This window comes from Peromyscus maniculatus, chromosome 5 (assembly GCF_049852395.1).
Source record: "Peromyscus maniculatus bairdii isolate BWxNUB_F1_BW_parent chromosome 5, HU_Pman_BW_mat_3.1, whole genome shotgun sequence".
Taxonomy (NCBI): domain Eukaryota; kingdom Metazoa; phylum Chordata; class Mammalia; order Rodentia; family Cricetidae; genus Peromyscus; species Peromyscus maniculatus.
In genome coordinates this window covers 131,636,703-131,780,881 of record NC_134856.1, presented here as the reverse complement: position 1 = coordinate 131,780,881, position 144,179 = coordinate 131,636,703, and the positions used below count along the sequence as shown (strand labels likewise).

The 144,179-nt window shown below is 44.3% G+C and overlaps 2 protein-coding genes and 1 long non-coding RNA gene across 5 annotated transcripts; 1 reads left to right on the top strand and 2 right to left on the bottom strand.

The window, feature by feature from the left end:
* Positions 1-19,488: 19,488 nt before the first annotated feature.
* Positions 19,489-24,933, bottom strand: Nxnl2 (nucleoredoxin like 2). Its single transcript, XM_015995661.3, has 2 exons — positions 24,138-24,933; positions 19,489-20,075 (listed from the first exon to the last, which is right to left on the bottom strand). The coding sequence occupies exons 1-2, from the start codon at positions 24,437-24,439 to the stop codon at positions 19,907-19,909; spliced, it is 471 nt and encodes a 156-aa protein (XP_015851147.1). The 5' UTR covers positions 24,440-24,933; the 3' UTR covers positions 19,489-19,906.
* A 23,733-nt stretch (positions 24,934-48,666) lies between these two features.
* LOC143273493 (uncharacterized) lies at positions 48,667-53,136 on the top strand. The gene is made up of 3 exons (XR_013051642.1): positions 48,667-49,735; positions 50,082-51,314; positions 51,506-53,136. It is a non-coding gene; the product is annotated as an uncharacterized LOC143273493 (long non-coding RNA).
* A 3,552-nt stretch (positions 53,137-56,688) lies between these two features.
* Positions 56,689-109,239, bottom strand: Spin1 (spindlin 1). 3 transcript variants are annotated; one of them, XM_076573325.1, is made up of 6 exons: positions 109,108-109,239; positions 87,153-87,363; positions 82,054-82,102; positions 69,812-70,065; positions 65,482-65,715; positions 56,689-60,270 (listed from the first exon to the last, which is right to left on the bottom strand). In XM_076573325.1, exons 2-6 carry the CDS (start codon positions 87,202-87,204, stop codon positions 60,071-60,073), a joined length of 789 nt encoding a protein of 262 aa, XP_076429440.1. In that variant the 5' UTR covers positions 87,205-87,363; positions 109,108-109,239; the 3' UTR covers positions 56,689-60,070. The 3 variants fall into 3 exon arrangements, with proteins under 3 accessions (XP_076429440.1, XP_006976917.1, XP_042134410.1); XM_006976855.4 differs by lacking the exon at positions 109,108-109,239 and adding an exon at positions 108,591-108,748; XM_042278476.2 differs by lacking the exon at positions 109,108-109,239 and adding an exon at positions 102,615-102,738.
* Positions 109,240-144,179: the final 34,940 nt, after the last annotated feature.

Sequence of the window (144,179 nt, the reverse complement as noted above, 5' to 3'; positions counted from 1 at the left end):
TAGGGATTAGGATCTTCACAGGGATTCAAGGGAACCAGCATCTATACCGATCCTAAGGTACACAGTTTAGGAGTCCAAGATGGTGGTTGGTGCGTTCCCACCCTACAAGCCACTCACCAGATCACTTGACAGGGAGCCAGGGCAATCATATATAGAGTATTGATTTAACTGTATTCTAAAATATGATCAAAACTACAAAAACACGAGATTCAAAAAAATCTGTTATTATGGAGATCTAGCCCACAATGTCTAGCACTGAACAAAAAATAATATAAGTCAATCATTGACTAGAAGCCTGGAAATGACTCACAAAAGTAACAACCAAAGGGAAGTTTAAAAGTGACCATCTCTGGGGTGGGAGAGATGGCTCAGCATTAAGAGAATCTGCTGTCTTGAAGAGGACTGGAGTTCAGATCCCAGCATCTGTAAAGAGACACCATGACTATAACAACACTTATAAAGGAAAATGTTTAATTGGGGCTTGTTTACAGTTCAGAGGTTTAGTCCATTATCATCACAGCGAGAAACATGGCAGCATGCAGGCAGACATGGTGCTGGAGAAGGAGCTGAGAGTTCTACATCTTGATCTGCAGGGAGCAGATGGAGACGTTGTGCCACACTGGGCATAGCTTGAGCATATATATGAGACCTCAAAGCCTGCCCCCACCATGACATACTTCCCCCAAGTAGGCCACACCTACTCTAACAAGGCCACACCTCCTAATAGTGTCTCTCCCTATGGGCCAAGCATTCAGACACATGAATCTACGGGGGCCATTCTTATTCAAACCACCACAATCATGAAAACCAAAAACAAACAAACAACAAAAAAAAAACAACACTTAGAGTTAGAATTCAGAAACAAGAAGTTTTGTATCCTCTTTTATAATGGGTGTCCATCACCTGCATTCAGTCCTTCCACATCCCTGTCTATCTAACCTTTCTCGTTCTCTTTTCTTCATGTTATACTGCACCTGCTTACACATTTGTTTACAAATATGCCTGTATTATTGGCTAAATTCCACACAGGAGAGAAAACACAGTTTTTGTTGGGGTATATTTGCTTATGTTGATTGCTCCAAGACCACCCATGGATTCAACCTTGGTTCAGAGGGTGAAGTCCACATTCAGCTGACCAGAGTGGACCACTGAGTTTTCTGGCTGACTAAGAGGAGAAAGAGAGGCACACAGGGAAGGAAGAGGTGGGGCCAAGTGGTTGCTCGCTCTCTTGGATCAAGGAAGTTGAGAGGGAGGATTGTGCAGTGATCACTCTGTGGACTTCTCAGATTTATTCCTTAATATTTATCCCTAAGTGTCTTATTTTTCAATAAATAACTTTTTAAAATGCAATATCTGGCATCCAACACAGGACAAAATCATGCAGCGGAAAGCCACCACTTCCCCGCATGACTCCAAGCCACTTTGGGTCACCAGCTTTTCACGAGAAGGGCTTTTCCAGTCGCAATCTGCACAGTCAGCTCCCTGATGCCCTCCCACACTGTGTCCTAGCCAAGAGGGCTTCTCCTGTTTGATTTCCCCTTGCACCTGCTTCAGAGACGTCTCCCTACCCCTCCCTGTATAGCTGACAGAAGTACCTGGCACTGCTCCCTCTCAGGCCAGTTCTGCACATAGCAGGCAAACACCAAGGCAGAAGCTAGTCCAGCTGCCAGGCCACCATACCTCCACTGCAACTGCCACCACCACAGCTACCTGGCCATGGCAACGCCAGTCGCTGCCACCATGGCTACCTGGCCTGGAGCTCATTTGTGCCTGGCTAGTCCCTGTGTTCCCAGCGCTGAGCCAGGGCTGTTGGCCACTCTTGCACTTGACTCTCTCCCTTAGGAAGATTTAATTAATTACCTCCTGCTTCAGTGCCTGCCCTCACTGATGGCACAGTCAAACACCATCACTGCAGCTGATTACCCTTGCACAGCTCTGCCTTCGCAGTCAGTATCATTGGAGCTGGCAAGACACTTGGGAATTTTTAAATGGGAAATTAGGTTTTAAAAAATAATTTTACGCCGGGCGGTGGTGGCGCACGCCTTTAATCCCAGCACTCGGGAGGCAGAGGCAGGCGGATCTCTGTGAGTTCGAGGTCAGCCTGGGCTACCAAATGAGTTCCAGGAAAGGCGCAAAGCTACACAAGAGAAACCCTGTCTCAAAAAAAACAAAATAATAATAATAATAATAATTTTACAAAGAAGGGGGGAGGAAAATCTTTCATGTTAAGAATCAGAACTATCACAATGCAGGGGGATAAACAACTTAGCTGACATTGGCATAATGTCAATCATAATTATTATCAGCATAGTAATTCATATTTTATCCTTAAAAATGATCTGATAACTGTGCCAAATAAGAAATTTTGACTGATACAAATCTTAGAAAAACTTACTATTGATAAGATATGAACTTTAGAAAAAGTTACTGCTGATAGGATACAAGCCTTAGAAAGACTTACTAATGAAAATAAGAAAAATATCCAGACACAGTCAGAGGAATTTAGAGCAGAACCTACTTCACCATTACATTAAGAAATTGAAAACGAGTGGCCCAAGGTTATCAGAAAACCAACCTTGATTTATCCAGTTATCATACAAGAATGATCACCAGATGATAGACACCCCAAGGCTATGCAGAAGTTAATTGGGATCCTGTCAAAATGTTAGATTTGAGATTTAAGGAAGCAATAGTTTCATATGGTAGGCATTCACCTTTCACGAGGCAGATGTTAAATTCTTGGACAACTAAGAACAGAATTGTTCCACAAGACTGGAAAGATTTAGCTACAGCAGTATTGGAAGCTGGTCCTCAGTTACAATGGAGAACATGGTGGAAAGAGGAAGCTAGGGCCATAGAATAACAAAATAGGGCTGGAGGTATTGATAATTCCCAAGACAAGTTTCTTAGTAAAGGTCAGTAAGCTGATATGTAAGGCCCAAAAGAAGCCTTCACTGATTTTTTTTTAACAAAGATGGACTTCAGCTATAAATAGAATGATACCAGATCCAGAAGTTAGACAAATATTAATTGAATCATTGGCTTTTGAAAATGCTAATTCACAGTGAAGGTTTCTTTTGGGCCTTGTATAATTTTAGTAAATGACTCAGACCTCTTTACAGATTCTTCAACCTTGTCTCAAGCATTTAAGGCTGCTAAATGATCTAAGGCCAAGGTGTGATCATCAAATCCAAACTGTTTTTGCCCCAGCCTTCTGGAGTATGCAGAAGGTACAGCAAAGGCCAGCATTGGACTAAAGAATGAAGAGCAACAAGGGACAGGCAAGGCAACCCTTTGCCATTGGAAAACACCGTGGGGGGGGGGCTTCTTATAAGCCCCAATGTCAAATTTGGTGTAGTCATTCCCTGTCAGCATGGGGGAAACTCCTCCATAGAGCAATCAAAGGACCTAATGTCTGTTGTTAAAAACTATACTGCTATAGATGACAGAACAGCTTCAATAGATAAAACAAAATTTCCCGAAGAAACCATTAAATAAGTATTTTGGCAAACTTCTATAAATAACCAGAGACCAAAGCTTAAAATACAAATAAATGATAGTGAAACTGATGGTCTGGTAGACACAGGAACACATGTAACAATAATTTCACTGAAGTCTTGGCATCCAAATAGGCCTCTTCAGGAGGCAAATATTCAGGTTCTAGGGATTGGAACTTTATCTCAGGTAAAACAAAGCACAAGGTGGGTTGAGTGTGTAGGGTCAGCAAAAGTCTGTCTGATATTCTAGGCCTATATATCAAAGATAGACACCCCAACATTACAGAGGAAACTTCAGTGACTGTCCAGGCAGCCAGCTATTTTTGTCATTTCTTATAGTTTTGAAAGTTGCTTGTTCTGCACTTCCTGTTTACTCAGGTAATGTGGGGACCTGCCCCACCAGGAACTTAGGTCACCTGTGAAGAGGTAGCCTGGAACCAAGAAAAGGTAAGTGTGTGCCTCTTGCCCATTCCCCAGCCTCCCTCTTACCTGGAGGCGGCCAGATGCAGCGGGGAGTCAAATCAAGCAAGAACTCGTTTATTGTTAGGCAGTAAGCCTCTTTTATAGAAAAAACCTCAGAACCTTAGGAGGAGATGAAGGAACCAACCAATCATTTTAAAGGTCACCCTATTTACAAATTGTTTGTGCACTGACATCATCTATTTTTAGTATCTTATCTTAGCATAAATAACTTGAACTAACTTCCTTCCTCATCATTTGTCTCTAATCTCCAAACAAACAACCCAAGCCTCTTAGCCGTCCTTTGTATCTATTCTCTGCATAAACAGCTTAAACTAACTTCCTCTAGCACCATTTGTATCCACTCTCTGTGTAAACAGCTTAAAGCTTAAGCTCTATTTGTCTGACTTTCTCTCGGCACCCTCTTTGCAGCCCATGTATGCCCCACAAGGTAATATTATATTCTTCTTGGGTCTTTGATGGGGTTATAGACTAGATAGAGTTTTTCTTAGTCATGATAGAAAATAAATTAGGTACAAAACTCTGGACTCATCAAGAGAGGATAGTTAATGGAGTATTTTCTCTGAATTTGCCAAATACAAATGGACTGGACATTGTGAATGTAATTCTTACTTGATAATTATCTTTGTAGTATATAGTTTCATTTTGTTAAAGTTAAAACCTTTCCTTTCTGTTTAGACAGTGCCTGATAATTGTTCTTATTGTATGTAGTTTTATTATGTTAGAGTTAAAATCATTCCTTTTTATTTAGACAAAAAGGAGGAAATGTTGAGGGGAGATTTCCTTGTATTGATTGCTCTGGGACCACCAATGGAGCTGACCTCAGTTTGAAGGGTGAAGTCCGCATTCAGCTGACCAGAGTGGACCACCAAGTTTTCTGGCAGACTAAGGGGAGAAAGGGGGGCACACAGGGAAAGAAGAAGCAGGGCCAAGGAGTTTCAGGCTTTTTTTGGATAGAGAAAATAGAGAGGGAGGATCATGTCTTGGTTGCTCTTTGAACGTCTCAGAACTTCTCCTTAATATTTATCCCTGAGTTTTATTTTTAATAAACTATTAAAAAATCACAATAGGTTTTTATTTTCTTTCTGAGATTGTGTGGCCTTGTTTAATATTATACAGCCCAATCTAGTGTTCCTGGGCACCTGATTAAGACCATAAGTTGCCCATAACCCACACTAAAGCAATGTTAGATATGCATGAAAGCTAAGAAACATGATACTCCATGAGGAGATCAGACATGGTTTCTGGAAAGAGGGCTGCATAAACCACCACATTGTCTGGATTTGAGATAATCTACATGTGACTACTCAGGGGAGGATGTCTAGAACTGTACAGAATTGGCCATTTCCAGCATGACCTCAGAACCTCAGTGCCGGGTCTAGGCTGCAAGTGCATCTGGCTCAAATAACTTAAGGAAATGGTTTTCACTGGGCATGAGCTTTCTCTTTCTCTTTATCAACAGTTTGATGCTTAAGACCCTATTGGGGTCACATTTGTCTCATCATTCAGGCATGAGATGTGATAAGTTCACCTAATAGAGCAGATAAAATTGAACTTTTCACTGGGAATGCTTCGCTTCCTTCAAAATGCCAGCAATTCCTCAGTAGCTTCAGCAACAGGAATTTATTTAGGACCATTCTAGAAAGCAGAAAGTCCAAGATGAAGATGCCATCAGATTGGTTTGTATGACAGGGGGCATGCACATGTCATGGTGTACATGGGGAGGTCAGAGGACGACTTGTAGAAAGCAGTTCTCTCACTCTACCATAGGGATCCTAGGGATCGAACTTATGTCGCTGAATTGGTGGCATGTGTCTTTATACACTAAACAATCCCATCGGCCCTCTTTCTCTTTTTACAAGGACACCAATCCTAGAGGATGAGGGCCCCACCCTTGTAGCCTCATTTAACCTGGATAACTTCCTAAAAGATCTCATCTCAGGATTCTTAGTGGTGAGTACAGACCTAAATACAGAGTATGTAGATGGAAGGGCTGGAGGGAATGGAGAGAATTCACTCACACACTTGGAAATTGTGCCCCTTCTGAAAAAATAAATTGTAGTTTGAACTATGCTCATTCACAACCTTCCTGATGTTTCTAGTTAGCTATTTTACCAGAGATACCAGAGGAAACTAAGGGACCATTGTATTGTTTGTAGAAAAATATATCAGGCAGCCACAGCCCAGCTGGATCCACACTGGAGATGAAGGGTCCAACACAAGTGGGGAGGGGTACAAATTGACACAGTAGTATCGTGTTATGCTTTTCCTAGGCAGACAAGACACAACTATCTAGTCATTGCAGATGGTGAGCTGGTGACAGACCAGAGTAATGATACTACGAAAGTCAAAACTCAGTGAGTTAGGAGTTTATTGGAGTTACAGGAGCACAGATGACTCAAAGGAGGCTGAGTCACCAAAAGACCACTTGTGGAATGCCATTCTCTCCCTCTACCATGTGGGCTCTGGGGCTCAAACTTAGGTCAACAAGCTTAAGTGATGACTCATGAAAGCTAGAGCCCTGGAGCTCTCTGCACAGCCTTCAGGCAGATGGACAGTTCAGAAAGTCTCTTCCAAGTGGTTCTGCTTGTCTGGGCCTCCACTCTTTTTATACCTTGGGATTGGAGGATTCTTTTGTATCTGGTCAGTTTTAGGAATTTCCTGAGACTTGTGAGTTGGTTATTTCCTGAGTCTCAACAAAGCTCCTTATAGAACTTCCTGAGTTTTCATAAGCTTCCCTTCAGAATGGAGTGTTTCAACTCGGAGAAAACTACTAAACAACAAGCAGTGATGACATAACCAGGAAGCCCCAACACCAGGATGTCTAGCCTCCACCCTGATCCAGCACCACATCAGTACCACCAACATCTGATCCTCCCAAGTGGGAGTGCCTGCATTAACTGATGTCTCCACTGAGTCTCCCGACACCCCCTGCTCAGTGATGCAGAGCAGGACCCAGCAATGTAGTCCATCTCAGGGCAGATTAACATTCAGCTTCAAATCTCCTTGTTCCTGCTCAGACCTAGACAGAATGTGTGAATTAGGGGATGTTCCATAAGGTCCACAGAATGATTTATGAGAGCTACACTTTTAATGAGGGAGGGAGCGAGGGAGGGAGGGATGAACGGCCAAATCAGGCAGTTAAGACATCCAGCAGAAATAGATTGAGGAAGCTCCTTTAAGTCAGTCAGCTGGAGTTCCCAACAGAGTCCTGGGCAGAGCAGAGTGCCCCCTTAGGTAAAGCTTTTTAAGGAAAAGGATAAATAACAACAAATAGAGATGACATTATCAACTCAGGTGTTTATGACCTCCAGCAGAACTCAGCTGGGGAAGGTGAGGCAGTCAGTTGGAATTCCAGTGAACCTTCTGTCCATGCCCAAGCTTCCCACAGCCCAGCTTCCAGCCTCCCTTTCCCACTTCAGGCACTTCTCTATCGTGAGAATAAAAACCAGTAGCATCTGTTGGAAATGATCTACTTTCCAGCTGTTCTCAAGGGCACACTCACTTTACTCTTGAGCTGTTTCACTCTCCTTTCCTCCCTGTCACAGAGCTGGGTGGAGCAGGCCATCCCTCGACAGGGGACCTTGGAGGTGACTTTGAGACAAACGTGCTTGAGTCTGAAACAGGGCTGGAAGCAACCTCCTTCAAGAGCCAGGTTCTCAGGGAGCTCCAACAGCACATGGCAAGTGACCAGTAGAATCTACACTACAGAGATGAAGGGAATTTTCTCTGGCTCTTTGGTAGTTGTTCCAAGAAAATGATATGCCAGGCATCGGGCAGGTACAGCTGCCACCCTCTTCACAAACAAAGAACCCAATTGAAGCTGTCCTACTTCACCAGTGATAGCAATCCTAGTCTTTTCATTCAGTTATCTCACTGCCTTACTAATAGGTGCTAGAGAAATGAGGTGAAAGTTCATACAACAAAAAGTAGGACAGCCGTGCTGAAGAAATCCTGGCTTCCCTGTAGAATGGGTTCTGATTAGCAGGCAGGATACTTGGGAAAAGAAAGCACCCTAGGGCACAAGAGCTGGTGCTACCTCTGCCAAGGAGCCTGGTGGGAGTTCTGGACGCCCGAGCACAGAGCCGCTGCCAGGCATCATCATGGCTCCAGACAGCTGCGCAGGCCCAGCTTCTTTAAAGGCCAGGGAAGGACGGCTCAGCATTCCCAGGAATCCTGGCAGCCACATGCTCTTCCTAGAAGGCTAAAACAAGCCTGACGGTCCCCAGAGCCAAAGGGACATTGCCACTGTTAATTCCAAAAACAGTTATCATGTCCTGAGAGATGCTGTGACCCAGGCACCATCTGGGGTATTTATAACTGCTACACACTACAGCAGAGCTGCAGGGAGACAGTGCTTGTGTGTTCCCAATTCATGAGTTAAAGTTCCAGATTGAGACAGAGGCACTAAGGAGGTTCCATGTTAGGCTGGGGACACGGCCCAGTAGGAAGAGTGCTTGCCTAGCACACACGAAGGCCCAGCTTTGATCTCAGCACTGTATGAACAGATTGCAGAGGCACATACCTGTAAATCCAGGACTTGGTAAGTGGAAACAGAAGTGCAAAGTCACCCGTGGATGCACACCAAAGGATACAGCAGCCTGGACACATAAGACCCTGTCTCAAAAAAATGTGTTTTTAAAGTAGTCAGGTCTGGAGAAATGCTTCAGTGGATAAAACACTTGCACAAGGATGTGGGCCAGAGTTCATATCCTCAGGGCCCACATAAAAGGTGAGTGGACATGGCAGCCAGCTGCGAACCCAGCACTAGGGCAGTAAAGACATGGGAACTTCTGGGCAATCTGGCTAGCTAGACTAGCCTAATTGGTGAGCTCTGGATTCATTTGAAAGACCCTGACTCAATAAATAAAGTGGAGAGCAATCAAGGAAGACACCTGACACCCACTCCAGCTTCACAGGTACACACATATGCAGACGCACACGCGTGTGCATGTGCACACACACACACACACGCACGCACACGCACAATGTGCACATACACACCCAACAACAATAAGTCTTTCCAGCTTTACCTTGCTTTTCTTCCTCTCCCCTGGCTCTACATTCATAATACAAGTGATCAACCCAAAAGCCAGCTGAGAAAATAGTGCAGCTCTTCATCATAAGTCTCACAAAGAGGGCCCCACACACAGCAAGCTTTCCGCAAGTCCTCAATGGACATCCTCACCGAGATGAGGACTGCATCTATGGTGGACTGCCAAAGTCGCAGGTGAATCACTCACCTGCCCCACCCCTGAAGCTCCACCTCCCACACAGACTGGCCAGATCACCGACAGAATGAGAGCCAAGGTGACACAGAAGGGACTGAACAGGGCCCCATCTGCATGGGATTCCAAAGCCACCATGAAAATTAGCCCAATCAAGCCTGCCAGAAAAGATGCAGAGGGACCAAGATGCCCATGCCTGCCTGCCCACCGGCCATCGACACATTAAACTACCCAAAAGATACTGCCCAGCGGCTCAAACTGGAAGAAATGCACAGCCCAGCCAAGTCCTGAGCAGAAGTCTTATGAACTGCTACACAGTGAAGGAAAGCCGCAGTATGAGTCACAGCTCAGCATCCTCACTATTGTAGTGAGAGATTAGTGTCTTACTATGTTAGTGTCAGACTGTATTCGCGGGAGAAAGATTACTCCATAAGCAAAGACAGCTAAACCACCACCCAGAAAGATAAACACAGGTCCATGCTTGTACTCTGGTGTCCATATGTGTGTTCATATGTGTGCTGGAGCACATGTGCAAGGATTATGATTTGGAGGCCAGAGAACTTTTCAAGTGCCAGCCACATCCACCTGGCTATTTTGAGACCAGGTTTCACACTTAGGCTAAGTTGGCTGGCCACCAAGCTCCTGGGGTCTGCCGCCTTGGACTTCCCAGTGCTGATATTAAAAACATGTACCACATTCCCAGCTCTCTTGCTCTCTCTCTCTCTCTCTCTCTCTCTCTCTCTCTCTCTCTCTCTCTCTCTCTGGTAGATGTAGCCAATCATCTTATTAAATAAGAAACACAGAACCAATGTAAAAGAGAAAGCCAGAGCTCAGAGCTAAAATCTCACCCTTCCTCCTGCGGTGCTCCTAGCTCTCCGAAAGAGACCTATTTCCTGTGCATATGTCTTTTCATAGTCTTTTTGTTCTGCCTTCTCATTGGTTGTAAACCCAAACACGTGACTGCCTCATCACTGCCTGTAAGTATAGCCCTCTAGGTCTTAAAGGTGTATGTCTCCAATGCTGGCTGTATCCCTGAACACAGAAGATCTATGGGATTAAAGGTGTGTGCCACCACCGCCATGCTCTTTCTATGGCTCTAATAGCTCTAACCCCCGGGCATCTTTATTTATTAACATACAATCAAAATCACATTTCAGTACAATTAGAATACCACCATACTCTCTCTCTCTCCTTTTCTTTTCTTTTCTTTTTTCTTCTTTTCTTTTCAATGGGTTCTGAGAGACCAAACTCAGGTCCTAATGATTGTAAAGCACTCTTTACAGATTGAGCTATTACCCCAGACCCTGTACTAAATGAATTGTATTCCAACAGAAATCTTGGATATCATATATACAAGAACATTTGATGTACCAATAAAAGCAGGCATCAGACCTATTGGCATAGGTCCTGACAATGTGAATTGCAGTGCTCATAGACTGACAGGTTATGCAAACTTGAAAAGAATTCAGTAAGTCAACAGTTTTAGAGTTTCTACCATGCATAAGTTGTATGAACCAGATAGATGCAATTTCTACTCTGGAAAAGGTTGTGCTCTGATTAATCAAGGAGACAGGTAATACACAGTAGATATAAAGACTGACTGGAGCGGAGAGGTGGCACACTGATTAGGAGCACTCACTGCTCTTGTAGAGGACCCAGGTTTGATTCCCAGCACCCACACAGTAGCTCACATTGCAATTGCCTATAATTCTAGTTCCAGAAGATCTGACATCCTTTTCAGACCTCAGCAGGTGCCGCACACACATGGTGCATATAAACTCATGCAGGTACACACACATAGTCATAAATAGAAAAATGATTGATAATATATCACTTACAATGGCATCAAAAAAGTAAATGCTCGAGAATAAACAAAGGAAATGGAAGACTTGTGAGGAAGAAACAAAGCATGTCTTATGCATTCACTGCAAATGCTTACCTAAAGGTCTTAATGAAGTCTTAATCCCTAGGTTTTATAATTACTTAAATAATAAAGGATTATGTAGACATCAGGTGTCTTCTTCAACCAATATTCACTTTTTTGTTTGTTTGTTCATTTGTTTGTTTGTTGAGACAAGGTCTGTCATTGAACCTGGTGCTTGCCACTAGCCTGGCTGGCTAGCCAGTGAGCTCTAGGCTTCCAGCACTGGAATTGCAGGAAAGGGTTGCTGCACCAAGCTTCCTGTGTGAGTACTGTAGACCCAACTCTGCTCCTCATGCTTACATGGCAAGTGTACTATGAACTAATTCATCTCCCCAGCACACCAGAAGGGTCTTTGATATGCAGCCTTGTGTGGTGAAAACATTTATCTCCCTCAAACCTCACAACAGCACATGAGGATGAATCCCAACAAAACAAAGGAGTCATCCAAAAGGGGACAAGTCAGAGGCACTCACTGCAGCGGGGAGGTGTGGAATAGTCTCAGGATAATGCTAACAGGCAAGCTCTGGTTGACCTCTAGGAACTACACATAAAGCTACCAGAAAATATTTCCTCAAGAAAATGTAACAGATAAACCACCAGAGACATCCAGATGTCTCAAGAGGAGATGGAGATGAGAGAAGCCTCATATGACCAGTACAGGGTTCAGGTACTGTCTTACACCACCCAGGGTACTGTAACAAAATACCACAGGCTGGGTGGTTAACAACAGGAAATTATTGCTCACAGTTCTGGAGATCAAGTCTAAGATTCAGACAGCAGCACATGCAGTATCTGCTGAGTGCCTTATTTCTGGTTCACAGGTGTCGCTAGATCCCCGTCTTAGTGACTGTTCTATTGCTGTGAAGAGACACCATGACCAAGACAGCTTATAAAACACAGCATTTAATTGGGGCTTGTTTTCGGTTTGAGAGGGTGAGTACATGACCATTATGGCAGAGACAGTGGTGGCAGGCAGGCAGGCATGGCACTGGAGTGGTTGCTGAGAGCTTACATCTGATCCACAAGCAGCAGACCAAGAGAAAAAGAGAGACTTTTGAAACCTCAAAGTCCACCCCCAATGACTTATATCATCTTAACAAGGCCACACCCCCTAATTCTTTCTAAGCAGTTCACCAACTTGGAACCAAATATTCAAATATACAAGTCTATGGGGGACCATTCTCATTTAAACCACAATAATCCCTGTGTGCTTACAGGATAGAAGGGTCTCCTATAAAAAGGCACTAATTCTATTATTCATGGGGCTCAGGGCCATTCATCCTCAGGCCCTCACCAAAGACCCCCACCTGCTAATACTATTACCTTGGGTTTAGAATACATACATTCTGGGAAGATGCAAACATTTGGACCATAGCAAGAACCAAGAAAAGGAAAATTGCAAGTGGTTGGGAAAATGGTTCAGTCAGTAAAGTGCTTCTCATGTGAACAGAAAGGCCTGAGTTCAATCCCAGCACCCACACAGGAAGCCAAGTTTGGTGGCACATACAGCATATCTGGGCTGGAGAGGCAGAGACAAGAACTCGGCAATCTGTGGGCTTGCTGACCAGTCAGCTTAGCCTACTTGACAAGCTCTCCAGTGAGAGTTCCTGTCTTAAAACAAAAACAAAACCCAACAAAGCATATGGCACTTGAGGAGCTATTTCCTGAGGCTGGCCTCTGCCCTCCACATGCTTGTACTTGCATGTACACATGCATATGCACACAGACAGACAGACACACACACACACACACACATACACACCAATAATAATGTTATTTTATTAATTTTTAAATAATTAATAATTTTAAATAATTAAAATTAATATAATAACTGATGAGCAAAGACTGGAGAATTTGCAAAGGGAAGGTTTCATTCACAGTCTTTCAATCAAAATTAGCATAGGGCATCACCTTGGAAGAAAGAAGGCTTAGAAATATATGTGCTTACAGGGCATCGAATGGGTGGTGAGTACCTGCCTTGGCATGCCTCTGTGCTTATAAAGTCAGTCCAAGTCTGGGCAGTCCAGAAGAGCCACCATCCTTCTGACTGGCAAGCCTGTGTCTTCCATCTTCTTCCCACTGGAGAGGTGTGTTGGCATTGTATGTATGTGGTGAGGGGCAGGCATATAGTGTATTATGTGGAGTGTATGCACAATGTAGTGTGCAATGTGGGAAGTGTGTGGTTGTTCCATAGCAATTTCCTACAAGTTAAAACTTTTTATTCTAAGCTGGGCAGGGTGGTGGTGGCATACACCTTTAATTCCAGCACTTAGGAGGCAGAGGTCTGGCAAGATCTTTGTGAGTTTGAGGCCAGCCTTGTCTACAGATCAGGTTCCAGGATAGCCAGGGCTACACAAAGAAACCCTGCTTGAAAAACAGGGGGAAAACCCCCTTCTTTTCTAGGGGGAAGCTTGTTCAAATGCAGTAAGTTCTAAAGACTCAGGAAATTCTGAGGGAGGGCTGGTGAAAACTCAGTGTTGTGGAATATTACTTTAACTATGTAGAGATGTGTAGCATTTGTTTTGCCTTGCCTGCCTAAGGCACCTGATTGGTCTAATAAAAAGCTGAATAGTAAATAGCTAAGCAGAGGAGGGATAGGTGGGGCTGGAGAGCGGAGAGAATAAATAGGAGGAAGAATCTAGGCTGAGTAGGAGAGAGATTGAGGGAGAAAGAGGGAGATACCCAGGGCCAGCCAGCCAGTCACCCTCCAGCCAGCCAGACATGAAGAAGGACATACAGAATGAAAGAAAGGCAAAAAGTCCCAAGACAAAACATAGACAAAGATAAACAGGTTAATTTAAGTTATAAGAGCTAGTGGGAAAAGCCTAAGATAAGGCTGAGCATTCATAACTAATAATAAGTCTCTGTCATGACTTAGGGGCTGGCCAGTCCAAGGAAGCCTGCTACATTTGGTGTTGCAATGTGGGGCCTGAATTTTCACATAGGGCCTAAAAAGAAAAAGAAAAAACAAACAAACTAAAAAATGAATACAGCTCCTTTAAGAGCGTCTATCATACAGGAAGCACTTGAGTAGCCAACATGTTATGTAGAAACAACAAGCTAAGTAAAAACACCTGCCACAGTGCAGGTATCAGCTTTCTAGAGCTAGGGCAGTTAAATTGAACTGCTGGTTAAACACTTAAAACAACTTAAGGCTTGGCTCTCACTGGCCAGAGAAGGGGGCAGAGCCAGCCACCAGAGCAACGTAGCAATAGCTTAGCAGTTTAAGGTTTGGCTCACATGGTCAGAAAAGGCTAGAGACATGAAGTAAAGACAGGTCCAGACAAATAAACCTCTAAACAGGTTACAGTGTGTTTAAAAATGTGCATGGGCTTAAGAAAGAAAAGAAAATGGGTATAAACAGCCATAGAAAAAGTTTATAAATAATAAAGTCTTTAAAGAAAGAGTAAAGTAATATAAAAAGAATAAGTCATGTAATGATGGGAAATACACAGGAAGTCTGGACCCTGTATGGTGTGTTGACTTTGAATTTTTTTGGGTGCTGATGAATGAATGATAGCTGCTGAGAGACAGTGAATTGTAAAAGCAACTGCTGAATTAAACCATCCTAGATACTTTAGGGATACTTTAAAATGGAATTCAGAAAATGTATTGTGTTGGGGAAGAGGTTATGTTTCTGTTTCCTCAGGAATCGAAAAGCTGTGGATTCCTTCAAAGTTAATAGAGATCAGGTTTGATCAGTGGAGACCTCCTGAAAATCTTGGCTGCAGACATAAGGAAATAAACCGAGAAAAACTACAAGACAGGTAATGTATATACTGAACCCTCTGCAAGAGACTGGACAACAAATGTTACAACTAGTTTTTCCAGGACTTGACCATTGCCTCAATTCTGTCAGGGTCCCCTGGAGATGCTGTCACCCTTAGACAACAGGAAGTAGTCTAGAGAACACAACACCTACATTCCCAGGAGGTGGGGTGGGTGGTTTTTGGTTATTCAGTGGGTTATAGATGCTTGTCATCATTTAGGTGAGGATATAGGAATATAAAATAAAAATGAAACTATTAACCTCAAATATTTTACATTGGTGTGTATTTGGGTATATTATTACAAATTTAAAGTTATTTTGGTTATACCATATGTATGCTTCTACTCTTGTTTGGGGTATTGTATGTATGGAGCTCATTTAAAAATGTAATGTATAATTAAGAAATTCAGGGTAGTGGTTAGTCATCTATAACAATCATACTTGTAGTCATGTTAGGTATGTTTTCAAGATTAAACAGATATATTTTAGATAGATAGATGTTCTTGAAACACTTCAGAAACCTACAGAATATGGCATTTAAGATGTTTAGCAGCATAGGACTTTTCATGACAGTGAGACACATCTGCTCCTAGCAGCACTAATCTATTTCATAAAAGGATGATGGGCACTGAAGAACCTAGTTTGTTTTCAATGTGGCAAAACTATCTATTTGGATGAGAAACTGCCTTTGCCTTGACTACTGACAGTATGCTGTACAAACTGGACAAGCAGGACATAAAGGAAAAAGACTGCTGAATTTGCTAAGACTAGGTGGGACAGTCCTTCAAAATTTCTGCTTCATAGAAAAGTCTGTCATATATTCTAGGTCTGTAGGCTGAAGATGGATGCCCCAACATTGCAGAGGAAACTTGAGTGACTGTTCAGGTAGCCAGATGTCTCCGTCATTTCTATAGTTTTGGAAGGGCTTGCACTGCACTTCCTATTTACTCGGTAATATTATATCCTTCTGAGGTCTTTGATGGAGTTGAATACTCGATAGTTATAGTTACAGTTTTCCTTAATTATGATAGAAGGTAAATTAGGTACAAAACTTTGGACTCACCAAGATAGGATAAATAATGGAGGCTTTTCTCTTTATTTGCCAAATACAAATGGACTGGATATTATAAATGTAATTCTTACGTGATAAATGTTATTATTGTATATAGTTTTACTATGTTAGAGTTAAAACCCTTCTTTTTTTTAGGCAAAAAGGGGGAAATGTTGTGGAATATTACTTTAACTATGTAAAGATGTGTTAAATTTGTTTATGTTGCAGAATATTACTTTAATTACATAAAGATGCATCACAGTTATTTATGTTGCATTTGTTACAATTTGTTTAATTATGTAAAGATGTGTTGAATTTGTTTTATCTTTCCTGCCTAAGGCACCTGATTGGTCTAATATAAAGCTGAATAGCCAATAACTAGGCAGAGGAGGAATAGGTGAGGCTGGCAGGCAGAGAGAATAAGTAGGAGGAAGAATCTAAGCTGAGTAGGAGAGAGAACAATGGAGAAGGAGAGGGAGATGCCTGGGACTAGCCAGCCAGACATGAAGTAGGACATACAGAATGAAAGAGAGGTAAAAGCCCCAAGGCAAAATGTAGATGAAGATAAACAGGTTAATTTAAGTTATAAGAGCTAGTGGGTCAAGCATAAGCTAAGGCTGAGCATTCATAACTAATCATAAGTCTCCATGTCATGATTTGGGGTTGGCAGTCCAAGAAAGCCTACTACAACTCAGGAAATTCTAAAGTGAGGCCTGTTAAGATTCAGGAAGTGGACAACTCAAAATTCAGGAAGTCCCTGAAACTTACCAGATGCACAAGGCCCCTCCTCCCCGAAAGTCATATAAGCAATAAAGACATTGAGTGACAAGAGTCTCTTCAACCTGTCAAGCATTTCCTGAGAACATAACTTCTGGGTCTTCATGGGGGTTTGCACATGATCTTCAGGAACAGATCCCTGACAAAAGGGTTAGAGTCCAACCCGTCCTAGGACTGCAGTGAATGGAACAGCCTGGCTTGTGATTAAATGTGACCCAGAATGCTCAGATGTGAGGGTGCCAGACTCACCAGGAGCCCTGCCTAGATGTGCTTTTCTAAGCTCTGTCCCCTGTTGCACACGCCCACATGATGTTGCTGGTCTGGAACACACTGAGGGGAGTAAGGTGAAAGGGGAAACTGATCCTCAGAGAAAAGAGGTGCATGGGTGTCACAAGACAGAACTGTTCTAGACTATTTCCCTGTTTTCACAGGGAGCGCCTGTTGTTTTTATAATAGAAGTTGTGATGCTGGTGCAATAGTTCTCAGCAAGGAGGCTGACATTCAGAAAACTAGTTATTACGGATATTATATATTAAAGAATGTGTGTCTCGGGGCACCAGTATCTTGATTCTTGGAAATGTTGGAAATGGACCCCAGGACATGCTAGACTAGTGCTCTACACTAAAAGCTATCTACAGTCCATGCCGAGTCTCTCTCTCTCTCTCTCTCTCTCTCTCTCTCTCTCTCTCTCTCTCTCTCTCTCTCTCTCTCTGCCTATGGATCAGGATGTACCTCTCAGCTACTGCTCCCACACCTGCCTGTATGCTGGCATGCTTTCCACCATGATAATAATGGACTAAACCTCTGAAACTGTAAGTGAGCCCCCAATTAAATGGTTTCTTTCACAAGAGTTGCCTTGGTCATGGTGTTTCTTCACAGTAATAAAACAGTGACTAAGACAGATCCCATCCCATGGAACAGAGACACTCAAATTCAGGATGAGTTTTCACACCTCAATTAACCCAACTTAAAAACTCCCTCACAGACATGTCTAGAGGTTTGTCTTTTGAGAGGTTCGAAATCCTAGTATTAACCACCACAGACACACACTGGAAAGTATTATATAATTTTAGAATAATACAAATTATCATAGTATAATGAAATTATATTATCCATTATAATCTTATGGGGCCACTGTTGCAAATATAGACTGTCATTGAGTGAAGTGCCAGGATTCAGAGCATGACTTTACAGCTTTGAAATATGAATTAATTTCTTTCTATGTTATTGCAATACTGTTAAAAATAAAAGAGCTTAGCTAGTAAAAGGCTGGTCTGATGACTCAGTCTGTAACATGCCTGCTGCACAAATATAAAGACGTGAGTGAGTCTCCAGAACCATGTAAAACCAGATGTTGACAGTGACTTCTGTAACTCCAGCACTGGAGAGTACAGACAGGTAGATATCCGGCCAGCCTAGCTGAATTAGTGAGCTGCAGATGAGGGGCCTTAAAAAAAGAAAAAAGAGGATTTGGGGTGTAACTCAGTAGTAGTGTGCTTTCCTGGCACACACAAGGCCTTGGATTCCTCAGCACTATATAAACAGAAAAAGCTGAGAAGGCTGAAGAAATGGCTCAGAGGTTAAGAGTATTTGCTGCTCTTCTAGAAGACAAGAGTTTGGTTCCTAACATACAACTGTCAGCTCACAATTGCCTCCAACTCCAGCCTCAGAGGATCTGATGCCCTCTTCCAGCCTCCACAGGCATATGCACACATACACAGAGACACATATACATACACACATAATTAAAAATAATCATAAAAATGTAAAAAAGTGAAGAATCATTGAGAATGTCATTGGACATCAGCCTCTGACCTCTGCACACATGCCCACCCATGTACATGCATACCCCCTCATGTGGTGGTATTCTAATTGTACTGAAATGTGATTTTTGATTGTATGTTAATAAATAAAGTTGCCCGGGGGTCAGAGCTATTAGAGCCATAGACAGAGTGTGGCGGTGGTGGCACAGGCCTTTAATCCCATAGATCTCTGTGTGTTCAGGGATACAGCCAGCATTGGAGACATATGCCTTTAAGACCTAGGGGGCTGAACATTCAGACAGTGACGAGGCAGTCATGTGTTTGGGTTTATAACCAATGAGAAGGCAGAATGACTGGAAAATCGACTTACACACAGGAAATAGCTCTCTTTCGGGAAGCTGGGACAGCAGGAGGAAGGGTGAGATTTTAGCTCTGAGCTCTGACCTCTCGGCTTTCTCTTTTACATTGTTTCTGTGTTTCTTATTTAATAAGACGGTTGGTTACATCTACACCCTCACACAAGCATGTACATATATAAAATACGCATGCACAGAGGGACAGATAGAGCACTCGCCTAGCAGGGGCAAGGCTCTGGACTCAATCCCCAGTTCCAAAAGAGAAGAGGGAAGGAGAGAAGGAGGGAAGAAGGAAGTGGGAGGAAAAGCAGAACATTAGCCTTCCAAAAAGAAGAGAAGAAGGAAGAGGAGGAGGAAAAAGAAAGGAGAGAGAGAGGGGAAGGGTGAGGAAGAGAGTGTGAGGGAAGGAGGGAGGGAGGGAGGGAGGGAGGGAGGGAGGGAGGGAGGGAGGGAGGGAGGGAGGGAGGGAGGGAGAGAGGGAGGGAGGGAGGAAGAAAGAAGAGACAAAGGTTAGAAAAATCTTCCAAGACAAGGTGCAGTTACAACACCCCCTCGGATGAATGGACAGCTTAAGCATGGTATTTACTGACTTGTCCCTCTGTTGGTACTTGGTTTGGAAGGAAAAAGAAAAACATCAAGCTGCTCAAGGTATGAATGTTGGTTTATTAAACTACACAGTCTACAAACTTGATTAATAAATATGCTTACCAAAGCATCTCTAAAATGTGACAGGTCATCAGAAAATGCATCACTTCATAGATCAATTTATCGAAGAAGCCTGAAGGAATGAGCATCTTGCATAGATCTCTGATAGCACACTGTTGATGTGTCCTGGAGCCTAGGCACAGGTGGAGAAAGCTATAAGAAACAAAAGTGCACTCCAAAGGAACTCTAGGACCCATGGAGGGAGGGCGTAGTTCTTTCCTGAGCAGTGTCTATCCTCTGGCCTGCTCCAGTGCCTCTACTACGAAATCCATCAACAGAGAAGAAAACTGGTAACTCCCTCTTGGAAGGCATCTGCCCTGCACTTGTAGCAAGCACCTGCCCTGGTCTCTCCAGATTCACCCCAAGAAGTTCTGGAAAACATCGGCTGCTTCCACCCAGTTCTGAAAGCAAGCCAGCCCGCGCTCCCGGATCTGCTTCCGCCCTTTCTTGGTGATGACGGCTCCATTCTGCTTGATGACCACGAGCCTGGGGATGGCTGTGATGTCGTACCTCTTCTTCAGTTCACTGAGGACAGAGGGCAGAGGGTTAACACTGCTGCAGGTCTGAAAGGAAGGGCTGTGTGTGCATTCTATGCAAACTCTGCCATTTTATATAGGGATGTGAATACGGTTTAGTTTCAGTACGCACAGGGGATACAAGAACCAATTCCCTTCAGATACCAAGGGATAGCCATACTATATAAATCTCAAGTTGAAGATACAATCAAACTCTTGTAGTACTATAAATACAACAATCCAAAACTCAAGTAGCCTGTAGTTCCTGCTACTCAAGAGGATGAGGCAGAGAGATTACCTTAGCTCATGCAGTTGAGACCAGCTTGGGCAACATAAGGAGACTGCAAGACTTCGTCTAAAAAGGACATGGGACAAGGCTGGGCCAGGCAAGAGCTGCCTTGGATCCAGGAGTCAGTGAAGTGGGGACCTGGGAGACCTAGAGAGCCCAAGCCACTGTCTACCCAAGAAATGAAGTCCAGGTTGGTCTACTTTCCTAAACTCCAAACAGGTCAGCTGGCAGGAAAGGTTCCCTAACACCCAGCCATATCCTAAGAAGGCAGATCAGAGGCTGGACTGGTACGAGGGGAAGATGCCTGCTAGGCACCTTGGAATCTGCCCACATCCCAGCCTATGAGTGCCAGCATTGTAAGGAGGTCACTGTAAGCTCTTCAAGGATCCTCTTGGGAGTGGCAACCTATAGCATAAATGCTTGCAGCTGCTTTGAGACCTGGTGCTGCCATGTAAGGTAATGCATGCCTGGAATGTCTCTGCTCAGGAGGCAGAGGCAGGAGGATCTCTTCCTAGACAGATAAACTCAGTCACAGAGGATGGGATACGATGGAACCCTCACTCTGAGAAAACGTCTACATGGAGCATGGGCACCTGCCCCTGTAGTCATTCTCATGCTAAGATGGGTCCTCTTCTTGGTCACCTGCACTGGGAGGGACATCTGGGCAGAGGGACAGCTCCAGACAAGCACCCAGAACTTATTTCTCTGGGCTGAACACAGTATCTGTTGCTGTGTTAGGAGATAGAGCGACACTGGAATGCAACCGCATAATTCCGAGGGCAAGGTAAGGGCTCGAGGTGTTTCCTTCCTACAGGGCCACCAGCCTCCAGTCATGCCATGACAGTCTCGGGATCCTCAGGTGTCTCTTCAGGAATTGAAGGACAGTAGTAATGGAGACCTCTGAGGGAAAGCTACACATGGGTCCTTTCCAGGTTCACTTCCCAGTTGGGGCCTCTATGATCTCCCTGTCCTGCCTTGCCCCCTACAGCAGAGAGCAACTTCCTCAAGCACCTCCTGGATGTCCCACTCAGTTCTCACTTCTCCCGAGTGGTGGCCCCTTCCCTTTGGACCATGATCTGATTCCACAAATTCTAGCTGACTTAGCATCCCCTCAGAATATTCTACTTCTTGGTTTGCATAAAGCAACATCGAGGTTAAGGAATGATAAGGACAGATAATTGTTTGCAAAAGGAAAATCCTTCTGGAAATGAGGCCCAGGAAAGCCAGGCCAACCTGTGCTCACAAAGGCCCACTTGTCTTCACCTGGTGCACAAAGACTCTGGAGCAGATGGGTGAGGAAGGAAGAAAGAAAGCTACACCCTTCTCCAGGGAGTCGGTGTACAGATAGGGCAGCTAATCACCCCAGGAAAGAACATCAGCCAGGGCACAGAGGTAGACCCCAGGAGAACTGGACTCTATGCCTCAGTGGCACATCTGGGAATTAGGGCAATAGACCAGCATGCTGATCTGTCACCAGCTGACACTGTGGGATGGTTAATATCGATTGTCAGTTTGGCAGGACCTGTACTCATCTAGGAGACAAACCTCTGGACAAGTTTGTGGGAGGTTTCTAGATTGGGTTAACTGAGGTAAAAAGAACCCCGTTAACTGTGGGAGGCACCACTGCATGGGCGGGGTCCTGGACTGAAAGAACGCACAAAGTAAGTTCGGCAACAGCATTCCTTTCCCTCCGGCTCCGGACTGCAGACACCTAGAGACCAACCTCCTCATGCTTCTGCCACAGAAACAGACTACGTTCACACTGTGAACTCAGAACAACCCTCCCCGCTTAAGTTTCTTTTATTCCGTGGGGAAGGGGCTGTGCCTGCGTATGCAGAGGCCAGAGGTATACGACAGGTGCCTTAATTACTCTCCACATTAGTCTCTCGAGATAGGTTCTCTCACAGAAACTAAAGCTGGGTATTTCAGCTAGACTGGCTGGCCAGTGAGCTCCCAGGATCTGGCTGACTCTACTCATCCGTGGCTGGGGTTATAGGTACATGCCACCATGTCTAGTTTTTGTTTTAACTTAAGTGCTGGGGATTTGAACTCAGGTCTTCATACTTGCACTCTTACTGAGCCACCCCCCACCAGGTTCCCTTAAGTCACTTGTCAACTATTTTGTGACAGCAATTAGAAAAGTATGATTATAGAAGCCCTTTCACAGACTAGGTCAACCCCATTCTTCACGCATCTCTTTACTCAGCCATGAAACCGCTTTCTCACTATCCTCATGGGCAACCCAGAGCCCTATTCTCTGGGGGAGAGGGGTGGGAACCTGAACTTGCTGTCTAATTATCAACACCGTCACCATCTCAACTGCAAAACAAGTGTGTCCTTTCAAAAGCTCCGTATAATTGAGTGCCTGCCATCAAGTCAAACCACATTTCAAAGCACAGCACTTGAAGCGGTTCTCAAGTGAGTCCTTCTGCAAAGGTAATTCAGCTGTCACTTAGACTTACTATCGACAGGAGTGTCTTGGTACTGGCATGACTGAAGCCTCAGCCTCCAAGGCTAAGCAGCATCCCCTGGGTGCCCCACCTCCCTGGGAACCACCAGAGAGAATGAGTTTAGGAAAATCAGGGGAGAAGGCTCAGTCAGTAAAGTGCTTTGCAAGCTTATGGACATAGAGTCAGACCTCAAAACCACATAAAAAGCTGGTGCGGCTGTAATCCCAGAACGGGGGTGGGGGTGGGGGTTGGCAGAGACTGGTGGATCTCTAGGGCTCACTGGCCCACCAGCCTAGCCAACTTAGTGATTTCCAGGACAGTGAGAGACCCTGTCTCAAAACACAGGGTGGATGGCATCTGAGGAATAACAGCAGAGGTTGTCCTCTGAGCTCTACTTTCATGCACTCACAAGTTCACCCCCAAAACACACACAGAATCAGGAGGCTTCTAGTTATTATGAATCTACAGGATGTAGCAAAGTTGGCTATGCTTCGTTTTCCATAAAGGACTCACAGGTAGTGCTGCAGCCGGGTAACAAGCCCAAGACCCAGAATCAGAGGATACCCAGAAACTGACATGTGTTCTAGAAGGAGGCAGGGCTGGGGGCGTGTACTATGAGACCTCCATCTGGACTCTTCCACCACAGGAGATACCACCAGCATCAGCATCACCACCACCACCACCACCACCACCACCACCACCACCAGCAGCATCACCACCAGCACCACCAGCACCACCAGCACCACCAGCACCACCAGCACCACGCTGGCCACGTACCCAGCCATGCCTTGCTCTTTCCCAGTACTCCTACATGTGTTGCGATAGCATTCATGTTACTGAAAATCACACGTTATAGTTGGGGAACTTCATTGCTGTAGGTAAAAAATGAAATCACAAAGATGGCCAGCACCTGGTTCCTCTTGCTCTCAGCCCCCCCTTTCCCAGAGTACCCCCCCCAATGCAGCTCTGTGGACACAGGTTGGGATGAACAGCTCCCACTCTCAAGTTGGTGGCTTCCAGCCCTTCCTCCTGCACTTATCAAGAAGACTAGCTAAGGGATGCCAGTTAGCATCAGGACCAGCCCCAGAGCTCCTGAGACGTGCAGATCTCTGAAACCCTAATCGTGAAAAGACTGAAATCCTAGCTGGCCGGATCCCCGTGGATGCTGAAACCAAGACTCCATGGAATTGGCCCGCATTGGGAATTGAAGAGGGAAAAAGTGGGGGTAGGAAGTTAAGGACCAGAGTCTGAAAGAGCAGCAAGGTGCAGTAGAGGAGGTCCGGGGGAGTCAGAGCTCCAGCCCTGTGCCCCCGTCCCCTGGGTGTGCACTCACTGCCTGTAAGGGTCGTGGAAAGGCAGCGCCAGCCAGGCGCCGTGAAGCTCCCGCATGAAGTCCAGCATCTCCTCCGCGCTGCCGTCCGCGGACACGAACACCACCTCAAAGGGCGCGGGCCGCCGCGCCTCGCTCACCAGCTCCGTGTAGAAGTCGCAGAGCAGCGGCGTGAAGTCGCGGCTGGGCGAGCACCGGCCGGCCGCAAAGTACAGAGCTACCACCTTGTTCTGCAGCGCCGCCTCCGCCTCCACCACCGCGCCCTCGCGGGTCACCAGGCGCCGCCCGCTCAGCACGTCCACCATCGCCCCGGAGCCCGGCTTGTGGAGGACACCCCGAAAAGACGAGCCCCGGGGCTGTGCTGCCACCCGTCTATGGGCAGGGCACGCAGAGCCTCGCGCAGTACCGGGCGCCTCGCAGCCCCGCCTCCCGCCGAGCAGCGCACCTTGAGCCCACGGGAGGAGCTAGCAGACACCGGCTACTCCAGAAGCTGTGGCCACAGCCGTGACAGCACAGCGGGGTGCCCAGCTCCAGAAGCAGAGCCAGGCCATCGACCCCGCCCACCTTCTACTCTACCTCATCCTGCCTCGCCTACCGCGACCCTGTTTACTCACCCGCATCCCACATCATCCACCTGAGCCCTGTCCCGCCCCACCTCGCCCACCTGCATCCTGTCTCGCTCACCCAGGACCTGAACGGACACCCACAACCTGTTCAGCTCCGCCATATCCCACCCCACTAGAAAGCCCAACTACACCCCACCGAGTCCACGGTATCCTGTTCTGTAGACCCAAATTCTGTTCTGCCCACCAGCCTCGCCCCACCCCGCCCACAAGAGCCGGGTCCACTCTTGTGCCAACCGCCCAACTACACCCTACACCCGCCTACCCCGCCCACTAGGGCTCTGCCCCGCCCATCTCCCCACCCCTCCACCCACACCCCTCCCCTCTCCCTCCACCCGAGAATTTTCCTGTCTAGGAAAAGGCTTTACAACTTTCCAGACTTCAGCTGGCCACCTCCCACCACCCTCCCAAACCAAAAAGCACACCCTCATTGCCTACATATGCTCCAGTCCAATCTAGAAGATGCTGCACCCACCTAGTGCCTCTGAAGAGGGGCGAGTTAGGTGAAGGGCTGGGGAGCCAGGGCGCTTGTGTTCTGGGTGTGTACCTCCACTGCCCATATCCTAGAGTTCTGGAAGAAAACTGCGGGCAGGTCTGTGTTGCACAAGGAGAGCCAGAGTGTTCAAGATATGCAGGCACTGCGCGGGTCCACTACGGTAAGAAAATTTCAGCTCCTTGCCAAGCTGGAGGAGGCACTCTTGTGGATCAGCATGTACCGGCACACCCAAAACCTCAGGAATTGGGATAAATAATTCCCAAGCGCAGTGTTTTAAAAATTAAAAAGTGGGAGCTGCAAAAATGGCTCAGAATCTTTAAGAGTGCTGGCTGGCTGGCTGCTCCTGTCGAGGACCTGGACTCTCTTCTCAGCACCCACACAGTGGCTCACAAACCCCTGTAACTCCAGTTCTTAAGAAATCAGAATCTTTTGGTTTCCACAGGCGCCAGGCACACATGTGATACACATACATATCTTCAGGCAAAGCACTTAGACACACACAAAAAAAAATAAAAATAAAAAGTAATGTAAAAAGGTTGCAGAAAAGTATTAAAAATTAGAGGCAGTTGTGAGAGCCAGTGTTACATTTTAAGTTTTAATTACTGTGCCTTTGTGATGCATGAAACAAAAATGCCTCTGATCTGTAAGACCCTTGCCCAAGGACAGATAGTTCCTGAAATGCTGCAGGCTATTCATAGGAGATACAAGTCACATGTTTTCACTCCCTAAACAAGTTTGTTTGACCCATCTGCGCTGGATGTTTTTGATCACATGTGGCCAGGAGGTACGTAGGTAGGAAACATGTCAGGATGTGTGCTTGTTCCTGATTGGACCTGTTGGGAAATGCAATGAATTATAGGTTTTCCTTATTAATCCCTTGCCATACTTGATTCTGGGCCATTTCTTGGGAACCTGGGTATAGAACTGGCCAGTATTTAATTAAAGCTTGCTTCAAATTTGGCTTTAAACTGTGGTAGTGGTCTTATTCTTGATTGGTGGAATTAACATTTGCTGGAGGCCCCTAGTGAGATTCAGACCACCCCCAAATTCTAAAGCTGGACCTTCACACCAGAACAAGGGACTGTCCCTGTAGCCAGCTATCTCTGTCATTCTAGATTTTGGAAGTTGCTTACAATGCTCTTCCTGTTTACTTAGGTAATATTATAACCTTCTGGGGTCTTTGATGTAGTTGAAGACTAGATAGTTATAATTTTCCTTGGTTATGATAAAAGACAAATTAGATATGAAACTTTAGACTTACAAATATAGGATAAATGATAAAATATTTTCTTTAATTTTACCAAATACAAGTAGACTAGATATTGTAACTGTAATTCTTGCGTGATACCTGTTCTATTATATGTAATTTTACTATGTTAAAGTTAAAACCTTCCTTTTTGATTAGATAGAAAAGGAGGAGTGCTGGGCGATGTCCATCTGTATGCTGTGAACATATGCTGTTACCATTGGTTAATAAATAGAGCTGCTTGGCCTATGGCAAGGCAGCTTAGAGGCAGGTGGGAAAATCCAAGGAGAGAGACAGGAAAGAGAGAGGCAGAAGAGTCGCCAGCCAGACACAGAGGAAGCAAGATGACAAGGCAGAACTGAGAAAAGGTACCAAGACACTGGCTAACCATAGACAAAAATTATGGGTTAATTTAAGTGTAAGAGCTAGTCAGTAATAAGCCTTCCATGGGCCATACAGTTCATAATTAAAACAAGCCTCTGTGTGTTTACTTGGGTCTGAGCAGGTATGGGCCTGGGCGAGATGGAGAAAACTTCTGACTACAGAGGGGTTCTTCAGGCTTGAGATGTTCCAAGACTCCGAGGCTGCCTTCAGTTTGTGGACTACCAAGAGTGAATTGCCATCCCGAAAATGCAGCAAACATCTACGGAGGCCTCCTGGTAAGTCATAGTCTGGTTCTGTTCTGTGGGATCCCTATCTGGGATGTGGAGGGGGTTCAACAGGACACCAATGTTCTCCCATCCATGGCATATAGCTAGACATTGCCTACCTATCTAATTCTGGTTGGAAAGTTTTTGTATCCCATAGAAAGTTTTATCTGTCTGTTTCTCTGGAAAGTTGTGTCTCCCTGTTTTGTTGGAAAGTTTTGTCTTTGTTTTCTGGTGTGTTCATAAGTTTTGTTGCAAGAATGGAGCTGAGACAGAAATGGTTCAGATATTTTTGCTATCTCTGTGTGCCAGCTTCCAGTCACCACATGACTGCATTTGTGGCCAGGGCTCACAATTTATCTCTGAGCTCTCTGGTCGATGGATCTGAGTTAGCAGGAGTTTGGATGTCTTTTTGTTGTAGATAACATTAAAATTGTTTTATCCTATTCTATTTTATTTGAAAGCTGACTCTAGAGTTGGTTTATGGCTCTCCCTTCAGTAGACCCAAGTATATTTAAAAGTTTCCTCTACGTCCTGTGTCAGTCTGAGCCACCTGGCACAGTGACAGGGAAAAGACAGAAAAGCAGAACAGACAAAATAGATAAACTTGGTTTGTGTGAACATCTGTACCTTGAGATTTATAAGTTTATTTTGTTGGATATGGTTAAAATCTAAAAATCTATGAAAAAAGTTAACTTAAAACTGGTAACACTAGCCGGGCGGTGGTGGCGCACGCCTTTAATCCCAGCACTTGGGAGGCAGAGCCAAGCAGATCTCTGTGAGTTCGAGGCCAGCCTGGGCTACCAAGTGAGCTCCAGGAAAGGCGCAAAGCTACACAGAGAAACCCTGTCTCGAAAAACCAAAAAAAAACAAAAAAAAAAAACAAAAAACTGGTAACACTGGGAGTTGATAGTTAAAAATCTATGCATGGGTAAATTTAAAGGAACCATGTGGCACAATTCCATTCTGTGATAAAACCCACACATGGACGGCCACCATCTTTGGACAGCCACATGTCTGGCAGCCATCTTTCCTAGGGTTGGAGAGGGCAGATGTCATGTGACTTCACAGTGTTTGGGCAGCCACATAGATGGTAGCCATTTTTGTTAGGGTTACAGAAGACATATGTCATGTGATTTCACTGCCAACTTGATTAAAGGTGACCATGAGGAGTGGGCCTACCAAGAAGGCAACAACGGGTTTCCAAGATATTTTCCATTAGGATGTATTTTTGTATGACAATACATGTCCTGTCCTAAAACAAGGTTTATGAAAGATAGGATTTAAAAACAATGCTTTTTAATAGTGTGTTAAAGCTGCACCTCCATGTTGTTATATGCAAGAATGTACTTTGCTCTGAGAGAAGACTGACCAGCCTGTTATGGCATCTGCTTGGTCCTTTCCATTATGCCCTGTTTTCTCCCTCTTGAAGTAAAAAAAAAAGGGGGGGGGAATACTTAATTTCTAATATTGCAGGAACACACAATTCAGAGATTTTAAATTTTTTTAAGGAGGAAATTTTAGAGTTTTACAGAAAATTTAAAAACTGGATTTTTTAAAGGAAGTTTTTAAATATTTAAATTTATAAAACTATACATTTTAAGTTTCTAAAATGTTTATATATTATTAATATTTTAACTTAAAAGTAAATAAAAGGCTAAAAATTAAGCCTACAGCTATGAGCACCAAATAACCAAACACCAGAAACTGGAATATTTCTATTTTATGATGCAGCAAAACAATGATCTGGCAAAGAACTTGGAGCAGCTTCTCAGCCTATGAGTCTTGACCCTCAGGGGATTGAAAGACCTATTTATAAGGAAAGCCTACGACCACCTGCCTGTCAGATGTTGGCATTAAGATTCATAACAGTGGCAAAATTTCAGTTGTGAAATAACAACAGGAATGATTTTGTGGTTGGGGTGACACCACAATATAGGGAACTGTATTAAAGGGTTGAATGAAGCATTGGGAAGTTGAACCACTGGCTCAGAGAATGTCTCTCCCTACCTAAAGTCTATTCATGCTTAAGAATGTATGTCTAGCCTCCTTATCTTTGCTAAATTTGTTACACTTCACCTATTTTGATAAACTGAATCATGAGTAACTGTTATATTCCATAATGCTGTACTATAAAAGGGACAGAAAATTTCCCAGTCTCTCTGTGGACTGTGTCTATGAGTTAAAAGTTTTATGTTGATACTAAAAGGAGCTTCAAATAAAAATTTGTTGTTTTTTTAAGTCTCAAACTTAACAGACATAAAGCTATAAAGTCCTTTTCCCAAGGCCAGGCATTAGACAAAGCCCACATTCCCTTGGAGGCTTGAAGAAAATTCCTGATTGCTAAAAAAGAGAGTCATTCTCCTTATCTCTGGCAAAAGGAACTTGTGGTCCTTCCATTAACACATGGCTGTGGTATCTATTAACTTGTCAAGGCAATGGTAGCCTCTAGGCTCCCCCACTACATGAGCACAAGCTGTATTCCAGCAAGTCCTAGTCTTAGAAAAGCTAATAAGTAAACTGTTAAGGATAATTAAAAGAAATCTGACTATATTTGGCATCCAACATGGGGCACAATTACACAGGCAGATAAGTCACACCAATCGGCACCACTGCAGTCACCACCTGCTAGCACTCACCAACAGTCAGCTGCCATTCTTGGGGACTCCAGAAAGTGGGCCCAACAACTTCCTAGAGCTGGGGCAGTAAATGCAGCTCCTGCCCCATACTCTCTCTCATGAGGCTAGACTCTCAGAGAACTGATGGGGGGCAAAGCCAGCGACAGAGCCTCTAGGCAGAGGGTCTATTTGCCACTAACAGTTTAATCTTTGGCTCATGCAGTCAGAGAACACTACAGATTAGGGGGGGGGGGGGAACCAGGTCCAGGCTGAGAAAACCTCTGAACAGGTTACAGTGTGCTTGAAAATGTGCCTAAGTGCTAAAGAAAGAGAAAACGTGTATGTAGTCATAAAAATAAGTAAGTAAGTAAGTAAGTAAGTAAGTAAATAGAAAATAATCAAGGAGGAAACTAAACAAGAGATTAGATTTAGGGGTCTTTTTCTAAAAATGGGGGAGGGGATATAGGAAAGGGTAGATTATTAAATCTACTTTTAAACCAAAAAAATTTATTGGTCTCAAATATTTCACATTGATATGGAGTTTTGTATATTGACACAAATTTAAGGTTATTTTTGTTATACCATATAAATTATTCTACTCTTGTTTAAAATATTGTACCTTTGCAGCTCATTAAACTAAGCAACATATAATTAAGAGATACAGGTTAGTAGTTAGTCATCTATAATAATCAAATTTGTAATCATGTTAGATATGTTTCAAGGTTGAGCCTAGGCTTGTTTAGCTCAGGCATACTTAATAGATAATGGTCCTCAAACCATTGTCAGAGATCTCAGGAAATACAGCATTTAAAATGTTTAAGGGGAAAACCTTACTTTGACAGACAAAGACCCCCAGATTCTAGCAGTGACTCCAAGGTCTCCAAAGAAGATGACAGGGCACCATGATGTCTCCACTTAGATGGTAATGATACTAACCACTGGGCAAGACTGCCCCCAAAGCAGCACCTGCGACCAGGCCCCGGCCCTAACTATGGGCAAGGAGGACACTGCAGAGTTGATTGTCCTACTTTGCCTATACAAAGTAAGATCAGTCTCTCCCTTGTTCCTCCATCACAGGAAAGCCTCTCATCTTCGGGACCTGGCAATCAAAGACTGATGCTGTCCTGGTACCTCTATACCCAGCTATAATCCATGCTATAATTTATCCTTCTCAGATCTCTGATGGTATTGATGGCTAGGCTAACTATAGCTTTGTCAATTGGCAGGATCAGGTAACCAGGTTCTTCCCCAAGGCTGAAACCACCTTTTTAGTTCATTTATTATGTAAAAATCAAGATTTGCTTTTTCTAGAGCTACTAGGTCTCCTGTAGAGAAGAGACAGACAGGCTTGCTTTGCTAACAGGTTTCATATTAAAAGATAAACAGGTTTCAGTTATAAAAATTCCACTAAAGGGGCATGATTTGAAATGATTGTTCTCAATAATAACTACTTGTGTCTCTAATTAATGATTAGATGGAAAGAAAAAGTGTTAAAGTCTATGCTATTTTGAGGGTCTAAGAAAATGTTCTAAGTCATATAAAGGTCTGAGGATATAAGAGTCTATGTAAGTTCTGAGGGTTTAAGATATAGAAAGGTCTAAGAATGTGAAAGCTTAAATGAATTCTGAGGGTCTCAGGAAGTGATTTAAGATGTAAATGCATGCTGTAAAGGTATATAAGTGATTTAAAGTATGTGAAAATGTAAAACGTTTCATATTTCTTCCCCCTATCTATGCTATTGTTATAATAAGATTTCAAAAGTTCAGAGTGATAACATTGATCAGTGGAGTTCTGATAAGCTGGTAGAGCACTACTTACTGTTCAGTCACAAACTCAAGATTTTAGATTTCTTTTGGTTGTTTTCTAAGTATAGACTTACAGGTGCTTCTCATTGGGCTAAAAACATTTGTGTCCAATCTATATCTGGCTCTCTGGACATAGGAAAAATGTTCATGCTTTTTAACACAAATCTATAGCTTTGCTAGGACTCAAAGATGTGAGTCTACTCTAGTTATTTTACAGATACCTGTTACCTACTTTATCTACAATGTAGAGTTCAGTACAGATTGGTAATACTAATAATATCTAAAACTTTTATCTCTTTTTGTAAACTAAAAAAATACATATAAGTTTCTAGAATCGAGAGAAATGGATTTACTTCTCACAGGTCAAAAGGAGAGGAGAGGAGTATATCTTATCTTGGAGATAAGTATATCTTATCTAGGAGATAAGATATACTTATCTCCAAGATAAGTATAGTCTAAATTTCCCTACCTGTTTATCCCTGAGAATGGGATCCCTCTCTCTCTTCTGGTCTTGGAACTCCTCCCCTTTCCCAATTACTAGGACTATAAGCCTGAAAGGTCCAACTGTAAGACTTTCCTTTAAGTTCCTAATTTTAACTTCTCTCCCTAGTCAATATCTGTCTCAGTAGATTTCCACTTGGCTGACAGACACATTCAAGTATCAGCTGCTGACTACAACATGTTCCAAAGGACTACAAGTGCTGGACTTGCTGAAAGCTGATGTGGACCAGTCCTGCCGATATGATTGCTCCCTGTCTCTTTGGCTGGGTGAGCAAACCAGATGCTTCTGATGAAGCCCCATTGCCTGAATTCCCTCCTTGCCTTTGACTAGCATTCCAGCCTTCCCAGGCCCTGACAACAATGTCCTAGTTTCAGCAGAAAGTAGTTACAGAAGAGAGTATGTCACCCTTTGTCCCCCAACAGGCTGGAATGTTAGATCAAAATGAAACTCTCTGGCATAGGGGACAAAATAGCTACCTATTAGCATACCAAGAAAGGTACCTGTTAAAACCAAATAGACCCAGATCTATCAACAGGTAGATTCATTAGCTGAAATAGTTCTATAGTATGATAGGGCACTCAACTTGCTCTATGTAAAGCAGAGATATTATTATATAGCTTTAAGAGAAAATAGTTGTTTCTATATAAACTACTCAGGAATCATTATAGATAATCTTGCTGTACAAAAAAATCATTGCCAAAAAAAAGGGGGGGATCCTGAGATGAAGTAAATAACTGGCTCCCATTCTCATTTCCAGGTTCCTTCTAGATAGTAACTCTGTCAGCCATCACAAGGCCTTTGGCCCTTCTGCTTCTGCTAATTGCTGTTGGCTCTTGCATCATTGATGCTTTAACCAAATGATAATTCCTATCTGGGTACCATTAAGCTGATGGTTATTAGATCCCAATATAAACAGGTACCCATCACAAGTCAATTTGACTCAGGATATAACTCAAGGGGGGAATGTGAGAGCCAAAGTTAAATTTTAAGTTTTAATTACTATGCCTGAGACATCCATGAAACAAAAATGCCTGTGATATGCAAGACCCCTGCTCAAGGACAGGTAATCTCTGAAATGCTGGAGGCTATTGTTTATAGGAGATAACAAACTATATGTTTTCACTCCCCTAAACAAGTTTGTTTGACCCATCTGCACCGGATGTGCTTGATCACATGAGGGCGGGAGGTACGTAGATAGGAAATATTTCAGGATGTATGCTTGTCCATGATTGGACCTATTAGGAAATGCAATGAATTATGCATTTTCTTTCTGAAACGCCTGCCATACTCAATTCTGGACCACTTCCCAGGAACCTGGGTATGGACCTGACCAGAACCCATCTACCTGGCCAGTATATGATTAAAGTTTGCTTTAAATTTGGCTTTAAATCATAGTAGCGGTCTTATTCTCAATCAGTTGGATTAACAGTAGTGAAGGAAACCTATATGATCCAACATATAGAATCCAAGAATATGCCATTTTGGTGTGCTGGTTATTTTGAGTTGAAAGCACTTGGAAAACAGCAAATGCAGGAGAGTTTTCTCTGCACTTCCTGGAGCTACCTGGAGGCAGGATTGCAGACGGAGCAACTGACATGGATAGAGATTTGTCAACCAGAGAAGATGGACTTTCATAAACCCCAGACAAACTGCCAGAGCCTCCTCCATATCCTGTGTACTCCTCCAAGGACCTGCTCATCTCCAGTAAGTGAACTACACCCACCTTTCCCCCATGAGGGTAGAATATGAGCCCTCAGCTCTCATCACACTTATGGGTGGTCACTTTTCTATTCCAATATCAACAGTTAATAAAGTGTGGTTTTTCTCCTATGCACCTGCCAAGTGTCAGCTAATTCAGGAGACACTATGGAATGTCTGTCAAGCCTGCTTTTGGAAACCTTCAGCTTCCCTCCCCCAGAGTCTCCCTCATCATCTGCAGGATTGATAGGATTCTACACTGCCTGGGTGCACAACCTGAGGAGTCCCCCCTCAGAGCTTCAGTGGCCTCTGTTGAGGCATGGAAGCATCTTGCCTTTCTATGTAGAAAAGAACTTCAGGCCAGCAAGATGGCTCTGTGGCTTAAGATGTTTGTGGGCAAGCTCCAAGCCTGACCACCTGAGTTCAATCTCCTGATCTCAGTGGAAGGAGCAATCTTATCCCCAAGTTGTCCTCTGGCTTCATATGCAAACTATGGCATACACATGCAAATACATAATAATAATAATAATAATAAAAGTTCAGGACTTAAAGAGTCAGACCTTCAAGCAATTTTTCAAGTTTATTGAATAAGTAGAAGGACAAAAAAACTTGAGCAAAGTCAAATACAGGCATTAGGACAAGAACCAACTTTTGTAGACGTGATCTGGGGGCCCTCAGGGTTACACTGTTAAAAGGTTCTCTATCAACTAAGGCTGATGAAGAATTTTAAGGTGTTGGTCTTATTTCCTTATTGTAAGATGCTGTTTTGTTGTTGTTGTTTTAGGTTTATTTCAGCCTTTTTTATATGTCTCTCAGTTGTACAGGTGCCTCTAGAAGTCAGAAGAGAGCATTGGCTGTCCTGGAGCTGGAGTGACAGGCAGCTGTGAGCCATATGAAGTGGGTTCTTGGAATGGAACTCTAGTCATTGGCAAGAGCAAGAAGGCTTCTTGTTGGATGAGCCATCTCTCCAAGCCCACAAGTTTTTTTCTGTAGGTGAAATGAGAAGGTGATTCACGGACCGGCTTGTATCTGAGGGGAAAATGTAGTTAATATAAACCTTGAGCCAAAACAACTCTTAAAAATCAAAGTGATTTTGCTATTCAAGGACCCAGAAAGAGACCCAGGCATGTTTTGATCTTGAGCATGGTTCACTGGATGACTTAATAATCCTGTGATATTTCCAGGGAATGTTCTTTATGTGTATAGTTTCTGTGTGGGTGCATCTCCAGTGAGCTGTGTCAAAACTCTTGACTCAGCCAGACATAGGTGGTGAGGGGATGGGGCTCTTCCTTTCCCATATGTGTTTAACTGTTTCCTGCCTTTCTAAGAGACTAATCTCGCCGGGCGGTGGTGGCGCACGCCTTTAATCCCAGCACTCGGGAGGCAGAGCCAGGTGGATCTCTGTGAGTTCGAGGCCAGCCTGGACTACCAAGTGAGTCCCACGAAAGGCGCAAAGCTACACAGAGAAACCCTGTCTCGAAAAACCAGAAAAAAAAAAAAAAAAAAAAAAAAAAAAAAAGAGACTAATCTCCAGATTGCCTTCCAGTCCAGAGAATAAAACAATGAAGCAGGGCTGGGACATTGCTCAGCTGGTAGAGTACTTGTCCAGCATGCACAAGGCCCCAAGTTTCATCCCCGCCTCCTTATAAACCAGGTGTGATGGTGTGTACCTGTGATCTTAGCACTTGGCAGGTGGAGGCCAGCCTGGACTATGTGAGACCTTATTGGGGGAGGGGGATGAAGAGAGGGAGGTATTTTGAATATTGTATGAAAGAAAAGAGCCAGAGGGGGGAATATGACTTAATATTCAGTGGCCAGAAAGGTCCAGAGGAGTGACTGGAAAGGCTCCTTCGTACTCCTTCCCATCTCATCACTGAAGGAAACAGAAATGTCTGAAGGTCTTCCACTGCTGGCTCGGCCTGTCTGGTGTTGGTCACGTGGGCTTAGCCAGGGAAAGAGCATGGGATCTTTGATGATGGTCCATGATGGTCCATAATGGTTCATGGTCCTTTTGGGAAATAGGAAAGGCACAGACAACTGGAAGGAGCTGAGAGGAGCTGTGAGCACTTTACATTCTGAATGCAGAAAGCTGACTTAAGCTAAATCTCCTGAATGAGAGGGTGGGTGGGAGGGAGGGGACTAGACATGAACCAAAGTGGAGGTATCCCTCCCAAGGGACAGTATTGCTCAGCTCAGAGTCCTCATGAACTGTGCAGAGCCAGGTACTCCAAGGAAAGGAGTCCTCTGGAGTGGTGGGATCCTAAAGGAACACACACACACACACACACACACACACACACACACACACACACACACACACACACACTGGTTCTCCACCCCCAGGACATCTGCCTTGCCCTGGGCTGGCGTGAGCCTCTGTGTGTGGGCTGCTAGAAGGAGTTCCTTCAAGTGTGCTCAGAGAGCTGGACAATTCAGATAAAGTCCCATTTCAGGTTATTGCTGGCGACTCCAAGGCAGCCAGCCTTCAAAGGGACCTCCCTGAGGCCTGCCCAGCTACACACTGCTGCCACCCCACCTGCCCTCTCAACTGAGGTGGGAACAGGAGTCAAGCCAAGTCAGTGCGCACCAAACGTATGCCAGGCTTTGCCTACTCTGCAGAATTGCAGGGGATGATGGGTTTGATGCTGGCATGAGCACCCCACCCCCCACCCCTATACTCCTCACCCCTCATCCTGTCACTGTGGCCGTGGAAGGCCAAGTTCCACAGACAGACAGCCGGTGGAGCTGGAGCCAGCAATGGAGGAGCTTGGCTGGCAGCAGGTTTGGAGTGGGAAAGATTTACTCAAGTTCCATGTGTCTGTGTTCAGTCACAAGTCATATGGGCTTCCACCGAGTCTTGGTTTTGGCCTTGCCAGGTAGATGCCTAAAGGCCATTAGTTCTTGTAGTAAGGACTCTGTTTTGATGCAGCCCGCAGGCCACCAGGCATCAGTATAAACTTCTCAGAAGACTTCTGGTCAGAAGCCACGGACCTGATGGAGAGCTTTGCTGTTCCCCTTGCTCTTAGGAGAGGCTACTTTCATCCATTGTTTGGGGAGTGAGGAAAAACAGAAACAGAAAAACAGACTTTTGAGTTCAAGGAGCGATTTAGTCTACCCACTGTGTTTTTTAAACTAGTGTATAAAGAGTCAGGGTGAAGCTCAGAGCCAGAGTATTTGCTTAGCATGTGCAGGGTTCTGGGTTCCATCCCCAGGACTGTGAAAAATATTACTCATAAATAACTCTGCCCTGTCGTACATCCTTGCTGTCATATTCCATTTTCTGTGTGTGTGTGTGTGTGTGTGTGTGTGTGTGTGTGTGTGTGTGTGTGTGTGTGTGAATTTTTTCCTTTGGGGAGCAGGGCCTCAGATATCATCCTCCAACTATGTAATCCAGGATAATCCTGAACTCGTGCACTTTTTGCCTCCACCTCCAAGTACTGGGATTTCAGGTGTGTGTCATCACACTTGGTTCATGAACCCAGCACTTCATGCATGCTAGGCAGTCACTCTACCAACTATCTCTCTGACCCTCTTGTCTATTTTGTGCTGGCATTTGCCCAATAGTCCAGACCAGTAAGTTAAAGAGAGATTTCTTTTAGCTCATGGTTAAAAGAAGATACAACAGGGTCTTGTGTCTTGTGATGCTGGCACAGGTCGAAGGCCCTGAAGTACATCTATATAGCAAAAGACAGAGGATGCATATACTAGTCTTTGAGCCCCCTCCCCCTTTTAAAATAATAACTGGACAGTGCTGGGGATGTGGTTCAGTTGATAGAGCACTTGCCCAACATGCAGGAGGCTCTGGATTCCATCCTTAGCACTTCGAGTAACAACAATGATATTAATAACTGAAAAATTAATACTGGCCAATATTTCTTGTCCACAATGATGGCTCTCATGACATTTTCATTTTATGTGCACCATGTACTATGGCCATATTCACCCTCTCTCCCTTTTCTTATATAGTCACTAGGATTCAATCATGGGACTACATTCTAATACAATTCATAATCCTAGTCATCCCCTTCCCCTTCCCCCCAGCCCTGCTTAAGTACCATGGTCTGATTAAGTTTCTGCCCTTGTAAGAACTCACCAGGGGCATTATTTCTCAGGACAGGAACCTTTGGGTGACAATCAAACCACATCCAGCCATAGCACTGGGTTATTTGTTTGTTTGAGGCAGGGTCTCACGTAGCCTAGGCTGGCCTTGAACTCACTATGTATTGGAGGATGACCCAGAACTTCTGATTCTGCTGCCTTTCCTCCCGAATGCTAAGGTTCTATGCCTGCACTACACACCCAGTTGAACCCAGGGCCCCGTGACTGCGAGGTAAGAGCTCTACCAACCGAGTCACTTCTCCAGCCCAGACAACCTCAGCTCGCTTAGTTAGGTCTTTTTCATCCCCCCCTGTCTGACCATAGCTATGACTAGGATTCTATCTCTGAGCTTTAGAAGATCCTTCCAATCTTCCTTCCAAGTAGGCCACCCTGATTCCATCCTGAGTCTGCCTAAACCCATCTGAGAGAAGAATTCAGCTAAGTCACCTATCCCCCATTGCTGTTTGATCACTTTGACCTGCCTTCAGCAAAAATGACATTCAGCAAAAACCATCATCCCCCAAGAAAATGTGTGAAACATGAACCATGACTATGACTGCTTGACTTAAAATGTTTTCCTTCTCATCACCAAGCTGTGCATGTGATTATAGTGACCCATTCATTTCTAGGGCCATTTATGAATATACAAATATAGTTATGGAATTTTTCATCAGATTAGCATAGCAAACAAATTATATGCCTCAGGGTGCAGAGAGCACGCTCAATTTCCTGGTTTTAAATATTCAAGCTTATTTCTCTGTATGGACATGGTATGTGTTCCCAGGAATTGACAATGTGAGATCTTCATGACCTATGTCCAGAGGAATGGTTCATCTGTTGCTGGGAAAGGACATTGACGTGAAAACCAGAAGCCTGGGTCTGTTGGTAATTAACTGTGGGTCCTTGGGTAAGTCAACCTGACTAGCTTCTTCCCAGGCATGCTTTCAGAAGATACTAGAAGCGGTTGGTCTATTGCTACAAGATGGATTCAAACAGAAAGGATGAGCCAAAAAACCTGGCCTCTCCTCATTGTTCATAAACTGATTATCAACAAAGAGACCTCTGGCCTCCACACATATGTGCACATACATGAATGCACATGTATACACACTGAAACACACCACACACATTGAAAATAAAATAGTCTTGAGTCTGGTTTAGGTTCCATCCTAACACCACAAATAAGTAAGTAAATAATTGAGGGGGCTGCTCTTATAGAGGCTATCAGTTAGGTTCCCAGCACCTGTATCAGGCAATTCACAACCACTTATAACTCCAGCTTCAGGGGATCCAATGCCTCTGGCTTTGACAGGCACCTGCACTCACATGCTCATACCCACCTGCAGACACACATACCTACACCTAATTAAAAATAATACAGATAAGTCCTTTAAAAAATACATGAGAATTATTGAAACCCCAAAGTACTTTATTGGATGAAGGCCTGCAGTTTTCCACAGATACTGTGATCTGAGTCTGCCATTTCCACAAGCAGGACAGCACAGACATGCCCTTCCACATCCCCCTCAGGACAGCACAGACATGCCCTTCCACATCCCCCTCAGGACAGCACAGACATGCCCTTCCACGGCCCCCTCAAGACAACACAGACATGCCCTTCCATGGCCCCCTCAGGAAGGATGGACATGCCCTTTCCATGTTCCTCTCAGGAAGGAGAGACATGCCTTTCCACATCCCCCTCAGGACAGCACAGACATGCCCTTCCACGGCCCACTCAGGACAGCACAGACATGCCCTTCCACGGCCCACTCAGGACAGCACAGACATGCCCTTCCACGGCCCCCTCAGGACAGCACAGACATGCCCTTCCATGGCCCACTCAGGACAACACAGACATGCCCTTCCACGGCCCCCTCAGGACAGCACAGATATGCCCTTCCATGCCTTCTTCAAGCTTGGTCAGTGGGGTATCCGATCTTTTGGAATGATGCTTTAGTCCTTGATAAGAGTAACAAAATGTCCTGGGGAATGGTTGGGAAAGAGTGGGAGGTGGACAAGAAAGCTTAATGGGGAAGAATATGATTGAAATGCATTGTATACAGGTATGAAAAAGTCATAATGAAACCCACAATTATATATAATTAATATATACTAATAAAACCACCAAAAAGCAGAGCCCCTTGCTTGGTGCAGCCCTCACTTCTCGAGTTTATTTTCTCTGATTTTATGTTGATTTATTTGGGGGAGGTAAATGTCAAAGGACAACTTTCAGGAGTTAGTTCTCTCCTATCATGTGGTTCCAGGATTGAACTCGGGTCATCAGACTTGGCAACAAGTGCCCTCACCTGCCAAACCATCTTACATCCTCTTCTTGACTTAGATACTGAATGAGGATGTGATGCTGGAGCTGTCGCCATACTAGTACAGGAAAAAGCCAGATTTTCAGAGATAGCTGCCTGAACCTGACGCTGCTTAAAATCCAAACAAGCCGTGACTGTCCTCTAAGGACCACTTCAGTCCTTAAGTGTGCTCTATCAAGTCTTGGCTGGTAAACTATGATCTGGAGGGGGTCTTCAAGGTCAGAACAGGTCTCTAAATACGAACATATTCATCCTTTGTCTTGTTTTCATTCACCTTGACAGTACCGAAGCCATGCTGGGGAAAGAGCTGGTATGACCTAAATCAAGTCAGTGGCAGTGAAATGCTTCAGTAGTCACTAGATGATTCACTGACAGACACAAGACAGATGCACTGTGCCATGTTACCATGGCTATGACACCACAAACACCATGCCACAGACACGTGAAGAACATACTCTGCCACACAGTATGACTGCATAGTCAGTGGCCGTGTGGTGGCTTTCTCAAGGAAACGTGTGCAGTTCAGTTGCCAGCTAAACTAGCCACTGTTTTCAAGTGACATCTTTCCTTGAATGGACAACTGGTATGTGAAGTATGCATATTTAGACTTAGGTATTTAGTGAACATTATCTCAGGGATAAATAAATTGGACCCATCAATTCAAGAAAAGGAAGTGATGCTAGTTTCTGTCTGTGATCCCATTTCATCCTCCAAACAAACTTTAGAGTATCTCTGAAAATCTGGCTTTAGAGTTTGGATACACTTTTACACAGCACAGGCCCAAGAGCTTGGCACCTTCCTGTTGCCCTAAAGGTTCTCCTGAGATTGGGGGTGGCTTACTATGTGTTGATGACAATCTTCTCAAACTCTAGGAATCCTTTTTAGCCCAGGGGGACAATCTTCCTTGAACAATCCCTTTTCTTTTGGCTTCAGCCACCTGTACTGACCTCCACAGTATTTTCTGGGCTCACCTGGAGTCACCGTCTTTATTCTCCAACCTACAGTAAATTACTACTGTTCTGGAAGTAGCCAAATGACAACTCTGACTCATGAGTCTTAGTCACAGCTGAGTGGGGCATGGACCAGAATGAGGTGGTAACTGAGGTGGTAAGGCCCACTGTACATGTGGGCAGCAGTGTCCCATGGTCTGGGGTCCTGGACTGAATAAAAAGGAAAAAGCAAATTGAGTAGGGAGCATTCATCTTTGCCTCTGGACTGTAAGTTCAAAGTGATCAGTGGCCTTAAGCTCTTGCTGCCATGCCTTCCCCATGGTAACAGGCTGTATTTTCAAACTGTGAGCCAAATAAACCCTTCTTTCAGCTGCAAGATACAGCGCCACATCAACAAGAAAAGTAACTGGTTACACACTGGAAGGATATGCTCAGTGTTGCAGCTGCTACAAGAAGAGCATGTATTGGGGTGGTGCACCCACAGCCACGAGCCAGTCGACCCCTGAGCTCTGCCTGGGGACATCACATCTCTCCAACCGCATCACACTTAAGGCTTGTACATCCGAAAGCAGTTTTTAAGCCTAGATAGCAGTCTCTTGAGAGTAAATGATACTCAACCAACAGCTATTGAGTTTCCTACAAAGGTAAGCATCGTATGAAAACAGGAACACCACCCTGATACCATAACCCACAATGTCATCTTCCTTCTCCTCTACCAGAAATCGTTGCAGGAAGCTTCTGCCTCTTTCCACGGTCCTTCCTTTCCCCTTTCCCATCTGCTCCTCCCGTCCCTACTAGCACAAACACATGAAATATTTCTGCTTTGCCAAATACATCAGGTTGCCAGTAATTAAATCTCTAAGGGAAAAATGGTTTTCCCTAGTGGGGAAAAGTAAAAATAACATCAAACATTCAAATGGGATTGCTATGGGAGGGTTGGTTCCCTTCATCAACTTGAGAAGCTGGAAAATTTTTGCTTTTTGTTTTTGCAGTGTTGAGGCTCAAAACCAGAGCCCTGTGAATGTCAAGCAAGTACTGGGCCACAGAGCCCCTGCCCCATGCTGTTTTGAGTCCTTATCCAGGGCACTGAGGTCACCATAACACCCAAGATAAAAATGTCCCACTAACAGCCTCACAGGCTTAGTCCTTATGACCTGAAGGGTAGTCTTGGAGCTCTGGGAGACATTCTAGGGGTACTAATCCCCACCCTGCTGTGCTTCCCAAAACATGCCAGAGATCAGGGACCAGTATAGAATTAGGAACCCATAGTCACCATCTATGGCAGAGTCCTGTGCTGCTGCCTTTGCAGGAGGGGGTCGTGAGTAGGCGCAAAGTCAGTGACACAGACTCTGGGAGGATGTTGAAACAAGCAGCTCAGTTTATTCAGGAAGAGGCAAGCCTTACATACCCTCCACCCCACCCTTGGGGGAAGGTCTGATGACGTGCATCTGCTGGTGTGATATGGCTGCCTCTCATTGGTCCAGCTCATCTCAGATCATGTCCCAACTGCTGTTGCTAAGGCCCTTAGGTTAGACTAAGGCAGACTCAGGTTGGCTCTCAGAGGGTATCTCATTACTGCCAGTGAAGGCTTGGGTGCTGCCACAGCCATTTCCTCTCTCTTTCCATCCCTTCCCTTTACTTCATGCTTATTCTCATCTGTCTCCTCATCAGCAGAGGCAGAGGAAATATCAGTCATGGACAGAATGAAGGTGATACATAAGTTGGTGTTACATTGATCCTTGCAGTGCTCATTGTGGGCCTTAAAGACCCCCTCAGTAGAGGAAGACTTTAGGCCAGCAATTATAGCCAACAAAATGAGCATAAAAAACAATTGAAGGATTACTCCCAAGGCCTCTTCCCTTTTTCTGGCCAGGAACTGAAGTCTCATCCAAAGATCAGGTTCCCACATGTTCTCTGGAGGAACAGCAAGAACTGTTAACTGTTGAGCCATCTCTCCAGGCATCACAACCCACAAGCACACGCATGCATCCATGAACACACAAAAACAAACAAACAAACAAACAACCTAAAAACAGACTGGCTCTGTTTCCTGAGGGTTCAACCCTTATATGGAACCACCAGACAGGCCTGAACACAAGTATGTGCCACCCTACCATACAGACTCACAAAGAAGACAACATGAAGAAAGGAGAGGTCCCAACACTTACCTGCTGAAGGGACCAAAACCACACAATGTAGAGGGGCCTACTCACCGAAATACACTGCTCAAGGGGGCACTCAACCAGCACCACATGCGAGGAAAGGGAGACAAATAGGTCCCTGTTCGGGTGCCAGATGTGGCAGGGTGCTGTGCTGTTCCCTTTAGGAGAGGGGGCACTAGTAGGCACAGAGTCAACAATACAGACTCTGGGAGGATGTTGAAACAAGCTCAGCTTATTCAGGAAGAGGCAAGCCTTATATACCCTCCACCACCACCCCTCTGGGGGGGAAGGTCTGATGAATATGCATCTGCTGGTGTGACATGGCTGCCTCTCATTGGTCCATGTCATCTCCAGGTCATGTCTCAGTTGCTGTTGCTAAGGCCCTTAGGCAGACCCAGGTAGACTCTCAGGTAGTATCTTATTACTGGTTTGGGCCATTGTTAGGGCTGAGTCATCCCACAACCATCAACAGCCAAGTTGCTGAAAAAGAAGAGCTACCACTGGCTTTCTTAAGTCTTTCTTGATACATATACAAATTTTATAAAAATAAAATGAGGGGGCTAGATGTTGATCTCTTGGTAGACTGCTCACTCAGCGATTCACAGCACAACATAAACTTGGTGTGGTTTCACATGCCTCTAATCCCAGCACTCAGAAGGTAGATGCAGGAGGATCAGAAATGTTAGATCATCCTTGGTTATGTATTGAGTCTGAAGCTATCCTGGGCTACATCCCATCTTAAAAAAAAAAAGAAAAGAAAAAAAAAAGAAAAAAAAAAGAAAGTGATGCTCACTGCTACTGGGTTCTCATTGTTTCTAAGCAACTTTATGGTCGTGACCGAAAAGCATACAAAGAGAAATATATTTTTTTTTCACTTATTCTGATATTTCTAACTTCAAATCCTAAAGTATTTAAAATTCTTTCAGATCTAAAATTACAAGCTCACCAAACTTTTTTGATCTTATGAATGACTTCTGTACTGTGTTTTCGTCCCTACTAAAAGCTCCGACTTGGCTTCTCTTGGGGTGTTTCCAGGCAAGTCTCACTACTACAACTACTAATGAAATTAAGGACCTAAGATTTCTTTGTGTTTTTTGTCATTGGGATCCATCTAGCTGAGGATCAAAATATTGTTTATTAGAAAGCTTGGTAGTCCACATCTTCAAAGTCACCTCTCCTGGTATTTTGCTGACTCCTGTCTCTAAGGGTGGGTTTTTGCTATTTAGTTTAATAGCTGCAAGTATACATGAGTTTTTACATTACATTTTTACAGTGAGTTTTGATTACTACTTTTTCTAGAGAGCTGTCCATTTTGTTCAAAAGCATAAAACTGTTGATATTTCATAACTGTTAAAATACCTCATCCATAATTGAACCCTCCTTCTTAAATTTTCTATATTCTCTTGGAATTACGTATATGAGAGATAACATGACTGAAGGTACCGAGAGGCCAGAGGAGTACCAGAGCCCCCTTGGAACTGGAATTCCAGGTACTGTGAGACACCTGATGAAGGTGCTGGGAACCAAACTTGGTTCCTCTACAATAGTGTGCACCCTTATCCACTGAGCCATTTCTCCAGTCCCATTCTCTTTCCCCACTGCAGTAGCTAGGGATTGAACCGAGATCCCACATGCTAGGCAAGTAACCTACCCCTGAAGTCCTTGGATTACTGAGACAGGTTGTCTTTAAGTAGCTTGGGCTGACCTTGACCTCAAGATCTTCCCATCTTAGCTTCCCCAGTTTTTGGGTGCCACCACGTCTGCCTGTGGCCTCTTTTTTATTAACCTAGCCTGGCTGTTGTGTTCTCAAGTCAGCCTGATAGCTCTTGTTCAACTTTTAGTTCATTAAGACCTGTGCCAGTCCAGAGTGTCTTTCTGTTCCTTTGGGCTTAAGGCCCCATATTCCTATTGAAAGTTAAAGACCATAAATCTTGATAAAAATATTTGCTAGATTCAAAGTATATTGCAGCTTTTGTGATTATTTTTCTTTTACCAGCCTATCAAAGAAAAAATTTTCAAAAAGCTCAAATTTAAAGGTTGGATAGCTTTTATGATTGATTCTTGTAACAGGCATGGAGGACTTGAGAAGCATTCTACCTCATGGTGGCTGGCCCTTTGGTGTTGGCTACTTTGAACCTTCTGTGTCTTGAAAAACCAGCTTGGTTCCATCAGTTTGATGACAGGCCACTGCTTCCACAGGGATGGACCTGCTGACCTGTTATCATGTTTGTTCATCTGTTCAGCCACCAGCTGGCTGTAGACCTTATCACTCTCTGGCCAGCTGCAGAAGACACCCTTCTTAGCTATTCTAGAACTCATCACAGATGGCCTTCTGCTCTCTCACATATTTAGTACACATTAACTAATTTTTTAATGTTAAATATATTTCACTTGATTGTATTGTTTGTATATCTAAGCCTTCCTCTACGCCATTCATTGTCCATGGTTTTACCTCCACTATTCCTGGGGATATTGGCCTACAGGTTTTGTTTTGTTTTTTAACAATGTTTTATCTAGATGTGGTATAATTGGGGTAATACTGGCTTCATAGAATCAATGAATGTACTCAGTTCTACTATTAATGAAACATCTGAGGTAATTAGCTTATAACATTTCATTCTGCTTGTCAGTTCTAGAGGTTCCAGACCAAGAGGTCCTATGGCCCACCTGTAAAGGTATCCAATGCCTGTAAAGGTACTCAATGCCACCACAGGACCAAGCCTTAAACAGCTGAAGCAGTGTACACTCCTATTCTGTTTTGTTTTCTCCAAGTGTCCACAGCACTCACCAGTAAAGCTGTCATGTGCCAAGTCCAAACCCTTATAACAGGAATCTCTGATTTTGCATTTTTAAATTGTGTGTATGGTTTGTCTGCATGTACAAGTGTGCAGTGCCTATAGAGGCCAGAAGATTTCTTGCAGACTTGAGTTACAGATGGTTGTGAGCCACCATGTGGATGCTGGAAATCAAACCCAAGTCCTCTAGAAGAGTAGCCAGAGCTCTAATTAGTCTGCACAAGTCTCTCTCCCAAGATGGAAACAAGGAGTTTAATATAAAACAGGACTGGGGATGTAGCTGGTGGTGCTTGACTGGCATACATAAGGCCCTGGATTCAGGTTCTCGTACCATATAACCACCATGCTGGCTCACACCTGTCACCCTTGTTCCCTGGAAGTAGCAGCAACAGGATGCTCAAGGCCATCCTCTGCCACATAGTGAATCTGAGGGCAGCTTGAGGTGCATGAGACCCTGTTTCAAACAACGAACAGGAGTTAACTATGCAGATACAGCTCTGTGGCTCAAGCTGTTTAGAGGGAGGGAGCTGGTATACTTCAGGAAAAACAGCCTAGACGCCTGAGACGGCTCAGCAGGTGAAGTGTTTGCCACACAAGAACCTAAGTTCTGTCCTCAGAATCCACAGCCAAGGACAGAACTGACTCTGTAAAGTTGACCTCAGGGCATCATTCCTGGTGGCAAACTCCTTTAAACACTGAGCCATCTCGCTGGGCCAGAAATAGCTCGCCCACCAGGTGACATGACTCTTCTCTGCACAAGGAAACCCTGGTCCAAGATGGGTTAACAGGAAGATTTTTTGTTCTTGCTGATGGTTCTTACAGTGGCCATGTTGAGAGGCAAAGTCAGCAAGAAAGGAGTTCCCATGTCTTGGCTCTACAATCCCAATCTGTCCCAGGACACACAACCCGGTGGTGTCATGAAGCTCAATGCAGGACACATAAAATGCCACATTCCTAGATCTGAAGTAGCAAATCATCTAGAGGGCTTTATTTGGGCTTATGACCTTTTGTTTGTGGTTTCTTCGAGACAGGGTTTCTCTGTGTAGCCCTGGCTGTCCTGGAACTCACTCTGTAGATCAGGGGATTAAAGGTGTGTGCCACCACCGCCCAGCAGATGGCTTATGACCTTTTAAAGTATGAACTGTTGACAGACTGCTCTTAGTCACCATGGTAAACCTGACTGTCAGAGACTCACATAGGGGACAAAGAACTTGGTGAATTCCATCGAGGTCCTTTGGAACCGGTCAGCAGACCTGGAGCTCTTTCTTTCCAGTCTTCTTCATCGTCCAGAAACTCACCAAGAAGATGTGTAACCTGGGCATCTGACAGGACTTGATGACTTGACAGTGTATCAAGACTGGAGAGGACAACCCCAACCATCAGGTCTGAGCTGATCCTTGGCTGTTACCGAGTCCATACAAATATTCAAACCTGTTGTGACACTGTAAGAGATTCTGCACCCAACATCTGTGCCCTAGGTGAGCTGTGCCTGGGGTAACAGGAGCAGAGCAGCAGAAGGCACCTCCATCACCACCACCAGGAAGTGCACTGCCTCCAGCAGGACATGAGGCCTTTTTAAGACTAACTCGCTCCCTTTCTCAATGTTCAGTCATCCTCCTGCTCGGGACATTCTTCTCAAACTCATTTAAACTTAGAATGTTTTCCAAACATTATCAGCTCCAGGTGCCACTTCTCAGACAGTAACTAGGACCTATCAGTCACACAAGAAGGTTTATGACAAAGGGTCCTTCCTCTATTCCTTTAAAGACCACTAAAGGACTCCTGAGAGCTCACTTGTCAGGTAGTTCACAACGACCTGTAACTCCAACTCAAGGGATCTGATGCTCCACTGGCTTCCTTGGGCAAGCAGGAGCGCACACACACACACACTCACTTGTACACACACCCCTTAAAATCAAAACACCAAGTTACACTGGAGTGACTCTTAATTACAAATCCTGAGTAGGTGTTAAAGTTGTACACACATTACTTTGAACTTAGAAATTCATTCAATACTCTGGTACAAAAGGAATCCTTTCCCTTAGGGGGTAAAATAGCCCCTAGAAGGCACCGAATATTAGCTCTGAAAAAAAATTTACTTAATTCAATACTAAACACCATACTGCTTTTTCTACAGTGTAAAGAAAACATCAAAACAGCCTTGGCTCAATGAAGTTCCACCTTAATAGCTTCTTTCCTCAAGATATATTAACCTTTTACAATGAGTCTGATGTATTCTCACAATGTCCCCAACAAAAAGATCAGGTTAGCATTTCCTCACAAGTAGGAGAGATAAGAACAGTGATTGGGCTAAGCATGGTTACATCTGTAATCCCAGTTCAAAAGAGAGGCTGAGGCACAATGGGGTTAGAGAACCTGCATCCAAGGCCAAGTAGTGTATCCAGTCACCTTGAATATGGGATCCAGCCAAACACATCACAGTGCCTCATTCTTCTGCCCCACTTGGCCATAGTAAAACCAGAACGTTTTTAAAGCCAACATGGGCCAGTTGGCTTGGTGGGTCAAAGTGCTTGCCACACAAGCATGAGGAGCTGAGTTCAGATGTGCGGCAGTGTGCACATCTGTAACCAACCACACATCTGTAACCCTATGCTGGGAGAATGCAGACAGGTGGGCCTGAGAAGCTTGTTGTCAACTAGCAGAAGAGAATAGTAAACTCCACATCCAGTGAAAGATGACGTATCAAAAACCAAAGATGGACAGTAAAGTGGGTTAAGTGAGAATGTCCCCCAGAGACTCTTCACATGTGAATATTTGCTCCCTAGTTAGTGGCACTGTGTGGGTAGGTTTAGGAGGTGTGGCCTTGCTGCAGGAAGTATGTCACTGGGGGTGGGCTTTGGAGGTTAAAACACACCCTATTCCCAGCTTGCTCTCTTTGCTTGTGGTTCAAGATATGAACTCTTACCTTGCTATTCCAGCTGCCATGCCGACCTGCTGCCACCCCACCATGATGTAATAGACTCAGCACTCTGGAACCTTAAGCCCAAATGAACCCCTTCCTTCTACCAGCTGCCTGGTCACAGAGCTTTATCACAGCAACACAAGTTACCAGGAGCAGAGCACTGCCAGGAAAGGCCTGACCATGCAGTTTGGAGGAATGTGGAAGATCCTGGTACTTTCTGTACTAGAAAAGTGATGAACACTGTAAGCAGAGATTAATGGGCCATTCTAGTAGGAGCTTGGAAGACAGAAGTGCTGAGAGCTATGTGGACTCGGGAGGCCTGGCTCAAGACATTTCAGAAGCTACAGGCTGGCATTCTTGTGTTATACTGGTAAAGAATGTGGCCTCTTTCTGCCCAAGTCCTAAGAACTTGCCCAAGGCTAAATCTAAAAGTAATGGAGTAATTTCCATTTTGGTGGAGGAGAGTTCAAGACAGCCTAATATTGATTCTGTCACATGGTTATTAGTAATCACTCCTATGCAAGTCTACAATCAAAAAGAGTAAATGGGACGGAAAAATAAAATACAAAATGAACAGTCTGAGGAGGAAAAGATCACCAGAAAAGTAATGCTCACCCAAGGCGTGTGCTGAAAGAGATAAGGGATTAAACATGGAATCAAGGGCAGGGTACCCTCATGGCAGGACTCCCACCTAGCCAAGCTTCCAACCTGTGAAAGGTAAGACCTGAAGATTTTCTGTTCCTGTAAAGGAATAAGAAACAAAGGCTTCTGAAAACGTGACTTAAGGGAACCAGGGTCCGTCCCAGGCTGGCAGGTGAATCTAGCAGTGTCTTCCATGGGGTATTGGCTTTATAGTCATTAAGGACACACAAGTAAAGGGCTTGTGGAATCTTCCTCCATGGTATGATTGCCACTGAGGCCAAATGTTTGGGTACCCCCATCAACACACACTTTTAAAAAGAAACTAAAAAAATTTCCTATCATAAAGACATAGAAATGAAAGTTTTGGGACTTCTCTGGTAGTCATGAACAATGACTTGAAATTTCCATGTTTCACGCACAGGGGCATCAGAGGAGCAGCCACTGTTGACACCCAGAAGGCAAATGAGGATGTGATGGAACACTATGCGACTCCTGGCCAGCCAGCATTCTGCTGCACAAACAACCCTCAGAGTTCTAAGTATTATTGCAGTGCCTACAAAGCCAGCAACTATAAACCATTTGTATTTTATTTTCACCTCCTAAATGCTATACTCCAGAGCTCCTGTCTCACAAGGATTGGAATGCCAATGTTGGTACTGGCTCCTCAGAACATGGGGAAGAACCCTAAGAGTCATAAATGTCTGCTCTCAACTAAAACATGACCTCGCTGTCCACTCAAGTAAAAGAACCTAATAATAGCAACTCAACATGTTAACACAGCAGCACTCACCACAGGCATCATGACGTACGAGTGGAGACTCTTAACCCCCAGACTGCCTTGTTCCTGTTACTGATTCTGAAATTTAGCAAAAATAAGTTATTCTCTACAAAACAGAAACTCCTACTATTCTATAGCAAGGAACTAGGTGTTCAGAAATGTTCAAGAAAATCCTATAAGGAGATAAACGAGGCTCAGATGTTTTAAAGATCAGAGCCAGGACTCCCGAGTCCATGCCAAAGCCTAGTCCTTATAAAACCCTGTTCATTTATGTGCAAAGTCAAAGCACTGCTTCCAAGTTGCCCAATATGTAACAGAGGCTGTGGCTCAGTGAGGAGCGTGCGTTCCATGACGTCCTGGTTTTGAGTCTCAACACCATATAAACCTGGATGTTTGAGCACACTTGGAATCCTAGCACCAAAGAGGTGAAGGCAGGAAGATCAAGGTTGTCCTTAGCAATATATTGTGTTCAAGGCCAGCCTGGAATATATCAACTGTCTCAAAAAACAAACCAACAAAACCCTCTCAAAACATGTAACAGAGACAAACCTTAGAAGTCATTTCTGCTAATTGCCTCTGAGGAAAAATGATGCTATACTTTATCGGTAATCTTCAACATGACAAGTTGAAAACTCACAATTAAATGGAGACCTAGTAAGAATAGCCAGCCACATTATTTTGTTCCATTAAGTTTTTTTTTTAATTTTTAAATAATTATTTACTTTACTTTATGTGCACTGGTAGAGGGTGTCAATCCCTTGGAACTAGAGTTACAGACAGTTGTGAGCTGCCTTGTGGGTGCTGGGAATTGAACCCAGGTACTCTAGAGAGCCAGTGCTCTTAACCTCTGAGCTATGACTCCAGGCCCCCATTAAGGTTTTAAGTGGCCGGGCGGTGGTGGCGCACGCCTTTAATCCCAGCACTCGGGAGGCAGAGGCAGGCGGATCTTTGTGAGTTCGAGGCCAGCCTGGGCTACCAAGTGAGTTCCAGGAAAGGCGCAAAACTATACAGAGAAACCCTGTCTCAAAAAAAAACCAAAAAAAAAAAAAAAAAAAAAAAAAAAAAAGGTTTTAAGTGAATAAAATTATTTGTATATGCCTGACCTTTGAGAAATAACACGAGGGGAGTGTAGCTCACCTGGTAGAGCACTTGAACATGGTAGTGCATGCTATAATTCTATCACAGGGAGGTAGAGGCAGGAAAATCACAAGTTCGAGGTCATCTGAGAATTGGAGGTGAGGGATGGGGGTATACGAAGTGAAAAGGAGGAAGAAGAATGAATGAACCAAAGGGGAAAACACAGTTTCGCTAGTGTCTGAAGAGCATTAAAGCCACACTAGGGAGACCACTGAGCAGGCTCACCGGGTAAAGGTGCTTGCTGACAAATCTAACGACCTGAGTTCAATATCTGTGTAGGAGAGAACTAACTCCCACAAGCTGTCCTCTAACATCCACCAGGCTGCTGTGGCATGCTAATAGTGCCCTCAACCCCTAAATAAATGCAATAAAAATTTTAAGTCAACCTAGATTAGAAACAACTTAAAATGAAGACTTGGAGGGCATTAACAAACTCTACCCTAACCAAGTTCCAACATTCCAGCTGTGTTTTCTAAACCATGGCACTGTTCATCCTTCTGAGAGGCAACCTACTAACTGTCTTCTCTTGCAAGGACCCAACATTTACTGCTGCTGTCACCCACGTGGTCCACGTTACCAAGCCCCATGGGGAAGAAAATGGCAGTTTTACAATTACACCTCAGAATCTTAAAAAACATAAGCACTTTGAGTATCCATTCTAACAGAAAGAGACTGTAACAAAGCAGCTGCTTTTCCAGCTGGGAAGAGGAAGAAAAACGACCATGATAAATGCACACCGTAGATGTTTAACCACCAGTATCCAAGCCTAAGAAGGTAAACTTTGACTCAGGAAATGTTCTAGGAGCACCAATGTTTCAAACCTCTACAAAGACGAGCCATTTGGAGTCTACAGAGGGCTGGAGCACAGGAAGAACACGACAAGGTCAAGGATGCCATGCTCTTGCTTCACAGCTCAAGGATGTGGTTTTCCTCTAGTGGTCAGAATTCCACCCTGAAAGGCTTTTACCTTTTGCCACCTAGCCAGATGCCTCCACTGTCCGCTTCACCACACATTACAAATGGAGAGGTGGCATTTTCTGGCTCAAACATGAAACAAATGCACCTTCTTCCATAAATCTTGGATCTGAGGTCTCCTGGGCCTCAACAGAGCAGACAATGATAACAGTTTACTGACCTTGCAAGCTTGCTAACTGAAGCTCTCATGTCATGTCATGGAAGAGGCTAGCGTGCTCAGAAACTGTCAGGACACTCTTCCCTGTACCCCAGGCTGTGCAGATAGAGGACTGCAGTCCTGGGGTAGTGCAGACTGGACATCTCAGGCACACTGAGCATTTAATGTACAGCTCTCTTCTGCAACTAAAATCTGACAATGAAAAATTTCATCCTTCCTAATGTTAAGAGTCAAATTTGGATTAAGAAGGGGCTGGAGAGATAGCTCAGTGGTTAATTGGGGCTCTTCCAGAGGACCCAAGTTCGGTTCCCAGCACTCACATTAGCTTGCCTCCAACCATGTGCAGCACTCTCCTCCGGCCTTTGTGGGCACCCACTTTCACATGTACGCACTCCAACTCAGACACAGACAGACATTATCCCCCCCATGCTAATTATAACAAATAAAATGATTATTTATTATTACAAATAAAATAAAAAAAATAAATAAAACAAATCCATGGTTGAAACGATTTCACTAAGGAAGTCAGACGAAAACTCTGAGCATCACTTTGTTAAAATCAGGTCTCCAGTTCTGTGGAATAATCCTTTTGTACACTGTAAAGATTTGTCAGTTGAACTAGTTTAATAAAGAGCTGACTGGCCAGTAGCCAGGCAGGACAACCAAAGTGAGAATGCTGGGAGAAGTGGAGAGAGGAGTCACAAGCAGACGCAGAGAGGTAGGGATGCCATGCTGAGAAAAGGTACCAAGCCATGTGGCGAAGCATAGATAAGAAACACTGGTTAATTTAAATGTAAGAGGTAGCTAGTAACAAGCCTGAGCTATTGGCAGATATTGAGTCTCTGTCAGTTATTTGGGAACTGGCAGATGGGAAAGAAAATTCCGCCTACACTCCAAAATTGGCCAGATGGCTCAGTAGGTAAATGTGCTTGCCGCGAAGCCCAACCACTTGAGTTTGATCCTTGGGACCCATATGGTAAAAGAACCAGCAGCTGCCCTCTGACTTCTACCCACTAGCACATGAATACCACCACCCCCCCCCCCATTAAAAAACAAAACCCCAAAACATCAGATCCCCAGTAAATAGCACACACCCAGAGTTAACACAGCACCAAGACAAAGAACAACCGCAAGGACAAGCGGCAGGCGCTGTCTCTCTTCCTGGCTGTCCTAGGGAAAGCAGTAGACAGTGGATGTCAAATCTTACAAAGTCGGAGACAAGTTCAGGGCAGGAACTTCAAAACTATTCTGCAGATCTGAATCTGTGTATGAAGACAATTCAGAAGGCTGCAGCCCAAGCCCAAGTCATCAGCAAAGTTGTCTGTGAATTTCAAGGTTTAAAGTTAGCCCCAGCCCTTTCTCATCAGTCCCAATGTATAAACAGCACTCTAAAGTCATGTAAATAATCAGGCACTCTTTTAATGGAATTTGGGTAGTTCATGCAGTACCTAAAACCTAGTTCTCTGCGGAAGTACAAAGTGAAAGGAGTAAGCCTACTCAATTACTGAGACAGCCAATGGGTGTAAGGCCATGCAGGTAGAGGATCCTCCATGCTGGGCTGGCAGGGACCATGACACCTCACTTACTCAAATAAGTAGAGAACCCATCATTTTTAGGCAATCTATGTGCCAAGGAAACATCAGACCCACCTGCTACGTGATTTACTGAATCCAGTCTTCACCAATCTAAAGGCAGCTGTTGATCTGGAATGGCTGGTTCTCTGAAGTGCCGCAGCTGGAAACTGATGTGGGACACAGGACAAACCACTCAGCATAACAATTAGTGTAAGAAAACATATGCTAGGCCTAAGAAATTCACTTTATTGTATAAAGACAATTGCATGTTTATAATTTAATTTCTTTAAAAAACACTGGACCAGGCATGGTGGTACATGCCTGCAATCACAGCACTTAGGAGGTAGAAGCAGGAGGATTAGAGTTTGAGGCCAGCCTGGACTATATGAGACCCCGTGTCAAAGAAAAAAAAAGATGTCAGGGAGGGGACGCTGTGAGATAATTTGGTCTGCCAAGTGTCTAGCATAGAAGCAGGATCTGAGTCTGGATCTCCAGAACACATGCAAAAAGCCAGAGCTGGCTGCACACATCTGTAACCCCAACAGTGTGTGGGGAGGAGGGACGGGGTAGAGCTGGCTGCACACATCTGTAACCCCAACAGTGAGGGGGGGACGGGGTAGAGCTGGCTGCACACATCTGTAACCCCAACAGTGGGGGGGAGTAGAGCTGGCTGCACACATCTGTAACCCCAACAGTGGGGGGGGGGTAGAGCTGGCTGCACACATCTGTAACCCCAACAGTGAGGAGGGGACGGGGTAGAGCTGGCTGCACACATCTGTAACCCCAACAGTGAGGGAGGGGACGGGGTAGAGCTGGCTGCACACATCTGTAACCCAACAGTGAGGGGGGGGACGACGGGATAGAGCCCTGATATTCACTGGCCGGCCAGCCTAGCTGAACTGGTGACTTTAAGGTTCTCCTCTGTTTCAAACAGAACAGGGAGAATCAAGGTAGACCCCCCGCCCCCCGACTCCTACCTCCAGGTGCATCCACACTAACAAGTACACATAAAACACACACAAACCCACCAGGGGAGCTATCGAATTAAAAGCAACTTTGGAACTAGTTCTTAATGTAGAGACGCAAAGGCCTGGATTCTAGAGACCAAGAAAACTTAGGATTAAGTTCAAAATACTTTGCCAGGGTGGTGGTGCCTCACACCTGTATGAATAGCATTTAGGAAGATCGTCATCAATCTGAGGCCAGCCTGGGCTACAGTGAATCTTTGCCTCAAAATACATACAAGCATGTATGAGTTTTCTAGCCATCAACTCATTATGTCTACAAAAACATACTTCTGAGGATATTACACCACTGATTACTGAAGTGACCAGCATCAAGAAAGACCTAGACAAAACAGGCCAAGTCTGCACTCCCCTATAATCCTCCACACAGCCTGCATGCCTTGTCCTGCCCTCCTCGGCAAAGGAGGGAGAAAAGGCCTATCAGTAACAAAATAACAACAACAAAAAACTCGAAGGTAAGCTATCAGCACGACCCTTCCTAAGGATCTACTCAAGTCTCATTAGTGTCAAATGTTTTTATCCACAGGTCCTAGCTGCACCAAGAGAAAAGAAAGGAGAACAAGGCTCCAAGGCTCCTACAGCTTACTTAAATACAGACCTGATTCACTGGCCATTAGTGCCCAACCTTCAGACTAAACTCTTTGTTATTTTTTTCCAGAAAATATTTACTGAGTTGTATCTTCAGTACACAGCACAGTGAGTCATGTGCCTTCAGCAAGGGAAGTTATGAGAGCCAGACTGAGTCCCAGGGCCCATTCCTTTCCCTCACTGCAGTCCACCCTCCCCAGAGCCTGACAGGCCTGGCCCTCAGCCACTCAGTAAGCACTGTGGCTCCAGCAGCATCAATCCCTGAAGCTACCAAGTACCAACTATTCTGACAGCAGAGGAATGCATGAATTTCCCTAACTGAGGCTTAAGCACAAGTTACATTTGTCATAATAAGTAACATAGAGACATCAAAAAAAATCTATTTAAGAACATTAATTCTCTACTTACTACGTGGATTAAAATCACCAAGAGACAGACACAGGTAGCAATGACATCTTGCACTACTGAGTCTCACTGAGTGGTATTTAAGTGTGAATGAAAGTACTACAGGCAACGTTCAAAGGATGGGTAGGTATGAAAATATTCAACACACATTATTGAGTTCTACATACAGTAAAAGAGTTAAAAGTCACAACTAACATTTCTCATTAATATCGAACCAGAAACCCACATTTAAGATATGCTGAATGCGGACAACTGTGCATTCCTCTGTCACCATTCAAGCACGTGTACATTTCTTCTGCTTCTATCAAATCATGTGTGGAAATGTCATCTGACTTCAGGAACCCTTTCAGAAAGAGATTCAACACATCAGCACAAAGTTCAGTCAGAAGTTGCACATAAAGGGTTTATTTTGAATGTTTTAAGGAAGGATAGAGTTACATCATAATTATAAAAATTACTTACAGAATTAACAGAGTTGTACTGTGTATACTTCTAAATGCAGAGAACAGGGAACTGTCTACACGTTGTATAAAATAAAGTTAAAATTAAAAATGAATTCAAGCTCAAAAAATGAGGTCGTTTATCTAGTTTTAAATGTGAACACGAAGACCTCTGAACTCTACTCATCCATTCGAACTGCACCAATGATGGAGAATACAGAGAGCGCAGCATTCCCAAGGAGCACAGAAGTTTCAACCATGGTTATTTGTGAGTAATTTTTCCTGTGTCATCTTTGGAGGACTTTCATCTCTTAGACAATCAATGTTTTCAGGCACTACAATCTGTGACAACCAGAGCAGTCTTCTTTCTAATGGGTCTACAGTGTTCAAAGATTCAGGCCCAATGCACTTCGGGGTTTGGCACATAAAACAAAAGAAATGAAATCTGGCTTAGAAGCAACTGTGATTTTTAGAGCGTGCACAGTCCCTTCGAATGCTGCGTGACATATACAACTGGAATCACCTTCTGTCGGCGCTACGACTGCTTCACCAGTGCGTCTTTACCCTACAACCACTAGAACAGCACAGTAAGCAAATATACAGGAAACCAAAAGCAAATTCAAAGGAAGAAAGAAAGAAAGAACCTAAGTCTCTTTAACATGCAATTTTACTTAGTTACATTGAACATTCTACTTAGAAGAGAGCATGCAAAAAAGGATGGTCTGCTTTAAGGTTCTTCTCTGAAGTTTACGTGGCAGCCTGACGTCACACACGCACGCACACACGATACGATACTAGAGCAGGTAAGTGAGGAAGGCCAATAAATTTTATACACAGATCCACGTCTTGTGTTGCCACAAGCCCCATGATAATTTTGGAAATTAATGTTGAGTCCAAAATGAGGAATCAACATTCAGATACCAGAACAATGCAAGCAATGCATGCAGATCTGAACTGTGAGCCTAAGGGAAGCCCAAGGTGGCAGGCTCAGGAGGAGAGTCCGTCACCATTAAGGGTGGTGAAAGCCACCAAAAGAAAAGAGTGGGGGAGGGATGGTAAAACAATAAAAATACAAACAAACATAAACCTTCCCCTTCCCTCAGCCTTACGTAAAGGCAATAAATGGAACAGTGATCAAAGTCATCACCATCATCATGTTGCATCCTCTGGACCAGGAGTTCACGGGTAACCAAAGTAATGTGGGCTGCTTGCAGAAAACCACAATGCAAGTCATCAGATAATGGCAGACATGTCTTAACAGACCCAGCCCTTGGGACATTTCAGCAGGAGCTTTACGTCCTAGTCACCATGCCATGTTCTGCACTGTCAGTCTGTAGGACACACTTGCCTACCTGTGCTACAGATGTCAGTATGGGCTATCCAGAGTCAGGCTCGGCTCTGAGATTTACATGCAGGACGTTACCTGGTCACATACGCTAGAAGCACCGAAGACTAGGGTATATCACACTGCATTGAGAAGCTTGTCCCTGGGTCCCTTTGGGAAAACACTGAGCACAGGGTGATTGCAGCAAGGGACAGAACTGAGGTACTGTGTTCACATGGTGAGCAGTTGTGACCATCCAGAAGCATGAGGCAGTCAGCCTCTGTGAAGACTAAATGGGTATCCAATAACCATGCTCCCTGAACCACGGAATGATTTCTTGTATCAGGAAGAGCCCCAACAAGATAAGCAGACCTAAATTAGGCCAAAGCTCTGGTGTGCGCTCGACAGTATCCAAATCTGTCCAGCCCCAGAGAGGATTTCCAATCTCTACAAGAGATTGGTTTTACAAACCATCTTTTTTCCCAGCTGACAGGCCGCCAAGGCTCTTCCAAAACGAAGTGCAAGCAAGCAGATGTTTGGCTAGTCAACCAAGCACATTCTCAGTTCCATCTCAGCTTCAAACAACCTTACAGAACAAACCACGGCTGCACCCAGTGGCCAAGAGCTGCTAGTCACCCACAAGCCCGACAGCGTGACAGCCTTCCACAGTGACACATCATGTACATGCAAAGCCCAGGGCCACGGAGGGAATAAACCCGCATGAACAGCACAGCTGCAGCAAGAACACACTGCCACATCAGGGTCAAGGCAAGAAGCCATATTTGTTCAACATTCACTGTGGGGGAAAAGCCAGGAGAGGGAGCAGGTAGGGAAGGGGAGAAGAGGCCTTCTGACCATAATCATTTATCAACAATAATAGTAATAAAAATTAAAAGCCCCAGAGAACATAATCGAAGGCAACAATGCCATACTTAAAACTTACATTTCTAATACCAATGCACTGTTCTTGCAGGAATTGACCACATATACAAACCACTGATTATATTGTTGCCTTTTAAATCCATGTACTAAAATCCTGATGACTGGATGCATAAAAATGGACCAATGTGCCATCCAAAAGCACATCTACATTATTCCATGTGAACCAAGGACCTGGGCTTTATTTTAAAAGTACTTAAGATTAAAGAGTAAACAACAACCATAAAAAAAACAAGAAACAAACAAACAAAAAAACAAAACACAGAAAACAAAGCTTAGAATTGAAGGCAGCCTTTTACCCAGATTTCTCAACAGTTTACTAAATTCTACTGTGGGTCGTTGACTGTTTATGGCTAATTTATACCTGGACTCATAACTAAAAGCCTCCAGATTGAAACGGTACTCTGAATTCTGACCTTTGAAACAACCTAAATGTCCCTGTGTGCTTCCCGTGCCCAAATTTAATTTTAAACAAAGAGCAGGCATATTATAAATATGACTGACTTGGGTCAAGCACTCCTGTTGAACTGGAGAAAACATTATTACCCCCCACCCCACTCCACAAGGAAAGGAGTGCCAGTGGTGAGTGCCTGTGTGTGTGTATAATATATACATAGGCACACAGATGCAGATCTAGACAGGTAGCTATAGATACATAATCTCTCAAAAAAGGCAGTAACAAAAATAACAAACTATGCTTGCATTGTGGCAGCAGAATAAGACAGTGTGTCAAAGTGATGGGGAAAATGGTTACAACTTATCCAGATTTAAATGACTATGATACTAGCTTAACTTTTACCACCTTGCTTGTAACCCCCAACAGACAGCCTTCTTGTAAGAGGGAGGACCCCCCCTCACACAGATGCTTTGAAGAGGGAGGACTCCCCTCACAGATGCCTTGTGTTCGAATCAGTCTGCACTATTCAGAACAACACCAGCTCCGCTGGTGGAGATTGTGGGTTCGCAGGGACATCTAAGCTTTCATTAAACTGGAAAGCAATCGAGTCTTTATGTCTACAAATTATACATTTAATAGTTCCACAAATTTGGCAAAGTTTGTGATGACATCTAGGATGTTTTCACCAAATCGTAGACGTAAATATGGAAGTCATCATCAAACTTGATGAAATAGACAGAGGGTTTGGCCTCTACTTGGTGGATGACCATGCCAGTCCTTTTCGAACCATCTTCTTTGGCATATTCCACTTGTTTGCCTACCAGGCTGTCCACAACTTCTCCTGGTTCCCTTTCTGCTGGAGGAGAATCATCTGGATTTAAAAGAAAAAAGAAAAAGAAAAAAAAAAATCAAGTCAATATTTAGATATATTACTACCACATTTAGCAGCAAAGACAAAGACTTTAAGATATCCTGAGTTCATCATGATCTGGTCAACACCTTCTTAAAGGGCCACTCTGTAAAGATTTCAGGCACATGGTCAATGTCCCAATTAGTCATCTATGAGAATACAGCACCAAAATAGGCAAGGGCAATCCAGAAATTAACAGTCAAAATGTACTTCAGCAAAATATCACTCACGTGGTTTGCCGAACCTCATCCAGACAGATGTGTGAATGACTTAAAAATTATAACCTGAACTTGTAGGGATCACATTAAATTCTAACTGCAATGATCTAAAATTAAGTTTAAATGCCTTTGAAATACTTTCCTACAGGGCTTCCCGAGAACAAGAGGCTCACTTAAAATGCTGAGGCATCACTGGGGTTTACCTGTGAGTCTGAGCTCCTCCTCCTCCTCCTCCTCCTCCTCCTCCTCCTCAATTTCAATGCATTCCAACCATCTTCTACCCAGTTTCAGAATAAAAGAAATAAATTCTTCACACTTTATAAGTAAGCACTAGGTAAACTCCACCCAGACCAGGAAAACAGATCCCTGAGGACAGCCCAGGTATCTGTACCATCCATCCACAAGAGCCTCAGGTTGCAGTCACCTCTGGGAAAACACAGAATGACAACAAGCCACCACTAACCAAAACAAAACTAAGTGGGGTGGGGGCACGAAGCAGTCACAAGACTATTTTAAAGCATTCCTTGGAGGTTCAGAAGAGCGCCAAGCTTTTAGAGGAACAGATGTCTTCAGGCTGACCAGATGTCTCAGGTGTACAAACAGCCTCTGTGACCACAGCGTAACTGGAAGCACAGGCGTTTACTAGCACAGCTTCCTAGTGTGGCTCATGTAACATATCTACATGAACATGTTTGTTCCCAACTATAGCAAGCCTCTAACTGAATGACAATCGGAGACCCACTACAGCGATCTCTGGTACAAACACACAACAGAAACTGAACCCCTGCACATGATCGGTTCTTTTAAACCAGAAAGTGAAAAAAGAAGTACTTCTTCCTCAAAAATTCTCTTCCTTCAGGCGACACTGTCCTATTATACACACTTCCACAGAAACTTCCAAGTTTATCAAGGAATTCCAAAGCATCATGCCAGCGGGTGACAAGCTCTGCAAGTCTAAATGTCTACTGGGGCTTACTCAGCCAGCAAAGGCTCTGGACTCAAACCACAAGTGATGGGGCTGCTTCAGAACATACCAGAATGCCAGCACTATTCTAATGGGAGATCAACTTCCACACAACTGACAGGAAATTAAGAAGCTTGGAAAGGCATGAGAAGATCAAGGAGTGGCTGGAAAAGTTGCAGCGTTTTGTGTGAGGGACTTGCACGTAAGTCTATTCTTAGCTCAACAGCACTAGCTTTGATGGACCTTTACCTACAGGTGGGGAATGCTTTTAAAGAATACTCTTTGGAACATAAACCCTCGAGTATACAAACAATTTTCTTTGTAAAAAATGAACACAAACTTTAAAAAAAAAAAAAAAAAAATAAGTAGTCATTCCAGGCCAGATAAGCTTATCAGTAAGTTCCTTTACTTGCTTCTTCATAGGAAGAACTTTTTAAAAAAGGTTTTTTAAAAGAAAAAGAAATGACTGTCACACCACTAACAGTGTTTGCTAGCTACAATGTCTCAGGCCAAGGGTCTATGTATCTGAGGAAACAGTCCTTTTAGAACAGGTTTAGCCTGATGTGGAGGTTTATGCTCATGGTCCTAGCTCTCAAGAGGTTGGGGTAAGGAATCTTGAGTTTGAAGTCTTGGTTAAATAGCAACACACTAAAACAAAACAAAAACACTAAAACAAAACAAAAACAAATTAGTAAATGATTAGGCTTATCCAAAAATCACATTAAGAAAACAATTCTATTTATAGGAGCTTAAAATATTCTTAGGGGCAAAAGAAAGGAAATGTTTAGACTCTTAAAATTATAAAACTTGTTTGAAAACCATCACAGAACTCAAAGTTTTAAAAAGCATCCTCACTCACAGACTGGCAGACTTGCTACTTATTTGCGAACATGAGAGGGCAGTATATTCTGCAGATACAACAGCAACGCTGTCAGAATCCCAGCAGACTTCTTTATGGAAATTAGCAAATTGATTTTAAAATGCATATGCAATTGCAAGACACCCAGAATGGCCAAAACATCCTGGGATGCACAAGGGAAGGCCTCATACTTCTGATTTCAATACTTCCTACGAAGCAACGGAATAATGAAGTGTGGGAGCTGCAAGGACAGACGCAGAAACGGGTCAACATAACCGGGGTCCGGACACGTGCACAGATCCACGGCCAACTGACTTCACAAGGTGCCAAAACCATTCTAGGGAGCAAAGACCAGTCTTTTGAACAGACAGTGCCTAGTCCAAGCGGGGCTACATGAAAAAGAGTGAGCTGACCTCTTCTATACTCACTTCATGCTATACCTTAGCATGTTAATAATAATAATAAATCCAATATAAAACCGTAATTCTTAAGACACCAAAAGCACAAGAAACAAAGAAACAAAGATGAATTGAGCCTAAAAGTTTAAAACTCAAGTGTCAAAACTCAAAGAAGTGAGCCGGGCGGTGGTGGCGCACGCCTTTAATCCCAGCACTCGGGAGGCAGAGCCAGGCGGATCTCCTGTGAGTTCGAGGCCAGCCTGGGCTACCAAGTGAGCTCCAGGAAAGGCACAAAGCTACACAGAGAAACCCTGTCTCGAAAAACCAAAAAAAAAAAAAAAAAAAAAAAAAAAAAAAAAAAAAAACTCAAAGAAGTGAAAAGACGGATGAAATGGCAGTGCACACCTGTAATCCTAGCCCCCCAGGCGCCCATGTAGAAAGATGGAGGGTTTGAGGCCTGTTGGACTAGGTAGTAAACTGTGGGCCAGCCTAAGCAAAAAAGCAATACTCTGCCTCAACTCTGGCACTCTGCCAAGTGAAAAGACAGCCCACAGAAGAACACTAGTAAATCTGATTTCTAATAAAAGACTAGTATCTAGAATGCTGACTCTAAACAATCACTTCACCAGAGATACACAAATGTCAGGTAAGCACACAAAAAGATCCCTGTGACATCAACAGTCACCAGGGAAACAAAGCAAACCACATGGGAAACTACCTCATCCTCACTAGAAGAACTGTAAGACTGAATTTTAAAAACAAGAGAGCGCTGGTGGGATGTTAGGAAAGCAGAGCCTCACCCGTTGCTGAAGGCAATGTAAAGAGGAACAGCAGAACAATACAACCTGGAGTTGCCACCAAGACCCGGCAATTCCCCTTGAAGGTGCACACCAAGGAAAAATGAAAACAAACACCCACAGAGAATCTCGGATACATATGCTTATAAAGCATCAATATCCATAGTAACCAAAACATAGTAACAACCCAAATGTGAATCAACAGCTAAACAAATGAACTATGGTATAATCTATACAATGACTTATACCTGAACATTATTTATAAAGAATAAAATCTTAAAGCATGTTTCAACATGAGGAAACACTGGAATCATGTGAAACAAAAAGTCACAAAAGGCCCCATGAAATACATTCACATGAAGTCCACAACAGGAAGATGTACACAGGAAGTAGAATTATTGACTGCTTAGGGCTGTGAGTAAAGGATAGGGAGATCAGAAATAAAAAAAAGCTGGGCACAGTAGAAGCAAGGAGATCAGGAATTCAAAGTCATCTTGCAATTAAGAAAAATCAAGATGTACCTCTCAAAAGCAGGGGTGGGGATGAGGGGTGGTAAGCAGCACGGGCCTTTCTGATGTAACAGTACTTACTCTGAAGCTAAGTGCCTCAATGAGCACTCATATCCATGAACCCAGTAAAGAACACTGGGCTGACTTTAGGGTACAAAAATGACAGCAAAATGAAACTGCTGCTTAAAGCAAAACCTGCCTGGGCACAGGGGTTCACTCCTGTTAATCCCAGAACTCTGGAGCCTGAGGCAGAAGGATTAAGTTCAAGGCCAGTTTGAGTTATAAAGTAAGTTCTGGGCCAACCTCTGCTACATGAGACTTTCTCAAAGAACAAAACCCAAGCTTCCTAAAACCAGGTCACCCCCTGCACCACCACCACCACCACCACCACAACCACCACCACCACCACCATTTTCCACATTGTGATCTAGCTGGTACTCAAAGTCCTCTCCCGGTTCAGCTGTCTTGTTTGTGGGGCTAGGGATTCCACTCAGGGCCCCAATCGTGCTCGGCACGTCCCATCTCTAGCACTGAGCTGTATCTCAAGCCTCCAATTAAGTTTTCTGAAACTAGTATTCTCTGAAGTCCAGTTCACAGATTAAATTATCACCACAGATGACCAGCTTCAAAATAAATCAGGTAAAAGTGTGGTGACATATTGTGTACCCTAATAAAATCTGCCTGAAGATCAGAGAACTAAACATAGAGGCCAGGCAGTGGTGGCACACACCTTTAATCCCAGCACTTGGGAGACAGATCTAGATCTCTGCAAGTTCAAAGCTACATCAGATTGACTTGTCTAGGAGAGAAAATAGAGCCAGGCAGTGGTGGCACACACCTTTAATTCCAGTACTGGGAAGTACACACGCCTTTAATCCCAGGAAGTGATATGGGGGGCAGAGAAAGCTATATAAGGTGTGAGGGGACAGGAACTAAAGTAGGTGGAGGAAGCTCTTTCGGCTAGAGCTCCTTCAGGCTGAGGAGTTGTTGAGGTAAGAAGTGGTGGCTGTGGCTTGCTCTGCTTCTCTGATCTTCAGGCAAATTTTATTAGGGTATACAATACATCACCATATAAAAGCAGACTGACAATGAGAAAAGAGCTGCTAAAAACAATGGAATGGATTTACTTTATTCCCTACATTATCACATACTTCCATTTATAAAAAATTCCATTGTAATATTTCTAAAAATTTAAAATAACCTTTCCAAGTAACCTAACATTTTATCATCTAAAATTCACAAGGAAGTTTGACTATGTTTGTACACACACACACACACACACACACACACACACACACACAAAACAACAACAACAAAAAAAAAATACCCCAAAACACACCTGCAAACCCATTACTCAAATACTTTAGTTAAAATACTAATTCCTTTCAAATCACCAAAACCAAAAGTTGCTGATGTGTTAGACTTACTGGAATCGGGCATGATGCGGAGGTCGCCTTCTTTGTAATCATCTAGGAGCTGGTACATGTACAAGACAGGGTCTTTCTCATAGGTGATGTAAAACCATGTGTTCATGACAGGTGCCCGTGCCAAGACCATTCCCCTCCACTCATCTTTAGAGCCATCTTCTGTTTCAAACATGTGCTCCACTGCTTTGCCAATCATTGTGTCCGCTAAGTGTGCGTCGCTGATCCGAGATGTGGCTGGAATTAAAAGAGCAAAACACTTGAGCAAGTGTTTACCAACAGAGACAAGCTTTGTCCATGCAATACACTAGTGAACGTGAGAGTGACCAAGAGATCTAAGGCGAGCAACTACCAAACCAAATGCCAAGGCTGGCACAGAGGTGAGCTAAACAGGAAGAAATCTGGCCCAAGGTGAGTAACAATCGGGTTTGTTCTTGTTTTCTAGATTCAGTTGCTCAGTATTACACCTAAACACAGGTCTTCAGTGGTTTTGTTATTGTTTATTTAGCAGTTGGGTATTAGACTCACAAACAGGAAAGAACAGCAGAGTTCTCACACACAGCACATGGTGCCAGCCCCTTCCTAGTAACATCTGGTGAAGTCCTATGACTCTCCATGAGCCCACCCACCCCTCACATAAATAATGCAAAGAAAATATCCTTAACATATGTCTTGTTATTGTTTTAAGAGAAACTAGAGTTTCACTTCTCATTCTTTTCATGTTCTGAGAACAGTTTTTTACTCTTATGCCTACAATCTATTCACCATAGCAACTAGAGTGATCACTATCCTGTCTTAGAGAAAACTGTCATTTAAAATATTCCCACCTCATCACCATCCTTCAGTCCCCCCACCCCCAAGTCCCTCCTCTCTTCGAAGCATGCCCCACCGGCCCAGACCAACTTCCTTCCCTCTTCAGGGGACAGGCTATTTCCACAACAAGGTCCCCAGAGAGCGCCAGGACAATGACACCACCAGCCTCATCATGTGTTGTTCTGTTCTTAGTTAACAGTCCTTGTTACCTAAAGCTGTCTTATTTTATGGATTTGATGACCTTTCCCTGTTTCTAGCACTTAGAGCAGTTTCAGGCTGCCTGTGTGGTGTCAAGAGACAGCCATTCGTATAAAAAAAGAAACGGGTGAAGAATTGCCAGCCTTTCTGTGTACTGTGTTTAATACTAGACAGGTTATAAGGAGTCCTACTGACTTAAGGTCTCTCCAGTCCTCACATTCTAGACAACTGTCTTTCAAAATAATCAGATCTCTTTCTGGTCACTCATCCAGTTTCTCTAGTAATATCAAAAGGAAAATATAGATTTTCCAGGCAAGTATACTGTTACTCAATTTAATTACGACCTGTCTGTGGTGTTACATATGCAACAGCAATCAGAAACAGCACAAAATCTCCCCTGCAGGACACTTAAAACATATAGGAGCACATACTTCTTCATGCCAGAAATCAACAAAAATTTATTAAAAGTAAAAAATTTCACATTTTTTCAAACCTTAATATCTAGTTCAAATGTTTTTTAAAGATATTATATATGAGCACAAGTATGTTTGGGTGTGTACAGAGGCCAGAGAAGGGTGATCCCTTGGAGTTGTTGTGATTGATGGGCATTTGCTGGATGCCTATCCTGTTCAATGGGTGTGGTCTCTTGAATTCTCAGCAAGCATTCTAAGTGCTAAGCCATCTCTCTAGTTTCCTTAATGTGTAGTTTTTAAAAACAATTTCATTCACACTATTGTGTTTCCAGTTATGGAAGATCCAGCCTCACAATGATGTGACAAAGTTTCCCCCCAGGTAATTCTAGCTACTTCCTTAAAACTACAAAGTATACAAGTAGTAGCTCCCTAATGGTCAGTTGTAACACAGTCTGAAACAATTACCATTAAACTCTTCAAAGTGTTACACTACAGCAATTCAACAACTACCACCACCACAACAAAACTCTGGATTAAAAACTGAAACTTGAAGGAACATTTCTCCAAAGATGATATACAAATGGCAACAAGCATGCAGGGACACACAGCCTTGTTAACTGTCATCCTTACACCTACAGGTGGTTACTACCAAAACAGAAATCACCAGGTAATGCTGGCAGAGCTGGAGAGCTGAAGCCCCTGGGCACTGCTGCGGGGGCTGTAAAACCTCAACAATACAGGGAACACTGTGGCGGTTCCATTAAGAAAGCGTGAATTAGAAGACCCCAGGGTCAGACAAAACCATTTCTGGGGAGATCACCCAGAAGAATAGGAAGGTTTCAGAGAAGCCTCAGACAGCCACATCCACAGCAGCTTCCAACATGAAAGGGGTCATGGGGGCAGTGGGGCGCATGCCTTTAATCTCAGCACTCGGGAGGCAGAGGCAGGCGGATCTCTGTGAGTTCGAGGTCAGCCTGGTCTACAAAGCAAGTTCCAGGAAAGGCGCAAAGCTACATGGAGAAACACTGTCTTAAAAAAAAAAAAGAAAGAAAGAAAGGGGTCGTGGATAAACAAAATGGAATACATATGTATGTCCCAGAGCATGACTTCCAGTATTCAAAGGGAAAGCACTCCTGCCACGTGCTACTCTGTGGATGAACGTTGAGTACCTGACACTAGATGAAATAAGTCACAGAAAAAACAATTCTCTATGACTCCATTTACGGAGTGTGTATCCAAAGTAGCCAAATCTCCAAAGACAGGAATGGAGATCACATGTACAAAATGATCCAGATAATAAATTCTGCAGTCTTTTTCTGTAATGTTTCCCACTGTCCATCTTGCCCTCTGAGTGGATCTTTATCTAACTTGGTTCATTTCATGTGTGTGTGTGTGTCTGCATGCTGAGTTATGCAGACTTTTCCAATAGAAGAGGGAACTCCACACAGCAACTGTGAATAAATGAGGGTGAGGGGACCAAATCTTAACTTAATGTTAGGAAACTAACAGGTGTAGGGACCTTAAAGGTCCACAGACCTTGCCTTGAGAACCACTGACATCACAGGCTCTTCAGCTGGTTTTTCTCCATTCCTAGTATCGATATAACTAAAATTCAATGTACACACTGAAGTGGGCTAGAAGACTTTCCTCCTACACAGAACACAAAAAGCAAGTAACTTTCTAGATTCTACTCTCATAGTGAACACTAAAGTTAAGAGTTACGTGTCTAGCCAAAAATGGTTGTCCGTACGTCTAATCCTAGCCCTCCAGAGCCTGAGGCAGGGGAATGACAGTGAGCTTGGAGTCAGCCAAAATAAAGAGCACTGAACCACTTACTAAGTGTACTGGACGCACAATATCTTGCTGATCTGAACAATCATTTGGACTCCTCTCTTCAAAGTGCTTTAGTTTACAACTATAATCCATGTCCTCTGATGAACTAGACCACACAAAACTATAAAGAGCATAGGCCACACTTGATGATGTACAGCCATGGTGCTCACGAGGTTTGCTCCTGTCCTATGAATATTCAGGTGAGAAGCCTTTGCCCTGGAAAGCAGACAGACTGCAATCCTGATCAGAAGATGCATCCACCATGTTAACACAACGGAAGCATGCAGTTAACTGCTTTCTATGGTGCCAGTAAGACATTTAACATCCACATTTCCAGTAGGAGGCCTGACCACAGTCACACTAGGAAGAGTCATCGGCCAGGTGTGTGGTATACCCACCATCCCAGCTAGTTAGTCAGGAGGCCAAGACAGGAGGATTCACTTGAGCTCATGCATTGGAGACGCAAAGCCTTAAAGGCAACTTTGAAAGAATATACATCAGTATTTTAAGAAGTGGCAGTTAACAACAGCAAAACATTTTGAAACATATATTTTAAGTAACATTAACTTGTGAATGTCTGACTTAAAACTGCCATCGATAATCATTACTTTTTTTAAGGGACATTTACAAGGAGAAACTGAGACCAGAGGACATAGTATCAAAGCTTTCCACTTCCAAAATGTCCTGAAGAATGGGCAGAGCATCATCCCAGATGCTTCCACTGCAGTTCCAAGTACAATTACCATTTGTAATAGACAACAAGCTGAAACCACCTACAATCCTGAGGTGTCAATATGCCATGTCAGTGAGCCAATGACAATCACAGACAACAACAAGCAACTGGAAGACCGGAAACCTCTAGAACAAACATCCATCTTTATATCCTTCATAAGGCTCTCAACTGTGGTTTCAGAACATCTTCTCTGGGTCAGCTTTTGTGTTTGTAAGTGGTAAATGTTTCAGAGGTGCCTGAGGTCTGATATAAGTAAAAAACACTAACAATGAGAATCAAAAAGTATTCAATCACCACTTTTTAAAATAATAAGGCTTTTAAAATAATAAGTTTAAAAACTTACCAACTCTATCAGGGAGAACTTCAAGTGCAGAAACTCTTTCATCTTTATTAAGTTCTAGTCCATAAACACAGTCAAATCCATCATACTTTATAAGATACAGGGAAGGATTCACAGGCACCTGGTCCAGGACAGTCCCCTTCCACTGGGTGACAGGGCCGTTGCCCTCTCTCCACCCATGCTGAATCCTGCAGCCTACGATGTTCCGCCGGGGCTGGGACACAGGCTTGCTTGGTCCCACACTGGTCCGATGTTTTCTGTATTCACACATACAATGTATTATTCTCACAAGTATGCATATCTGGACCCAATACAGTCACTAGCTTGCACGTTCTTCATTACACATGACCCTAAGGCATGGGCAAATTCCTACTGATAAGCCAGAATGACTTCAAGTTTTAGGCCAGCCTGGGCTGCATAACAAAATCTGCTTCAAAAACAAAGAGTAATCTTATAGATGACCCGTTAGCTTTCCAGGACCCATATGGTATTTTGTAACTGCCTGAACTCAGTTCCAACACCCTCTTCTGGCCTCCTCAGGCATCAGGCACGCATGGAGTGCACATACATACATGATGGAGGCACTCACAAACACACGCCTTTAATCCCAGCACTCCAGAGGCAGACAGAGGCAGGCAGATCTTTGTGAGTTCGAGGCCAGCCTGGTCTACAAAGTGAGTTCCAGGACAGGCACCAAAAGTACACAGAGAAATCCTATCTCGATAAAAACCAAAAAAATAAAAAACAAAACAAAAACCCCCACAACTTAACATTTTATTCCTCTTTATACCCTAGTAACCTTGAAAATAAACTAACCTTAAACGAGCTGAGCTGTGTGTGTGCATGCAATAGAGTTCTCTCAGAAGCACAATTTTATCAAACACTTGAATAACTCACAAGCACCTTTTAATAGTTTGACAGATAATAATGTAATATTAAAAATATTGTAATAATATCAAACTAGTGATTTAAATATTTACATGAAATGCTAATACTCTGCCTACTTGTGTGTGCACACACATGCACATACAAGAATATATGTGTCCATGTAGAGGCTAGAAGTTGCTATCAAGTGTCTTCTTCTACTGCTCTCCACCTTATTTTCCAAAACAGTCTCTCACTGAATCTAGAACTTGCCATTTAGGCTAGACTGGCTGATCAATGAGTTCCCAGGATCCACCTATCTCTGCCCTGCCCCCAAACTACTGGGTTTACAGACACATGCACTACCTGGGGACCCAAACTTAGCTCGTTATGCTTATTCACACAAGCATTTCACACACTCAGTCATCTCCCCAGTGCCCATCCTGGCTCCTGATATGGGGGGTGGGAGTGGCCATGACACTCTAAAATACAAAGACAAAGGATAGACTTGGCTTGGGTGCAACCTGGTCCAAACCAACTTGACAGATGCTGCTGTGTGCCAAGAGCAAAACAGGGCTGAAGAGGTTTCCTTTCCATTTAAGAGTATACAGGGCATTTCATAATTTCTTTAAAAAGTACTGTAGCTACAATAGCTAAAGCTGTAAGTATATATACATATATATTATAAATAGAAGGACATTCATTATTTACATGCACTTAGCCTTGTCAGAGGTCCTGGAAACAATGGTCTCTCGCAAACATGAGGAAGGACAGACATCAAAGCCAGTAAGCACTCAGCTCTGAGGGGGGGGGCAACTAAAGGCTGAGGCAAGGTGGGGGACCAAGTGCTGAACCTCGAAGCCAGGTATCCCCACACGCTCCTCAACAGTCTCCTGACCTCAGAACCTTCGGAAAAGCAGCACACCTTCCTCCCAGGGAGGGACAGCCACGTCCCCAGGCCGCTAGAGTACAAGAGCCTAACTAACCAGACTAGAGCCAGGAAATGAAAGCCCAGAGGCAGATAGGGGAACAGCAGACACAGGTGGCTAAAGGGAGTCTTGTTTTAAATAAGACACACAGCAGAGCTAAGGAAGCTCGAGAACTCTGAGGTCACCTCCTGTCCAGCCCTGGGATCCTGATGGACAATACACAAAAGTAGCTTAAAGAAGAGAGAAAGAAATGTTCTTGATTGAGTTTTGATAGGTAGTAGAGGCTGGCCAGGAAAATACATCCATGTAGTAGATAAAATTGTTACTGGCAATAAGCAAATAACACAGGCCAAGTAAGAGAAACTGTCCAGTTGATTGTGCCAAGGGGTGCCCAGATTAGATGCTTGTTTCTGGGTGTTGTCTGAGAATGTTCTGGAGAGAGATCAGTATGTGAACTGCTCGGCTGAGGAAAAAGGATGTGTCCTCAGCAATGCAAACAGGCTTCACTCAATCTGCTGAGGCTGAATACAACAGAGGGCAGGACCATGGCTTTCTCCCACTCCTGGACTAATCTTCCACCAGTGGCTCCTGGTTCTCTGCCTTTGCATCAGAACTGTACCAACAGCTACCCCAGGTCTCCAGCTCGCAGACTGCAAGTTGAGGGGACTTCCTGCCTCAGTACTCAACTTCTCATAATCCTGATGTTCTTCTATCTCTTGTTGGTTCTCTTGCTCCAGAGAATCCTAATGAAGGACCACGAATCACAGAATGGAAAAGCTAAGAATGAGACAATGTGGAAAAAGGTTGGCGAGGCCCTGAGGGTTTCGGTCACGTAGACAACCAGAGGATTCTGAGGACAGGCAGCGTGGAGCGCATAGCGAAGTGAGCGGTGAAAGAAGGCGGGGTGCAAAGCCTGAGGACACACGCTAACGGGAGGGACTGCACCACAAGTTGTCTACATACAGTCTGCAGTCAAAGGCCACAGTACCAAAACCGAAACTCAGAAACTGTCCTAAATCAAAACACCTCAAACCCAGACAGTCTTCCAGGAGGAAGCCAAGTCTGAGGCTAGTTTGGAATACATATGGAGCTCCAGGCTACCCTGGGAACTAGACAAAGAAACTCCCACTGACTACGTTTCTAACACCAAAATGCTGTGGGATGTTCTGTATGTTCTGTGGGAACCCTTCTTGGGTTCCTCTGGCTTTACCCAGCAGGTCTGCATAGAGGATGATTAGGACCACGGGCCTGAGTGCAGGTGTCTGAGATGGTCTGCACTTGACTGTGCTGGGGGATGGTCTGTATGTCAAGTTGCTCTGATTGGTCAATAAATAAAACCTGATTGGCCGTGGCTAGGCAGGAAGTATAGGCGGGACTAACAGAGAGGAGAAATAAAAGAACAGGAAGGCAGAAGGAGACACTGCAGCCGCCCACCAGGACAAGCAGCATGTGAAGATGCCAGTAAGCCATGAGCCACGTGGCAAGGTATAGATTTATGGAAATGGATTAATTTAAGCGATAAGAACAGTTAGTAAGAAGCCTGCCACGGCCATACAGTTTGTAAGCAATATAAGTCTCTGTGTTTACTTGGTTGGGTCTGAGCGGCTGTGGGACTGGCGGGTGACAAGAGATTTGTCCTGACTGTGGGCAAGGCAGGAAAACTCTAGCTACACCAAAATAAACAACATATATGCACACGAGCACGTGCACACGACAACACATTTATGGAGGTCAGAGTTGCTTCTGTCCTTACACATTCCATGGGTTTAGGAACTTGAACTCAGACCACCAGGCTTTCATGGTAAGCACTTCTCCCTCTGAGCTACCTTACTAAGAAGTCCCCACAAGATCATTTTTTACTGATATTGCTAACTCAGTGGAGACAATGCTCTCCCAGGGGTGAGCGGCAACAGACTGGTGATTCTAGTAGAACTCACAAGATCTGAGCTCACGCCCAGAGCAGGAGGAAGTGGCTGAGAAGACCGCATGTGGCACTGCAGCTGGTTCCAATGCCATTACGCCGATACGGTGCTACACCTTCTATGCGCTTACATCTGTCTGAAAACAGCAATCCTGAAGTCCTCTGCACAGTTTTGGTGCTGTGAGATTCATCCACAACCCCACTCCACCCCACCCCAAACGTTCCCAGCTCAACTTCAGGTGTGACCCCCCGGTCAGTCTCAGTATTTGAGAAGACATCAAAACGTGCAAGTGTCTATTCTGACACAGATTTGGCACAACTCTCAACCTCTCCCTCACAACTAGCACAACAGAAGAGAAGAAAAGCTTCGATAAAGCTATCAAGAGCTTGTAACTACTCAACAACACTCAGACCCAAAAGAGGACCAGTCTAAACATGTGCAGTTTCTAGGAACAAACATCTGTCCCGTCCCACTCAACACATTATACTTGTCTTAGAACACCAGAATCTTCTCAGTGATACTTTTTACCTCTGTCTTCAGGTAATCAGTCACAAGTTTCTACAAAGCCCACATCCCAGTGAACTCCCCTGTATAGGAACGGGCCCCCACAAAGGCTAAGGGAGGCACCTCACTGAAGCAAGGATGCACAGGATTCTATCACACACACCACTTCTTAACTTCAAGAAGAGCCACTGTAACTTCCCAAATCCTAAGCAACAGCCACTGTTCTTGGTTAGGACTGCTTTGTCTACTCAGGACTCTGGTACTCCACATGAATCTTGAGGGTGTTTTTCCAGTTCTGCAAGGAACATCACTGGGATTTTGATGGGGATTGGTCTGAATCCGTACACAGCTTTTATTTCTACAGTATGAATTTGTCAGTCCACACTTTAAGCAAATCACTAAATAAAACAGGAAGTCAGTATCTAAGGGTAGGCCTTTTCTACCTTATTCTACTTCACTCCAAATGTTGATTCTAATGCAAATAAATCATGGTTGGGTACTCGTTTCTTTTCATTTTCATTAATTTCTTTTGTGTGCACATGTGTAGGTGCATCTGTGCCATGGTTTGTGTGTAGAGGCCAGGGGACAGCTGGCAGCCATCAGTTCTCTCCTTCCACCATGTGAATCCTGGGGACAAAACTCAAATCATCAGGTTTAGCAACAAGTGTCTCTTCTGGCTGTGCCATCTCACCAGCAGGAGCTCACTCAATAGCCCAGGCTGGCCTTGAACTCACAAAGATCCTCATGCTTCAGAGTCCTGAGTGCTAAAGTACAGGTGTGCAACACAACTCTGTGGTCATCTGAATGAGAACAGCCTACACACTCATATATTTGACTGCCTATGTCCCAGTGGATTACTTCGGAAGGATTAGGAGGTACGGCCTGGTTAAAGGAGAGGTGTCATTGGGAGTGGGCTTTGAGGTTTCAAAAGCCCGTGCCACACCCAGTCTCACTCTTTCTGTCTTAGGCGTGTGGAGAAGATGTAAGTTCTCGCTCTGGTGCACCTCCCTGCCACTACTCTAGCATCCTTGTCCACCTGCCACAACATTCCCCACCATGGTAACCACGGACCAATTCTCTGACACTGCAAGCAAGCTGAAATAAATGCTTTCATTTTAAGTTGCCTTTGAAATGGTGTCTCTTCACAGCAACAGAACAATAATAAGACATATGCTGGATTTAGGGATAAACATTTTTTATCTGTTTACAGAACAGAAATAATCCTCCTGGACCAGTAAGGCACCACATGCCAAAGCTTCACCATGTAGAACAATTAATACCTCAGGGAGTGCATGTCTAGGGCTTTACTGAAAGAAAATGTTCAGTAATACATCCTACTGACCAAGTAATTAAGATCTATCACTACACTGAAGTAACTATACAGCTATTAAAATTACAGGAAAAGAGAGCTGGGATGGAGCTCATTGGTGGAGTGCTTACTGAGCATACCCAAGCCACAGGTTTGATCACCAACTCCATGAAAGAAAAGAAATCTAAAATTAGAAATAAGAATTTAAAGATTTTTCCCCCATTTGCTTGAATTATCCTTTTTTTTTTTGTTGTTTGTTTGTTTGTTTGTTTAAATTTAAAGATGTTTTTAAAACGCCAGGCTTTGCTGGCACTCCAGGGCCTTTCTAGGAAGGTGGAGATGTGTAGAGCTGCTGTAGGCCTTGCTGGAGAGCCACTGCCCTGCTCCAGCAACCCCATGCACCTCTGTGCTTTGTCAGCTATATAATGGACCCCAGACAAAGCAGAAACACGGGATCCAAGGGGACGTCATGCCCCGTCCCAAGAACTGAGCCCAATTTAGCCAACAGTGGAAAAGAGGCTATCAATCTGGGAGGGGTCAGAGGGAGATGGGATGGCGAGGAGATGGAAGGGGCTGGAAGAAGAAAAGGAAAAGGGGGAAGTGATGTAACTATATTTTAATTACAACTACATTGTATAAAATTCTCAAGTAATTAATAAAAAGTTTTTAAAAAGGAAAAACAGAAAAAACAAACAAATAAATAAATAGGAAAGACAGCCAGTCAGTGGTAGTGCATATCTTTAATCCCAGCATTTGGGAGATGAAGGCAGGTGAATCTCTTGAGTTCGAGGCCAGCCTGGTCTACAGAGTGAGTTCCAGAACAGCTGGGGCTATTTCACAAACAAAATAAAAGAGGGTCAGAAAAGAAAAGGAAAAAAAGAAGGGGGGAAACAAAGAACTCAAAATTTGGTGGGTAGGGAAGTGAGGATAGAGAGAGATCTCTGGGAGGGGTGAACATGATCAAAATACATTGTATGAAATTCTCAAACAATTAATAAAAACTAATAATTTTTAAAAAGTAAACACTGGCCGGGCAGTGGTGGCGCACGCCTTTAATCCCAGCACTCGGGAGGCAGAGCCAGGCGGATCTCTGTGAGTTCGAGGCCAGCCTGGGCTACCAAGTGAGCTCCAGGAAAGGCGCAAAGCTACGCAGAGAAACCCTGTCTCGAAAAAACCAAAAAAAAAAAAAAAAAAAAAAAAAACCAAAAAAAAAAAGTAAACACTGGAATGACAAGCTAACACTGAGACTGCCAGCTCTACAATTGTTCCAGAATCTAGTGAAATAAGAGATTCCTCAGTGGGCGAGGAGCCTCCTAAGCAAGCGGGAGGAAAACGTGAGAACTAGTTTCCATCCCCAGCACTCATCCCTGGAGCCATGTGGCCTGCTAACTGAATTGGCAAGCTCTGGGTTCAAGTGAAGAACTCTGTCTCAATATATAATATAAAATACCTGGTGTCAATCTCTGGCCTCTACACACACACACACACACACACACACACACACACACACAGCCTAAAGGACCCATTAAAGAAAACTCATTTCTCTCAATACTGGAAATAAGTGGCCGAGAAACAGAGGGAAGCCCTATGAAGCTCTTAAAGGAGAAACTTTTGGGGAGAGAGTATCTTTCAAGTGAGACAATGTAATGACATAAAGGGGAAGGAAATACTGGGACAGGAAGGATTAAATGGGGTAAGGGATGGGAGGGCATGACAGAGAAAGGAATGTGGGCGGGAAGGGACGAGTAACATTAAAGGCCTTTAAAAAAACATTTTTCTTACGTGTCTGTGTGTGTGCATGAACTCTCGGGGATCAAAAGAGTAGTCAGACTCCTCAGAAACTGCAGTTAGAAGCGGTTGGTCCTAAGCTGCCATGTGGATGCTGGGAGCTACACCCCATTCTCCTGCAAGAGCATTTAGTGCTCTTAATTGCTGAGCCACCTTTCCAGGCCCCAAACCAAAACTAACTAGGAATAACTAACCCGGCAGCAAAAGCTTTACAAGACCAGAGAAAGAAGACACTAGAGAGTGGGAAGATCTTCTGTGCTCACCAACTGACAAAAATCACACTGTGAAAACAAAAGCTGCCCATAGACTCTGTGTGTTTCCCATCAAAATCCCAGTGACATTCCTTACAAAACTACAAAGAGCAATCCCAAAACTGGTATGGAAGCACCAAAGATCCCCAATGAACAGAGCAATACTAACTAAGCAGAGGTAAAGGACCCCAGACCACACTCTCTTTCATATGTGGTCCCTAGATTTGAAGTTTTGCATCTCTAAGATGTACAGCTAATGCTAGGAAGTAGACAGTGAGGGGCAAAAAAGGTTTTGAGAGCGGGTTGGGGAGAAGGAAAAAACCACACATATGTCATAAAAGCTGAAGGAGGGTTTCTGAGGGGAACATAGTAGGGAAGGGAGGGAAAGAATCAACAAAATGAAGAATATATGAAAAGCCCACAAGGAAACCCATGACTAATTCTAAAAGAAAAACAAAAAAAGAAGTCCAATTGGAAGCCAATATTTAATACACTATGTGTGTACACTAAGCCTGTCAATTATCACAGTTCCACCATTAGTCAGTCTGTCCTACACTGAACTTGGCTGCATGAATTAATTACTGGTGATTCTTCCCAGCCTAGTTGGTACTGTTAACATCAAAGCAATTCTTTTTCTTTGGATTCTACAAAATTCAGAAGAAAATAGTTAAATAAAAATCTTGGTCTTTTTGCAAGATACAAACTAACATTAGAATCTTGCTTGGCTGGCAGCTGTTATTTTATAAAATTTCTAGGTGATGCTGTCATTTCCTGGTGTGAAATGACAACACAAAAACAAGATCAAATAGAACAGTATCTCCATGAAAGTCATCATCAGTTCATCTACACACTGTGGGTGGGTAGATGGTGCCTGAAGGAACACCACAGTACATTAGGGGGTTAATTCATGTTCTGACAGACTTAAGACCTAATACACCATGGGCCTCTCAGATACTTTGGATATCTATTGGGGACCTGTCCAACCTGGGTAGTTATGACTGAAATAGCCCATTTTCAAGATGAGGCAAGAAAGCATCAAGCTCAGTGGATGTGGTGTGGTAGTTAGCCCACTTCTAGACCTAGCTCAATTATTGATTAGTTGTCAAACTTCAGGCAGGTTTCTTCATCTCTTTGGGCATCAGTTTTTGCATCTGTAATAAGAGCTCATGGCTATAACTTGACAAGGGCACCATGAGAATGACGTGGGATCACACCAGAGACCAACATGGAGGGGGAGAGACACTCTCCATTAGTGACTGGCGTCTCTACCTTATTTCCAGTTTACTCTTAGAGGATGTACATTCCTGTAGGTGATCTGCATGTACATGAATGTGTAGATGGAGGTCAAAAGGTGACATCAGGTGTCTTCCTCAGTCACTCTCCACCTTAATTTTTTGAGACAAGGTCTCTCATTGACCCTGGAACTCAGAAGATTCAGTGAGGTGACTGGTCAGGGAGCTCCAAGGGTCTACCTGTCTCAGCACTCCCACCACTAACCCAGCACTGGGCTTACAGATGTGTACTACTGCAGCTGACTTCTAAGTTAAACTAGGGTCCTATGCTTGCATGCAAAGCAAACTTCAGTCTGTCAATCCCCAGCACTTACTCTCTAAAAGCAAATTAGTGAACTGGGTGTGGTAGTGTGTGCCTTTCATCCCAGCACTTGGGAGGCAGAGGCAGAAGGACCTCTGTTATAAGTTCCATCAGCCTGGTGTGCTTGAGTTCCAGGCTAGCTAAGGATGCATACTAGCGAGACTTTATATCTTTGAAAAAACAAAACAAAAAACAAATAAAGTCCATGCAAATTAATAAAACATATGAAACCCCCCATTTTCAAGATAGTACCTTAAAATGGAGACCTAGTACCCATTCACATGGGGGGGGGGGGAGTTAACATAACATCTAAAATTAAGAGCAACAAACCACTGTACCTAAGTTCACTTAGATGCCATCTCAACTGTATTTTCACTCAAGACATCCTTTAATCTTACAGCATCCCAAACAACTTCATGGAACAAAATCCAGAAAGCCCTGTCTTGATGCCAGTCTCCCAAACCCAGCAGGTACCCAGCACACAGCAAGTACACAGATGATTTCCACTAAAAACAAAATTAAGGACATGGCTATAGCACTTGCCTAGCCTGTTAAGGCCCTGGATTAGACTCCCAACAGGGACAGTCATCAAAATTAACACATACCATTTCTCGGTGGTGGGGATAATTCCTGAGTTCTCCTAGCACCTCTTAGGGATGGGTGTGTATGCTGACTGCAGCTCTCCTGACTACACCTCAGCATCTAACTCTAAGGGTCGCCCTGAGCCTACCCACCACTGTGGGCAACAACAGGACAGGCACTGTGGAAGATGGAGGGATGAGAGCTGAGGAGTTGAGGTTGTTTTGTATTTGGTTTTCATTTAAAAAAAAAAATCTGTTGTAGGAAGAAACCTGTGTTGAAAAGCAAAAACTCACTGATATGGTCCAACATTTACTTCAGACATGGGCAAGCTGCACCCAGAACACAAAGCAATCTGCAAAGCTCCTTGTCCCTGCTCACTCCATTCAAGACATTAATAGCCAGCACCCAACAAGGGAACTTTGGATTTCTTTCTCCTCAGCCCTCTGTCCACCTTCAAATTTGCAGTGAAACTTCTCTCATTTCACCTTCTAGGGCACAGCAATGCACTCAAGACTCCTGACCTTAAACTAGTCTGTGAAAGCAACAGACGGAGTCCCCACAATGTGGAACAAACAACATGAGCTCTTTTTGTTGCTATGCCTGTGAACTCTGAACTGCTGGTTGTTTTTGGTTTTTTGGTGTTTTTTTTTTTCATTTATTTTTTGATGATTTCATACATGTCTACTATATATCTCGATCAATTATATTGATAGTTTCAAGCAGTTGGTGTTTATTTCTTGTGCCTGAAGGGGTCAAACCCACGAGGCAGTGAATGCTCAACATTACTCAGGAAAGGAAACAAGAAATCACTTGCTCAAAATAGATGCATAACACAACTATGGGCTCAAGCAAATGTAGTTGGACTTTCCTTTGGGCTGCCAGCTCACAAACAGTGACACAGAGACTTATGAATTATGAAAGCTTGGCCTTAGCTTAGGCTTGTCTCAACTAGCTCTTATAATGTAAACTAGCCCATTTATATTAATCTATGTTCTGCCACATGGTGTTACCTCTCTTTCACCTTGCCCCTCCTTGTTTCCTGTCCTGGCTGTCGACTCCACCCTTTTTTCCCAGTGTCCTCTCTGTCTCCAGAAGTCCTGCCTAACCTCGTTCTAGCTATTGGCCATTCAGCTCTTTATTAAACCAATCACAGCAATTTATCTTCACATAGTACACAAATATCCCACAACAAATGTCTAACTTCTTAAGTCAATGGAATGTTAACCAATGGTAATCATTTAAAAATAGGTTTTTAAAAGGGAGTAGAGTGCGAAAGCACTGCATCTTAATATTCTTAACTTCTTTTACATGGCAGAAATCTATTCTGAATGAGCTGCTTTGGTTTTAGAAAGGAGGTATTTCACTTGTCCCTCACCCACTGTCTATTATTTGTGGTTTGTATTTCTGCCTTACTGTTACTCTCTATTTGAGACAAGAGACAGCTTATCATTCATGCCACACTAATGAGTAGAGGCACCACATAAATGGATACAGCATCACTGAATACAGCAAAAGCAGAAAGATGATGAAACAAGGTAAGGTTTATTCTGTTCTCAGGGAACAGCACACTTACCTAACTTTCAAATTTTTGTTTTCTAGGTCATTTAAGGTGAGTATTATATTTACATTATGCACTCATCTTAATGAGAGACAAGTCTAGTTCAATCATCAACCATTACTGAGGAAACTCTTATTTACCAGACCTTCCATGACCAAGAGACTTCCTATTGTCTTAAGCTCCACTGAGGCAATGAAGGGACTCAAATCTCCCCTGTGAATCACTTGGGAAGAACTGCTGCAGGACGCTTATGCAGTGGTAGGAGGAGGAGAGCCTTCATGGATAACTTCCATCCCTTACATTCTCAAGTCATTGTTAGAGTGGTGTATCAATGACAGTCACCTCTGCATAGCAACTACAGGACTAGAACACACTTGTCACTTTAAATACATGACTATTGCCCGGCCTGGTGACATATGCTTGCACACATGGAATCTCAGCAGTTTGGAGGCTGAGTCAGGAGAATTACAAGTTTTAGGCAAGCTCAGACAATACAATGAGATGATGTTTCAAAAAACCAAAACTGTTTAAGTCTATTTTAAATGAGTATGTTTTCTATAAATTACAGGTACAAAGAGGAGCATGGCAACTGGCTAGGTGGATCCTACATCAGATATCTCTGTTCAGCCCTTGGCTAAGGTTTTAACCTTAGCCCCACCCCCAAACACACACACACACACACACACACACACACACACACACACACACACACACAGTTATTTTCCGCCATCCAGTGGGTTCCCATTAAGACAGAGGATAGCCACGACTCAAAAGCTTTTACCAGCTGAAGTGCATACCTGACACACTTCATGCAGTCCAAGGAGGGGAAATGGACAGGGGCGACCACACACAATTACTATGCATTAGGTGGGGGTGAGCTAAGCAGCTCTGACGTAAGAGGTGGTCCTGGTGCTGCTTATCTAAACAGGGGTGAGCATTGCTTACTTGTGAGACGTCCTCTTCTTCATCATGTTTGCAGAGACTCCAGCATGGCCTACGAGAGAGGTGAGTTACAGTCAGCAAAAAATGGACTAAAAACAAACCATACTTCACAAAGCCTGGAATAGGTCATTAACCACCAACATGTTAGAGCCACTTGTTTACTTGACTTCTGAAAAGGAGATACTCTGAGCAGACAAAAATGACAGCAAATGGTTCTTTGCTTCCAGATCAGCCATAAAAATAAAACCAGTTACACATACAAAATTAAATAAGAAGCACACCTGACCATAAAGCAGTCAAGAGTACAGAACTCAACTCGTCTTCCCCTTATAATCTAGGAAACACAGGGACCATCTGGTTTGAGAGGCCAGGAAGCAAAGGAGCTGAAAGCTGCCCAACAAATGAAGCGGCGCCCACCACTGGCCCTGAATTCATTTCTGAAAGCCATTTTTGGAGGATGGTATTTGAAGGGAGTGGGATCTTACCAGGTGGAGTGTCACACTGGAGTTAGAGAGAACTGTTTGTCATTAACTTGTAACAGTGCAGTGTATACAGGGAGAGCTACTCAGAGGAGAACTCCAAACCTCAGCGAGCTAGGGGTCAGCAAGGGTCCACACTCTGGCTAAACAGGAATCTGAATGTGAGTAAATTCTGAGAAATCACAAATCAATAAAGCTGTTCAAGTTCCATCTAGCCACTTCTTGGACTAGTGAAGCAATCAGAAACAAAATCTAAAAACAAGACTCCTCAAGAAATCCACAGCAGCCTACATAAAACAGAATACCAAAAACCATCCTTAACACCTGCCTGACAAACTTAACACCTTTTAAAATGTCCAACTACTTCTCTTAAAAATTATTAGCCAAGAAAGGGGTAAGTGTGTGTGTGTGTGTGTGTGTGTGTGTGTGTGTGTGTGTGTCCGCACACCCGCACACCCACACACAGAGTAACCCAGCTTTGGTGCCATATGCCAGCATTAGGGGGAGGGGGACTGGCTTTGCAGACCAGACACCAATAACCAAGTAGGTTATAATCAAAACAAAATATTTAGCACACAAGGACATTTAAAGGTAAGTAGACACATCCAACTAATCCCTAGACTCAGGAAATATACAAGAAAACAAATCAAACCAGGAAACAGTAAGTCGCTAGCACTGAAGACCCACTGGGGTGACTAGTAGGCTATGTAGATCAGTAAGGTCAATCCACATGGACATAAACTTCCCAAACCTGCACAAAGACATAAATAACTGAAAATGAAACCAGCCCTAGAGACCCAGAGAGCAGCAACCACAGGCCTAACACGTGGGAAACTAGACTGTACCAAAGAGAAGAGGAGCAAGGGACGGCAGCTGCCAAGTGGAAGTGTGATGAAGCGCACGAGGCCCAGGTTGGTGAACAAGCACAGAGGCAGCTGTGCACAGTACCCCTAAACTAACTGCTGAAAACCACGGGTAATGTTTTCACGAGTGCAAAACAAACAAACACACACTTCTAAACACATAGATACAGGGAATCAAGATTTGCTGTGAGGAACAACTTAAGCCAGGAGACCGTGATTCAATCTGCTACCCACCTGTTGACATGGTATCCTTCAGTCCAGCTGCACCAAACAAGGACTGAGACAGACTTAACTTCAGGACAAATAATGTCACCATGGATCACAAAATACACCTCAAAATAGTATGGTTAATTAATCAAAAATCCACAATAACCTTAAATACACACAAGCCTAATTACAGAATACCGAAATCCATGAAAATGGGGGGGGGGGGGAATCACATCTACATTATGCACACTTAGTTATATAAATGCTCTTCTCTTGGCAACTGGTGTTAACAGGTGGGGAGAAAACTTTAGAAAAGACACAGATACCTGAGCACCACAACAGACAGCTTGAAACCATGTCAAAACATTATTTCCTCTGGACCCGAATAACACTCACCCAGATGTACCAGCCATATGCTTAATCATAACATGAGTCTAATAATACACTTAAAATATTCTGAAATCATACAAAATGTATTTGCTTACCAGGTCAGCATTTTAAATTGGGCAAAGAAACAGAAGTTCTCTGAATAGTTAAACAGAATAAAAAACACAACCTATTGAGCTTAGAGGTTACAAAGGAAGCAGCACTTTTACCCACCAGGTACACACATAAAATGGCCAAGAATGAAGAAGTCTTCACCACAGGGCAGAATGGTTCTCTGGGAGGCAACAGGGCTGAGACTGGAAGGCTTCTTCACTGTGTGCAAACTCCCATCCCTTGTCCTTATATTAAGGTGCCTTTACAGCGTCTCAACACTAACTATAGGCACTAATCAGCCACTATAGCTCTCAATCAGAGACAAAGATGGCATGTTGGGGACCTGACTGCCAGGAGAGCCACCTGGACCCACTGAGGGAAGAACAAAGATAACAAGAAAAGGAAGTGTGTGACAGCTACAAGGTCAGCCAGAAGTGGAAGCAACCATCCCTGATGTGTCCCCAGACACCTCTGACAGGTGCAAAGAAAGGATTCATCAAGGCATGCTAGAACTACATACAGCGTACCAGGTGTTTCCACCCCCTCTCCCATCCCATAGTATCCCACTCCTCACAACCTCCACCCCATAAGCCTACTCTGGGCACACAGCCTGCTGGCTTCTAGAAACAGGTACCTCAGATGTAACAAAGCCAGGCCACTGTCTCTGATCCTTGGAGCAAAACTTCTGCAGCAGGCTTTCTTGGACTCCCAGCTCCCAAATCATAACACAAAGACTTATTACTAATTATGAATGGCTGGCCTTAGCTTAGACTTGTTCTATCTAGCTCTTTTTAACTTAAATTAACCCATTTCTATTAATCTATGTGCTGCCCTGAGGCTTGTTTATCTATCTATGTGCTGTCCATCCTGCTTTCCTACTTCCTCCCTGTCTGTCCCCTTTTCCTAACACCTTAACATAAACAAGTATTATGCAATACAAATAAAAGAAATCTTTATTTAAACAGATATTCTATTCCAGAACACTTCACTGTGTACTATGCATCATGTCAGTGTTGACTTTCTCACTGAGAACCTGCTACCTCACTGGGTAAGAAAAGGTAGGTAAGCACTATGCCAAAATAACTGTCTAATCCTAGATGAAAAGATAAGAGTTCAGGCCATACGGTGGGTGAGACTGAGGCTCTGGAGACAAGCAACATGGCTGCCTGACATGATCTGAGGAATCAGTGGTGACTGAGAACACAGTGCAGTCAAGAGACTGATGAGGCAGAGGCATGCGAGGAGTCCCAAGGCTCTAGAAAATTAAGTTGTAACCAGACAATCTCCAGTTTCTGGCCCAGCTCTTCAAGAGTTTAAGTTGCTCCTCTGTCCTTATCACAAGCAAAACACTAAAAATCTCCACAGTGCTTCTTAGATTGAGCCAAGAATCAGTCACAAAACAGCAACCGCTCATAAATTAGAAAGCAGGAGATGAACAGAGAGGATGGTACCTAGGCTGTCAGACCCCATCCAGGAAGCCGTGCAGAAGGAACCTCAACTAGTGCTGCTGGAGTTACTAGAGCCCAGTCAGACAGTAGGATTGAGGCATACTCTTAAAAGAGGCCTACACTTTAGTTTACCTGTAAAAGCTGATAACGTGGACAAGCTGTCCTGTGCCCCTAAGGCAGGGTGGCTGAGAATCAATCACACAAGATATTCATGCCCAAGAGGTTGAGCCAATCACAGAACCAGAGAATGAGTTAATGGAAAGAGTGAGCAACAAAACCAGACAGGTAGGAGCTGAAATCATTTCAAACAAAGAATTCTGCCAGGCATGGATGCACACCTCCAGTCCCAGAAGTGGGAAGCAGGGGCAGGAGGACCACATAAGACCACAGCCAGCAGTCAACGTGGCAAGTTCAAGGCTACCCATGGTGAGATCTATAAAAGCTGGGCTTCTTTAAACTGAAAACACTACACGCTGGCCATGGTGTCTGTGGTAAGAGAACCAAAGGCATAGGGCCAGCGTGGGCAACAAGTTCTGAAACATTAATAACCTCACTTAAACTTTGTCACACACTTTTTCCAATGTTCAAATGCCTAGAAGGTTACGTATTCAAGAGTTTTACTGATCAGTGTAGCTTGTTGGCAAATGCCTTGTGGTGATCCTAACACTGGGAATCACAGGCAGGAGGATCAACATGCTCAAGATCCTGTGGCCAAAAAAAAAGGAAGGAAAGAAAAGACAGGCTGGCTGGCTCATTCACTAATTTTATAAAACATTGTGTAAGGTTATTTGTTTCTTTGGGAGGAGAGGGTTTTAAAAATCAACACTTTTAAGCTGGACAGTGGTGGCACACACCTTTAATCCCAGCACTTGGGAGGCAGAGAGGCAGATCTCCGAGTTTGGGGCCAGCCTAGTCTATAGAGCGAGTTCCAAGACAGCCAGGGCTACACAGAAAAACCATGTCTCACCCTCCCCCACAAAAACAAAACAAAACAAAAAAACAAAAACAAAACCCTACACTTTTATTCCTGTTACTTTAGCCATGTGCCACAAAAAAATCAGAATGGGTTCCTGTTTCAGTGGAGGGGTGCAGGCTTAGTTTTTGGTTTAGTTTTGTTCCTGAGACAAGACTTCATGTAGCCCAGGCTGGCCTGGAACTTGCTATGTAATGAAAGATGACCTCGAATTCCTGATCTTCTCGACTCCACTTAGCGTGCTAGAATTACAGGTCCACAAGGCCTCCTTCAGTTCAGATCCACACAGTAAAGCTGCTTCAAAACTGAGTAAGATCCTCCTTCTGCCCCAAAGCTACTCAATCTCCTAAATCTCTCTAAATCTAACATTCTAACATTTCAGCTTCTTCAAGTAAAAAATAAAGCCTTGATTTATTATATTCTCAAATAGATACTTGGAATTCACTTGTTTACCACTTACCTAGAAATTGCTAGGTTATACAGAAAACAGTATTTAGCACGGGGGTTCCCTTTTCAAGAAACCAAAGCTCTTCTTTCACATGCAGCACTAGGAATGGAGAAGATCCCACTGCCAGGTACTATGATGGAAATCACTGTTCTATGTTCTAAAATGTACGTCACACTGAAATACACGCAGAGCTGCAATACTTACCTGCATCAGCTCTGGACCGCTGGCCAGGTGTCTTCCCGAATGGGGTCTTCATTCATCTGTATTTATGTGAGCAGCAGAGCTGCTGAACTAGGGTGAAAATCCAATATTTTTAGATATGAAGCTTCCTTCCCACAGGTCAGTGTTCCTGTTAATCAACCATCCAGGTCTCTCTTTCACAAGTTCAGCAAAAACATGTAGAATCCCAAGCACTCTGTAAAATGAACATCAAGACAACAAAATGCCAATGAGCCTCTAAAGATGACACAAAATGTAAGCACAATTCTCAGCTAAAAGACACTGATCCCTACAGCAATGCCGTGGTTCCCAGCAAAGACAATGTCTGACAGTGTGAAAGGGAAGTCTGGGACGGGTGCAGACCCAGTGGAGAGAAGAGGCTATGCAGAGACTAGAGAGAGAGTCCTTTCCTGTTACAGCCTAAAGCACCTTGCTGCTAAGCACCAGGGCCACAAACATCGGGATTGAAGAGAGTACAGCCTTTTTCCTGGGGGGAGGCAATGGTGCAGGTCACTCAGGAAGGGGAGATGCAGTTGGCATATCAAGGCTTCGGAAAAAGATGACATTAATTTTGCTTCTCTCTTTCTGTTCCCAACCTCTCAGAAAAAGATTCCACTAACCCAAGAAAACTCCCAAAGAAAGGTACCCACCCAAACAGATGCTAAATCGTTTCACAAAAGCAGAACCATTTATATCAAATTTGGTTCCAGGAACTCTACAGTCCAGGTAATAAAACATATCCATATACATCTCAATCAGACATTTTTCCAACTGCTATAGGGTAATAGTGTTACCGGCTTAGATAACTGCTCCTGTAGCCAGTCTTTTATTTCAGTTGGTTACTTGTAACTGTTAAATAAACAATTACAGAGATCTCTGTACCATCACCCCTCCACGGTTTTACCATTGTCCCCTATTCAGTCTCTTCCTAAGATTACAAGGAGGGTTCATCACAGCCCAGTGGTCTTCCCCTGGCCCTTTCTGCTGTGCTTAGAGATAAAGCACTAAACATGAAGGTAAAACACGCAAGCTCTTATGTCAAACTTAATTCTCTTGTAACCTGAGCAGCATTCAGCACTGCCAGCCACAGCTCGGCAGACAGCTTACCATGTACAGTACAAAGAACTTCCCACCACCCCAAGTGACAGCTGCTCAGGACCCCTTATAAGGCAGAATGCACTGTCAATGGGTAAACCAATTCCAATCTTTCTCTGCATGAATTTTACCACTAGAGTATCAGTATCAGTGGCATACAATAAACATGATAGAGTGGCCCCCAACTTTGAAAGCTAACCCCTGGGGCTACAGAGATGGCTAGGCTCTGAAGAGATCTTGATTCTTGTACAGAAGAATCTAAATTTAGATCCCAACACCCACACAGAACCCACAATTCCAAGGGATGACACCCTCTTCTAACCTTGGGACCCAGGTACACCCATGGTGCAAACACAGGAAGGCAAAACATTCACTATACATAAAATAAAAGCAAATCTTTTTTGTTTGTTTGTTTGTTTGAAACAGCGTCTTACTGTATAGCCAGCCCTGGCTGGATTCAAACTACAAAGCTACCCATAACTCCCCCCCTCTTCTGCTATGAGATGTCTTTCTGTTTACTGTAAATATGTGTTGCTCTGACTGGCTGATAAATAAAGCTGTTTGGCCTATGGCAAGGCAGCTTAGAGGCAGGCGGGAAATCCAGAAGAAAGACAGGAAGAAGAAAGGCAGAAGCAGAGCCGCCATCCCACCATCCAGAGCAGCATGTAATGGCACACCGGTAAAGCCACAGAACACACAGTGACATACAGATTAATAGAAATGGGTTAAGTTATAAGAGCTAGCTAGCAAGAAGCCTGAGCCATACCGTTTGTAAGTAGTATAAGCCTCTGTGTGTTTAATTGGGTCCCAGCAGCTGCAGGACTGGGCCGGACACAGGAAAACTTTGACTACACTCTTCTCTGCTTTTATTTACAAAACTACGAAAAAAATTTAACTTGTATACATATTAACACACTCAAGAGCCTCATTCCTGATTTGAAATTGTAGGTAACTAATATTCTGAAGTATAGGTGTGTCCTTCTCACTATGAGGTTTTAGCAATCTTGGCAACATTTCCTGTTGCTATTTCAAGTTTAACAAGCCTTTAAGAGAAAGTGAGGAGTTGCAAACATGCGGTCTTCTGCTTCCCCCTGTAATGTGCATACACATCACTTGTGAGCATGCAGAGGCCCAAGGACAGCCTGGGGAGTAAGGCTGCACTCTGTCCTGTTCCAGTTTGTCTCTGCTGTTCTTCACTTGTGCCTGACCCATGAGCTTCCAGGGATTCTCCTGTCCCCATCTCTCTGTAGGACTGCTGGGATTACAGATACTCATGCTATGCCTGGTTTACATGCCAAGTACTTTTCACCACCGAGTCATTTCCCTAGGTCTATGTGGGGACTTTTCAAGCAAAATAATGTGCATTAAAGTTTCTAGAAAAAAGCCACTCCTATTGCAAATTAGAACTTCATGATTGTGGAATTAGCTGGAATGCTACAGATCCAGTCTTAGCCTACCTTTAGTCTCTATTAACCATTCACTGTCTACCTAAGTGTCTGACCTAACACCCTTCTAACTATCAGACAAAACCCTTCTCAGAATGTATAAAACGTCTTCATATAGCACCTGAGCCCTTTAACAGGCTCCTCCATTTTGCTGTAATCTACCTACCTGATGTTTCCACTAAATGTCTTTATGACTTCATTTTGTTCCCAAACTATAAAAATTCCATGAAACCATTTCCACGGTGATTTGAAGCACAGCATTCAGAATAGCCTTAATCTCAATTCCTAGGCCATCCATAAGAATTAACTCATATTCCCTTTGAGATAAGAGTTGTATTTACTGTAACAATACAACCAACATTTCTAAATTCTTGAGTTACAATTAGTGAATACAGTGTAATTTCATTCCAACTCTTGTTTAAAACCATCAAGAAATCCAGCTGGCTTCCTAAGACACTGAGTGTAGCTTCTGAGCCCTGTTCTTGTCTAAATAGATGCCATAGAGTGCTTTGAAGTCAGGTAAGGAAGAGCATTCTGAAAATGAATTGCTCTTTTGACTAGAACTAATTCAATTCATTCAAGTGTTCTAAAGACACAGATCATCTTTAAGTTATTGTATTATGTGGTTAGTTTAATAAATAAAAACTGAAGGAAAAATTAAACAAATCTAGTCTTTTCTAGGACAGCAGACACTATATTGGTCTCCTCTCCTACCCCAGTGCTGTAGAAAACAGTCCCCAAGCGGAACTTATAAGCCACTGAAGAAGAAGAGGAGGCTGGAGAGATGACTCAGTGGTTAAGAGCACTGCTTGCTCTTTCTAGGTTAAATCCACAGTACCCACATCACATACAGCTCACAGTCATCTATAACTCTAGTCCCATGGGATCTGACTCCCTCTTCTAGTGTCCTCCAGCATGTGGTGCAAAGACAAGCAAAATATCCATACGTATATTAAAGATAAAAGATGAGGAATGGGGAACAGACAATCCTGACACAGACAAGGGAAACATTCTTAAGAGGTTACCTGCAGTATCTCTCCCTACACACACAAACACACACACACAGAGGTGGGGGTCAGAGAGAGGCTTTATAATGTAGACTGGGCCTTCATTTCTGGGAGACCAAATGATTATCCTTCAATAACGATCCCAAAGTCCCCTGTAAGATGTTGAAGAGATTTCTAAAAACACAGTGTACTGACTGGCCACACAGGGCAAACACTACTGTATGTGTTTTCCATGGACTCTTTCAAGCCTTCCACACAACACGCTGCAGATACCACACCCCACTACTGCAAACTGAACAGGCCAAAGTACAATAACCTTGTCAAGGTCACACAAGACTACAGCAATACTGCTGAAATAAATGTTCTACTATAAAGAGAGAGAGAGAGAAGTGCGCACATGAGCAGGCCCGGTGAAGCAAGCCTGTGAGCCCAGCACTGTGGGTGCGGAGGCAGGACAGTGTGCCTTCACGGCAAGCCTGGACTGCACAGGGATCACGTGGGTGGGATGGGCACAACAAAAGCCAAATGGCATGTATTCTACCTTGGAGGTTAAGAAATGAGTATTTTCAGGGGAGGCCTTACCCTCTCTAAGGAGTGGATGGGGCTTTGGGGGGGTGAGAGGAGGGGAGGGAGGGGGAATTGTGGCTGGTATGTAAAATGAAAAAGAAATTTAAATTAAAAAAAAGAAAGAAAGAGGTATTTCGATTTTTCAGACAGCAGGCATGATGGCTTGTGCCACCTATAATCTGAGCACTCAAGAGGCTGAGGCAGGAAGATCTCAAGTATTAGGCCAATCTGGGTTCAAATTAACAAGCAGTAATAGCCATGTGTGAAGAAGGGACATGAAAAGACTTCTGCCAGCTGCTATCACCAACACTATTCATTTATAAGAAATCTGATAACTGCTGAAGTCTTAACACCAGGTCCTCTAGTGGAGAAGCATACAAGCGTACTAACTGCCAGAAACATCACATGTCAACTCAAGTTTGAGCAATCAACCACTTGCGTTAAAACATGACGTGGTAAAATCCTTCTCACTAATGAGATAACTAAAGGCTGTAAGGCCTTGGGCAGCCTCGGGATGGGGGCTGGTTCCCAGAATGGCAACTACCAGGATGAGAGACTTAAACCTTCAACTTCTAACCCAAACTTCCAGAGAGGGGAAAAGGGCTGAAGACTGAGTCAGTCAGCAACGCCCAACAATGTACCCAATGTTGCTTAGATAATGAGGGTTTGCTACAACTCAATGATCATTTCAGAGTTTCCATGTAGGTGAATACATATATCTGAGGCAGGTATCCCGAGGGTCTTTGTAATAAACCAGACCTAGCAAATTCACCTTTCCTGAGGCCCAAGCTATTCTAGCAAATTATTAAACTTAGTAAGGTACAGCCTGTGGTTAGAAACAATGATGATAACCTAGATAGATAACACAACTTGGCACTGTGTGTGGTCTAAGGGATCTGACACTGCATCTCCATGGAGACGGTGTCAGAACTGAGTAAAGCTATAAAACCAACCACCAGTCAATGTCCAGAGAACTTGTAGGTGTGAAGAAAAAGCACACACTCATTGACAGCAACATTCTATGCTGAGTGACAGAGAAACACACACACACACACACACAATTTTTCTTTCTAGCATGGTGGGAGGAACATACATTATCAAAAACATTTACATGATAAGGGGCATCTGATTAAAAAATCTGAATACAAGATCAGGAAGTTATTTTCTTAGGTCTGGTACTCATTAAAATGTCATGATGTCTGCAATCTAAGGCAACTTTCAAAACCTTTGATGAAGGAAGGTAAAGGTACACAGCAGCAAATGAAATCTTGATGAAGAGTATACAGCTTGGATCACTCATAATTCAACTCTTTCTGTGCAGAAAACTTCACTTTGACAGACAGTTCTTAGTTCCAAGCCAGTCAGGGATACAGAGGCCCTACCTTAAAAACAAAATCAACACAGGTACTAGTAGGGAAACACATGCTATTATTTTGCAAAATTGCAAAAGCCTGATGATAATCTGATGACCTTCTAATAGCTGGTGTTAGCTTTGGTCAGAAGTTGCTTTTTGCAGTGGACTAGTTACCACAGAGATCCATAACTAGTCAAAGTGCTGAGATTAAGAGTACCAAACACTTACCCCTAAACAGGACATCTTCATCACTCCCTCTGCAGCTGAAAGTGTAAAAGTGGAAGGGAGGAGTGTTATAGAACACTTCTAGGCATGACATGGGTGGTTCACTCTTGAATTTTAGTAGCTGTCTGCCTAAGATCTGAACAAGACGGAGCCAACCAGTTATTTCATAGAGGGGCAGAGGCTCATGAGGCTTGAGATGTGAGGCCTAAGGAATGTGAGTATCTACAGGCAGTTAATGTTGGGGAGGAGAAAATATTCTTCAGTGATACAGCCATTGGTAAGATGCTCATGCTCCTGTAAATAACCCTTCACCTCCTTTAAGTATAAACTCAGTAAGTTGTTTAAAAAAAAAAAAAAAAAAAGCCAGGTGGTGGTGGTGCATACCTTTAATCCCAGCACTCGAGAGGCAGAGGCAGGCGGGATCTCTGTGAGTTTGAGGCCAGCCTGGTCTACAAAGCGAGTTCCAGGAAAGGCACAAAGCTACACAGAGAAACCCTGTCTCAAAACACCAAAAAAAAGAAAAGAAAAAAGAGAGCGAGAGAGAGACATGAAAAGTAGAAAGGAAACTAGTTGTGAAAAGGAAGGGGACTGAACAGAGTGGGAGAGGCAAGAGAGGGTGATGGGGATGAATAAGATACCTCATATACAGATAGAAAAATGTCACAATAAAACCCCATGTGTATAATTAACATATGCTAATAAACTTTAAATACAAGAAAATTCAGTAAAGGGGGCCAGCGAGCCTGATGAAGAAATTCAGTGGTGGAAGGTTGAACACCCAGCCAAGTTTAGAACTGGCTTCAGCAACATAGGGGCTATTAAAGTATGTAACTTACTCAGACTTTTTTTTTTTTTTTTTTTTGAGACAGGGTCTCATGTAGGCCAGGACACCTTTGAACTTTTGATTTTTTATTCTCCTGCCTCCCCGTCCAGAACTGAGATCACAGATGTACACCATACCTGGTTTTATAATGAGAAGGAAGGAAGCCAGGGCCTCATGCATGCTGTGTGTGTACACTCTACTGAGTGTGCTGCATCTCCATCCCATCATTCCTAATGCAGTGTTTAAAAACTGGAGCTGGCAAAGCGGGTCAGTGGGTACGGGCATGTGCTGCACAAGCCTGGCAATTGGATTTCCACCCCCACAACCAACATAATATGGAAGAAGAGAACCAACTCCAAACTGGTCCTCTCGCCTCCAGATGTGCACTATGCCATGTGCCTCAACAGAATCTGGGGGGCATATACAAATGTTCACCTGCTCAGGTCAGTTTCCCACATACTTGAAATCTCCCCCCATAAAGACAAGTGCTCTGGAGATGGAGTTAAGAGGTCACCTAAGTCCAGGAGACTTGGATGAGAGTCCATCACTTTGGAGAACAGAAAAGTCAAGAGCAAAAGAGGTCAATGGGTCAATGGCTTTAGATTCTGTAATTCTGAGAATGCAATTCAGAACCTTCTTGGGAATTAACACTTACTAGAAAATCCAAGTAAAAATGTTCTGATAGATGCTCCCTAAGGCTAAATAAAAGCTCCTGTACATCAACTTCAAAGTTAAATGAATAGTCAAGGAAGGGATAAAGTACCTCAATGGGAGATTATTTGCATGTGCAAAACCCTGGGTTTGATCCCCAGCTCCACAAAAAAAAAAAAAAAGTAAAAAGGAGAACAATGGTTCAATTATTTCAAGTTGCTGGGGAAAATGTCCATACACTTTACTTTTAAGTGGTTATCCAAGTTCTTCAAAGTGCAAAACACTCCTACCAATTTAAACAAAAATCATCATTCAGTCTCAAACCATACACCAAATTTTAACAATGTAGCTCTTAAGCATGAACAAAAATCACAAGGACCAGGAACCCAGATAGGAGAAATTGCTACACTCATTTTTAACCCCCTTCTGAAATGCAACACCTCTTCCATAAGATGACACTGTGTACCTGACTCTCAAAAGAAGCCACAGATTTTACCAACCCTCTCCGCTGTAGACCTCAAAACACCTAAAACCCACAACTGTGACAGCTACCAATCTGCTTCTCCAGACAGACTAGCTCTGTGCCAGAAGCAGCAGGTGCCCAGGTACTGACCACAATCCAATGCTGGGCCTGGTCCCCGGCTACCTTGTAGAAGCAGAACTAGTGATCACAACAGTTTTGCACACCAAAACACGAAGGTAGTCAGCCTTTGTGTAGTCCTCAAGTATGCTCTACTTCCTGAAACATGAAACTGTCCTAGAGTCAAGATGAGCTCTCAGCTAATGAACTCTAACAAGATGATTGGGAAGGGAGGCTGACCACACCAGAAAGACCAACCAAGGGGTCAGAGGCTGGAGCTTTGAACCCTAGACAGCAGCCAAGCATCTAGGGAAAGGAAATACCAAGTATTCAACCAACGAAGATGACACATGAGCCATCAATAATCTGTGGACACACAGGCTCACGTGAGCTTTGCTGACTGACAGGTCTGTGTCAGGAGTCATCTGACCTAACTCCACAGGAGGATCCCCTCACAACCTCACCCTGAAGACCTCCTTTCCTCTTCAGACACAACGCTATAATCATGAATGACTGTGCTTTCTCTGTGGCTTCTTTGCGAATCATCAAACACAATGACACAAGGAGCATGGAGGCTGAGGATATTTCAGGACTTCCTCAACTTGTGCAGGAGAAAGTTTTCACACAACTCTGTGCATAAAGGTATATAAGTACACAAATCACATTTATTAATAAATCATAAATTTACTTTATAACAATTCTGATATACTCTATAATTTTATTAAAAATTAGAACAAATTTTCATACTAATGAGAATGTACTTCATTTTTACTCAAAGAATTAAATCTTAGCTGAAATGTTTGAGATTGCAGAATGAAGACTATCATCATGTTCTCACAAATCATCACGGCTGAGAATGCAGCATCCCAGGAAAGCACAGTACAAAGAATAGCACCCTTTCAGAAATATTTGAAGTTCTGCCCTAACCCTAAACCAAAATATGCTTAATGATTTTTTATAAAATAAAACTATTCAAACAGCAATTTTAAAAATCAAACGCCAACACAATATAATCCAAAGCTACACTGATTTGATACTTGCAAGCTAAAAAATGATAGTGAGAAAATAGCGTCTGTTTTCTGCAAGAGCAGAAAATTTTTTTATGTACAATGAAAACACTGTGTGATTCTTAACCTATAGAATCTCTGATCTGTGTGGGATGACTCAAACCCAAGAGCAAAAAGGCAGTGTTCAGAACCAAGGACACAGTGAAGCTGCAACACACAAAACAGGTGAGGCCTGTCAAATCCCTCAGATTCCCTCACTGTTTCACCCTGAATAGTTCTGGTCATATCACACTCAGAAATCTTTTGATGCTACTAAATTTCCCACCCCCATGTTCAGTTATATGACCCTGTATGAGAAGGAGTCAAACTTCTGGAACAGATGATCTTCAAAACCAATGAAGCATCTACTAGCTACTCTTCTCACATCTTGGGTGTGTGTGTGTGTGTGTGTGTGTGTGTGTGTGTGAAGATCAGGTAAGATGAAGGAAGGAAAGATCCCATCCCTTTTAGTCCACACTTCATGGATGAAGAGGACACTAGGGCTCTGCCCCTGGCTATAGAAGCTGACACCACAGCTTGGTGCATTAAATTTCCACCAATCAGGAAACAGCTGGAACTTCCCAGATCTGCCCTCTAGCAACCAACCCACTTTCCTCTAGCAAGGCCCTGCATCCTTAAAGATTCCATAGCCCCCCAAACAGTACCAGCTGTGGACAGTGTTCAAATGTATGAGTCTCTGGGGACACTTCATACTCTTATAACAACAGATTCATTAAAAACAAAGAAATACAAGCAAGAAAATTTTTATTTATGTTTATTTAACTGGGTATAGTGCCATATGCCTGTAATCCAGGTACTGGGGGTAGGTGGGTGGAGATAGGATCAGTTATTCAAGGGCAGCCTATTGTGAGACCTTACACACACACACACACACACACACACACACACACACACACACACACACACACACACTATAGCAAAACTACTGAAAATCAGAGACAAAGCCCACAAAAGCCTGTAGTAAAAGAGAGGGCTGCAGAAAAGACTCCCTGGTTAAGGGCACACACTTCTCTCGCAGAGAACTGATTCAGTCCCCGGCACACAGGCTGGGTGACAACTGCTAGCAACTCCTGCATCGGGGATCTAAGTCATGTTTTGGTCTCAGAGGGCAACTGCACACACAACAAGGACCCATACAGAGACACATACATATTCATAATTAAAAATAAAAATCTTGAAATTAAACAAGAGTTCCTGTCCACAGATCAAGTATCAACTGACAGTACACTCACAGAATAGCAGAAACTGGAGATACAATTAATTTCAGTGTCTTCTGACACTGCAGAATAAGCATCAACATAGAATTCTACACACATCAAAAACATTTTCAAGCAGTGTGGTGTCTCGTGCCTGCAACTCCAGCACTAGTGAGGCTAGGGCAGGAGGAGGGAAAGTTCAGGCCAGCTGGGCTCCACGGCAAGACTTTCTCAAAAACCCAGAACACCACATGAATCTAGCACAGAGAACAGTTCTGCAACTTGCTTTTTCTCTATAAATGTTGTTTCTCACCCAATACATTGAGTTCTGTGTGGCTGACATTCTGTGTATTCTAATAAACTTATCTGGGGGTCAGAGAACAGAACAGCCACTAGATTGGACATAGAGGCCAAAAAATGATGGCACACACGCCTTTAATCCTATCACTTGGGAGACAGAGATGTCTGGATCTCTGTGAGTTCAAGGCCACACTGGGAACAGAGCCAGGCAGTGGTGGGACACACTTTTAATCCCAGCACTTTAGATCTCTTGTCTTGCTTAGGAAGAACACAACACACACCTTTAATTCCAGGAAGTGATGGCAGGAAGCAGAAAGGTATATAAGGCATGAGGACTAGGAACTAGAGGCTTTTAAGCAGTTCAACTGAGACCGAGGGGGGCGGGGGGTGAGGATTCAGAGGCTTTCAGTCTGAGGATTGGTGGAAACAGGATCGGCTGAGGAGTTGGCAAGATGAGGTTGGCTGTGGCTTGTCCTATTCTTCTGATCTCAGTTTTCACCCCAATATCTGGCTCTGAGGTTTTTTTTTTTATTTGTAAGACCATTTAAGATTCATGTTACAGTTCTGCATCAACCTCACTTATGTATTTTAGACAGTGTCCCCTATATTCCAACGTCACCTTGAACTCTAAATCCTTCTCACTTCTCCCCAGTACTTGAATTATAGATGTGCACCACCAGGCCCAATGTATTCAGTACTGGGGAATCAAACCCAGAGCTTCCCATGATAAACCCCAGGACCCAGGGTACTACCTTCTCAAGTGGGCGCCCCAAGAACCCAGACTCCGGTCCAGTTGATGCAACAGCACAAGGTTTTTATTGAAGCGACTGTACAGACGGGCTACTCTTGTCCTGAGAGCAAGAGTCACGCCTTACTGCAGCCACATGGGGGCTTTTAAAGGAAAAACCCACAAAAGCCATAGGATTACAATTCCCATACAATTTCATTTCACAAGATCATGGTCTGATCACAGAGTGGGTACAGTCATGTCCATCCGCATGTACATTCTTCCTGAAACCTCAAGGCGGGTATCAGGGCGGGAGTGGAGTTTACACAAAGGTCACAGTGGTCCTTCCTGGAACACTTGCAACTATCCCAGTCACAGTTGAGCACATCTCTTAACAGAAATCTTTTTACATTGTTACATTGTTACAGGGGTGATTGAATAATGATTGAGTCAGCTTGCCCTTGGAACTAGATTTTTAGTTTCTCATTTCCTGGGGCTTGGGGGTGTAAGCCTGAAGGGTTAGGGTCTTTCACCCACAAGCTGGGCCAGCACACTATCTTCTGAGCTACACAACCAGAGTCAGTCTGTCTGTCTGTCTGTCTGTCTGTCTGTCTGTGTCTGTCTCTGTCTCTGTCTCTGTCTCTGTCTCTGTCTCTGTCTCTCTCTCTCTCTCTCTCTGTTTTTGTTTTTATTTTTTCGAGACAGGGTTTCTCTGTATAGCTTTGGAGCTTGTCCTGGAACTCACTCTGTAGACCAGGCTGGCCTCAAACTCACAGAGACCCACCTGCCTCTGTCTGGGATTAAAGGCGTGTGCCACCACCGCCTGGCTCCAATCTCTCATTTTTAACAAAGTCAGGAATATAATGGATATAATGACCTTTTCTTTTACTTTAACTCCACCACTGAACAACTGTCAATATTCTTCCCTATCAGAAACATGACCATGATGAAGAACCTTTCCCATACTTATCTGTGATCTGTGCAAATGCCCAGGAGTGAGGCTACTGGCAAACATACATGTGTGTCAAACTCGGCGAAGCCATCCTCTAAAAAGATTCTGCACCAAATTAAGATCCCACCAAAGATTTAAAGGCTCTGTAATTTATGTAAGCACTACTTCATGAATTAATATTTTAAACAACGACTGTAGAGAAGAAAAGAGCCAGTGTTAGCATTCTTTGGGGTGGGGGTGGGGGGTGGGGGATGGGGGGGTGGGTGTTACTAGAACTGAACCCACTGAGCTGTATCACTGGGTTTCTTCTTACTACTGATTTTGAAACAGTGTCTGAGTTGCCCAGGTTGGCTCAGAATACAGTTCTTCCTGCTTTACTCTCCCTCCCAGTAGCTGGGATTACAGACCAGCATCACCAAGTCTGGCTTAAAATTATATTTTAATCATTCACTGAATCAATTTCAAGGAAAAATATACCATAGCACCAAACAATAACATTGGAGTAAACAAATGAAATGACCTATAGCTTTCAGTCAGAGTAATTTAAAAATAAAGAAAACTTAATAGGCCTCTACCATTATTTAACAGTCTTCCATGTGAATTTAGATATTTAAACAATGTTTAACCTTTTAAACTTGAGAATATTAGGAAAGAGAATATTGGAAATACTGAATAAGATTTCTGCTCAGAATGCCTTTAGTTAAACACCAACAGCATTTGCATGCAGATCTATAAAAGAGGCCATCAAGATGGCTCAGAAGGTAAAAGCAAGCCTGAGTGAGTTGAATCCTTGGAAACCAGGGTTAGAGAGCTAACTCCCAAAGTTGTCCTCTGACCTCTATATAGGTGCCCAAACTCACAGACCCCTGCACTCTCTCTAGTAATGAATAAAATAAATGCTTAAAGTACCAACCGTTATCAAAAGGGAATAAAGAACTTAAAAACTCAACCTAAGAACTAGATTTAGAGACTGATATTCAAAGGGGAGCATCACCTTGAAGGCAGAGGCAGAAGGAAGGGAGTTAAGGTTATCCCTGTCAACAATGTATAGGTTCAAGGCCAGCCTGACTTACACCAGACCTTGTTTCAAAATATTGTAAGATGAAACTGATACTCACTGAGGTTCACCAGTGGGGGAAGAATGAACAGCTATACACTAAAGACATCATCAGTATCTGAAGATCTCAGTTCATTTGGACTTTGTAGATTGATTTCTGCATAAAGCAGCTGAACAAAATATTTCAGACTTAACTAATTTCATCACCGCCACAGTTAAGAATTTTTCAGAAGGACAGATAAATCCAAAGTCAATATTTACAGAGAAGAGAAAATGAGAGTTCCCACTAAGGCAAAAAAAAAAAAAAAAAAAAAAATGTGCCTCTGAAGGCAGGCATGGCCACACTGGGACACAGGAGAGCAGTCTGACCCCCTGGCTTCCAGTCTGTCTGGTACCTTCTTGCCATACACAAGGAACAATCCTGCTCAATAAGACAGAGCAAGGGCAAGATTCTTTCTCCCCTAAATAACAGTGACTTGTTAGGACTGAAAGGTATTCAGGCAGCCACATTTAAGCACAGGAGGAGAAGGTGCATTTACTTAATCTTTGCGTACCTACTCTGCCCTGAAATTGTGCTCAAACTCCCATTCCCCCAGAGGAGCTCCCTCTCTGCACTAGTCCACCAAAATGTGACTTGAAACACCTTGACAATGCCTTTCCTACTACAGAGACCTGGGCCTTCACCAGCCACCGCTGAGTTTTACTCTTGCACATTAGATGCTGTTTTTAACTATTTTTCATTTCTCCTAGCCAGTAACATTCTCTCCTGGAGAGCTGGTCACAGGACTCAGGAGACACCCTTCCCTCCCAACAACCAGAAAATAGGTAAACAGATGACCAGGGTGGGAACTCTTGGTGGTGGAGCCACAGAAGTGACCCACGCTCTTGTAAAGAAACCCAAATAAACTCTGGTTCACAAAATCCTTTCTTTGGTCTGTTGGTGCCCTTTCTTAGCTGGGATGAATCCATCTTTACATCTCAGGAAAAGCTGTGTAATACCGTCAACATTCCATTTGCACTATCCCATCAGCCACCGGAACTTCTACCTGGGTTGCAAAGAGTTCTGCTTCTGCAGGCCATACACAAGCAAGGTCAGAGACAACCGGAAATGGCATGAACAGTGTTTGCCAGCAGCTTCCAAGATGCTCTTGCTCTTCTCATTCATCTATCTTCCTTTCCTAAATACCTGCCTTGTGGGCTTTCAACTCCAACGTAAGACACAGAGACCACTGTCTCGCAGAGGCTTCTCTGCTGTCTCCCACACTGTCACCTCAATTTACTGTAACAAACCCTGGAAACACCCCCTCACTCACCTAGCCTAGTGGTGCTTGCTACTTCTGAATGGCTCCTTACCATATGATTCTGAAATACCCTAGACCAGAGACAGGCTCAGGGGCAGAGTGCTAGGTGTATTGGAGGTTCACAGTCAATCTCCAATATTGAAAAAAATAATAAAAGCTGCAACTGTTTCCTCAACCATCACCATATGGTGAATACCTGTACAGCAGACACACACACACACACACACACACACACACACACACACACACTACACTGTCACACAAACACAGTTCTATGGAAATGAAAATAAAATCTTTTAAAAAAAAATCTTCAGTAGCCAGGCAATGTTGGTGCACGCCTTTAATCCCAGCACTCGAGGCAGAGGCAGGTGGCTCTCTATGAGTTAGAGGCCAGCCTGGTCTACAAAGCAAGTATTTCTATTTTCAAAACTCAAACACCCAAGAAGGAACAGAAACAGATTACTGGGGCAAGGGGACTGATGAAGGTCCAATGGAAATGACATTATGACTTCTGAAAATTGTCCTGATTTCTGAATTACTGAATTACATAAATGTTCACAGGGATATGTGACATGGACCAAAAAAAAAAAAAAAACCCAGAACTTGAGGAGTTGAGCCAAGAGGGTCACAAGACCCTGTCTCAAAAAGCCAACCAAAGGCTAAGAAAGACTATGGATTTAATGCAAATAAGCTATCAAACTGGTAGCACAACTGAAATTTTCTTTTCAAGGCAGCTTTTATTTGTGTGTGTGGGGGGGTGATTTCTCCTTCTACTGTGAGAGCTAGGGATGGAACTCAGGTTGTCAGGTTTACCTGAAGAAGTAGTGCTTTTACACTACTGAGTCATCCTACCAGGATGCTAATATTTTAAATGGCTTCATGGTTTGGAATATCAACAATACATCCTATGTAGATAAGTTTTTAAAGACATAAAAAATTGTCAGTCAAACATAACCCAGAATTGCTATACTTACTAATTAAATTTTCAAACATCTATGTCTGTATTGTAGATAAAGCAATTGTATTGATGTTGCTAAGACCACACATTTTAACATTAGAGAAAAAAGGATAAATTCAATGCAAAACCTTAAAATACTAACCTTGAACTGAAGGATTCCACACAGCATCAAAATGTATCTACGTCCACGTCGGCCCAATGGAAGTGGGACAGTGCAAGCAGCACTAAGGACATAACAGAGCAGACAAGCCCTAAACACCACTCCCAACCACTGGGGCTAAAACAACACAGCATTTGGCAGAATACAGCTTGAACCCCAGACATGTCATGTCAGGAAGCAAAAACCAAAACCGTCTAAGATTAATAAGGCATGCCAGGTAAAAGCCCAATATGGTCAAGTTGGGGCAAACTGAAGAAAAAGAGTGACTATATAATTAAAACACTGGATACAAGGAAAGAGAAAGAAAGAAAGAAAGAGGGAGGGAGGGAGGGAGGGAGGGAGGGAGGGAGGGAGGGAGGGAGGGAGGGCGGGCAAAGAGAGATCCATGAGTCTACTAATAAACCAGAAGCAAGCAAGTAACCACCCTGCAAGACTGTTGCAGTTTCTTTTCTGTTCCTGTGATAAAATACCCTGACAAAAGCAACATGAGGGAGAAAGGTTTGTTCTGGGTCAGAGGTCAAGGGAACAAATGCAAATTAAGGTAGCAGGAGCTTGAAGCCCCACATTACTTACATGGTACCTACAATCAAGAAACAAAAAGATGAATGCATCTCTTTCTATTCCCTTTCTCCATTTCTACAGTCCAGGATCTCAGTCAGGGACCCATGCCAGCTACAGTGGGTGGGTCTCCCCCACATCAATTAACTTAATTAAGATAATCTTGCACAAAACACAAGCAGCTCAGAAGCCTGTTTCCCAGGTGACTGTAGATTCTGTCATGGTGACAATTCCCGGGAACCATCACAAACGGGAAAAAGAATATTCTTTCCCCATCACCTGTGTCAGAACCCAACTCAAGCTAGTAGTAGCAATTTCAGTATACAATGAAACTGGCAAAACCAACATTACAAACATAAAGCCTGGATTTTGCAAGCATGTAACTACAGGCAGAATGCCAGGTGTGGCAGTGCGAACCTGGAATCCCAACAGGAATCCCAACACTCTCAGTACTTAGGACGGGGAGGCAGGAGCAGCAGAAGTTTGAGACCAACCTGGCTACATGAGATCCTGACTTTACAAAACAAAAAACAAAAACCCAGAGTATTTTTTGAAAACTTACTAGTCCAACACAAAACCTAATCCTCAGCACTTAGAAAACGAACCTTTGGTTTTCCACTTACTCTGCCAAAATGTGGCTAAGGCCCACATGAAATGGACCTCCTTTCAGCATGACATGAACATGAGTGAGTCCTGACCTCAGCTGGCTTCACCACTCTTCTAAGAGGTCAACCCACCTTCCACAATGCTCTAAAATACAAGTCTAGTCCCAGTCCAGTGTTAAGATGGCTTCTTGACCTAATAAATAAATATCTGGCAATGCATGGAGGCTCGTTCCTTTAACTCCCACACTTACAAGGCATAGGCAGGCAGAACTCTTGTTAGTTCAAGGCCTGTCTGATCTATATAGCAAGTCCCAGGTTAACCAGGGCTGCACAGTGAGTCACTGTCCCAAATAATACCAACTACATTCTACTACAAATAACTACATTCATGTGAAACAGTATTCAAAATCTGGCCCCAAATTTATTTTCATATAAATCAGCCACATGAAACCACAGGTAATGGATGATACATCACAGTGTCCACTGGAGTTAACTATATGCCAGGAATTGCTGCAGGACATTTGACGACATTGTGAAACTCGGAGATTGAGTTAATAAATTTAACCTCAGGGGGTGGAGCCAGCAACTAGCTGACAGGCATTAGCCATAGAGAGGAGGGAGGAACCAGGAATAGGGACAGATAAACACACAGGAAGGAGAAGGGAGGGACTTAGAGATTCACTGTCTTTTTGTTTTGGGACCAGTGGAGAGATGCTTCTCTTGTTGGGGCTCTGACCAAAAAGGAAGGTCTATTGGTTGCCTCTTGGCTTCTCTGATCTAGCAGGTTTTCACCCCAACATCTGACTCCTAAGTCTTTACTGGTAAATAGAATGATAGAGACTTAGTTAAAATCTACATTTGGCTGCTGAGCCAGTGCCGGAAGGACAAGAAATCCCAGCCAGGCCATGGTCTGAGTGGCCAGTTGCTGTCAGCTGACTGCAGACAGTAGTTAAACTATCAGTAGATTCAGATGCAGCAACTAAACTGATAGAAAAACAAAGAATGAACTATAATGACCTTTGGCCTATTCCTGATAAGGTACTTGTGCCTCCTCAGAGGAAAAGGTAACCTCTTCTAACTTTTAGTGGCAATTCAAAGCCTGAATAGATGGATAAACTTCTCCCATAAAGGACTATTAACTCCTATCAATGTCAACTCTGCTCTTTCTGCCCCCACCCATGTGGACTTCTTTTCTTTCCTACTTAAATACTCTTGGTCCTAGTGTAGCGCATCTTTTTCTTCTCAGATACTCGTGAGCATGTAAGGCCATCACACTAAGCATATGCACCTTCCCAATAAACTATTAGAGCGGGGGCTGGAGAGATGGCTCAGAGGTTAAGAGCATGGGCTGCTCTTCCAAAGGACCCAGGTTCAAGTCCCAGCACCCACATGGCAGCTCACATATCTGTAACTCAAATCCAGGGGATCTGACACTCTCACACAGACAAATATGTAAGCAAAACACCAACGTACATAAAAATAAATTGTTTTAAAAAACTATTAGATTGTAAAGACACACCTCTTACCATGTACTTAAGCCCTACAGGACTCTTGAAAAAGACTTAATACTATATTGATTTCTATCTTATATTCATGGATGTTTTACCTCTATATACTTACATGTGCAACATGCAAGCAATGCCCATGGAGGCCAGAAGAGGGCAGTGGAGTCCCTGGAACTGGAACTACGAACCTTTTTGAAGGGCCACATGGGTGCTAGGTACCAGACAGGAGTCCTCTGCAAGCTGAGCCACCTCTCCAGCTTTGACTTAGGACTATTCTAATTTATGCACCCAATGAGGACTTAACTTAAACTAGACTCAATATTAAGATATTTGAAGCAAGCTGTTTACTTCATCATAAAGACAAGGCACTAGTAACTGTGGCAAAGCTGGGAAGGAAGGAGGAAGACCAACACTGACTTGTCCAGCTGTGTTTCTGGAACTGCACTGGGACAGGCTTCCTCCCAGTCTGCAGCTCAAGAACGGAAGGCTTTAAAGTCTGCACTCCAGGTGTTTGACCAGTACTGCAGAGGTGGGTTCAACCCAGAGGGAAAGGTCCTGGCTTCCAGCCACCACACTCCAGAACAATGCTTTTCACAACACAAGGCTTCCAAACTGAACAAAACAGCTAGATAAAAACAGCATCTTGCAGCTTCTCATTTAGAAAGAGGGAAAGAATACACATTTAGCTGAAAATATTTGTATTTAAATGTTCCTCAGCAAACTGAGAGTCTCCTAATGGACATACAGACATATTTCCAATCTCTACGTACACCACAATACGTCTGTGTTGCCTGAAAATGTAATCCTCCTGCCTCTTCCATCCCTTAGTGCTGAGATTACAAGTGTATGCCATGCCTGGCTCCCTTCATGTATTTATTTCTAACATACTAGAAAAAAATGCTGCAAATAATTAACAACGCAGTTAGTTCAGGTGTAACTGTTTCAGTCACCCCAAAGGTCAAACTCTATATATATAAAAAAGTTCTTCCCTAGAGACTAACTCTTATCAAATGGTAAGGGTGAAATTCTGGACCACCCCCAAAACAAAGAGGTACACACAAATCACATCAATCCTAACACCACCATTCCCAAGTAATGAGAGGCACTACTACCTAAGATACAGCATAAAGACAGTCAAAAAAAAAAAAAAAAAAAAAAAAAAAAAAAAAAAAAAAAACAGATGCCATGGTCTTGAAGCCCAATCTTGCATTGGGCTTCAGCAGAGCAGATTACAAATCAAAATGGAGTCACTCCTACTGAAGTTAGCCAAACTGAAACTAAGTTGTTATCTGACCTTCAGAAAAATCAGAAAAAAACAACCCAATTTCCCCAGCAGGCCTTTGCAATCCATATGACAATAAGTATCCTCAGTTTTAATGCTTGGTAAACCCTGTCCTGAAGTGATCTGATGTGGGACTGGCTGTTTCTTGATTGACTTAACCAGTTTTCCACTTTGCAAGGGAAGTAACTTTAAATCCACCAACCCCCTTCTTCTTTTGTTTTTCAGCCCTTTTGTGTCCCATAAAAGGAAGTCCCAAGCCCACTATGGCAGTACTTTTCAGAGTTTCCAAAATGAAAATGTGAATTGTGACCCCAAGGGGAAAAGGACAGGGTACCTCATACTGCAGGACAGAGCAGGCACCTCCAGCACACGGATTTCCCCAAGTGTTACTAACATTCTGTATTGTCCTCTTGCTTGGAGCTGGTAATTAAAGGCACTATCTAAACAGTCAGACTCCTCTCTATCCACCGACTGGAGGCATGCAGGGAGGAGGCATGCAGGGAGGGGGCATGCAGGGAGGGGGGCAGGTCAACAACAGGAAAGAAACGCCTTCATTCCCTAAGCAATCTAAACAATCTGCACTATTTGCGGAGAGTTACATGGCAGTCACTTTGTTTTAACGGAGGCTGAACCTGGAGTCCAGCATGTGCAGAGGAATTGCTCTACCACTAAGCTCTACCTCCAGTCCCCTTCTGACTTTTTGAAACAGGATCTTAATTACCCAAGATGGCCTTGAATTTCCAACCCCAGCTACCAGCCCTTGGGGTTACACGCCTGTGGTTGCTAGGCCCGGTGATAGTATTGTAAGTAATCTAGGGGTGACCAAGTATAAAGACTAGATGTGGAATGCAGGACAGCAACCTCACACTATTCTCTTGGCTATCCCAGAAAGTTTAGAGTCCATTTCCCTTGAACACTAAAAGTGAAATTAACTAGACAAGTTCCAGAAATCAATGACATCTATTTTTTTAAAAAAAATCTTAAGCAGGGCTCAGCGGTTAAGAGCACTCACTGGCTGCTCTTCCTAAGTACCCAGGTTTGATTCCCAGCACCCACATGGCACTCACAACTATCTAACTCCAGTCCCAGGGGATCAGAGCCCTCTCCTGGACTCCTTGGGCACCAGGCATACATGCAGTACACAGACAAACACGCACACAAAGCACTCATAAACATATATTTCAAAAATCCTAAGTATAAAAAGATGGCCCTTCGTGATAGTGAGCTTGTACTCCAGGCTGAGACAGGATACTGAGTTCAAGTCCAATCTAGAGTAAAAGAGACTTCATACATATTAATTTAGACAAAGCCCTTTTGCCTGATCCATTTCATATGCATTTTGGTAGGATTTTAAGCTAATTCCACTCTACTTATTGTAAGGAACACTACACATTTTTATAAACGTATCAGGCAACGTTAATACACAATTGTCAAATCTGATAATGAACATCCTGTAAATCAGTCACCAATTTTCCCCCTATTTTTCCATTAACTAATGGTGAAGGGGTGAAAAGGAAGGCTAAAGATGAGCCTCCTCTCTCTTTCCAAAATTTCGCCACCTCGAAAGTGTGCTCAGGATGTGTAGGTAAAAACGTCTAAGATCGGGTTTCATTTTCACTGCCTAACAAAAGCTATGCAGAAGGCAATTACTCTCCATCAATCCCTTCAGGCTGCAGTTCCTTCCAGAAAATTCCAAGGAAAGTTACTGAGGTATTCGCATTTCGGTACGGATCCCATCTTCCACACTGGTCACACCGAAATCCTTTACTCTTAAACGTACCTTGTATGGCTTTTGGATGCACACGATAAATAAACCTTTAAGCCAGGAGTAAGACTTCAAACAGAAATACCCTTACAAAACCCGAAACCCAATTCACAGATTATAAAAACCAAATCGATATAAAAACAATTGCGTAAACAAACTTTGTGATGCGCATGCAACGACGTGGATGACTGAAGCCATTTCTCAACCCGACACCCCCTCCTCCCGGAAAGGCCCAGAACGCACCATCCGTGCAGGAAGCCACCGGGGACCGCGACCCCCAGCGCTGCGCAGTACCCACACCGCACTTCCATCCCGGCGCATTCCGGGAGGCAAACCCAAGGTCACGCAGGCCCGCGCCCCGAGCCCCCGCAGGCAGGGCGTCACCAGGGTGACCCGCCGCGGGGGTCCCGCCACGCCCCTCCCCCGCCCGGTTACGCAATGCCGCCGCCCCCGCCCCCCGCCCGGCGCGGAACAAAGCGCGCGGGAAGCGGCCGCGGGGCTGGGGCAGGGACCCCGCGAGCGCCATGTTGGCGGGGGCGACGGGGACCGGGCGGGGGCGACGAACAAAGGAACTCCCGCACGCCCCGGCCCCAGCCCGCCGCGCCCCGGCCCCACCGAGCCCGGCCGGCAGGGGGCGCTGAGGGGCGCCGCCCGCGGACAATGCGCCCGGGGCCCGAGGGCTGCGCTCACCTGGGTCCGCGCGCCGTGAGGCCCACCCGCTCTTCCCTCGGCCCTGCGCCCGGCCCCACGCGCGTCTCACCTGCCGGCCGCCGAGGCCGCCCACGGGGCAGCCGTGGCTCGCTCCTGCTCCCCGCCGGCCCAGCCCGAGCCAGACGGCGCCTCCCCACCCCCGCTCCTCGCCGCGGCCGCCGCCCGCCCCCCGGCCGCCACGGCGCACGCGCACTGCGCCCGCCGAACTGCGACGGCCGCGCCGCCCCGGCGCCCGGCGCCGCCGGACGTACTGCGCAGGCGCGGGTAGGAGGCGGAGCCTCGCGGCGAGGGCGGGGCCTGGCGCTGCTCACCTGGAGGGTGGGGCGCGCACCCGTGGCCGCCAGGTGCGCGCTGGGAAGCCGCGGGCCGCGCGCCGACCTGGTCTCCCTTAGGAACGAAGCAGGGTCAGGAAGGCGAACGGCGAGCCGCGGGCGCGCGGGCGCCCGGGCGCCAGCATTTGCACTTGCACAGGAGGACGGGTTTCAGGAACTGTCCTGCCTCTTTGTCCTGGGACGGTACATCCGCTGTCTCGCGGCCTGGCTAGCTGCGGAGAAGCGTGGGGCTGGGTCACGTGACCGTGCGCTGCGCAGGTGCGCGCTCGACCCTGCAGAGCAGCAGCTTAGGGCTGCATGCAGGACGCGAGCCCTTTAAAAATATGAATGGGCTCCCCAAGCTCCCTCGAAGACACACCGCCTTGCTGCACGCCGCACTGCGCAGAGGCCGGGAAGCTCGGCTCTGCTGCAGAGCCCAGGGCCTCCTGCAAACACGGCTGAGAGCACCTGCTGCAAACACCTGGCCTGGCCTCTCTGCAGCCACTGCCCTAGAAGTCACCCCGGGCTCCTCGCAAGGCTGCAAGCCGAGACTTCGCACGATCGCACGTGAATCCGTGCGACTTCGGTTCCAGTTAAGACGCCTTTTGAGGATCTGCTTGGCTGTGTGCGAAAGAGGGAGAGAGGAAACATCCAGAATGGTTTGGTTTGGGGGAGGGGGCGGGAGTCGAGTGTCGAACCTGGAGGTTCGTCTGGATCTCACCCAGCCTGGTGCGCTCCTGTCTTTTAACCTCCCCTAGCCCAGTGTCTGGAGCCAGGCGGTCACCGACCTGGTTCCTCGAGTGCTACAGCACTGCCTCATTGTAATAAGCCTCCTGCCAGAGTGTTGTCAGGTCGAATTACGAGACATTATTGGAAAGCCCTTTGGGCACTCCAAACCTGCAACACGCTTGTTAGTTCGCAGTGCTCTTTGCACACCTTTTTTCTCTTCTTCTTCAAAATAAGATTGATATGTGCCTGCTCAAATTAAAGTGCTTGTCTCCGATGACACTCTTGGCAGAAGCAACATTGTCAACTGACCGACAAGAGGGCTGATTTCCGTAGAGACACAGCCAGCCTTGTGAGCATTGAGAGATGATTAGCTTTGGTTGTGTTTAATATTTGGTAGTGGAGGCTGACAGGAACAAGGAAGGGTGTGATGGGAAGGAGGCTGGAGTGGTAGTCTGGAACACTTCCGTTTCGTTGGTGAAACGCCTGGGTTTCTCTGCTGTATTAGGGTTCTCTAGAGGAACAGAACATATGTATGTGGGGTTTATTAGAATAGCTTTCAGGCTGTGGTCCAGCTAGTCCAACAATCCAGTAGTTGTTCAGTCCACAAGGCTGAATGCCTCGGCGGGTCTTCAGTATACTCTGGAATCGGAAAGAAGTAGGATCTAATGTCAGTGAGGCAGTGGGCTTGCCAGTGAGAGCAAGAGCAAGCAGGCAAAGACGGCAGCAAGCTTCCTTCTTCCTCCTTTAAATAGGCTGCCAGCAGGTGTGCCCCAGATTAAAGGTTTCTCTTCCTGCCTCAAAAGATCTAGATTAAAGTTGTATCTTCTCACCTCAAAGGTCCCTATCAAATGATTTAATTAAGCAAGAATCCCTCATGGGTGTGCCCAGCCATTTTTTTGGTTTTTTGTTAGTTCCAGATGTGGTCAAGTTGACCACCAAGAATTGACATCACATCTGCCTAGCAGTATTGATATTTGGGACCTGGTAGTTGGGAGGACTAGAGTTTGGGGTTGTTTTGCTTGAAACAGGGTCTCACTGTCTAGCTGACCTAGATGTGTTAGGTAAGCCCAGGCAGGCCTTTAACTTAAGATATTCCTGTGTAAGCCTCCCCAATGCCTGGCTGGATGACTGGATTTTAAGGATGATTGCCCTGTGCTCTGTAGGGTGGCATCATTCCTGGTTCCTACCCACCTGAGGTGCCACTAGCAGACACTTTCCTCAATGCTGACGAATCAAACCCTCCAAGCCTTACCTTCCCCCGTCTTCCCAATGCTTGGTTTAAATTTGCCTCTACTGATGATCTTCAGCAAACTGTCAAAAATATGTAAGCCACAACCTAGAGCTGTGAATGCCTAAACTGGATCTAGAGACAGGGTTGGTTTGTTGGTTTTGGTTTTTGTGTTTTGTTTTTGTTTGTTTGTTTTTGAAACAAGGCTGGCCTGAACTTTTTTATGTTGCCAAAGACCATCTTAAACTCCTTCCTCAGACACATGCTTCCACTTCCTAAGAGCTGGGTTAACAAGCATGTACCACTGCATCCAACTCAGATTGGCCTTTTGCTGGGTGGTGGTAGCACTCAGGAGGTAGAGGAGACCTGAGTTTGATCGAACCCACCTGTTGAAAGAGAAGAACAGCTTCTGAGATTTGTCATCTGACCACCACACATCACTGCCACTCACACTGACCCATATAAAATAAAACTAAAAATCTAATAAACTCTACCTTTGCTTCCTACTGACTCTTCTTAAGTTTCTTTTCACCAGTGAAGTCAAAGATTCTGCTTTACATTCCTATGGGCCTTTTTGGGATAAGCGAACTCCTTGGGCTGCTGGCAGCCATTCTGGGCTGTTTTGCCTGCTGACAAGGATTCTCATGGTTAAATGATGACCTACAGTAATATCCCTGCTAGCTCTATGACTGGCACCAGCAACTATACCCCTCCCACAAGAGGATCTTGATATGACAGTGGTCTCACAGGAACAGAGACAATTCTGTTGGGCCTGCACAGGTACTAGGGACAGAATTCTTAGAGCCACAACCAATACACTCTTGTTAAACTTGGCATGGCCTATACCCACCTTTATGCTAAGGATAAATAAGTTTGGCCTAAAGCAGCCTAGCTTGCACCCTAGCTTGATGTGTGAACAAGGTGTAACCTAACCTGAGTATGCTTCTGTTGACAAGCGAATCTCAGCCATTCCCCAGCTGAGCTTCCACTGATTGCAGATTACTAACTGAGCACACCAAGCTCTATAAGGCAAAAGTGGACTCTAAGGTATTCTCTGCATGGCATTGCCTTCTCTCTAGCCACAAGCATAGCCTGGATGTATGGTAGGGCCAGACATGCTGAACCAACTTTGGTCCAGAATGGTGCTTGGTTCTAGAACCTCTGTCTTGCTCATAGGCTGCTTGCTTAATTGCCTTTCCTGGCATAGAATCTCATAGTCTAAGGCTGTGCCTCAACTCATTATGTAACCAAGGAGGACCTTGAACTTTTATTGCAAATGCTTCTCTCTCTACCCTCAGAGTGTTGGGATTACAGGTATATATACCACACCAATTTTACTCACTATTGGGGATGGCTCCTGGAACTTCATGAATACTAGGCAACCTCTCTGTCAACTGAGCTGCTTCCCTAAAAATTTTACCTTTAGCAATTCGGAGTTTCTCTAACACTCATTACAAGGGCACCATGGGATCTGTGGAAGTCATTGGGTCTCAGGCCACCAGAGCCTGTCCAGGTGATCAAACAGGTCAGAAGGCCGAAGTGGAAGAAACTTGGGATCAGACACAATTGAGCATAGCCAGCGCCAGCAGGATCTTCCCAAGGTGCCTGTCACACTTGATGTCATAGGAGGCTAAGGGAGGTTAGGATGTGTGTGTGCCCAAGGCCTTGTGATGGTTAAAGTTATGTGTTAGGTCTAAACTACTGTGCTTAACAGATCTATAAGACAGAAATGCCTCCAACCTGTAAACCCCACTTGCCCGAGGAAAATAACTTCATGTAAGGTAACAAGCCACCTATTTTTGCTTCGGTTGCCCCAACTGCACAGGATGGGCTTGAGCACACATAGGCAGAAAGTATGTCAGGATGTATGCTTGCCACTGACTGGACAAAGGTGGGAAGTATGTAGCCTTAGAGATTTGCCTTCATAAGCCTCTAACTAATGTAATTTTAGTGCCATTCTCTGGGAATCCTGGGTATGGACATGGCCAGTATTTATTGTCCTGGCCAGTATTTAATATAATAAAACTTGTTTCAAATTTGGCTCAAAACTTGTGGTAGTGGTCTTATTCTTGCCTGGTAGGATTAATAGACTCTGTTACCTCAGTCTCCCATGTCTTTTCTGTAAAGCACCCTTGTTTCTGTCCTCTGTGGTGTCTACACTCTCCAGATCAAAGCTTTGCTGAGAGAAGGTGTTAACCCCGGATTTTCCCCCAGCTGTCTTACTTACTTTTCTGTTGCTGTGAAAAAATATTCCAACAAAAGCAGTTTAAGGGAGTAAGGATTTATTTTGGTTCACAGTTTGAGGTACGGTTCCATCACAATGGGGAAGTCAGAGTGGAGGGAGCCTGAAGCTGCTGGTCACAGTCAGGAATAGAGAGCAAAGATCCAACCAAGAAATGGTACCACCCACAGAGGGCAGATCTTCCCACCTCAGTTAACTTAATGCCCCCAGGGACATGCTCAGAGGCCCATCCCCCAAGACTCCAGAGTCTGTCAGTTGACAGTAACACTAACCAAGCCTGACCTTGACCTTGTATGTCCTTGAGAACAGGATACACTATGAACCTGAAGTCCCTCTTCAAGTAGGCTGGCTGAAACTGGTTTCAGTCTAAGATGGCTGCCAGGGTGATATCATACTAACTTCATTATAACCCCATCTGCATGTAGACAACATACCTCCAAAGTCACAGTAGTCAACAATTGCCATGACAACAAAGAAGGAACGATAAGGAGAGAAAGAACAGGTTCTGAAAATTTCCAGAAAAGATAGCCTATCATCCCAAGGGTTGAAAAGTTGATTTGAGAAATGTAGACAGATTTCTAAACGGTCTTATTAAAAAACATGGAGCCAGATATAGGGGTGAAAATGTGAGAAATCAGGGAAATGGGAAAAGCCACAGCTAACCTTATCTCACCAACTCGGTAACTTCCAAAAGGTGAGCTACTTCCTGTCTACCCACACCTATATGACTTGCTGCTCTGCTATCTGATTTGCTCTCTGTCCAGCTACATCACTTCCTCTTCCTGCCCAGCTCTGTCACTTCCTGTCTGTCTGTACAAACCTACAGACCTTCATTGTTAACTAGTGTTGGAATTTAAGGCATGTGCCACAATGGCTGGCTCTGTTCCCAGTGTGGCCTTGAACTCACAGAGATCCAGACAGATGCCTGCCTCCCAACTGATAGGATTAAAGGCATGTGCTACCATTGCCTGACTTCTATATAGTGGCTGATCTCCAGGCAAGTTTTATTTTATTGGGAGATACAGTACATCACCACAAGGAGAAAGTCTCTTTGTTGCTCAGTTGATCCTGAGCCACATTTCCAATTAAAGGGGGCAAAAACTGGGTAACTGAAGGGTTCATTGAAGACTACTGAAGACCAGTTAGGACCTATAGATGGATTCCTTAAATTTTAAAATTGATCCCCAGGCATATCCCACAGAGGCAGAGGCAAGATAGAAAATAAGGGACCATAGAAAAGGATATGGGAAGGAAATGGAGTCTCTTGCCCCTGCTTGCTGAGAACCTAGAGAATGTCATGAGGGCCAATATCCATAAATCTCTCCCATCTTGTAAAACTTGTTTAGGCCTGCTGTACTCCTGGAATGTAATGGTCTCCCCATTTCCTTCATATCCTTTATGCTGATTCTTTTAAAGCTGGCCAGTCATTAAAGACTGTGAGACCTGGGGCCGGGCGGTGGTGGTGCATGCCTTTAATCCCAGGACTCGGGAGGCAGAGGCAGGTGGATCTCTGTGAGTTCGAGGCCAGCCTGGGCTACTGAGTGAGTTCCAGGACAGGCACCAAAGCTACACAGAGAAGCCAAAAAAAAAAATTGCCGGGCGGTGGTGGCGCACGCCTTTAATCCCAGCACTCGGGAGGCAGAGGCAGGCGGATCTCTGTGAGTTCGAGGCTAGCCTGGGCTACCAAGTGAGTTCCAGGAAAGGCGCAAAGCTACACAGAGAAACCCTGTCTCAAAAAAAAAAAAAAAAAAAAGACTGTGAGACCCCAACCTGCAGGAAAAAGACGCAGCCTTCACCAACATTAGAATAAAAACCCAGTGAGCTTTCTGCCCCAGTGTGCTTGCCAGCATGGTTTGGGCTATGGAGGGAGTCGGATTACAGATTCCACCACACCTGGTGTATGCAGTGCTGGCGTGAACCCAGGGTTTCATTCATGCAGTCCACACCCTGAGCTCTATCCCCAGCCCAACACAGTCATTTTCTATCATAGTTTAATGTCCAGCAACTAGAGTTTCTGCAGACACAAGGTACAGTTCCCAACAGCTCCAGGCTTCCCTCCTGTGATGGTTTGAATAGGAATGGCCCCATAGACTCGTGTGTTTGAATGTTTGGTCTCTAGGGACTGGCACTCTTAGGAGATGGGACCTTGTTGGAATAGGTGTGCCTTTGCTGAAGGAAGTGTGTCACTGGGGGTGGGCTTTGAGGTCTCAGAAGCTCAAGCCAGGTCTAGTGACTCAGTTCTCTTCCTGCTGCCTGTAGATCAAGATACAGAACTCTCAGCTCCTTCTCCAGCACCATAGCTGCCTGCATGCCGCCATGCTTCCTGCCATAAACTTCTGAACTGTAGGCCAACCCTAACTAAATGTTTTCCTTTTTAAGAGTTGCTGTTGTCATGGTGACTCTTCACAGCAATAGAAACTCGACGACACCTCCCAACATCACTGCAGAATAGAGAGCCACCGCCCTTCCACATCCTGACCAAACATATATCAAGTGACCCACAAGAGAATTGGAGGCATCATCCCCCAGGAGGGGACACTAAGTATGCATGTTCAAGCGTGTTTATGCTGTGTTCAGGGAACATCACATGGTGGTGAGGAATGTTTACTGAGTGGAGAACTCTAAGATAGGCACAGCAATAGCGTGGTCAGCCCTTCCAACCACCTAGCTGGCTTCCTTCCCAGGGCCCCTGGTGCTCGGCCACCACCCATCAGGTTACTTGCTGCACAGCACACAAATAAATGCTTTTAAGTGTTACCCTCTGAGAAGCTCCCCAGCCACGCATGAGTGTACCATCCTCCCCACTTTTCTCACCTGTATTGGATGGCACTGAGCCTATCTGTTAGGCCATATTGGTTCGTTTGCTTTCCTATTTTCTGGGCCTTCGCCCCCATTATAAAGGCCAAAGGGCAGGGATGAGATCCGATTTTATTGCCCATCTACTCCCTAGACAGCACTTGGGGATCAACCCCTATTTGTCATAGATGACTGTGGGAATTGTCCTGGGAATACTCAGCCATATGGGTCTGTTAGGGCACAGAGCCTATGGAAGTAGCGGACATTGGGGGGTGGGTTAGACTTACTCACTTTTAAGGAGTGACATCAAATATCAAAAGTTCAGACTGTTAGTGAGATGGTTCTGTGGCCAAAGCACTTGCTGCACAAGTGTGAGGACCAGAGTTCGGATCCTCAGCACCCATGAACAAGCTGGTGGGAATGGTCATTGTCATGTGCTGTTTGTGCTCACTGAGAAGCTTACCATTCCAGACTTTTAAACATGTTTGACTAAAAGTGTCCTCCAAGGCCACCTGTTTAGGGATGGGCTGGCCAACCCTAGAAAGAAGAACAAAATATCCCAAGACTGAAAACATGTCCTTGAGAACAGATAAAAAATGAACCATCCAACAGAGGTTACTATTGTTTGTCCCATGGTACAAAAGTGCCTGTAGTGGAGATTTAAAAAAAAAAAAAAAAGCCAGAAGTTCATGGCTGGGAAGCCCAGCCACGGAGGGAAAAGTTCTGATCAGAAACTCCAGCTGACTGCCTCAGCTTCCCAGTCAGCTTCTGCTGTGAGTTTTGAGCACACAGTTTGATATTATCTCTGTCTAGTGCTGTTTGTTCTTTTACTTGGAAGTTTCCCTGAGGGGACTCTGCTCTGCCTGGGGATTCTTTATTGTGAAATCCAGCTGGCAGTCTCAGTGAGACTTCTTCTGTTGATTTCTGCTGGATGCCCCGTCTGTCTGTCTCCTCTCTGTCTCCCTAGCTCTTGTTATTTACTCTCTTGCTTCTGCTTGTTATATACCTAATAAACTCGTTCAAAAAAGAAAGTGTGACTATTGTAGACCATTCTCCACACTGTACAAAACACCTTTTGTGTCTCTGTTCACAGTGCCTGTTGTGTTAGGTATATGTGTGTGTGCATATGTGTCAGGTCCAAAGGAAATTTCCCCAGATTCCAAAAGGCAGAAGGGACACTTGGCTATCTGTGGTGCTTATTAGCACACCAAAGCACCTGCTGGTCTCCAGGCTCCCTCAGTGTCAAGTACCTGCTACACATTTCAAAGTCCTCCTCCCTACCCTAAACTTATCCAGCGCAAGGCCTTCCTTCCCCAGCCACTCAATCTCTCTACTGCTATTTCAGCTATGTCCTCTTGGCTTGCTTTGTCTCTCTCGCTCTCCCCATCGTATCAATTGAGATAAAGAAAAAGGGACTGAGGAGCTAGCTCAGATGATAAAATGTGTGTACTACAAGTATGATGACCCAAGTTCAATTCCTAGAATTCCATAAAAAAAAAAAAAAAAACCTGGGCATGGTGGCACAGGCCTGTAGTTCTAGGGCTTGAGGGTGGAGACAGGAGGATCCCTGGAGTTTCCTGGCCAGCCAGCCTAGCCTAATTGGCAAGCCCCAGGTCCCAGTGAGACACTATGTCTCTAACAATAAGGTGGATGGCTCTCCAGAGGAATGACACCCAAGGTTGACCTTTGATACCACGCCCCCCCCCACCCCCTCACACACACAAACAAACGAATATAAGAAATCCTAGATCAGGCTTAGCTGTGAACAACTTTCCTTCAAGCTCAGTAACATCTGAAGTTAGCCTAGATTTGAGAACTGCTAAGAAGTTCGCAAAGGGAGCCCGAGACAGGGCCTGACATGCTGAAGGTGGCAATGATATGTGAGTTAGTTAACCAACCCAAAGCTGTGACCAACCCTTACAGCACAAAGCTACCGCCCAATGAAATGATACAGAAACTGGAACTTTGGAAGTGGTCTCTAGGATCACACCACCATGCTCCCAAGACAAGGCTTCTCTGGCCACTGTGTTCATACCCATTGGCAAGAGGACTTGAGATTGGCCTTTTTATGTGGTCATGATCAGTGACCACTGAACTTCTGGCATTTTCACTGGGCTCACATATGCTGGCCTGTCAGCACAAGCAACTGGCTGAAGTTCTTGAGGAACCTTTGGACCATCATCAGGGCCATCTTCCCATCCTGACATAGCTCAAGGACGTCACAGTAGACATAGGTCAAGCCCTCAAGCTTCTGAGGGGTTCTCACCAGAGAAGATTTGTTAACCCCACCGGGTGAGAATAAGACCACTACCACAATTTTTTAAGCCAAACTTGAAGCAAGCTTTATTAAATACTGGCCAGGTCCCCTGGATACTGGCTAGCTCCATACCCAGGATTCCCAGAGTATGGTACCAAATTACATTAGACAGGAGCTTATAAAGACATGGCCCACAAGGCTGTGTACTTCCCTCCTTTGTCCAATAAGGGGCAAACATACATCCTTACATGCTTTCTGCCTATGTGTAATCAAGCACATTCTGTGCAGTTGGGGCAACAAAGCTTGTTTACAGAAGTTACAAAACACGTGACTTGTTATCTAACATGAACAACAGCCCCCAGCATTCCAGAAAGTTACCTGTCCTTGGGCAGGTGGGGCTTACAGGTATTACAGGTATTTTTATTTTATAGATCTCTTAAGCACAGTAATTTAAACCGAAAGCACAACTTTAGGCCTCAAACCACCCCTCCTTGAGTTGTATCCTGCATCAAATCCTTGACTCTGTGGTAGGACCCTGTTGATAATGGGATCTAATAATCATGAGCTTAATGTACAAAGACAGGAATTTATGTATCCAGTTAAGGCATTAATGATGCAAAGGCCACCAGTAATTAGCAGAAACAGAAAGGTCAAAGTCTCTGTGATGGCTGATGTCAGACTTACTATCCAGGAGGATCCTGAAAATGAGAATGGAGACCAGTCATTTATTTCATCTCAAGTCCCCATTTTTGCACTGATTTTTTTTGGAGGACAGCCAGATTGTCTCTAATGATTTCCAGGTGGTTTGCTTAGAAATGGCAATTTTATTCTTAAAACCACACAATAACCTCCTTGTTCTACAAAGAGCAGGCTGAGTTCTCTATCATATTATAGAACTACCTGAGCTAATGAATCTACCTGTTGATAGATCTGGGTCTATTTGGTTTTAATAGGTACCTTTCTGATTATGAGCCTAGAAGCCAGGCATGAGTCCTGGTGTGCCAATAGGCACTATAGATAGTCATTTTGTCCCCTTTGCCGAGGAGTTTGCTTTGGACCTAACAGTCTAGCTTTTTATTGAGGACACAGGGTACTGTTCTCTCTTCTGTAACTACTTCCTGCTGAAATTAGGACATCATTGTCAGGGCTGGGAAGGTTGGAATGCTAGTCAAAGGTCAGGAGGGGATTCAGGCAATGAGGCATTCATCAGAAGCATCTGGTTAGCTGACCCAGCTGAAGAGACAGGGAGCATTCATATCAGCTGGACTGGTCCACATCAGCTTTCAGCAAGTACAGAGTTCACAGCAATTTGGAGCAGTTTGTAGCCTGCAGCTGTCTCCTGGATGGTGTCTGTCATGGTTCCAGGTAGAAATCTATTGGGCCAGATACAGACTAGGGACAGAAGTTAAAGTTTAGAACTTAAAGGAAATCTTACATTTGAAACTTCCAGGCCCATAGTCCTGGTAACTGGGGGAGGAGAGAAGTCCCAAGACAAGAGAGAGAGAGAGAGAGAGAGAGAGAGAGAGAGAGAGAGAGAGAGAGAGAGAGAGAGGTATCTCACTCTCAAGAATAGGCGTAGGCAGGTGGGGAAACTGAGGCTGTTGACCTGTGAAAGGTAGAGCCATGTCTTACAACCCCCTCAACGTCTTTAAACTTGCAAGAATTTTTTAGTTTACAAAACCAAATAGAGCTTTTAGGTATATTACTGTTAGCACTGTTTGTAATCTGTACTGAAATCCACATTGTAAAAAAAGCAGCTAACAGGTATCTGTAAAACAGCTGGAGTAGACTCATGCCTTCAAGTCATAGCAAAGGCTATGGTTTGGGGTTAAAAAGTATGAGCATTCTTTTCTCTGTCCAGAGGGCTGGATATATAGATAGAACACAGATGTTTTTAGACCAATGAAAAGACAACCAAAGTTGAGTTTATACTTAGAAGACAACCAAAGGAAATTTGAACTTCTGAGCATTTGACTATGATGTAGTCAGTGCTCTACCAGGGCTAAATTAATAGCTTATCAGAACTCCATTGATTAATGTTAAAACTCTGAACTTGGGCTGGAGAGATGGCTCAAAGGTTAAGGGCACTGACTGTTCTTCTAGAGGTCCTGAGTTCAATTCCTAGCAACCACATGCACTCTTCTGGCCTGCAGTCATACATGCTGTACACATAATAAATAAATAATTAAGAAAAAATTCAACCGGGTGGTGGTGGCACATGCCTTTAATCCCAGCACTCGGGAGGCAGAGGCAGGCATATCTCTGTGAGTTCGAGGCCAGCCTGGGTTACCAAGTGAGTTCCAGGAAAGGTGCAAAGCTACACAGAGAAACCCTGTCTCGGAAAACCAAAAAAAAAAAAAACTCTGAACTTTTGAAATCTCAGTATAACAATATAATGGGGGGGGAGAGAAGAAATATGAAACATTTTTTATTACCTTAAATCAATTTCTTATACCTTTACAGCTTGCATTTACATACCTTAAAACACTTTCTTAGACCCTCAGAACTTACATAAACTTAAAACCTTCTCATATAATCATTTACTGTGAGACACAGGTGGTTGATTATTGAGAGCAGTAATTACAAAGCAAGTTCCTTTAAATAAAGGAGTACTAAAAAGTTACACCTGAAACCTGTTTATCCTTTAATGTGAAGCCTATTAGCAAGGCAAACCTGTCTATCTTTCTCAGCAATAGACCTAGTCACTCTAGAAAAAGCAAGCCCTGATTTTTACATATGAAATGAACTAACAAAGTAGCTGCAGCCTTGGTGAAGGAGCTGGGTGCCTTCCACTGCCAAACTGACAAAGCTACAGTTAGCCATCAATACCATCAGAGATCTGAGAAGGATAAATTATAGCAGGAAAAAACCAAGCAACCAACCAAAAAAACCACCACCACCACCAACAACAACAACAACAAAAACCAAATGGACTTTGTATAAATTAAAATGATAGAGACTTACCAGCCACCTGGATGATTGCCCTAATGGGTTCCTGTGATCTTGATGGCTTGGTTGGGGGCAGAGGTCATAGGTTTTCGTCTGCTATGCAGGACAGCCTTGCATCTTCAGCTGCTATACAGGACATCATAGGCCTTCGGCTGCCAGACCCAGAAGGTCTGAGAGATTTTCCTGTGGATGAGGAACCTGGGCAAATTGGCCTACCTTGACTTAGGCAGAATAGGGCAGTCAACCCACAATTTGTTCAGGGCCCTGGTAGCAGGCAAGGCATGGGACAGTTTTTCTCAGTGGTTAGTGTCACCACAATCCAGGTCTGTGCCCCAACTATCTTCTTTGGATTTCTCTTAATAAAAAGAAATTGGAGAGTGGAGTGTGAGGGTGCGCATCTATAATTCCAGGATTTAAGATGCGGAGACAGGAAGATCAAAAGGTCAGGATCACCCTGGGCGACATAGCTTATTAGAGATCTGCATGGACTATATCAGATCCTGTCCAACCCATCCCCAAAGAGGAGAGGGCGAGGATTTTGGCTGAGAATTGTGGCTGGTGATAAAGCACTTGCCTATTACATGTAAAGCTTTACTTTACTACACACCACCACCAACAACAAAATCTATTGAGTTTGGTGGTACATGCCTGTAATTGGGAGGTAGAGGTGGGAGGATCAGAAATTCATGGCTAGCCTCAGCTGAACAGTGAGTTTGAGGTTAGCTGTCTTAAAAAAAAAAAAAAAACTACAATAAAAAGCCATTCTTTTCATGTTTAAAGCTGGAAGTTGGCCAGCATGGTGCTGCTCACCTTTAATCCCAGCACTCAGGAGTCAGAGGCGAGGAGATTTCTGTAGTGGGTATTCGCTCTGCCCATGACCTTGGACTCTCTGGCCAGATAGAGACAGTGCTGCCTGCCTACATGACCTCTTAAAAGGGAAGAGGGAGGGGTCACGAGCTCTCTTGGATTTGGAAGGCTTCCTGATGCGTGGTTCGGTGAACTGGTCTGCAGCTTTCCCCATCTTTCCCTGGGAGACAAAGAAGCAACAGATGCCTTCATTTTGTATTTGTGAGTGTGTGATCCCCATTTCAACCCTTAATAAATAAGTCTTCTTCCCAGACATCTGTAGATTTCTCGCATTAGATTTCTGTGAGTTTGAGGCCAGCCTGGACTATGTAGCAAGTTCATAGTGAGACCTTGTCTCAAACAAATAAAATAAAAGTAGAAGTCATGTGGTCCTAAGGAAGCCAATAAAAGCCACTAGAACTATTAAATGAGTCCAGCAAAGTTGAGCTGTGTAAGATCAATATACAACAATCAATTTTGAAACACCGCTTGCCCCCAAAAAGCAGGCTACAAGCCTGTAATCCTAGCACTCAAGAGACAGAGGCAGAGGCAGGAGGATTAACCACAAGCTTGAGGCCAACTTGGACTTCACAGCTGGATCCTGTGTGAGTGTGTTTTTTAAAGAAAAAAACAAACACGGAAAAAATCAATTGCATTTCTACACAGTAGCAATGAGCAAGCTGAAAATTAAATTATAAGATAGTTCCATTTAATAATAAATTCCAAAGTAATAAAATTATGCAACAATAAATTAAACAGATGAAAGACAAGCATGGCGACTCATTTCTGTAATCCCACACTTAGGGAATGAAGACAGGAGACTTGCCTGTGTCTCAGAAACACACACACACACACACACACACCACCACCACCACCACCACCAAAAAAAAAAAAGTGCAAAATTTCTGAAAACTATACAACATTGCAAGGATTTAAAAACTCGAATAAGTTTGGAAATCATCCCAGTAGCTGGAGAAGTCACTCAGGGTAGGGCACCTTGTCTATTATTCTCAAACCTTAGATTCTAATCACAAAACCACAAGAAATAAAAGTAGAGAAAGAAAAATCCCACATTCCTGAATCAGAAAAGAATGCACAGAGGCTGATTGATTGGGGAGTAGGATGTGGAAAGGCATAGATGCTTTTTGCAGAGGGTGGGACACTTAGAGTCATACAGTTTTGTGCTGTTACAATTGGTTTTTAACTAGGCTGTGATCTTGGAAAATATGGGACTTGTAACAGAGAAATTTCTAAATTTTCTTGCAATAGTAGACCTGTGCTGTGGATATTACTCTATATAAATAAAACATTGATTGGCCAGTGACCAGGCAGGAAGTATAGGCGGGACGAGGAGAGAGGAGAATTGAGGGAACAGGAAGAAGGAGGAGGAGACACTGCCAGCCACCACCAGGACAAGCAACATGTGAAGATGCCGGTAAGCCACGAGCCACGTGGCAAGGTATAGATTTATAAAAATAGGTTAATTTAAGATATAAGAACAGTTAGCAAGGAGCTTGCCACGGCCATACAGTTTATAAGTAATATAAGCGTATGAGTGATTATTTTATACATGGGTTGTGGGACTGTGGGGCTTGGTGGGACCTGGAGAGAAGCCCTCCAGCAACAGACCTGTATTGTGTGAAGCTGGGCCTGGTGGTACAGACCTGGAATTCTAGCTACAGAGAAGGCTGAATCAGGAAGGTCAAGAGTTCAAGGCCAACCTAAGCAACATAGTAATTTTGTCTCAAAATTAAAAGTAAAAAGAGTAGCTAGAGTTCATACTTGCTTGGCACTCTGAGGCCCGAAGTACTGCCAAAGCAATTATACAGCTATGCTAACAACCACTGCACAGTGAACTGTAAGTGGGTGCAGTGTACAGTACAGGAATATCCTTTGGTAGAGGCCAAAGAATCCCAAGTTCAAAGTCATCCTCAGCTACATAGTAAGTTGGGGGCCAGCTTGGGTTACCTGAGACTCTGTTTGTTTTGTTTTTCCTTCTTCTTCTTCTTCTTCTTAAATAAAAATTATTGAAAAAAGACCAAAGGGTATGGATCAGTGAGTAACGTGCTTGCCAAATATACATGATGACCTGAGTTTGGATCCCCACCCAGTACCTATGGAAAAAGCGAGTGGAGCATCCTTACCTGTAACCACAGTTGGGGAGACAGAGACAGGAGGTTCCCTAAGGCTCACTGGTCAGCCAGTCTAACTGGTGAGCTCAGTGAGAGACCCTGTCTCAAACATAAGAGCAATGGAGGAAGACGCCTAGTATCAAATTCACATGCACATAGCAAGCAAGTATGTGTATTTGCACACACACATACACACACACACACACACACACACACACACACACACACACACACAATGATAAAGTAAGTCCCCCTCTTTTTTATAGGGAACTGGACACAAGTGAAGCTGGGGTGTTCTTCAGGTTTTCCTGAGTTTTGCTTGTTTTCCTTCCTCTATCTCATTTTTAATTTTGTTTCAAGTTTTGATTTTCCTTCTCTTTTCCTTTCTTTTCTTTCTGTCTGTCTTTCCCCCATTCTTTCTTTCTTTTTTCAGATAAATTTTTACTATGCTGTCCAGGCCAGTCTAGAACCATCACTTTTCCTGCCTCAGCCTCCTCAGAGCTGGGGTTATAAGCACCACCACACCTGACTGGATTTTCTTTGTTTTATTTTATAATCAACCAAGTATAGCTTAATTGCAAGTGTGTGTGTGGCTTTGTGGTGTGTGCCTGTGTGTTGACACACTGTATATATGTGCTTACATGTGTGCATGTGGAGAGTCTTCCTGGGTCACTCTCCATTTTGCTGAGACCTGGCCTCCCAGTTGAACCCAGAGCTTACCAATGCACAATAATCTAGCACACTAATATGGGGATCCACTGTCTCAGCTTTCTGAATGCTGGAATTACATGTAAACTACAGCATAGCATTCTTCTCCTCCAACACTGGCCAATCATGACTGTCAACTTGAGGGGATTATAAGTCACTGAAGTGATATGCTTCTGGGTATACCTTTGAGAGTGCTTCCATAGAGGATTAACTGAGATGGGAAAACCTACCCTTCATGTGGGTGGCACTGTTCCATGGGCCAGAGACCCAGGCTGATTAAAAGGAAAGAAGGCACCAGCATGCACCTCTCTGCTTCCTGATCATGGATAAAGTGTGACCAGCGGCCCCAGCTCCTGCTCCCATGCCTTCCCCACTACAGTGAACTTGAACTGTGAGCCAAATGAATCCCTCCTTGAGTTGCCTTCATCAGGGATTTTGTCACAGCTGTGACAAAATATACCACCTCTAGTTTCTTGCACATTTTTCTGTAAGGCAGATGAAGGAGCACCATGTAAAGTAATTTCCTATGTAAAAACAGCCAGTGTTTCAAACAACAGACTATTCTTCACTAAAAAGAAGCAAGCTATGAAGTGTCGAGACACTGAGGATCCCCTGCCCAACTGTGGTGCTTTGAATCGGAATGGCCCCCAGAGGCTCATATGTCTGAATGCTTGGTCATTAGGGAGTAGAGATCCTTGACAGGGATTAGGAGGTGTGGCCTAGTTGGATTAGGTTGTGGCCTTGCTGGAGGAAGTGTGTCACTTGGGGTGGGCTTTGGGGCTTTAAAAGCTCAAGTCAGTCTCAGTGTCTTCCTGATTCCTGCCTATCCAGATGTAGAACTCTCAGCTCCTTCTCCAGCACCACGTCTGCCTGCCTGCCGCCATGCTTTCTGCCATGATGGTAATGGACTAAACCTCCAAAGCTATAAGCCAGCTCCAGTTAAATGTTTTCCTTTATAAGAGTTGCCATGGTCATGGTGTCTCTTCACAGCAATAGAAACCCTAACTAAGACACCAGCTATGCTGTGAACCTAAACTCTTCTGAAAATGGTCTTTTCTGAAACACTTTGACCACATAGCAGGGTCATTACTTGTTAAGCATAGACATCTTTGTCCAAATGTCTAGTGAAACTGTTTCTCTAAAGTTAAAACTCCAGAGGGCTGGAGAGATGCTAAGGTAGCTAAGAGCACCAGCTGCTCTCCCAGAAGAGCCAGGTTTGAGTCCCAACTCCCATACAGGTGGCTCACAACTGTCTGTTACTCCAATCCCAGGGGACCCAACTCTCTCTTCTGGTCACCTCAGGTACTGAATGCATGTGATGCAGAGTCATGCAGGCAGGCAAAACACCCATACACCTAAAATAAAAATTAAAAACCTCAAAAAATTAAAATGAATAAATAAATTAAAACAAAGTGAAATATCCCACCATGCTGGGCATGGTGGTACATTCCTGTAGTTCCAGCCCTTGGGCCGTGGCAGCTTAAGTGCCTGTGCGGTGTAAGCGTTTGTGCCACTAGGACGCTGGGAATCGAGCAGCTGTGAGGTGAGCACGCAGTGACAACAAGCACCATCTTTATACACAATTCCCTAGGTTAAAAAGAGAGAGAGAGAAAGATAAAAACTGACTCTCCTTCCCGTGGCAGCCATTATCTGTCAATAGCTCCTCAGTCTCAGCTAGGGTGGGACTTTGTAGGGCCCTTCCTCCTCTGTGATAGACGTTTGTGTGGCTTGATCTTGCACATGCCTTGTATGCACAATCACAGCCGCTGTGAGTTCATGCGTGCAATGGTCCTATCAGATCCAGAAAACACTATTTTGCGGAAGTCCTCCATAACCTCTGGCCCTTACAATCATTTTGAAAAAGTACTTTAAGAGTTATTTGAGAATGCTATAAATGTATTTTTATGTGTGTTTAGTTTTGATCTTTTTGTTCTTGAGACAAGGTTTCTATGTGGTCCTGGCTGTCCATGAACTCACTATGTAGATCGGGCCTTCAACTCTTAAGAGATTCACCTGCCTCTGCCTCCTGAGTACTGGGATTAAAGGCGTGCTACCATGCCAGATGCATACAATTTATTTTGATCATATTCACCCCCATCTAGTTCACTTACTCCTCCCAGGTCCATCCCTATCTCCTTACCCTTTTCAATTTTATGTCCTCTTTTTAAATTATTATTTAATAACTCATCAACTCCAGTTTTTTTGTTTGTTTGTTTTGAATTTTTGAGACAAGGTTTCTCTGTGTAGCTTTGTACCTTTCCTGGAACTCACTTGGTATCCCAAGCTGGCCTCGAACTCACAGAGATCCACCTGGCTCTGCCTCCTGAGTGCTGGGATTAAAGGCATGCGCCACCACCGCCTGGCTCAGCTCCAGTTTTTACTTTCCATACACTTCTGGGTATGGGGCTATCCTTGGAGCATGATTGACCTACCAGGGACTTGAAAGAAAACCAATTCTACCTCCTCCAGAGGCCATACATTGTCCGCAGCTCCTCAATTGGAGTTGGGAACTCATGAGTTTCTTTCTATTTCATGCTAGAGTGTTGACTAATTTGATCCTGTGTGGGTCTTGTGCAGCCATCCACAGATGCTGTGAGTTCATGGGTGTGACAGTCCTTTCGTGTCCAGAAGAGACTGTTTGTTATTCTCTGGTCCTCTGTAATCTCTGGTTCTTACAGTCTTTCCACCCTCTCTTCTACCGTGGTCCCTGTTGGGGAGTGATGTCATGTAGATGTCCCATTCGTGGCTGAGCACTCTACAGTCACCCATTTTGCACTTTCACCAGTTAAGCACCACTCACAAAACCAAGCAACCTCTCTGACGAGGTCCGAGAGCTGCACTAATCTATGGGTATAGAGATAAGGAATTAGAGAGCAGTGATACTATGTCCATTTAGCAAAACAACAGCAGTAGGTTCACCCCAGGGGACTATGAGCTACCTGACCATGTGTTTCCAGGCTGATTTGCAGTAGTTGGCAAGTGTTTTCTCCTGTAGATGCCTTAAATCCCGTCAGAAAGTGGTGGGTTACTGCCATGACATTTGTGCCATTATTGCACCTGTGAGCATGTCTTATCTTCATTACTGTGGTTCACATCTGGGTAAGTCTGCTGATGAATCACCCTGTCCCACAGTCTGCATATCATCTTCTAGTACTGTGAAAGTAGCCAGCAAGGAGAAAGTTCCCTGGTCAGTACCAGCTTGATTTTTCCATTTTCTGTGACCAGTGTGTGTGCAGTCTTCAGCAACAAGGTCTTATCATTAAGTTTTGATGGGCAACCAAGTGTCTCTTACTGTCTTCATGCTCCTTCTGTGATGATACTGGAGCCTTGTTGGAGGAGAGGCTGTGTGATAGGTTGCCCATGCCTCAGTGGATGGCCTTTACCTATGTATATACTGACTGTGCTGTGCAAATTTTTCATCCTGTTGCCAGTGATGTCTAGAAGCCAGTGGGAGGAAGAAATGAAGTTTATTAATGTCCTTTATGGATGTCAGTAGGCGATCTTCCCATTCTTATCTATGGGGCTGGGAGTGGGACCTTGGGCCTCTATGCATGCTAGGCAGGTACTCTATCACCCAGCCCTCCTCACTTCAGTGACTGAATCAGAGACTAGAAGTGTTTCAAGTTTATTGTTTCAATAAAATAAATCCCGCTGTGATATTTTTCAGAACATTTCTTTCTCTTCTGCACTGTCCCTTTGGAATTATGTTGGCATGGTACTTTCCTTTTTCCACTCTTAGTTTTGTGTTTAGGGTTAATAAAGTATGTCACTTCCTTCAGAAAGACTGAAGTGTCTGTATATAACCCTGTCTAATCCATACTTCTATAATTTTAATTATTGTTAAGTTCTGCTCATGGCTAAATAAGACGGCATTAGCAGAGCTGCAGTTCTCCGAGTAACCTGACAAGTACTTTGTGCAAAGTGTGTTAGTCGTCTGTCAGTGTGACAGAATACCCGAGGCTGTCAACTTAATGAGAACAAAAGTATTCATTGGTCTCATGATCTTGACAGTTCTAGTTTATGGTAAGGAGCAGTGTTTCTCACAAACACTCAGCATTTTCTTGGACATTTTACTGTAAGGCCTGCTGAAAGGGGTCCTGTGTAAGGTAACCTTAGATGTAGGAATTGTAGGGGCAACACTCACCTCCTGGCAGCTAGAAAGCCAAGAGAGAAATGGAAAGAGACCATGACTCCAACTATGTAACCTCCCTCCTCAAGGCCCCATCTTCAAATGGTCCCACCACCTCCCAGTACTGCTACTCTCGGCCTTTACCAGATGGGCCAAACTATCGCATGTATCAATTCACTTTTAAATTTATCTTATTTAATATTGTGTGCATTTATGCAGTCCAGCCATTCATGTGGAAGTCAGGACAACTTTGTGGGGTTCATTCTCCCCTTACATTTATATGGGTTCTAAGTTTGCATCACCGTGTGGCAAGTGATTTTTATCCATGGAGCCACCTCTCATTTTATTCTTACAGCAGCTTTATGAGTTATGTGTACTTACAGTGGCCACTTAATAATGAGAAAATCGAGGTCTGGGAGGACTGAAAAGCTTGCCCAACCCAAGTCTCTGTACCTGAATGCAGCAGATCTGAGCTTTCAAGTCCCAGAGCACTATGACTGGCCTTAAATCTGGACAACCGTTTTTAGCTACTATCAGTACCTGGAATTATTAAGTGCTTATAATATTGATATGGTCTGAATATTCCTTTTTTAAAATCTATATGCCAAAACCTTGACCTTGAGGGATGTTAGGAGATGGGACTGAGGTAATAGGTACTTGTATTGACTATTTTCCCTCTCTCTTTTTTTTATTTTGCTTTTTTTTTTAATAACTGTCTCTTATAGCCCAGGCTAGCCTTAAACTCACTCTGTATCCAAGGATGACCCCGAGCTTTCGAACCCCTTGCCTCTGCTTTCTAGTTTATTTCCCACACATATAAAGAAATACTTGAAGCTAGATAACTTATAAAGAAAGTAAGTTCCCTTAGACCATAATCTGGAGGTTCAAGAATGTGACACAGACACTGGTCCATCTCTGATGGGAACCTCATGGTGGATGACCTGACAATACCCACAGGAGTATGTGAGAAAGGGAGAGAACTCATGGGGAGGCAAAGGGCCAGGGAGGCTAGGGAGGGGCCAGTCTTGATCTTCCGTTACAGATTGCTCCAGGACTGACCTACATCTGTTCCTTCTGAGGACACACCTTCCATCATCTGATTACTTTTCACTAGGACTCATCTGTTTGACAAGTTCATGCCACCTGTATATTTCACATGAGTCTTTGTTCAACACAGTTTGTCTAACCCACACCAGTGTCCTGATGAAACAGACTCATGGTACAGGGATTATGGGTACACGTTTGCAGGACCCATGGTACAGGGATTATGGGTACACATTTGCAGGACCCATGGCACAGGGATTGTGGGTATACATTCTCGAGAAGCTGGCCAATCACTGGAGGCTGGGGGTTCCAAGCCAGCCTGGCCAATAGAGAGAGAGAACTTGTTTCAAAAAAGAGAAAGAGCCAAGAAAATTGGTTTAGCAAGAATCCTTCCACTCTGACAGCTGATCAAGTCCCCCAAGTCCCACCTTTGGTGAAATGGTATTTCTAGGTCTAAGTTCTTGACCTGACTTTGGCAAGAATCCTTTTGGGCCAGTGTATTATGTCAGTTTTGACAGAAACACCCAAGATAGCTAGACAGAGTGGTATATTCCTGTGATTCCAATAGTCAGAGGGAGGAAGATCGTAAGTTCAAGGCCAACCTGAGGTATATAGCCAGATCCTGTATCAAAAACCAGAGTGGGACCCATGAGATGGCTCAGTTGGTAAAGAGGCTTGTTGTACAAGCCTGATGAACTGAGTCCAATCCCCAGAATCCACATAAAGGTAGAAGGGGAGAACCGAATCCACAAAGTCGTCCTCACACACACACATGAACGACAAGCTGCTACTACTACTACTACTATTATTATTTAAGTACAAAGGGTCTAGAGAGGTGACTCCATGGTTAGGAATGCTAGCTGTACTTCCAGAAGACTCAGGTTTGACTCCCAACATCCACATGGAGACTCACAGCCATCTGTAACCCCAGTTATGGAGCATCTGATGCCCTCTTCTGACCTCCACAAGCACCAGGCGCACGTATGTTAGACATACAAGTGTGCAGGCTGGAAGTGAGGGCACGGTGAAACCACTGAACTAGACCACTCTGTGGGGAGAAAGATAGGTTTGTTGGGGACTAAACTGCCAAGGCATCTCTGGGGTGGGGAGGAGCAAAATTTTGGGAGTCTACTTTGGACCTACACAGGCAAAACACGAACACACATAAAATAAAAATAAATATAAGAAATACATAAGTCAGAAAATATACAAAATTGGTTTGGGCTGGCAAGATCTCACAGTGGGGAGAGGTACTTACTACACCATCCTGGAGACGTGGAGTGCATCCCTGGGCCCCACATGGCAGAAGGAGAGAAGCAACCTCTGCACGTTGTCTTTTGACCTCCATGCTTTCTCTGTGGGATGTCACACACACACACACACACAATCATAATCATAATCATAATAAATAAAATGCAATGAAACTTTTAAATGAAGCCCTTATAAAAATAATGAATTTATTTATTTATTTATTTATTTATTTATTTATTTATTTATTTATTTATATGTCTAAGAGCTGATGGTGTGGAATACTTGCCTAACATTCACAAAGCCCTGGGTTTAATCCCTGATACCACCATGAACAAACAAACAACCCCTTCCAATAAAAGGGATCCAATCAACTTACAGAGAGAAAAGGTCTATTAGACTCATAGCATCAGAGGTGCTGGTCTCTTGGCTCCTCGTCTTTGGACCTGGGGCATGGCAGGGCAGCACATGGAGGAGGGTGTGGTGGAGGAGGATGCTCTCCTCATGGCATCTGGGAAGCAAAGAGAAGTCACAGGTCCCCAAGTGCCCCTCCAGGCTCAGCTCAAATGACCTAGTTTTCTCCACTTGGCCCCGTATCCTAAGTGGTTCATAGCCCCCAGCAGCACCTCAGGCTGGAGAACAAACTTGCAACCCGCCAGTCTTTAGAGCATCCGAGTCATAGCAGCACAGCTGAGCAGAAGCCTCCCACACTGGATGGCTCCTCTTAGTAATTTTCCATTCTCCTCCCCGTACCCTGAGCTTTGGCTATAAATCCCCAGAGCTCTCTGTTTCACTGGGAGTTGAGCCCATTCTCTCTTCCTTATTGCAATCATTTAAATAACGATTCCATATTTGGGACTGGGGAGATGCCTCATCAGTTAGAGCGCTTGTAGCAGTGTAAGGGCTAGAGTTCTGACCCCCCAAAATCCACGTAAATGCCAGTTGGGCCTGGCTGTCTGCCTGTAGTTCCAGTCTTGGAAGGCAGAGAAGGGGATCCCCGGAGCAAGCTGGCAAGCCAGAACTCTGGGTTTGGTTGAGAGCGCCTATCTCAGTGAATAATGTGAAGGGTGATTGCAGACATCAACCATGCCCGCACACATGCAACAACATGCTTACACACATGCACTCCCCTGCCCCCCACGTACATGAAAAATGTAAAAAGAAAAATAAGTTTTCCTTATTCACCTGAAATCCAAATACCTAAGAGCCTGAGGCAGGACTCTGAGTGTGAACTCAGCCTGAGTTGCTTGAGAGATCCTGGTGCGCGCATGCACATACATGCACACACACATACACACACACACACACACACACACACACACACATTCTCTCTTTCCCTCTTTCCCTCTCTTTCATATATATATATATGTGTGTGTGTGTGTGTGTGTGTGTGTGTGTGTGCCAGAGATGTATATATGTATACCTCTTAGATATCAGAATAACGTTCCTTTCACATGGCTAAGGAGAAAGTAGGAGGTAGCTGCTTGTGTCCCTGGTTCTGTTCACTCCAGTGACTGACCACCAGCAATGTGACTTTTGGGGGGAAAGCTGCCTGTTTCTTTATTTAGTAAGTGAGCACGGGTCTCAGATTCTTGTCTTTCTACTCCGTGACCACAGGAGCACGTGTGGGGAAAGAGTATGTTTAGGAGGGCAGATGTGGTTATCCAGCCCCGCCCCCCCTCCGTCCGCCCCGCCCCCGGGGGGTTGGTAGGAAAGTAGGAAGTTCAAAGTGTTTACTTCTTCATTCTGAGTCAGAGATGAAGCCCAGAGGTCGCAGCCTAGGGTGCCTGCCAGAGAGAGAAGAGGTGGGGGAAACTCGAGGCTGGGGGAAAGCCGTGTGCACGTGTGTGTGCACACACAGGTGTGCACACTTGTGTGTGCAGGTACACTGCACATCACGTCCCCGGGTTTACGCTGCCAACATGCGGACATGGAGAGATTATTCCATCCGACTCAGCTAATTTCCATGCTTGGAAAAAGTTTTAACAGTTCTTTTGCAAAGAGAAAGACAAGAAAAAATATTAAGTTGGATTTATTTCTGTACAAACACATCAGGTATCGATATGTCAATGTTACTTTCCTAATCCACCATCGAAATGCTGTTCAGTAATGCAGATCAGTCAATTAAGCGAAGTAGTGTGTACCAGATGCAAATATTGACACTGATTTCAGTCTCTACAAAGTCTGGGGACTCAGTGCTCACAGCTAAGGAGGATTGATCTGCTGTGCAAGCAAATTAAACTGTGTACTGCTCATTAACCTTCTTCTCTGGGAGGCCTCTCAGCCTAGGTTTGCCTCACACAATCTCCATTACCAGTGAAGAGGAGTTTCCATTGCCTTCTTTGAAGCAGGGTCTCATGTAGCCCAGGCTGGCCTTGAACTTGCCAGGTAGCTGAGGACAGCCTTGGACTCTTGATCCTCCTGCCTCCTGCATGTACCCCCATGCCTGATTTTATGCAGTGTTGCAATTGAAATCCAGCATGAGGGATCAGCACTCTACCGTCTGTGCTACAGCTCGGGTCTCCAAAGAGATAAGACACTATTGAGGCTTCTTCAAAGGGAAGCTACAGTGTTAGGACAAAAGACTTCTGAGCCATCCTCATTGACAAGGCCATTAAACCATAAACTGCAAGGGTCATGGGACATGTGATCTCCACAGCTAAAGAAATTAAATAGCTTCCAAATGTGAAATACTATGTGTAGAGGAAAGTGAATCAAAAGGCTCATGCATCACACAGTTTGCATTATTGAAAGTGTTGGATCTAGAGTTCAGAATAAGACTGGGGTAGAAAACTTAGGATCGTTTGCCCTATGTGGCAAAATAACTAAATAAAATAAATAAAAATCAGAATATAAATATATGAACTAAAACTTAATGTATGCATGTACAGATGGATGAGCATATGTACGGATAGATGGATTTAATGTGATGCTGAGACAGGTGCTCATGCATGCTAGGCAAGTGCTCTTTCACATTTCGGTGAGTGTCACTTCCTTTTGACCCAGAGACTGGAAGAGAGATCCCAACTGTCAAGGAAAAGGAAGAAAAAGAGAAGAAGAGGCAGACACGGAAGAGGCACAGCTTTCATTTTAAACCACAGTCTTCATGGGGCGGGGGAGGAGAGAGGCAGAGCTATAAATACCAGACTGGTTGAAACAGAACAAAGTACGGTCAAACATCCAGATGTTTCTCTCCCAGACAAAGACCCTCTTGCAGTTACTCAGAAAAAATTTCTAGGTGACTGGGTTTTCTTGCCAAGCATGGATGTGAGCTCCCAAAATCTTGATAAATGTTTAGCTTTTATAGCCCCAAATTGTTTGGGTTATTGGGACTCAAACCTAGGTCTTTGTGCTTGCTAGACATATACTCTGCCACCGAGCTGTATCTCGAGCTTCTCTCCATCTCCCAGATCCTGACCTCAGAAATGTGGAGGACAGCTCCTGGAATATAAGGCTCACACTTCTACAGCTGCTGCAGTTTATGGCTTAACAGTTTTCTTTCTATTAAATCTCCGTTCTTCTCCCCCCCCCCCCCCCCGTGTGTGTGTGTGTGTGTGTGTGTGTGTGTGTGTGTGTGTGTGTGTGAGAGAGAGAGAGAGAGAGAGAGAGAGAGAGAGAGAGAGAGAGAGAGAGAGGGAGAGAGGGAGAGAGGTGTTTTCCAAGTTTGGGCATGCATGTGGTATAGGTCAGAGGAGTACGAAGCAGCTGGTTATGTTGTGTCAGCATTCAGAAAGCTGAGAACAGACAGGAAACAGGCCTAGGTTAGCAAATCTCAAAGCCCAAATCACTAACCCACTTCCTCCAGTGAAGCTCCAGCCTTGGAAGGCTCTCCAACCTTCCCAAACCCTGGGGACTAAGTATTCAAACACATGAACCTGTGAGGGACATTCAAACCACAATAGAAGATTCCAGAAGGGCTGGCTCCCAGGCATCTGAAACCCTCCTTGGGCCTGTCATCTTTTGCTGCCCTTTATAGAGCAACCTTGTCTTTGGAGTTGCTGCTCTGGTTGGGCATGAATTCTAACCATCCCAAGACTGGAGAGATGGTTCATTGGTTAAGTGTTACTGCTCTTTTAGAGGTCCCCAGTTCAGTTCCCAGCAGCCATGTTGGACATCTCACAGTGGCCTTTAACTCCAGTTCCAGGGATCCTACACTCTCTTCTGGTCTCTGAGGGCACCTGCACTCACATGCACATACACACACAGAGAAACACACACTTAAATGTAACTAACTAACTAATCTATTATACCTTCATCTATCCATCATCTATCTAAATAAATAAATACATTTTAAGTACCCTGAGGATAGTTTGAGAATTCTACAAGTGATTGACAGCAGTGCTCTGCTAAGATGTTTTTGAAGTGCTGCTGGGAAAACCCAAGGTACAGATGAGGGATAATGGGCATGCATCTAGATGTAGACACCACCACACTCAACGGTGACAGAGACACCCAAGAGAAGTTAGGAAAAACTGGGTAAGGTGCTGCACACCTTTAACCCCAAATCTTGGAGACAAACGCAAGCAGATCTCTATAGGTTTGAGGCCGGCCTGGTCTACACAGGGAGTTCCAGGACAGCCAGGACTACACAGTAAGACTCTGTTTAGAAGAATGAAAGTTAGGATAAAATGTTTGGTAGAGGTCCTCAGCTCAGCACCATGGTTACGGCCTCTGCTTTGCTCTTGCTTCCTCGGGTCCCCTATGGCTGGTGAAGCTGTAGCTGTCCAGCCACCTGCAGAAGACACAGGAAGCAGCTGTTGTTTGGCTTGGCTGGTTGGCTTTTGTTTTGTTATGTTTTGAGACAGGGTCTTATAGGGCCCAGGCTACCTTCAAATTTGCAGTGTAGCCCAAGATGACCTTGAACTTCTTGTTCCTGTCTCCACTTCTAGAACTGCAGGAGTGCACCAAGGCTTGTTTATGCCACAAGCACCCTACTAACTGAGTTACACCCCATTACACAGTTTCAGAGTTTATATCTATCTGTCTTTTTGCAATGTTAGAGACTGAAGCCAGGGCCTTGTGCGTGCTAAGCAAGTTCCCTACCACCGAGCTGTCATTCCCAGGGCCATAAACACATTTTGTTTTAAATTAAACGATTATAAAACACATGTAACATGAATGGAACCACTGTCACCATTGTTGACATATAGTTCGGTGGTATCTCCATCTCGCAGTGTAGAGGAAGGAAGAGAGAAGTCGTTTCCCTCAGCCTTTGTAGGTTTTTCACCTGGGGCCTTGCAAATTAACCTGACAAAAGACTGATTAACAGTAGAAAAACAAGTATATTAACACATGCAGCGTGCATACCCATTGGGAGTGTGTAAGAGCTCAGAGAGTGATTTGAAATCAGGTCTATATGTTATCTTATCAAAGATAAATTAGTGAGGAAGTGAGAAGGGGGGGGGGCTTCTGCTGTCACGCGTGTTCTGGGAGGGCAGATAAGAAGCAGAAACTAAGAGCACATGAGGGCTGTTCTCACGAGGTCCCACAGAAGTTCTCATGGGTTCTTTTTTCCTCCCTGTCCATTTATTGGTTCTCTCTCTCTCTCTCTCTCTCTCTCTCTCTCTCTCTCTCTCTCTCTCTCTCTCTCTCTCTCTTTCTCTCTCTCTCTCTCTCCCTCTCTCTCTGTGCTTCTTGATTTTTTGTGTATGGTGATCCTTGGTTGCTTGTTAAAAGTGGGCTCAGGAGTTTATGGAGTTGTTTTGTAAGAAGGTCACCCCCCCATCACTGCAGAGTGGACTTTGATTAGGGGTCAGGGAACCACACACTAACTGGCAGATGCCACCATAGGGTGTGTTCCCAGGGAGCCCACAAATGAATAGATATTTTCCCTGACCAAAACACCTGAATTTGTAGCCCCGATTTCGCCTGTTACTCAATGTCTGTTTTAAAAAACTGTGATGTGTGTGTGACTGACTGTGGCCTCACATGTGTGACCATCAGAGGACAACGTGTGGAGTTGGTCCTCTCCTTTTACTGTGGGTTCCAGGAATTGAACTCGGGTTGTCAGGCTTGGGGGCAAGTACTGTTACTGGCTGAGCATCTTGCCAGCCCATACTCAATGGTTTCTGAGAAGGACTGTCTGGCCAGGAGTAATGGCAAACTCCTGTTATCCAGCATGCAGGAGACTGAGGCAGGAGGACAGTGAATCCAAAGCCAGTCTGGATTAAAGAGCAAGTCCCAGGCAACCCAAGTGACAGGCCAAAGTTCCAGGGTCAACTTCTCCTTTCTTCATGGAAGTAAGACAAGCCATCGAGAGAGACTCAGCCAGAGCAGGTGACTCTCCTACTTAGCCCCAGTTCCTGTTCTCCTGTACCCTGCATCCTGCCTCTCACTCTGAGATCACCTCACTAAACCTCGAGTCAGGAACCCCATACTGGTGTAGTCAGCCACAGACCCACATATGAAGGTGGTCTCGTGAGAGTACAACAGAGCTGAAAATTCCCACTGCCCAGAGATCTGGAGCACCTGAGTTTGTGTAAGCACACTGTGGGATCGTAGAATAATTAATCAACCAATGATGCTCCTCAGACCATGCCCCATCACTAAGTGGTACCCCAGCTGTCAGTCATAGCATCTCTGTATCAGGTGAGCACTCCTTGCAGTTCCTCAGTTTCCCACATGCTCACCCTTCCTCTGTGTCCTGACACCTCATTCTTGCTTCAATACTGTAGAGACAAAGAGGCAAGACTAAAAGGGCCTAAAAGCAAAATTCCTTACTGTCTCGTGCCAACCTTTCACTGCTCAGAGCCTGACCCCGTGACTTGTAAAGCCTGACTCCTAATGGCCCCTGATGCCTCACCCCAAATGGCACCGTCAAGGAGGACAAGTGGCCATTATAAAGATTTACTTCCTCAAGACATCGAGTGCCCCTCTTGAACTCTCCTCGCCATCCAGCCTCACTCAGATGGTCCAGAGGTCAGGCTGGGTCACTGTTCTTAGCTGCTGTGAAAGGATCCCTTCCTCCCCGCCCCCATCTCTCTCTCAGAAGTCACCCACTGGGTTTTCAGTCACGGTGTGTACTCAATATTAATTAAAGCTTTTATATCAATTCTGGCTTGGTAAGCATTTTTACCCCCATGCCTTGGGCTTGTTGCTCTTGTGGTGACTTAGAACTCTCAGTTTTGTGTTTGAAGCCTCAGGAAGGCAGGAGACGGGGAGGTGCCGTTTTCTGTCCTCAATTAGAATTCTTTTTCTTTTTAAATCTATGTGTGTTTGTGTGCATGCGTGAGTGTGTGTGTGTGTGTGTGTGTGTGTGTGTGCCTGAACATGTGGATACATGAACATGTGTGTGTGTGCACACGTGATGAAGAGATCAGAGGCAATCAGGCACCAGTCCTTACCTTCCACGGTATTTGAGACAGTATCTCTTTATTTCTTGCTGCTGTGAATGAAATGCTAACTGATCTGCTGAAGTCTGGGGATTCTCCTATCTCCTTTTCCTCTCACCCAGGAGCCTGGAGTATAGATATGTACTACCTACGTTCCTGGCCTTGAACTCAGGTCCTTCCGCTCCCCACTGAGCAATCACCCCAGCCCACAAATCAGAATTTTTCATATCCTTTAAAACCATCATACAGTTTGCCATACTATGAGGATATCAGGGTTTATTTAGAGGTTCAGTGTGTGCTCTTGCACATGTGCACATGTGTGTGCCTGTGAGTATATGAATATATAGGCATGTGCATGTGTAGGCCAGATGTTGATATCAGATGTCTTCCTCAGTTGCTTTCTACCTTATTCTGTGAGACAGGGTCTCTCCGTGAATCTGGAGTTCACTGGCTGGACAGCCAACTCCAGGGATTCACGTGTCCCCGCCTGAGATTACAGCCACTATGCCTGGCTTTTTACGTGGGTGCTGTGAATCTGAACTCAGGTCCCCATGCCTGTGCAGCAAGCACTTGGGCAGCTGAGCCGACTTCCCAGGCCCTTAGCTTCCTTTTTGATAAGTATTCAGGTTTCATTCATGTGGACATTGGTGCTGGGGCTCCAACTCAGGGTCCTGCTAATGCTAAGTGCCCCATCAACTGAAACAGGCATTAGAAGCTGCGTTTGCTAAAACCCATGGACTCCTCACTTGGGTCAACAAGGGATCTAAAGCAGACAAGGGCTTGTATCTGTGGTTCATTTCATGTCTGCATTTTGTCCTAGGACACAGAGACAAATAATATACCCCCAGCAATTAAATTCCTAGAAGAAAGCCAGCCCTAAGGTGGAGTCTAGAAGACTGACTGATTAGGATGGAGTGATTGTGGAGAGTTGGAATGTTTCAGATCCAGATCTTGAACTATCTTAAATATCCTTAACAGCTATTTCTTATCTACCTCTGTGTCTGACCTGGTATCCTTGTGACTATCAGACAAAACCTTTCTGAATGTGGTGTCCTAACAGACAACCAGCCCTAAAGCTAGGAATATCACAGGATAGCATCTGAGGCCCCTAGCCAGAGATTTCCCTGGTTTGCTTTAATCTGCTGACCTGTTGTCTCCACCAATATACATGGAAAACACCTTCAATATGGATCCTGTTACGCACTGAAATGTCTGCATTACTGATCTTTACACTGCTTTGTACCATCACTGTAAAATTCTCACTAACCACTTTCCTCATTGGAACATGTATTTGGGTCAACTTGAATCCATGCTCCTGGGCCATGATCATTGATGTTGGCTCAGGAATAAACTCTGTCTCGTTCTCTTGTTCTCTTTGAGGTGAGAGCTGTGCTTGGCAGAGATAGGATGTGTACACATGTACACGTCAACACTGCGTTTGCAATAATTTTCAGTGTTTAGCCCTTTTAATTAGTTTAAATGGTGTTCGCTGTTTTAATGCATGTTTCTCTCCTGGCAGTTAAGACAAGCCCACCCTTTCCTTTCCCCTTTGGCCTTTTTCAGTTTTTGTTATCTGAGCTGTTTCCTCACATCCTGGGGCATCTATTCCCATCAGGCTGTGCTTTTCTGTTCTTGCTAAGCTTTGCTTTGTGTTTAATTATATGCATGTAGTGAGATATGTGCATGTGAGTGCGGTGCCTGTGGAGGACAGGAGGGAGGATCAGATTCCCTGGAACTGGGCTTACAGAGGGCTGTGAGCAGCCATGTGGGTGTTGAGAATCAACCCAGGTCCTCTGTAAGAGCAATCCAAGTCCTTAAAAACTGATCTATCCTTCCAGCCCCTGTAACTTACTTTTAAATTGATATATTTTAGGGCTTTGATCAACACAGTTTTTAAAAAGATTTATTTTTATTTTTTATGTACATATGTGTTGTGGGAGTTCGATCCGTTTAGCCAGTGACAGTTGGGGTGACTAGCCCTATGGGGTGGTTGTCTCTGGATATGTGACTGGATAAGAACTGAGGAGAGGGGTCGAGCTCTCTCTCTTGGGTGGTCAGAGCAGGAACAGCGGTGGAGAAGTTTGGTTTGTGGTTGGTCCTCATCACCCTTGGGCAGAACAGCAGGACAGTGGCAGCTGGATCAGCAACAGCAGCGTCTGCTTTGTTTTGTAATTGTGAGTGTGGCATTCTCATTGCACCCCTTAATAAATTATTGACCAGACTTTTATGGGTTATCACTTCCTCTGGCGCTCAACTTGGCCTAACCCACGTGGCATTTAGGTCTCCCCCCACCCCACCCCAGCCTAAGTGCAGCCATGTGTATGGGTGTGTGGGTGCCCAAGAGGCCAGAAGAGAGTGTCAGTGGGATTCCTTGGGTATAGAGTTATAGGCAGTTGTGAGCCACCCAATATGGGTTCTGGGAATTGAACTCAGGTTCTCTGGATGATCAGCCAATGCTCTTAACCACTTAGCTATCTCTTCTGGTCCTCAATAAAAACTTCAAGGACACTAGGTGTATAGCTCAGTGGTGGCATGTGCTTAGCATGTACCAAGTCTTGGGTTTAATGTCCAGCACCAAACAAAAACAAAAACAAAACAAAACCAACCAAATGAACAAAATGCTATAAGGGTTTGTTTTGTTTCCATATGGACAGACTATTGTCTCAATACAGTTTTGACTCTGATTCCTTTTTTTTCTCCTTTTTAATATGTATTTATTGGGATTCTATTGGTCCTGTTTTTCTAGAGAACCCTGGAAAACACAGATGCAAATGCAGACAGTTGCCAGCTTATGGTGGTTTAAGGTACAATCTTTCAACTTTAAGATGGCGGAAGTGGTGTGCCCTAAATAGAAACTGGGCTTCTGATTTTGGGTTTTATTGGTGGCACAAAGGTCCTTGCACCCACAGATCACTAGGCTACCAGGAACATTAAACATACAGGGGCCTCTTCTCAATGGAGGAGATAAAATACCTGTTTTCCAGACCAGAAGGCTGAAGGCTGAGAGTGAATTTTGTTAACCACCTGGTGACCGTTTTGCTGTCTGTGGAGGCAGACCTCACCCACCTTTTGCTATAGAGGCAGACCTCACCCAAATTCCTCAGAATGATTACCCCAGACTCTTCCCTCCCTAAACCATTGACCATCCTTAGGGGAGATGTCACATGTACTTTATGACCTGCTGACCTCCATGCTATCAGTCAGAAGCCACACTAGATTCTAGGCATTTTAGCCATAGAACCCACCCTCACAGTCACGAGTACTCTGTGAAAGAGTCTCTACGTAGTCACACCTTAAGCTTTATTGTGCACCTAGAATTGGACTGATTGGACTGATTGTTGCCTGGAAACCTTTCCTCCAATTGTACTGTGTTTTAACTATGCCAACAATGAGTTGCCTGGCATTAGACTCCTCGAAGTCTGATCCAAGTTGATGAAGTCAATCTGCACTGGGTTTTTATTCTCATCTTTTCAAGAGGTTCCCTTCCCTGTATGACATCTGGAGGGACCCCCTCAGGATCTTGATCTGCCTACGTTTATTAATGATAGACTTATGTTGCTCTTCATGTGCTGGACAGTGAGTCAATGCTCCAAGGCAGCCACGTGATCACAGAGGTTAACAGTGACCAATATTCTACCTGCTCCATGTTGCTATGCTAGGATACATGTTAGGTCAGGGAGACTCGATGAATTTTCAAAGAATGGTATTTACAACTCAGTAAAGATTTATTGGGGCAAAACTTTCATAAGTGAAAGACTATGTACTTATGGGGAAACTAAAAGATATTAAAGTTAGTGCTCTGTGTGAGCCAGAGAATGGCCTGTGTTAGTCACATTTTTGGTTCTGAATGAGTTTATTAAATACATAGCAAGCTAAAATGAAAGAACAGATAACAAATAAGTAGACATATAGATGGATAGATGAATAGACGATAGGTAGGTAGGTAGCTGAAATGGACTATGGAAGCCCCTTTAAGGCAGCCAGCTGGAGTTCTCCACTTAACAGTCCTGGGAAGAGCAGAGCATCCCCTCAGGTGAGGCTTCCAAGTAAAACTAATTGCAGCAGAAAGGTGACATCATCCACTTACATCCAGCAGACACTAACTAGGGAAGTTAAGGCAGTCAGCCAGTGTGCACAGTGGAGCTTTCTCCCCATGGCTGAGCCTCCAGGCCTATCTCTTCCTCACTACAGGTGCTTTCACACCACCGGATAAACAATAGCGACCTGTTGGGATGGATCCTTTTCCAGCGGCTCTCAAGGGTGCGCTCTTTTTACTGTTTTGCTGTTCTCTTCTTCCTGTCACAGAACTAGGAGGACCAGCTCGTCTCCAGATAGTCTTGAGGACGCTTTGAGACAAACATGCTTAGGCCTGAAGTGTCAGCAGGAGATGGGCCCCCTGCTTCCAGAGCCAGCTTTGCGGTGAACTCAAACAGCATGTGACGATTTATAGCATGTGCACCACAGCTAGCTAAGAAGATTCACTGTGTATGTCCCTGCAATGCCATCTCCAGCTGTCTGCAGTGACGAGCTTGCCCTTCTTCGAGAAGGGAGAGGACACCTGTACAACTTTATGTCTTATTTATGGTCAGCAAGGAGGCAGGCAGAGAGCTTCTCCCGACTCTCTCTCTCTCTCTCTCTCTCCCTCTCTTTTTCTCAGTTACCTTCAGTTCAAAACATTCTTCACATCAAAGCAGCATATTCTAGGGCAACATTTTTTGAGCTTTTCCTCCAGAAAGGTCTGCAAAATCCACTGTGAACCACCCCCATCTTATAGTCCAAATACATCCTTACCAGTTCACCAATGATGCCAGGTCATGGGACCACCTAGGAGGGGGCAAATATCAATCCCCTTGTGTTATGGATCACCCCTGTCTGAACCTCAAGGGAGTCCACAGGGGATCAATTCAAGCCAAGAACGAGGTTCCCAGACAGGTTCCATTCCTCTTCCTGAATAACACAGCAAAACATTTCTTGTTTTCCAGGTAATGCTGCTCAGAGAACATTTGTAGCAACATGGTAAGTTTCTCCTCCTCTCCACCCATCCTCCTTCTGTCTGCCTTCTCCTTCATCCTTCTACTCTTCCTTCATCCTCACTTCCTTGCTTCCTTCCTCTCCCTCCTCTCCTCCTTTCTCCTTCTTCTATTTCCTTCTATTCCTCCTTTCCCTTTCTC

Coding starts and splice junctions, on each gene's coding strand:
- Nxnl2 (XM_015995661.3), bottom strand. CDS start 24,439: ATGGTGGACGTGCTGAGCGGGCGGCGCCTGGTGACCCGCGAGGGCGCG. Junction 20,076..24,137: donor TTCCACGACCCTTACAGGCA/GTGAGTGCACAC, acceptor CTCTGTCCTCAG/TGAACTGAAGAAGAGGTACG.
- Spin1 (XM_076573325.1), bottom strand. CDS start 87,204: ATGAAGACCCCATTCGGGAAGACACCTGGCCAGCGGTCCAGAGCTGAT. Junction 82,103..87,152: donor GCGGTCCAGAGCTGATGCAG/GTAAGTATTGCA, acceptor CCTCTCTCGTAG/GCCATGCTGGAGTCTCTGCA. Junction 70,066..82,053: donor AAGAAGAGGACGTCTCACAA/GTAAGCAATGCT, acceptor GTGTGAATACAG/AAAACATCGGACCAGTGTGG.